Source organism: Arachis ipaensis, chromosome B1 (genome assembly GCF_059453495.1).
Source record: "Arachis ipaensis isolate K30076 ecotype BB chromosome B1, ASM5945349v1, whole genome shotgun sequence".
NCBI classification, from domain to species: Eukaryota; Viridiplantae; Streptophyta; class Magnoliopsida; order Fabales; family Fabaceae; genus Arachis; species Arachis ipaensis.
In genome coordinates this window covers 148,283,668-148,427,846 of record NC_142436.1, presented here as the reverse complement: position 1 = coordinate 148,427,846, position 144,179 = coordinate 148,283,668, and the positions used below count along the sequence as shown (strand labels likewise).

The window sequence follows — 144,179 nt, the reverse complement described above, 5'->3', positions numbered from 1 at the left end:
AAAGAGTTATTACTGAATTTATCATCCAGAGGTTCAGTAACAGATTTGAGAGCAATTCCTTTCTTTTTTGTATCTTTTCTCAAATATGTGTTTTCAAAGGCAAGTAAATTTCCTCTCAAATCATCATAGGTCATAGTATTAATGTTACTACTGTCAGCTATTACTATTGCTTTGGTTTTTCACTCTTTTGTGAGACATCTCAATATTCTCCTCACAAGCACAGATTCAGAATATGTGATCCCCATAGCATCCAAGCCAGTGACAATGACATTGAATCTTTCAAATAATTCATCTATCGTCTCTCCTTCATTCATTGAGAACATTTTGTATTCTCTATTCTACATGTCTATTCTGGATCTCTTGACTTGAGTTGTGCCTTCATGAGTGATTTAAAGTTTGTCCTAGATTTCCTTTGCTGTTGTGCATCGTGATACCCGTCGGTATTCCTCGAAGCTAACCGCACAGTTGAGCAAGTTGACTGTTTTGGCGTTGAGCTCTATATTCTTTCTATCTTCCTCATTCCAATCGGCTTTGCCTTTGGGAGTAACCACACCATCAGCCCCTGTAGTGGTTGGAAACTGTGGACCTTCAAGGATTATCTTCCAAAGTCTGTACTCTACAGATTGAACAAATATCTTCATTCTTTCTTTGCAGTAACTGTAGTTCTTTCTATTTAAGAATGGAGGTCTGTTGCTTGACTTCCCTTCTGTCAGAGTATAGGCCACCAGATTTGAGTCACTGTTAGCCGCCATCAGAATCTTTTCTCAAAGCTGCAAAGCTTTATCTCTTTGAAACTAAGCTCTGATACCAATTGATGGTAATTAGTGGCTAAAAGAAGGGGGGTTGAATCTTAGCCCATTTTTGCTGTATATTAATTTTTGCCTTTTCAAATAGCTTCAGGAGATATTTTTGCTTTTTGTCTCATAACCAGTCAAGAGACATTTTCTTTTTGTCTCGTAACCGATTAGGAGACATTTTTCAATTTTGTCTCCAGTACAACCGAAACAGAATAGGAGTAGAAGAGAGAGACAAAATCACACCCAGAAGTATCCTGGTTCAGCTGCTAAGTGCAATGCAGCCTACATCCAGTCTCCATCATAACTATGATGAAATTTCACTATAATCATCAGATTACAAACACCAATTCTTTCCTAGGATCTACCCAATCCTATCTGGGACAAATTCAGATTCTATCCCCAAATCTGAACTTGAATTGGACATCTACCAAGCTTTCAACCACAAAGTGCTAACTCAACTTGCAAGGGAATTCCCACAGGATCATGAAACACAACATACAGATGTACAAAGGAATTCTTAGACATCTCTGGCTTTTTCTTTAATTTTGCTCTCTCTACCTTTTTTCTCTCACTGGATTTTTCTTACAAACCTCACTCTATTTGCCTTTTACCATGAGGCTCAGCAGACAAAACTAAAGAAAAGAATACAAAATAAAACTCATTGAAGGAGAAGAACTTTTTTAGCTTAGGGTAGCTATGAGAACTCTGTGCTTTTTCTCCTTGTTTCATCCCTTGGCCGTTCACCCTTATTATAGAAGGAAAAGCTTCCAAGGTTGAAACTGGCTCAACCAAGCCACTAACATCTTCTCCAAGACACAAGCAGTTTTGGTTCGGACAGAGAGAAGAGAGAGGGAAACCGAAAATCAACATGCATGTACCTCTCTCATCCATTCTCATCAAGCTTCTTCAATATGAGCCCTTGATCTTGACTTGGGCTCCAAGAGAGAACTCTGACCCTTGATGAGACTCTGATCCTTAACAGCTCCTTCCGTTTCATATTTGTTTCTTCCTCTATGTAGCTCCTGTAGCTACCTTCTGTCTTGGATGAACAAAAATAGAAACGAGCTTTACCACAGAGATCTTCTTCTCTGACCAAGGCCGATTGCTTCTATTATTGGTATGAAGATCTTGATGCTTCTTCTTGAAATCTTTCCTTCAGTGGCAAAGATCTTAGCCACACCATGCTTCAGATCTTCTTTTTTTACTAACCATCATCAACCTAGCATTTTTCTTCTTTATAGCTTCACTGTGTATATTTCTGATAACTTGCGCTTGCTTCTTTCCTCTGACAATGAAATGACCGAAAACAAGGAGAGAGAAGAGAGAGAAGAAATAAAGCTTTTAATGTAAGATTAAATGATATTGAATTATGGATTTCGGTTACCTATGTGAGCATTTAACCAAATTGAATTTTGTGTTCCAGTAACCAATGCATGCATTCAATTTAATTAAAATTTGAATTCCATAACCCATGGAAGTAGGTAACCGAATTGTGCATCAACAACTTGGACCCCTTTTATTTTGTGATCAATGTATGGCATCCTTGGGCCACTTTCTTCATCATTTTGTCTTAGCCAGTAATTACCATCAATGACGAAGGAGGAGAAGGATGACAAGGGATAAAGAGAATAAATTCCAATGAGAAAAGAAGAAGAAAAATGAGGAAGAGGAGGGGGAGGAGGAGGAGGTGATGGTAGTGTTGGTGACAATGGTAATGAAAGTGAAAAATAATTAAAAAAAAAGGAGGAGGAGAAGACGTAGCATCAGGGGTGAAGAAGAAGAAGAAGAAGAAGAAGAAGAAGAAGAAGAAGAAGAAATAAAAGGGGAGAAGAAAGCGGAAAAAAAAAGCGTGTCACTCTAAATCACTTGGATGTTAAAATTGTTTGGATGTGGAGAATAATTCTTTATTTATTTATACAAAACTTTAAGTTTATTGATTGTAAAAGTTATATTATATCATAAATCATTTTTCTTAAAAATTTATACTTTAATCAGATCAACTAGTTATTAATATTTTTATTATTCTCTTGTATTTATGTTATTATAATACTAATCACATACATAGTTACTGTGCTAGAAGTCTCTAGTACGAGTTATGAGATGAATCGAGAACTTGCGAATCGAGGCGATCGTTGAATTATCTGGCTGGAGCACTGAGAGGTGGTACCTACAAAGACATTTCGACGCTCAAGTCAGAATGGATCTGAGAGGCATAAGATGTGTAGAATAAATGACGTACCTGAGGGCATTTGGCTCCCCCTTTATATAGTTGGTGGTAGTTATCTCATCTTATCTTATCTGGCTAAGATAAGGGAGGTATTTGAATTCGAATATTGGTTAGAGATTGTAGGGCCGGTTTGCATTGTCATCATCTTATCTTATCTGACTAAGATAAGGGAGGTATTTGAATTTGCATATTGGGTCAGAATATCGGAAGTTATTGATCTGTCTTTGGACTGTGAGGATGGCCCAATCTTAGGATTGCCGGGTTCGGTGACCGTTCCGAGGAAGGACCCGAAGATCGGGTCCAGAATAGTTGCCCCTAGAGCATGAGAGCATGTTTGCTTGGTCTCAATTCTGAGTTGTTGGGGAGCCCGGTTCACTGTAGTTCGGGAGACTGCAAGGGATTTGGAAAGGACGTGACGTCATCCCGCGCCAATTGGCAGAATGTTGGTGAGTTTTGCTTTCCGTGAGTTGCAAAGTCATTAGTTTAGACCTTAATGCCGCTTTTGTTGACGAGTTTGCTTTCTATTATCGAGATTCTGTGAGGGACTTGGAAAGGGTGTGACGTCATCATGCGCTGATTGGCGGAATGTTGGTGAGTTCGGCTTTCCGCGAGTTGGAAGACCATCAGCTCATGCTTATTTTGTATGGCCTTTTTAGGTCGTTATTGTGAACTTATTTTAGGCCTCTTGGTGGGATTTATTTATCTTATTTGGATATTCGTTTTATTGGCATCGGAAGTGATCGGTTTCTGGGGGTAGCCGTTTAACTTATTTGGATATCCGCTTTGTTGGCTTCGTAGGTGATCGATCCCGGGTCACCATTTTTTGTTATTTGGATATTCATTCTGTTATTTGGATATCCATTTTGTTGGCCTCGGGGTGATCGATCCCCGAGTCGCCATTTTTGTTATTTGGATATCTGTTTCATTGGCCTCAGGGTGATCGATCCCCGGGTAGTCGTTTACTTATTTGGATATCCGTTTTGTTATTTGGATATCAATTTTGTTGGCCTCGAGGTGATCAATCCCTGGGTAGTCATTTACTTATTTGGATATCCGTATTGTTCGCCTTGGGGTGATCGATCTCCGGATAGCCGTTTACTTATTTGGATATCCATTTTGTTATTTAGATATCCATTTTGTTGGCCTCGAGGTGATCGATCCCCAGGTAGCCGTTTACTTATTTGGATATCCGTTTTGTTATTTGGATATCCATTTTGTTGGCCTCAAGATGATCGATCCCCAGGTCACTGCTTTTGTTATTTGAATATCCGTTTTGTTATTTGGATATCCATTTTGTTAGTCTCGGGGTGGTCGATCCCCGGGAGTAGCCGCGTTTAGTTCGTGCCGTCAGATGGGACAATGTTTTTAAAAAAATGAAATACATCTGAGGTTTGGGCCTCCTTAAAACCTCCTTATGTAGATATGAAAGAGTGCCCGATAATAAAATATACATTTAAACAACTTAAGCAATAAATAAAAGTGAAAAAAGCAAAAAAAAAAAAAAGGGTAAAGAGATAATCTTAAACGACATCAATCTTGTTGCTTTAGAAGGATGTTTTCTACGTATAGTAGTGCCATAAGTTGGTGCCATTCTAGGATCTCAGGAACTCAGTCCCATCTAGTCTTTCGAGCATGTAGGCTCTTTTTTCGATTACCATCTTAATTCGGTATGGACCTTCCCAGTTGGACGTGAGTTTTCCTTCTCTAGGAGTGGGGGGACCGATGTCGTTTCATCGTAAAACGAGGTCTCCTCGTCCGAAGTCTCGTCGTACTGTGCTACGATTGTACCTTAGGCTTATTCTCTGTTTTAAGGCTTGCTCCCGTAGGTGTGTTATGCTCCTGACCTCGTCTGCAAGGTCCCGCTTTGCTTCTTCGTCGTTTTCTCCCACAGTTTTGTGCGGGCTGGGGTCTCGGCATGTATCGAGGTCGGTAAAGAAGATGCCTACCACATCTCAGAATCTCTTGCGGAGGGCCAAGCTGGTGTTGTCACACTCTACTGTGACTTATCAATCCCCATGTATCATTTCGATGGTGCCGTTATTGGCCTGGAACTTCATGATTAGTAACTTGGTGAAAGTGACGAAGGATAGGTTGTTGATCGTCTTTCTTTCAAGGATGATGTTGTAGGTAGTGGAGTCCTTGAGGACCACGAACTCGGAGAGAATGGTCTTCTTTTGGCTTCCAATTCTGATGGTTAGTGGTAACACTATAGAACTGTCCGGTTTGATGAAGTTGTCTCCGAGTTCGGTCACCGCGTTGCGGTGGGTTTGCAGATTTTCATTTCGGAGACACAGCTTGTCGAAGGCTGCTCTGAAGAGGATGTTGGAATCACCTCTGGTGTCAACCAGTATTCTTTTCACAAGTTCGGCTCTGACTTTTACCGAGATGATAAATGGGGAGTCTTCTGCCGAGGTGCCGTGTTAGCAGTCATAGTGGAAAAATGTGATCGTGTTCTGGTGATCTTTCTCTTTCAGTTCTCCTAGGTTCTCAAACAATTTTGGCAAACTCGGAGAGTTTTCCATCTTGGATGGCTTGTTCAATGGCGTCTTTTAGGTCAAAACAATCTTAGGTTTTATGTCTGTATCCTTGGTGGTAATCGCACTATAGGCTCTTGTTGTTGCCTGTCCGTTCCTTCAGTTGTCACGCCTTCGGAAGGATGCCTCACTCCACTATTTGGTGGTAAATTTCTATGATAGGAGCAGGTAAGGTGCTGCCGTTTATTGGTGGCCACGACTTGGCTTACCTCTTCGTCGTTTATGTATTCTCTCGCGACACTTTGAATTTCGTGCATGGTCTAGACTAGCTTGGTGGTGAGATGCTTTCGGAAGTCTTCGTTCACAAGGACATTGGTCAGACAAAGACTGGTGACCGAGTTTGTGAGTCCATCGACCGTTACGCACTCATCGTTAAACCTGTCGAGGTATTTCCTTGTGGATTCGTCTTGCCTTTGGGTGATTCCGAGTAAGCTGATTGCAACACCCTAATTATCCTAAGTCTTACCTCATGCCATAAAGCAAAGAATAATTAAAGGTCATGACAATTCTAAAGCTTATACAATAATATATATATATATATATATATAGAAAGAAATAGTAATTCTAGAAGCCCGATGAAAAAATAAGCTCAAAAACAGAGTTCGAAAGCGCATAACGTTCACACGAAGCTAAAAGCATAAAGGTACAAGGTATAGATACAAGATAATAAGGCATATATAGATATAAGAGTATAATAATCATAAGATACTAGCCTCAGCCCGCAGAGTTTAGGCCGACTAGTTATATACAGACGTATAGAGTTTTAAAAGTTAAAACAGTATACAATATATCTCTCAAAGTAAGCCTCTAAGGCCAATATAAATACAAAAGTGAGAGTACTAAACAAAATATCCAAAATAACTCCAAAATGGGATAAAGATCCTCCGCTTTATCACCATCACGTAACTTACCGAGGTGGGTTACGACTTGCATTTGAAAAAAAACAACAGAATATGGTATGAGAACCGTAGGTTCTCAGTATGGTAACAGTGCCCAGTAATGTAAGATATCGGATTACGGGACGCCAGAGGCAATCCCAGAACTTCACATCAATACATAATATTCAAACTTAAAACAAATAATTAACTTAAACTATAAACAGGGTATTCTAACTTAAAGAATTTCTAACTAACATGGCATTGCCGTCCCACAGCCTTCGCCAGCCTAACCTCCATGCGATTCCATCGCCACCGCCTACCGAACCTCCTCAATCCCAGCAGAAAACACAAGTAATGCAGACAAGTAAAGCACAAGTAAAGTACATGTACAGCAAGTAGAACAATTAGCAAGTAAACATGTGGGTCATTTAGGCATAACAGAAATTAAGCCAAGCAAACAAACAGGTAGAAGATACATGTGATAAATGTCTTTCTTATTGGCTCGTGATATCACTTGTCGGTCTATAAATGCCAACCTGACATATCCTCCCGGATGTAGCCTTTTTGACACGCCAGGGATATAGGCCCTGCACACTCATGCAGCAGAGAAAGTTATGCGAGCAGGATACCACCCCAACACTCACATCTCAACGTAAGCGGGATTAACCACCATCTTTACGCTGGCGCCGCGACCTCGACAAGCGGGATTAACCAATCGTCCTTGTCAGGAGCATAACGTCTCAACAATACGAGTAATAACAGTACATCCATATTTCTCAGTGATCACTTTCAGTATTCATAAATTCATTATTTATCTTCGAGTCCCAGACTCATTACAAACATCATCAATTCTCAGTTTCATAGCTCATCCTGCTCATCATCAACATAAGTACTATTCCAACCCACAAAACTATTCTATCCTCAGTACTCCAGAAACCTAAGGCTCCATTTTCTAAACTTTTTATCAGAAAATATCTAATTAAACTCACTTAGAGCATTCTCTATGTTTCGAAGCCTAACAACAAGTTAAGTAATCTTATATAAGAATTATAGAAGTTTACAAGCTTGCCGGAAAGGTAAAACGGTTAAAAACAAGGTTTTTATTGAAAAACAGAGCATTGTGTATACGCATAGGGGTGTGCGTATGCACGCCCAGAGGAGTTTTCTCAACTTGTGCGTACGCATAGAGGTGTCCGTACGTACACAAAGTAAAATGTTCTATTTTGTGTGTATGCATGAATACATGCCGACGCCCCCAACAGAAGGCTCTTCCCAACTTGTGTGTATGCATGATGTTGTGCGTACGCACAACTTCCAAATTTCACATAGTGTGCGTGCACAACAGAGTATGCAAACGCTCTCAGCAGTAGGCATACCCCTGTGTGTGCGTGCACACCAGAGTGTGTGTATGCACGTTTTTCTGAAAATCAAGGGTGTGTGTGCGCACACAAGTGTGTGTACGCACAAGTGAAAACATGGCCCCTACTCAGAGCACGCGCACAGCAGCGCGTGTGCACACAAACCAGAACTTACAATTTCTGTAACATCACAGAACTCAGATTTTTGACGCCAACTTCCAATGATTATATCTTTTTCTACAAAATTTTAATTTCCACAAAATCTATACCGTTTTAAAGCTCTTTAAATTATCTTTTGTTTGATACAAAATTCAATCCATTTTGAAAACTGAAGCTCAAGATATGATCCGCCAAAGTTGGCCCAAAATCCGTTGTTACCAAAAGCCTTAAAAACTCAATTTTACCAAAACTCTCAATTCACAACCAATTGCTCTACATCCAAACCAGTGCTAATGTATCTAAATTGTATTCATGTACTCTCCAATCATTCCACAACCTATCAACATGCAATCTCATCAATTTCATCCAAAATTTCTCAATTACATACCTCCAAATTTCAATTACTACAACTCAAAGCATCATTTCACTATCCTCAACATTTATCAACATCAACGAGCTTCATAATTTATTATCAACACTCATAATCATCAATTTTCAACCCTACATCATAATTCAACATCAACATTCATCAAAATCATACACTCATCAAAATCATCATACATCATAATTATCAACAATCAATTTCAATCCTATCCTATGGTTCACTAGCCTAAGTGTCTAGAAATATTACATATTACATAGAGAAAATTGAAACCATACCTTGACCGATTTCCAATATGTGCCAAACACCAAAATTTGACCTCAACCAAGCTTCCACAAGTTTTCAAGTTCAATCAAGCCACCACACCAATCCAAAAGCTCCAATAATCATAAATTCCAAGCTATACACAATTAATTCATCTTAATTAATACCTAGGGTTTACCAAAATCATAAATCCATAAGGATTTAGGGCATTCTTACCTTATCCAATAGCTTTGGGGGTAAAACCCAACAATACTTCAATGCTACAACACCCCTAAACAATCAAAATCACAAAATCTATTCAATATCAAAACCTAAATTTTCGAAATTCTTATGACTGAGAACTGGGCAGGAATTTTCAAAAATCTTATCACTTTGGTTAGATGAAATTAACGGGCTCGGCGAGAGTTTCGCGTGGCCGCAAATCGTTCGCGAATCGAAGCACTGTAGCTCAAGTTATGAGTGAAAGAGTGAGGAAATGAATAGTATTTTGTTCTTCCTCTCCCTTCACCCTTACCGGCTGCTAGATTTCAATTTTGTGAAGTTATGGGGCTGAAATGGCCTCACTAAAGGTTATATATGTGTTAGACTTGGGCCCAATTTAGGTCTGGTCCAACCCGTTAGCATTTTTAGTCTATTTGGTCTAACTTTGGGCCAAACCTTTAGAATTAGTGTTCGGTTTTTAATTCTAAATATTTTTCTAAGATTTCTACTGTTTTTATTATTATCACGCAGTACCGGTCAGACTTAAGCCGGTACTGCCGGCTAACTTACCGGTACAAGTTTTTACGCAATTTTTCGCAGAAAATTATATTTTCCAACTCAAAAAAATCTACTGAGTCCAAATATCATATTTAAATTTTCTAATTAACATTTTAGATTTTTTATTCTATTTCGGATAATTAAATTATTTTAATCAAGCGGTTAATTAATTACGATTCTTACACTGATCGGGTGCTTTGCTTTGGTGATCTTGGTGGCAAATTGGGCCATAAACTTTATGGAGACGTCGTCGAAACTGGCTATCGAACCGTTCGGGAGGCCGTTGAACCATTTAATTGCAAGGCCGGCTAAGGTTACCGGAAAGACCTGCATCGGATCACACCGGTGGCTCCTTCCAGGTTTATCCTGACCTTGAAGGTCGTTAGGTATTCCTGGGGATCCTTGGTGCCATCATACTCCACGCTGATAGGTTTGTCAAAACCTTTAGGAAGTTTGGTTTTCAGGATTTTCTCGATGAACAGAGTAGCTCCCATTATCACGTGCTCGCTCTCGTTCGCTTGGCCTCCCGATGGTTCCTTCGGTCATCCTCATTGCGTCGGCGCTCCGGATCTCTGGATTCTCTCCGGTCGCGTCGTTTCCCGTGTCACTCTTCGGGGGACCGGTCATTTCTGGTTTCTCGATGCGACCGAGTTCTGGAGGTTGCTTGGCTTGCATGTTCGGGATGATATCGCTCCTTGGAAGTAACTCGACCTTCGAGATTTTGCACTCTAAAACATAACTCTTGGATTATCTAGATTGCTTTTTCTCCTAGGCTGTTGGGGGCTCGGGCCTCAATGAGTGGCCGGTTGTCCACCTTCGGTTGCTATCGGACGGGGATCGATTGGCCGTGCACGGTGCTTGTTATCCTACCGTGGATGGGGGGAATGCTATCCTAGAGTTTGGGTGTTGGACTTCGCCAGTCTGAGTCATAGCGATGGCTTGAGGATTGCTCTTCGAGATTCTCCGTCATGCCGCCACGAATTGGCTGTCCCCACAGACGGCGCCAATGTATTAGAAGTCTCTGGTACAAGTTGTGAGATTGATCAGAGACTTACGAGTCGAGGCGGTCGCCGGATTATCTGGCTAGAGCAATGGGGGGTAGTACCTGCAAAGACATTCTGACACTCAAATTAGAATGGATTTGAGAGGTATAAAATGTGTAGAATGAATGACGTACCTGAAGGAACCTGTGACTCTTCTATATATAATTGTTGGTAGTTGACTCATCTTATCTTATCTCGCTAAAATAAAGAAGATATTTAAATTTAAATGTTGGTTAGAAATTGTAAAACTAATTTAGACCGTTATCATCTTATCTTATCTAAATAAAATAAAAAAAATATTTAAATTCAAATGTTAGATTAAAATATTAAAAATTATTAATCCGTCTTTGGACCGTAAAAATGGCTCAATCTTAAAATTGCCCAAGTTAGATTACCATTCTGAGAAAGGACATAGAAATGGAGTCCAGAAAGGTTACATACTGATTTGTCATACACATACTCATTTTTATATATTGGGGTCTTTTTAAAGACTCATTAATTTAGATATGCTTCATCTATGTGTGTAACCCATTGGCATGGAGTAAAGGAGTGCTTTACAAGGGTGTGGGACAGCTTTTGGCTGTACCAATGGAGCAAGAAATCGGAGGGAGGGAGTTGTGAGGTAGCTTTTGGCTGTACCAATGGAGCAAGAAATCGGAGGGAGGGAGTTGTGTGCCAAAAAAAAATGAGGTACCAAATCGGAGAGTCCGAAATGTGAGGGATGAAAATTTTAAATTTCACAGTGAACTAATCGGACCCTCCGATTAGTTTTTTTTTTAATTAGAAAACGGACCCTCTGAATTTGCATGAAAATTTATTTTTTTGAAAACGGACCGTCCAAATTCTACCACTACAACTCTTTCAGTCCGAATTGTGTTTCACTGTCACCACATGCAGGTCAAGCACCTGTGTACTCTATAACGAGATAAGACACCAAACTTACTTCCATATTAAAAATAAAAAGCTCTTTTTAAATGTAGAAGCAGAAATATATAATAAAAATGTTAATAAACACACTCACATTAATTGGCCGCATATAAATGAGGGGTAGGGACCGTGGGGGGCCAATGTTTGTCTGGATAATGTTACATATCCAACTAAACTACTATAGTTATTTATATCAGAAAAAATGAAAAATATAAAAAATAAAATATTTATAAATTTAATGTTTTAATATTGTGTTAGATATGTAATTTTCTCATTTTATGTATTTTTACTTTATTTTTTAGTTGTACATACTTTAACTTATTTTTCTAGAAATTGTGAACATAATTAGTTTCAATTAAAAAAAAAATTTACTTTCTTGGAAATAAATTTTACAATTTTCACATCATCACGCGGCAACTGAAAAATTACACCATGTGGAAAACGTTGCATGGTTTGTAATCAGTTATTTTGGTACTCAATATCAATAATAGCTGATAGGGATTATTGGGTGATTTGGGAATTTGATTATATATATGTTTTGTTTCCTCGTGGCTCTCATGCAATTTTTTTATTTTATTTCTTTCTTCTATCTTCTCTTTTCTTTTCATTAATTCTATTTCTTCTACGCCTACTCTCTAGTTGTTTCAATAGAAAAAAGGAGAAAGAATATTAAAAAATAAAAAATGACATTTTTTATGGTTTGGTTGAAAAAACAAAAAACCAAGAGGTGAAATGTCTGTAGGACTCAACTTCAAATTTTTTTGCCGTCAAGGAACTAAAACTATTAGAAAAAAAATGTTAGAGAATTATTAAAATTTATTGTTTTTTGTTATTAATTATTTGTTAATATTTAAAAGTGTAGACTAAATTATATTGTTGGATTACTAAACTAAAATAATTGGATTAATGATTAAAAGTGATAATAAAAAATAATAAATTCTGATGACGCTCTATCATTTTTTTTAGAGAACCAAATATAACTTAAATGACAATTATGCCTTCTCTCATAACATTTATATGTTATTTTGCTATAAGATTATATATGTCAATTTTATTTTATTTTTATTATCTTTTTCTCTTATCTATTTTTTTTATTTTTTTACTTTTCATTTTCTTTCTCTCAATGTTACCTTTGCAACCAATCAAACTCTTAATAAAGGTTTTATCCAAATTGGTTAGTCACATACACTCTTGTATAGTTGCGTGTATTTTTGTCATTTTACTCTCCTTAGCAATCGGTGTTTAGTATGGGCCTAAGAAATTAAAGCCCAAGTCTCAATAATCAGTCAGTGCAAAAAGAGATCCATGAAAATGGGCTTCTTTTTCTTTTTGAGTCTGCAATAGGCCTCTTACAATGATCTGAAGTTTAAATCTTAATATTCCAGAAATAGTCCAGAAATAGTCCAATGATGCGCATATTAAAAAAAAAAGAGTGAATATTATAGATTTAGCTGATGGATGTCCAATGATATATACTCGATAAAAAAATCAACTTGGGTTGGTCGAGTGGTCAATTCACTCATCTGCTTAAATAAGTATCGGGAGTTTGAATCTCGTCTTGTGCATGCAACAACCCATTGGCCAGCGACAGACCCTTAAATGGAACTCAAAAAACATGGTTAAAAATATTAAGAAATTTTTATCACTCAATATATATTCAAAACTTTAAATAGACAGCTTTTGATCAACTTTTTTTCTTTTTTAATTTTCATATTAAATATTCCGTAAAAAAAATACTAGAAACCAGCAGAATTTATTATTTTTCGCTAGCCGTTAATAAAAAATTTTTAAAAGTGTAAACTAAAAGTAAGTTAGATTACTAGACTAAAAAAATTAAACTGATACTAAAAATACTGGTTAAAAATAATAAATTTTATTAGCCCTTAAAATTTTTTTTTTCATAAATATTTGGTTGCAAATTTCAAATAAGTATAGAGTAAAAACTCGTCATTCATAAAAATAATTATTGTTCCACATAAACTATTTTTTAATTGCCAACAATTAATTTTGTGCATATAGCTTTTTTTTTTTCTAAAAAAATATTTAACAAATTTGAAAAACTAATAATGGGAAAAACTACAACGTATTCGAAAAGGAGAAAGATTAATCAGAGTGTGTACACACAGAATTCCATAATCAAACGAGATATATACACATAAGATTAATCACAAAGCTGTGTCGACTAATCAATTCTGCATGGCTAGCTATAATTCTTTATGCTCTATTACTATTATTTACTAATACAATTATATTATTTATACAAAAAAAATTTAACTACTAATCTATCACCAGATATAGAAATACATTTTTAATAGCTCAAATTTTTTTTTATTATTAGGGAGCCATTCAGATAAAGACGTCTAAAACATCTTTTTTTAAAGATATTTTTTATAAAATTTAACACATATAATCGATAAATAATATTATTTTTATTAAAATTAGGCCAGACAAATTAATTTGACCGAAAAAATGATGAATTAAATTTTGAATTGGTCTAAATTAATATTATTTTTTAAAGAAAATGACTAAAATACTCCTATTATATATATTAATTTTGAGAATCCAAAATTCTAACTCTTTTCATCTCCATCTCCTATATATATATATATATATAGAGGTATTTTAGTTAATTTTTTATAATAAAAATATTGTAGTAATTTTTTATTAAAAAAATATTAATTTAGATTTATTCAAAATTTAATTAATTTATTTTTTGCCTAAATTAATTTATCCGATCTAATTTTAATAAAAATAACATAGTTTAATCGGTTATATGTGTTAAATTTGAATTATTAAAATATCTTAAAAAAAAGATATTTTTGACAACTTTATCGGGCTCCTTTTCATTATACTTGCTTAAACAAGTATGATTATGTAATTAACAAAATGTGAATATAATTAATTTGGTGGCCAATATTTTTTATTCTACACGTACCATTTTTTTTTTTTTTGGAATAACATAAAAGCTATAAAGCTCACATTAGTGTATACACAACAGTGGCTTATTGCTTATTGCATTTTGAATTTTTCATAAGTGACCCCGACAACAAAATAATAAAGATGTATGTGAAGTTTAATTTGAACCTTAAATTTGAAGAAAGAGATGTGAATTGAAGTTATGAACATACATTATTGCAGCATGGATCTTGTTATGTACGAAAGACACGGTTCAATGTTGTTGTTGCGTTGCACGCACCCTTCCCAGACAACTCTACATACCTATCATATCAACAAGGTTTCTATGTATCTCTTAAACGGTGCAATCAAGAGAAATTAATGGCCACCCTTTCACAATTTTCTTCACATTTCACATCATCACACTCAGACCCTACTACCCTTTCACATGCATATATATCATTATTCTTTAATTTTCGTTCTTGCAATGTTCATGTTTATAATTTTTAATTTTTTCCAATGGTGAAAAAAATAGAATAAAAGATAGAATTGAAGTTGTATGTGTTTATACAAGTTTGAATGAGTCATTGATGTTGATCGTGTTGTTGAAGTAATTCCGAAATGCTTGCTCTAGAAACATCAAGAGGCAAGTAGCCATTTGTATAGAAAAAGAAATTAAATCACTTTTTCTTATTTGAAAGGTCATTATTTCAGGAATGCTATTCCTTCTAGCTAGCTTGGATTCCTCTGTTGAATTCGTAGCTTAGAGATTCCAAAGCAACATTATATATGTGACTACTAGCTAGCTAGCATTAGCATTAGCATTATTTTTCATACAAGAAACATATATAGTACGTATAGGGAGACAAAGGTACGTACATGTGCTGATTTTGGTTTTCCATGGTACTTCACTTTTCCACAACTTAAATATTAATTTATTGCCAATCCAAACTTCATGGTCTATCGGTATTAGACTGCGTTTTATACTTTACAGGCATATGACAATAACACAGGAATACAGACACATAAAATCGAATTTGATAAATAAGACATGGATCAAAATATTATATTTAAAGACATTGTATTAGTGTATTTTATGTTTATAATAATACAAAGATACTAACAAAAAATATAATTTATTTTTTTTATTATTTTTGTTAATTTTTTTATTATTATATTTTTCTTCCCAAACTTTTTGAATGAAAAAAAAAAGAATAAATTAGACTTTTAAAATTTGTTATAATTTATTACCAAATAAAATACAAGAACACTAATTTTTGTATCTTTATCGTTTGTGTCTTATTCTTAGGGTCCGTTTGGATAGGTTCATAAGTTACTTTTTTTTTTTTCTTTTAACTTATGAAAAGATATAGTATTAATGTCTAGTATAATTTTCAAAATCAAATCATTGTAGCTTTCTAAAAAACTATTTTAGTGCTGATAAAGAAGTTAAAAAAATGACTTCTCTCATAATAAATAGCTTTTTATTACTCTTCTTTTAAAATAAGCAATTTTAGAACTAAAAAACCAAACACAAAATAACTTATTTATAAGTTACTTTTAATATAAATATTTATTGTTTAAGCGAATTTTTTTAAAATGAGTTTAATTAAACTGTTTACTCAAACTGAACATTAGTGTCTTATCATGTTCTGTTTGAAGAATCAGACGCACCTAAATTATTATATACATAAAATAAAATTTGAAATTCCGACATTTATTTAAGTAGACATAAAAATTTACTATTCGATCAACTTAAATTGGTTATATATATAAAAGGGTTTTTGTTATTTGTACTTTACATTATATTAAGCATTTAAAAATGAAAACTAGATAAAGAAATAGAAGAATTCAAATTTAGAAAGTCTTGAATGTTATATTAAAAGAATGGTTTTTCAACATTTAGATATTTTATTCTATGCTAACAGATTAACTTCATAATAGTTAGATTTTATAGCCTATTTTCATTCTCTCTCAAACTCTTTTTCTTAATAATTAATTGGATCTTAGATGTCACTAATTTTTAAATGTTGAAATAACATTATTGTAAAACAAAGTAACATATTTTTACTACCAAAAAAGTAGTATTACAATATAATCGACCATCATGAAAGTTACTTTTATCCGCTTGGTATAAACTTTAGGTAAAATCCATGCTCAAGAGCTGTTCCATTGGTTCTTCAGATTTCCCAAACATATAAACAAAGAGAGACAATATCAATATGTTTTAATTTCTCACAATGTGAAAGGCAGAAAAATTTGGAATAGCTTAATTCAGGCTATTCTAGTTCCTATATATACAGAACTTAGGCTTGCTTATTGCTGGTTAAATTATCGGAATTTTTTTAAATATTTTTGGAACAGCGATGTTTCAGTAATTTTAATAAATAATTTTAATTAATATGTATTATATATATAATATATTTTTTTATAATTAAAATTAACAACTAAAATTATTGAAATACCAGTGTTCTAAAAATATTTGAAATTTTTCCGAATATATGAGCAAAGCTATATAATCAATAAGTATATTATTTTTAGTTAATACTTGATTAACTTTAAACGTTAAAAATTAAAATTAAAATTAAAATTTTAAATTCTATTAATACAAAAATAAGGATAAAACACACTAATAAATCATTTTAGTTTTAAAATTATATTAATACCCTATTTTGATTTTTGTTATAAGAATGTCCTGAATGATTCTATGCAAATTGAATCGATCAATTAGATTTGATTTATATTTTTTCAATGTAAATCGAGTCTATTGGATTTGATTTAAATTACTACTGAACAACACATATATAATAAATCGAACTAGCTTGATTGAATTTAGTATTGCTATAGATTATTGAGATTTATTATCTTTTATAAACTTTAGATATCAATAATTTGTATTAGTATTAAATCAAATCAACTAAATTCGATTCACATGTATATGCTGTAGAGACGTAGTAAATCGAATCAAATTAATTCAATTTATTATTGATATAGCATATATAATAAATTTACATTGAAAAAATGTAAATCAAATTTAATTGATTCGATTTACATAAATTTATTTTAGGACATATATATAAAGTGATTTGTTTTAGGATATTGGTGTAATATTAGAGGCCATTTAATTTGTTAATGTCATTTACCCTAAAAATAAAGTATTAGATAAAATTAATAAAAAAATTAATTTCTAACATTTTTCATTACATAAATGATCTTTCCTAAGGAACTTAAGATTATTATTAGCTCTACCTATTGGAGAAAAGGAGGAGCTAATTCAGAAAGCTAAATATAATCTCTCTTTTGTAGCTAACTAATAAATTTGAGAATATGCATAGTATACCATCTTTTTGAAGCTAAATATACGGAGTTTTTAATTTGATATTGGGTTTATAGTAATATTTTTTAATAATATGTGAAATTTGATTTTTTTTTTATATGGAGATCACAAATTTGATCTTTTAATTTGTGAAGTTTAACTTTTTTTTTTAATTTTTAAAACACAAAACCTATTTTTTGATTTGTGAAGTGACACAAAATCTATCATCTGATTGTGAACTTTAATTTTTTAAAATTTTTAAAACATAAAACTTACCATTTAATTTGTATTTTAGTGTTAATTTTTTTTTAAATGTGCAAATTGAATCTTTCAATTTATGATTACCTCCATACTAAATTAAAACTCACTATTTTTTTTATAACCGAAAATAACACAACAATAATTTTCATATAAAAAAATAGCCAAATATACCGCACTTTTAAATGTTATCAAAGTTTATTATGTTTTAATTAGTAGTATTGAACCACTCTTTTTTATCTTAAACCTTTTTTTCTTTTTTGGAGATTAATAAAAACTGAATTTTAATTTTTTATCATAAATTTTAATATTATATCATAAAATCAATTTTTAAAAGGTTTAAACTAATAAGTACATATAAATAATTATATTATAATTACAATGATAAACAATGAAACAATATAATGCAGGGTTGACTTAGTTTGAAAGCCTACGCAACCTATTAGTAGTGCTAAGTGCTAATACTATACCTATAGTTGTGGAATGGGGATAGCAACCAATAAAACTAAAAGTCAAAAGTGATCCAATAACATGGGTATTTTAATCGATAAATCTTAGTATCACCATGTTCATAGGACTATAGTACTTATAAAGTATTGTTAATATTATAATTATATTTTTTTTATATTTTAATAATATTTTTTAAAAAACGTTATTAAACAATAAAAAATATTATTTTAATTTTAATAATATTTTTTAAAATACTATAATAACCTTAATCATCATAATATAGATATATCAAAATGACCTATTTTAATTTCTAACAATTATTATTATTATTATTATTATTTGATTTAATTATTCTATTGGTCCCTATAATTTCACAAAATTTTTAATTAGGTTCCTATATTTTTTTTAATTGAATCTTTGCACCAAATTTTTTTTTTTAATTGAGTCCTTACACTTTTTTTTTCTTTTATTTAGGTTCCAGTACCAATTTTTTTTTAGTTGGGGTATAAAAATAAGCCAATTACTACTAAGAGAGACTTAATTAAAAAAAAAAACTTTAGTGCAGGAATCCAATTAAAAAAAAGTATAAGAATCTAATTAAAAATTTTACAAAATTATAGGATTAATTGAGTAATTAACTTTTTTTATTATTATTATTATTATTATTATTATATAGCACGCACAATTTAACAACGAGGTTTCAAATCTATCTATCAATCTAGTCACGTAGTTGACTCAAAAAGGAAGGGTAGTAGATTACAAGCTAAATTGATTTAGACAGATCAAACTTTCTGATAAGATCTAACTTTTTTGAGTTTAGCGGCATATTATTACAATGACTAGTTTTCAGGTGGTTAAAGCAATTAATAACTTTCTAAATTCTACTAATTAAGGAACAAACAAAACTGTCGTGATGATTGATGAATAATGCACAAACACATGCCAATTGTCACGGTAAATTTTAGAAGGTTAAATTTAACAGTGTTTGTAGAGTTTTCTAGAGTATTTGAGAATGCTCTAGATGGTTCTGGAACGTTCTAGAATGTCCTAGAAGTTCCTGGAATATCCTAGAAGGTTCTAGAAGACTCTAGAAGATCATAGAGTATTCTAGAAGAGTGTAGATGCATATAGAAGTATAAAGAGTGATATGGAATAATCTAGAAACATTTAGAGAGTTGTGGTAGGATAGATATTTGTAAAGAAGGTTCTGGATGATTAATCTGGACCGTTGATTAGATTTAATCCTAACCATCCATTGAGGAGGTGGATGGCTATAAATAGGGATGAGAGTTAGAATTTGGGGGTGTGAATCATTTGTAACCACACTTAAGCAATAAAGTGTTCTTCCACCAAAGCTTCATTTCTCTTGTTTTCTCTTGTATTCTTAACTTTCTTGCTAAATATTGAGGGTTAGGCTGACTTGGTCTTAGCTCAAGAGGTTGAGTAAGTCCGAGTGCCGGCACGGTAGCGTTGGAGTGTGTCCAAGGCCGTGACAATTTGGTAGTAGGGCCAAATATGTAATCTCTCCCTTCTTGCATCAGAACTCCTCCAATAGCGTAGTCAGAAGCATCAGTGTGGACTTCAAATACCTTTGAGTAGTCGGGTAGTGCTAGTACTGGTCCCTCTGTGATAGCAGCCTTCAACTCATCAAAGGCTTTTTGACACTCCTTTGACCATTCCCAAGAGTGATTCTTCTTGAGAAGATCAGTTAATGGTGCAGCCTTAGCGGAGTATCCCTTGATAAACCTCCGATAGTAATTAGCCAACCCAAGGAATGACCTCAATTCAGATACCTTGTTTGGCGGCTCCCACTCTTTGATAGCCTTCACCTTTCCTTGATCCATGCAGAGAGTTCCACCTTTAATGATGTGTCCCAAGAAGTGGACTTCGTCCCTTGCAAAGGAACACTTTTCCTTCTTCACATATAGGTTATTCTCTCGCAAGATCTTGAACACGGTTCGTAAGTGTTCTACATGTTCCTCCAAGGTATTGCTATAGACAACAATATCATCCAAGTAGACCACTACAAACCGATCAAGATAAGGTCGAAAGATCTCGTTCATCAAGGTACAGAAGGTCGCAGGAGCATTGGTCAAGCCAAAAGGCATCACCAACCACTCATACGATCCATACCTCGTGACACACGTGGTCTTAGGCTCATCACTATCGGCAATTCTCACTTGGTGATATCCTGACCTCAAATCTAGCTTTGAGAACCACTTGGCTCTACCAAGTTGATCAAACAAATCGGCTATCAAAGGAATGGGGTATTTGTTCTTGATGGTTACCTTGTTAAGTGCTCGATAGTCGATGCATAACCTCAATGAACCATCATGCTTCTTTTGGAATAAGACTGGTGCGCCATAAGGTGCCTTCGATGGACGGATGAACCCAGCATCTAGCAAATCCTTGAGTTGCTTCTTCAACTCCTCGAGTTCTGGCGGTGCCATTCTATACGGTGTTGAGGCGGGCGCCATCAACTATAGTAGGTATTTTTTAGTTAAAGGAAAAAAATGGAAAAAAATAAGAAGAAGGATCTAATTGAAGTGGGTCATTAAATTTGAAGCTATTAGTAGTAATCTAATGTAAAGAGAGAGAAAGAGTTCTATTTATATGTAGTTGGATAATAACAGCTACTCTCCATAGACCTCATCAAAAGAGCAACAAACAAAAACATCCCTATTCTCTTTCCTCCATTTTCATGTATCAAACAAAACACTAACTCACAGAAATAGTGAGAAGTCCCAACCCCCCCCCCACCCCACAAACAATTATTCCTTACATATATGCTAGGTAATTCAAAATATAACTTATTAGTTGTTAATATATAATTTTAATTATACTATTATTTAATAATGAATTCAAGAAACTTATAATAGTAATAATAATTAAATTAAATGAGCTTTTATTTTTTAGCATGAATTGGATTGAAAATGAAGGAAGTATATATTATAGTTAGAATTTCGATTTAACTCTTAAAATTTTTTAATATTATCATTTTAAATGAGTTAATCGATTTTATAAAATTTATATTAAACTCAATAATTTTACAATTTAAATTTTAGAGAAAATAACAAATAGATTATTGACATTTTAACGCGTAGACATTTAAATCTTTAAAAATTTAAAAATATATTTAACTTTTTGATTTTTTTAAAATATGGATACATCACTTAAGTCTGTCAGATCTAACGAAAAAATCAAACGTAATTCCAGTTATATTCTAATTGTACTAACCTAGTTGATACGGATACACACATGAGATAATTTTTAAAATAAGATAAATTAGATTCAGAGATCAATATACTAAATTTTAAGAAAGTCAAAAACTTAAATATATTTTTAAATTCTCAAAAATTTAAATGTTCGTGGATCAATAAATTAAAAATTAATTTTTTTTTTCTAAATTTTATTATAATTTTATATTTTACATAAGATTTGGATTTTTTTTTTCCCTAGCTTGGAAGGGAGAGCAAATGCGACCCACGGCGAAGGGCGAAGGCTAATGCGAAAACAAAATAAGTAGCTAGGCAGAGATCAGAAACCCTACTGCTATGCATTTAATGACTCTCTGAAACCCTCAATTCTCTCTTACCTTAGCTTTCACCACCTACAACTCATTCACCCCTATATATACTCTATTTTATATTATTAATCATGATCGAATGAACTTTTTAGAAAAAAAAATTGGTAATTTAGCAATTCATTTAACAACCATCACCAAAATCATTTTAGTTAGTTGCTAGATTGATTACTCGGTAAATTAAAAAAATTAGTGGTTAATTTAGCGATTAAAAAAACCTCAAGTTTTTTATACTTTTGAAAATGTTTAGTCACTAAATAAATTATTAATTTTTTATTTAGTGATCGATTTAACAACGACTAACTCAATATTAGATTGAAAAATTATTAGTAAATCGATAATTATTCCAATATTTTTTGTAGTAGCATTTTTTTTATTTTTAATATTTGTATTTCTGAAATTTTGTGATAAATGAAAATAAAAAGTAATTATTTTATTTTTTTTAAAAAACATTAAAAATGAAAAAATACAAATTAAATACACTTTAGTATTCACCATGTTTTCAGTGTAGATGAACACATACATACAATAAATATTTGCATACATGAGTATATGTTTCACAAGTTTGTTAGTTGAAGTAGCTTTAAAGGGCCTACACATTTTCCAACATCCCTGAAGAGGTCCTCTCCGATCCCTTTCGTATGAACTAGCAATACAGCTGCATTATGACATTAATTATATTTTTATATTAGAAAAATAGAAAAAAAAGTATTATTTTAATTCTCAGTATTTAAACTAAATTCTAATGTAATCCATAATATTTTAAATTAATATTTGTAGAATAATTATAAATACATTAGTATTCTAAAAAAAATTATTTACATACTGAACTCTTAAATATAATAATTGTTTTATATTAAATTTAAAATATTAAAAAAAATTGAGACTAAAATAAAACATTTAAAATATTAAAAAATAAATTAAAATATAATTAAAATATTAAAAGCCAAAATAATACTTTACAAAAAAATAAAATGCATGTTTTCTCAATTTGGCCACCCACCCTTTAATTTTACTGATCAATCATGCAACAACAAAAAATCCCCCACATACATTGCCCTCTGAATCATTCAATTCTTCCGTACTTACCCCCTTTTTAATTTTTTCTTCTTGTGTTTGGGGGTCCATTATTTACATTGTTACCGTACCTTGTTAATTAATATCATTTACTTTACCTTTCTCTACCATTCTATCTGTTTCATATCATATATTTATATATAAATAAATAAATATATAGAATAGAGCTAGTAGCTAATATATAAGAGTCTCCATCACGCATGCTACCTAGCTTGGCTGCTACTTATCAGTGATCTCTTCTGCGTATATAGTATAGAGACAGTGCTATGTATATGTATTATTCATGCATCCACATATTTTTATCTATAAAATTGTGTTCCCGTGAGGTTATTTTGGTTAAATTCAAATAAGCTCCAATTACATAATGTGATGTGCTTTTACATCTTTAATCTCTAATCATTATATTGTTTTACAATAAATTGCATTTTGACATTAAACATATTAACGTAATACATCTTAATACTAATATATTTGTTTCTTATTTCTAAAAAGTATAAATTTTAAATAATTATATTTATTAATTTTTAATAATTAATTATGATAAGATTTATCAACAATCATAATATACTTTATATCATACATTTTTAATAATTATAATAATTCTTTTTTTATATCTCAATGAGTATTATATATAGAATATTTTATTTATTGATCAAGGATAGAAGTTTTAGTGTCAAAGTTTTTTATTTTGTTTTTAAATTTTTGCTTTTTCTTTAACTATTTCAAACAATAATAATATATATTTTTTTAATCAAAATTGATCATTTTTAGGGTGTAAAATAAAAATTTGTCATTTTTTTTATAAATCTAACCTTACTTTTATTTTTCTAATTATATAATGAGTGTTTTTACTCAGTTTTTTTTTGTTATTATAGTAAAATTATCTTTTATTGCAATCATTTACAATGCATCACATTCATCATATTCCATCCCAAGTTGTTTTTGTTGATTCAGATGCTAATTATATAGATGTAAGAATTCAACATAATAAAGACAGTGAACTCCATTTTACTTAAGGATGGTTGAATCTCCTTAATTATATACTATGACCAACCTAATAAAATAAAATATAGATGAAATTATCTTTGGTAGGACGCTGAATTTATCACTGAGCTAAATGTAGTTATTCTTGCCTTTATGCCTTACATGAATGATAAGGTTTATTTAATAAAAGGATAATCTAAATTTGTAAGAATTCTACGTATCCAATCTTGATCAAACTATTTTCATTAGTTGTCGTTACGAAAATAATTTTAATGTATATGCATTTAAAATCTAATATCTTAGATATTAATTAAATAATTTAATTCTAATATTAGAATTTGAGTAATTGAGTTTCAAAGAAATTTAGAAGTTGATCTCACTTTATTAGTAAAATCTATTGAATTTAAATATGTAATATTTAATTTTTTTAATTTTTTATTAGTTATAAATTTATTTTATCAGTAATATATCCAAATAATTGAGTAAAAAAATATTGCTAATATGATAGTATGTCATATAATTTTAATATACTTTCAATCTATCGATAATTAAAAATTAAATTATTTAAAATAATAATATTTCTTTATCAATAATACTAAACGTGTATAAGAAAAAAATGCTTTAAATAAATGTCTTATATAATACTTTATGTATATTTATATATTATATAATATTTAATAAATGTGGATATTAATATATTATTATGAGAAAGATAATATTTATATATTTATTAAAATTAAAATATGTATATTAATATTTTAAATTTATTAATAATAAAAATATATATGATTATATTATTAGAAAAAAGATAATATTCTAATGTAATACTCGTTATACTAAATACAAATTATACTATGATTGTAAATTGTATTATTCTACAACAGATTACATTCTAACTTAAAGTATGCTGATGTAATATATTCTGGTGTCAATATGCTTTTCTCCCTCTTCTATTTTTTATTTATGAAAAATATTAATTTTAAATAATTATATTTGTTAATATTTAATAATTACAATGATTATTTCTTATATCTCCATAAGTATATATAGAATATTTCTAAAGTCAAAGTTTTTTGTTTTGTTTTTTAATTTTTTTTGTTCCTTAATAATTTCATATAATAATAATATATTATTCATTTTTTAATTAAAATGGACCTTTTTAAGGTATAAATTAGAATCTTGTTATTTTTTTTAATAAATTTAACTTTATTTTTATTCTTTTAATTATATAATATGTGTTTTTACTCCTTTTTTTTCATTTGTTCTTGCAGCATAATTATCTTTTACCGTAATCATTTATAATGTATTACATTTCTCATGTGTTTATGAGTTTATTTCGAGTTATTTTCGTTGATTTGGATGCTAATTATATAGATATAAGAGTTCAACATAACAAAAATAGTGAATTTCATTTTATTGAAGAATGATTGAATTTTCTTATATACTATGACCAACCTAATAATAGTTTTATAATATGGTATCAGAGCTCTATGTCCGAAAGGTCAAGAGTTCGATCCTTGGTGAACCTCAAAAGTGAAAAAAATAGCATAAGGTAAATAAAAGAGAAAAGAAGGCCTATGCAAAATCAAACAAACCCAAAAAGAGACTCTTGTTTGAGGGGAAGTATTAGAGATATAACCATTAATTAATGTTGCCTTCTCCCATCAGCTTAAGTTTTTAGGATGAATGGTTTCATAACAAATAGAATGTGAGTGAAGTTATTTTTCATAAGAATAAACACATTAGTCTATCAAACATAATTAAATATGTATTCTAATTACGTGGTAAACACATTAATCCATCAAATATAAGGTTCTGAAAATCGGACCGGACCAGTCGGTTTGACTGGGTTAACTGAGAACCGGTCATCTGATCGGTCTAGTTGACTCCCAAAATCTCTCTGCAAAAAATCGGTTGAACCGGTGGTTAATCGGTGGACCGGACGAACCGGACGAATTTTTCGAAGTTCCGATTTTTGAAAATAGCCCAAAATGGCGTCGTTTTTTACGCAAAAAAAAAAACCCACGACCCACTAACTTAACCCACCCCCAAATCATTCAGCACTCAGTTGTCACCACGCCTCCCTCAACCCTACTTTCCTTTTCCTCCAACGAGCAGAGGAACTCCACCATCCACACCACAATCGACGCTGGCAGTGAGCCAGTGACCACCAGCGGTTGCCACCCTTGCGGTTTGAAGCGTATAGCATCATCGTCATCTGGTCTTCTGAAGAACACGCACGACACACCCCACAGTACAGCTGTCAGCAGTGTCGTCGTCTTGAACTATGAACACTGAAGCTTCTAGTGTCGCCGTCGTCGGCTTGTCGTCAGCTTCTGTCAACATCGTAGTTGGGCATCTGTTCTGCTACCGTGAATCACAGTGAGTTATTGGGATTTTTAATTAATTTTTTTATTTGGTTTTAATTAACTGTATGAATTGCTGGTTGCTGTAGTGAGGAATTTAGTTCAAATTTAAGTTCAGTTAATTTTTTTATTTTGTTAATTATATGAATTGATGGCTTGATGCAGAATTCTTATTCTGCTTTACAATTTTTTTATTTTGTTAATTATATGAATTAATTGTTATGTAATTCTAAATTTTACTGAATATAAATTTGATATAAGTTTAATTTTGGAACTTTGGATTTTGAATTTTGCTGTATAAGTTTAAAATTCTGCCCTATTGAATTTTGCTGAATATAATTTTTTATTTTGAATGCTGGATGAATTGATATAATAATCTGGGTTCTGAATTGTTATCATTTTGAATTTTGCTATAATTGTTGGATATAATTTGTAATTTAGATTTCTAGATTTTGGATTTGGATTCGCTTCTGAAGTCATGACAAATCCCTCGCCCAATTCAATCAATCATGGCATTCACGGACATGTTCCTGCATTGAAGTATTTTTTCTTTTGTTAATCTCTCTGTATGTTGTGATCTCTTTGGCTAATAAAGTCACTCTTGATATGGTAGAAATTTCTAAAATTAGGTAATTATTGAGAATGTAGTTTAGAGGGTTTTTTATTTTTATTGGTACCATTTGTTTCAAAATAATGGAAAAATCCTGTCTTAATTATTATGAATGTATTATCTCTATTAGTATATTTTTACTGAGCATCTTAATGTACTGTTAGTATTTTTAAGAAAACTGTTAATGTCTAATTTTGAGGTATAACTTCAAAATTATTTTCATATTAAAATTTTTAAATTTAAAAATTATTAAATTTAAATATTAAAAATTATATATTAAATTTTTAATAATTTTATTTAAATTTAATTAAACCGGTTGATTCTCAGTTGAATTCCGGTCAAACCACTAAACCAATGAACCAATTATCTCACCGGCTCATTGACCGATCCGGTTCTCGCAATTTTGATCAAACATAATTTTTAAAGTGTGAACTTTGAGAATAAAATAATGATTTAATTTTTTTATTGTTAAAAATTTTGTAATTAGTTTGTTTTAGGTAGTTATTTTGATTTTTTTATGTATTAAATATAATTTTATTTTGATATTTATTTTTTTCTAATCTTAAAAACACTATACTTATGCATATTAATATATGATTATAAAAAAGATAATATTTATATACTAAAGTCAAAATCTGTATATTCATATTTTAAATTCATTAATAGTGGTAATCTACATGGTTATATTATTAGAAAAAATATAATATTCTAATTTATTGTTAATTATACTAAATATAAATTATACAAATTATATTATAATTATATAAAAATATTTATTCTTAAATTAGATAATTAAATTATTATATCATTAATTAATAATTTATTTTTTAATTTTAAAATATTATACTTAAATACATAAACTCTAATTAAGAAGTAAATATATTAGTCTATTAAACGTAAGTTTTAAATTAAATTTTGAGAATAAAATAATATTTTAAATTTTTTTATGGTTGAAAATTTCATAATTAGTTTGTTTAAGGTAATTATTTTAAAATTTTATTTTAATATTTTTTATTATATCAATAATTAATATTTTTTCTTTAATATTAAAAGCATTATACTAATGGAAAAAACGTGTATATTAATATAAGACTATGAGAAGGAAAATATTTATACATTATTAAAGTTAGATTACGTGTAATAATAATCTAAATCAATTAATGATAAAAACGTATATGATTATATTATTAGAAAGAATATTTTAATTTATTATTAATTACAATAAATGTAAATTATATAAATTATACTGCAAATACATAATTATTTGTTATTAAATTAGAGAATTAAATTATTATATTATTAATATTTTTTAAACTTAAAAATATTATAATTAATTTTTTATTATAAAACATTCTTTTTAATTATTATTTTTTTTTATAAAATTTAGTATTTAAAAATTAGAGATCAAGCTTTAAAATTGAAGATAAAACACAATTTTAAAAAATTGCCTGTTAATGACCGAAAAAACTTAATCACTTAACTATATTATTTGCATGGTTTAACTTATTAACTTAGTTATATGTTGAAATTATATTACTCATCTTAAAAATTTAAACTAATAAAAAAATACAGATATCTCAAACATGTCTTTTCACGCAAATTTTTTTTAGAATTTACGTAAATATTTTAATTTGCATAAATCTTTTTTTATTTGTCGTATACTATTTTTTTTTAAGAATAACAAAGATTGAATTTTAAATTTTTTCATAATAAAAATTTTAATACTATGTCATAATATCACTTCTCTAAAAAATTTAACCTAACAATAAAAGACACGTAAATAATTAATTATATCTCTAATAATTAATGTGGGCTCCTTGCACTATGATATAAATGATATGATGATGATGATTACAGGATATGGACTTCATCATAAATTACAGTACCTGCAAAAAACAAAGAAGTTCAACGAAATACGAATTAATTTTTAATATGAAAACTCTTAGGTAACAAACAATGCAATAAGCCAAAAAGTACAGCAAAGTATCCATGTGTATGTTAAAAGAGATAAAGAAGAAAAGTTGTCCTTGTGCTATATATAGCTCTTTTAATTTATTTCACTTCATCACACTGACAATAATTAATTAATCAAGTAGGGAATGTGATCATCGACCAACTTTTGGTGATTCAAGATTATGTAGTTTACGCATTTCATTCTGATTTAGGAGGCCCATCCATATATTCATTAATTAGTTCTTTCAAATCACTCAAATTAAAGCCAACTGAAATTGAAGTTGGATTTTCATTCCCTTAATTATTGCTTTAATTTTGACCTATATATGAACAGCCAAATTAGGAAAGAAAATATCATCATGAACTATGGTAGCCATGAGTGCATGAAGGAGAAGATAAAGTCATAGATATACCAGAACATTAAGGAAGTGAGCACAGCCATTAAGAAAAATAATTAGTTAGTACTAAGAAATTTTATAGAAATTATATCTATTGTATTTTCAGCCCGGATACTAAGGATTAATTGAAACTCCATTTAAAAATTTGTTGCTGATCAATGAGTTGTTACATACACAACGTGAAATTCGTAGAAATTATATTTATTTAAATCGCTCTTTGCTATAATATATATAAGATAATTCTTTTATTTTTATTATTTTATCCGTCGCTAAATTAGTTACCGCAAAATACTGATTCAATGGCAGTTATACCAGCGGTTGTTGGAAATCGCCGCAAAACTTAATTCCGGCATCTATAACCAAGACAGTCCACTGAATCGTCGACCTTTGATTTTGCGGTGGTTTTCGGTTCAAAACCACCGCTAATTGGAGAAAAAACTGCCGCTAAGCAGCGCCTATGCTGTAGTGGTCACTACTTAGCTTTAATAACGAAAATGAAAAATATAAGTGATGATGTTTATAACAATCTCAAACTTCTAACTTCTAAGCATAGTTTGGATTTGGTCATGAATTCATAATTAAGTTCGCATTCCTATACATTGCATGCATTACCATAATATATTAAAAAACAAAAAAAAAAAAATTAAAGAAAGTAAGCGGGGCACATATATATACTTGGACTAATCACAAACAAATAAAAGAGTTTGTTTGTTACAATTTAATGATTTGAAAGACTTTAAGAAAAGAAAAATCTAATTATAAGTACTAGTTTTTAATCTATACATAAAATTTAACTCTATAATCTTCTTTGGGCAAGAAGACAAATGTAAACTAGCTCGATCGTTACTTTAATTAATCAAATATTTTTTGTCTAGATTTTATATTTTCAATAAATCATCTAAAGATTTTATTTTTGAAAAATGTATAGTTTATAATATATTCACTTGTTCAGTAGTTTAAATAGTCTAATAATATTGGATTGGATATACTCTGATATTATATTATAATTGAAATTAAGTGGACTTATTTCAACTAAAGATTAATTTATAATATAAAAGATGTTTTATATTTATAAATTATTTAAAAATTTTATATTCAAGAGAGGTAAGATTTATAATATAATAATTGAGTAATTTTTTAAAATACATTTTTAAAAAAATAAGGAATTGAAAATTAAATAACATAAGATATATTAATTTTTTTATTAAAAATATTATGAAATAAACTAATTATTAATATGATATAACATGATGATCCAAGTGAGTTGGATATTAGAATGCGGAGCAAAGAAAATGAGAGAGGGAGGTTGTGAAGAAGGAGCATAGAGTAGCATCTATCAATAATTTATAATATGAAAAGGAGGGTGACGAAGCAAATTAAAGTGAGTTATGTAGAATTTATTACACCAGAGACATGGAAAGGGACTGAAGCTAAGTGGGCAATGAAACAGTATTATTATTGTAGTATTAAAAAATTTTGAAGGCCTAAAACGACAAACAACATATCCTAATTAATATTATATGGAAAATCACTCTCTTTTCATGAACATCTTATTTGTCATATCTTATAAACTCTTGCAATAATAGAATAATTATTTCTGCAATGTAATTGTTTTACTTTATGAAGAATGTTAGAGAGTTAATATTTTTGGTTTGTAATAAAAGAATGAAAATTGATTATTATTAATTTAAATGTAAGATAAAATCAAAGAAAAGTACCTATCACTTAGCATTTCTTCTAAAGGGATTAGTAAAACATCTTCGGTACACCAAATTTAAACCTATTTTTTGTTCAATATATGAAAATGAGTTTAATTTTGACGCATTAAACTATTATTTACATAATTAATATAAAATATATTATTTGTCTATAACATCACATTTTATTTTAAAATTATATTTTATATTTAAATGCACGTATAAAATTATTTTATAATGGTAGTATATTAAAATTAAATTTCATAAAAACAGTAAAAAATAATATTTATATAAAATAAGATGAATAAATTAACAATTTGTTAAGAAATTAATTTCTTTAAGAAAACGTCCTACGAAAAGTTAAAAGTTTTAGATATCTTAGATACATTATACAAGATAATGGAAAGATTGAACAGGATGTGAATCATAGGATTTAAGCAAGTTGGTCAAAATGGTAAAGTGCATCTGGTTTTATATGCGACCAAAAGTGCCTTTAAAACTTAAAGGTAAATTCTACTGCACTGCCATAAGCTATGCTTTATAGTACGGAATGTTGGGCGGCCAAAGGAGAGCACGAACATAAGCTAAGCGTAGCAGAGATGAAGATGTTGAGATGGATGAGTGGTCATACACGATTGGATAAAATAAAGAACGAAGATATAAGGGAGAGAGTTGGAGTAGCACCCATTGTGAAAAAAATGGTTGAATCGCGTCTCAGATGATCTGGACATGTGAAAAGAACACCGACAAAATACCTAGTCAGGAGGGTGAATTAGATGGAAGACGGATAAGGGATGAAAAGCAGATGAAGACCTAAGAAGACCATCCATGAGGTGGTCAAATGAGATCTACATGTAAACCGTATCTCTGTAGACATGATACATGATGGAGAATATACAATAGCATCGTTTGATTCATGTAGCCGACCCCCTAGTATGACAAGGCTTTGTTGTTGTTATTGTAATAATCAACCAACAAAATAATAGACAAATAAAATTAAGAGGACGAAAAAGAAAAATTTGTAAAACAAATTAACTTATAGAAAATTGTCATATCAAAGGGGTTTAAAACTTAAATCTAGATAATTATTTTAGCAACCTTCATCAAATATATAACATTATTCAACAACAAAAGACGACTAAAGACCCTTCTAGCTAGCTAGGTCCCGGGTCTAAATAGAGTTCAAAATTTTTGTTAAAAAAAATATGAAAAAAAGAAAAGAAGAAACAGAAGCAAAAAGCAAGATGTATAAATGAAGCATTTTTTATGGTGGTCCTTAGGGTTTTGAGTGTCATATTTATATATATTTGATGTAACTGTTCCAAAGTTTTATGATTGATTTGCTTAGCCCTTGGAAACAAATAAAGCTGCTAGAAAAAAAAGTCGTTAAAGGAAACGAAAGACATCCCTCACTTTTCACCACCCAAATTGACAGCAACATTATAGTACAATTATCTAATATGGGATATGAAATTCAAACACCACATATGGTATGCACACACAAACTCTATTATTACGGATAATTTAAGGTTTTAGTCGAACAAAAATGTCTTTTTATTTTTTCTACTTTAATTTCTTTTCATAATTTTAGAAACAAGAAGTAACAAAATTATATTATTTTCTTAATAAGTAAGAGAAAATTGTCATTATTTTATTTTGCTTTATTTACTAATCTATCACATATAGTGTTGTACCTTGTACGTGTAATAAAAATCTATCCTATATAACTGATTCAGATGGATATTTTGGACATTTTGTGTGATATGATCAATTAAGAAGCTGAATTTGAAATTCTTGAATTCAAGTCTATCTATTTAGATTTTTTTTTTAAGAAATAAAAGAAAAAAAATAGAAGGTATAATTAGAGTATAGAAGAAGTGAGACTGTAGTAATAAAATTTCGCCCCCCTCGTCCGCTGTGGACTTTGCAGGTGTGTCTTCTGATCGAGTAGTGCAAGTGGTCACTCTCATATTCCAATCCTCAATCATAATAAATTCCTACTTCATAATATTATTATATATTTAAAAAAACCCCTTTAAATTTATTCATATTTTTACATGTTTAATTAAATATTTTAACGTAACACTACACGTATTTAAATCTTTATGTAAAAATATTTTCAAGTGAATAATCATCATCTCAATCTTCACTTTTATTAAATACAAGTTTATGTATTATTCAAAACTACTTTTCCTTTTTTTAATAATTTTTTACCGGGCTAATTTTAAAGTGTTTAGAATGGGTCTGATTTTATTTGTGATAAAAAGATTTTTATTTTAAATTTAAAGGTGGTGCTGTCATTAGACAGACTATGATATATCGAATAATATTTTAGATAATAAAAGATGAACATGAACATAAGTTAAGTATACGAGAGATGAAGATATTAAGAAGAATGAGTAGTCAAATTCATATGGACAAAATAACAAGTGAAAATATAAGAGAGAAAACTGGAATGGAATTATTGCTAAAAAAATGATAGAATTTTATCTTAGATAGTTTGGACATGTGGAAATAAGATCGACAAAAAATTCAATAAAAAAGGCGAAGTAGATGAAAGATAGATATGACAAAAAGTAGAGGAAGATAAAAAAAAGACTATACATATATAAAATAGTCGTCAAAGAAAATATATTATAAACATGATAAATAATACGATTTAATAATGTATTTGTTTTATTCATATAGCTCACTTCATATAATAGGATAAAATTTTGTTGTTGTTATAAAAAAATTAAACTTAGTGTATAATAGACATAGATATGTTAAAAAATGATTTTTATATTTTTATTTTTAAATTAGTAAGCCATATTAGTCTTTTTATTCCAGAAAATACAAGTTGATTTTTAAAAATATTTCTTAAAATCTCTCTACAGAAATCAGTTAATAATCAATCAACAAAAAATTTTCACATTTAAAAGAAAGTACACATTCTAAACTAAAAATGACACATCTAAACTCATGTTGACTAATTTTTATTAGTTTCTTATAGTACTTATCCTTAATTATAAATACTAGAAAGCATATTATAAGCACCCCGTTGAATCCAATTCCTAGAATATATATTCTATTAAATATCTTAATAATTGTTAAGCTGTAATAGTTATAGTTTAGCTTGCAGATGATGTCTTTGTAACTTTAGATTTGGATACACCCTCCAGCTTAATTAAAGGGAGGTTTGAAGGAAATAATACTAAGCAAACCCTAAATACACAACTAAGTTTCTTTTTCTATTAATTTATTTTCTTTCTTTTATTTTTTGATAACATTTTTTACAGTATGATCAAACACAATAAACTAATTACAATTGAATCATATGTAGCTAGTAGTTTTGGTTCTTTCTTGAAAAGACTAACTGTACCCTAAAAAAAAAAAAAATCATAACCACAAAGTTAAAAGCCCAAACAAACCTTTATATATGCTAGTTACACCGCATATAGTGACTGAAAAAAATTATTTATATATTAAATATTTTTTATATTTATATAAAAATATAGTTATTATTAATTAATTATGTATTTAAATTATTTGTTAATTAATAATATAAAATTATTTATTTAATTAAAATAGTATTTATTATAAAAGATGTAGCCCTAACAAAATTAGAGTGAGGATATGAATACAATTTATCATTTCATCACAATCGAAGATAGGACCGGAAATTAAACTATTCTAACATATAAATATTCGACTAGAAATTGAGAATTAATTTTTTTAATCAATCACTAATTAATAAAAATATATAAAATTGATTGAATATCAGTTAAGTTTTTCCCTTTTCCAATAAAAAAAAAAAGAAAAAAAGAAAATTGTGGCGTGGAGTAGCGTGTATATATATTATCTTTGTATAGATATTTTTTATTTTTTATATTAGAAATAATTAATAAAATAAAATAAAAACAAATAAAAATTTTATCTTTTATATTATAAAAAAAATATACAAGATAAGTATTTACAAAAAATATTACAAATGCTATTTTTTGATATAAATATTTTGGAAGCCCAAAAAAATAGTACATATGTAAATGGAAGAATTATATATTGAGGTATATTTTAAACAAAGATATTATTTACATATTAAATTAATCACTATATATAAATAATTTAATAAAATTTTAATATATATTTTATATTTTAATATATATATTTTAGTTAATAATTAATTTTAGTGTGTGTCTAGTATCGTTGTATGTATTTAAAATAATAAAAATATTATTTATATACTTAAAATTAATTATTAATATATTATATATAAATATATATAAAAATTAATTTATTTTTAATATTTATTTATATTTTAACATATATTTTATATTAATAATTAATTTTGATGGCTGATTTTAATACAGTAGAAATGTAAACTAAAAAGCAGTTTTGTTTTGGTTTAGCGGTCGGCCCCAGCATTCCCTCTCTGCCTTGTGCCCTCTTCCTCTCCATCCAAATTCTTCTCAGAACATCACTTAATTCTTCTCTCTTTCTTTCTTTCTAATAATATTATTATTGATGTATATATATATCCTCGGTATCTAAGCAAAGAAGGAGAATAAAAAGCCCTTTGCCCTCTTCAACTTTAATTTCCTGTGTGTGAGAGAGAAAGACCTTAGCTTGCTTCATCTTCTTCTTATTCTCTTCTTCTTCTTTCCATAGAGAAGAGTAGATCAGAGACACATCATCATCATCATCATCATCATCATGATGTCGAGCTGCAGCATGGATGCTGGACCTGAGCAACTGTGCTACATACCCTGCAACTTTTGCAACATTGTTCTTGCGGTATATATTTATATATTACTTTAATTTCATCCTCTCTCTTTTACTTCATCTTATAGATCTGATTATTTATTTGATCCTCAGATTAATTTGCTTACCTTCTTCATTCATATACATATATACATACATATTTTCATTCATTATTTTATTTCCCTATTTAATTAATTTATTTTTTTCTTGTTCATTTATATACACATACAAGGACTAAAAGGAAATTAAGATCCTTAGCTTTGTAAACCACAAGCTATATATATATATTTCTTTTTTTTTTTTGTGAACCAGTAGTTATTAATAATAATAATAATTAAATAATTAATTAAAATGAGTTAATTTATTATTATTATTTCTGGGGGGGTGTTTATGATAGATAGAGTGAGGTCTCCATCTATTGTTATGGACTTTTCCTTTTTTGCAGTCAAAGAAAAGTCATAGACATAAAAATAAGCCTCATGAAGAAAATTAAAACCTCCGAATCTTCTTAATCATCATCTTCTTCATTGAATTCAGGTGAGCGTTCCATGCAGCAGCTTGTTCGACATGGTAACGGTTCGATGCGGTCACTGCACCAATCTCTGGTCCGTAAACATGGCTGCGGCCTTTCAATCACTCTCATGGCAAGATCTTCAGGTCTCTCTCTTCATTCAATGAAACCTGCTTTTAATTCAATTTCTCTTGATTTGATTTCAATTCAGGATCCTAATTCCTAGCTACCTAACTTTCTAGGGTTTCTGCGATGTTGTTATTTATTCCTTTTGAGAAAATCGAAGCCCTCTCTCTCTTTCTCTTTCTCTCAGGTAGATAAGTTTTTGTCTTTGTGTGTAACAAAATCGAATTGAATTGGTCCTAGCTAGCTTCACTAGTGGTGGAAGCTATTACTATACCTGCAGCCGCCATAACCAAGGAACCTATATACTATACACACTTTTTCTCTTTCTCTTTTTCACACTTTTTACTATCTACACTCCTCTCCTAAACCCTAACCCTCCATATACTATCACGTATATACAAAAAGGATCCAAATTTATTATAATAATCTCATTTCGTTTGATTCCAAATTTCGAATCCCTAGCTAGGTTTTTCAATTTTTAATAATATGGTGTAGATCCCTAAATGAGGGGTTTTTGTTTGATGAGTTGTATTCTTTGTCCAACAATGCTCAGTGATTTTAAAGCTGCTTTGTTTTTTTTTTTTTTTTTTTCTTTTCTTTCTGACTATAATCTGTTTTCATTTCTTCACCAATCTCAGCCACAGATACCTATCTACCTATTCTCTACCACACCCTATTTGCAAATTAAAATTGAAGAGGGGGTGATTGGAATAAATAAAAAAAAATAAAAATAATTTTGTGATGCAGGGCCCTGGGCAGTGCAATCAGGAGTATAGGATTGACACAAATATTAATATGAATAATGGTGGCTCCTCTTCCAAATGCAACAATAGTAGTAGGCTTGCATCAATGCGTGCACCTACCAATCATGTTACTCAGGAAAGGGCTGTCAACCGCCGTGAGTGTATTTACTATTTACCCATTTACTATTTTTGTAAATTTTCGTGTTATTATGTATATAACGTCGTATCAGTAAAAATAATTATTTTTTTATATTAATTACATGAATAAATATATAATTGTATTAAATATTTTATATTGTCAATATATTAAAATTAAATAATTAATTTAATATTTAATTTTTTATATTATACAATATATTAAAAATTAATCATCAAATCAGTTAATTTAATAACTGCGTTTTTTTTGTATACATGTATTTTTTTTTTAATAAATTGGGGTCGTGATTATGATGAATTGTTATTTTCTTTTTCCAGCACCCGAGAAGAGGCAGCGCGTACCTTCTGCTTATAATCAGTTCATAAAGTAACTAATGCTTTATTCATTTACAAATAATAATAATAATTTACCGTGATAATATTTCCATTGAATAATAATAATATATTTGCAACGTTAACTAAAGCATCTTTGAAATGTCTTTGTTGATATTCAGGGAAGAGATCCAGAGGATTAAGGCTAATAATCCTGATATCAGTCACAGAGAAGCATTCAGTACTTCAGCAAAAAACGTACGAATAACAAAATTAAATTATTATATAATTATCATCAGATATACAATTATTTGTCTAATTATTACATTCATCATACAAAAATGATTACTATTTTAAAAGTTATACGTGTAATTTGATAATTAGATTATTAGATTTTATATAATATAGAAATATATTGGCAATGTATATATAAAAGAATTGCATTAAGATTAATTCTTATATATATGCATAATAATTAACCTGAAAATTATTTCTTTTTTTATACAGTGGGCACATTTTCCTCATATTCATTTTGGGCTAATGTTGGAGAGCAACAATCAAGCTAATAAGATGGATAATGTAAGTACTAAACCAAACTATACATATTATTATTATTATTATTATTATTATTATTATTATTATTATTATTATTATTTCAGGCCTCTGAGAAGCATTTGATGTCAAGGGCTGCACCTGCACTGTTGAATAAATGAATCTACATATATAATATAAGGCTATGATCTTCAATATATATTTATGATGGAGGGTGATGAAGGATTTCAGTTTCATGTGAGTCTGTATGTCAAGTAAGGAAAATATGGTCCTGACTTATTATTATGATACTTAAGGACAATATTATATTTAATTAACTCGTTGTTGTTTTCTTCTTCTTGTATTAGTAGTGTATGTACTATTTACTCCACTTGTTCAAGATGATTTTACTTAATTTCAAGTATGAATGCTATTTAATTTTCCCTTGTCATCATATATATATTTTACTATATATTACAACTTCAACCTTCTTGTTATAGCTGATTACATGTTCAAATAATTCATTATTTCTTGGAATTTATCTCTATTTCGATAAAAAAAAAAAATAAACGTTTCGATTATAATTATAAGAGTAAACATATTTCAAACAATACCATTATTATCACGTAAACTTCATAATTATAAAGGAAAATGAGCAATCTTACTGTATATATTATTATCACACTAGTTCATTATTTTTGTCAGAAAATAAATATAACAAACTCTATTTCTCAATTTACTAGAAAATAAAAACTTGCTTGATTATTTGTTAAATCTTTCAATTATAAATGTGCTTCTATGTCAGGAGATGGGAGGATATGAAGAAAAGAGGCTCTTATATTTGTTTGTTAAAACTAAAGCATTATATAGTATATACATAAAGATAAAGCAATATTATCAAAGATTATATTCAAAACAATGGTTGCATGATCATAGAAGATTTAGGCTGGTTTATGTTTTTATTTATGTTTTCTTTTTGAATGTTTTTAGGATTTTGTAAAAAAAAATATAATAATAAAAAAATAAAATTATGTTTTTTGTTTTATTTATTATTTTCTGTTTTCTACAAAATTATAGAAAAATATTAAAAGTAAAAACAGAAAATAATGAAATCACACTCCAAAAGCGTCTTAGAGTTTGTTTATTTATTTTCTTATTTTTTAGAGAAAAGCTTTTACAGTTTAATTTTTCATTTAGTTGAAAAATACTGAAATTTAAGTTTAATCAAAAGCTATCTTGTTTTTTTTTTTTAATAAAAGAAACTGAAAATATTTTTTGTTATTTATAAATATGCAAAGAAAAGGTTAAATAAAATACCTGGATATGCAAACACACTGTTAACTACAATTCGGGAAGGCGTATATATAACTTCAAAATAAAATGGAAGTCCTAAACTTTCATAAGGGTAATCTAATTAATTAATGGAATTTCTTAATGATGGATAAATGAAATGCTTATACGGTTTACTATTAATTTACACAAGCTTGAGATATAATGAATTAAGAATAATATATGTGGAAGCTAAAAGACATGAAACGTTGTTCCATTTTTGGTGAGACAAACATTCTTCGTTTGAAGGGATGATAGCTTTAATTTCCAACCAATCGATGTACTATACATACTGTTTTATTGAGTTTGAACATTTTGTCATAAAAGTGTGATTGTTGATCAATTTATTGGAGCAGTTCTCAGTGCATGCGAGGGAGAGGGAATTCTTTTTATTTTAATTTCTTTGGTATATTCTCTTTATTAATTTATACATATAATTATTATATTTTTCATGAAATCTACTTTTGAAATTAAAGTAAAATATCCAAAGAAAAGATTGGATCCTACTGAGTACAAGTAGATAGACTCCAACTCATAAATTAACGAATGCCTTTTAGAAAAGGAATTCATGGACCACCATTTTGGCATTATGGCATCTTCCATTATATATATTACAACATATGCACAGGAATCTTTGATGAAATAAAGCACTAAAAATGAAGCAGCCACTTTTGCAGATCATTATTATATATATTGTTTGAAAAAATAAATATGCTACGTATATATAAAAAAATTAGTTACCAAATTAACTATTTTTATATAAAATATATAAAAATATAAAATATATATTAAAAATAAATTAAATAATATATAATTTTTAGAATATATATAATATTTTTATTAAAAAAATATTACTATAAAAATTATTTATTATATATATTATTGATTATTGGCCACCATCCTAGATGTGCTGTTGTCCCTTAATCACAGACAACAGATAAAACATATCATCACATAATAAAATTGAATCTTAATTAGTATGTGAAAGTTATATTATTGTTCTCACATAAATATATTTTGGGTATGTTTATTTATGACATTTGTTTTTATGGGATATTTTATTTTATTTTTTAAAATATAAAGTCGTCCATTTTACTTTCACATCTTTGATAAACTTTAAAATGACCTAGAATCTCAAGAGAATTGTTCACAACAATTAACAGAAGTTGAGGGGGAAAAGCTTTAGTTCGTTTTCTTTTTTAAAAAGTGCCTAGTTTTTAACTATTTAAAGAATTGTTTAATGTTACCGTAGTGTCTATTGTTTAATCAAAATTCACTTTTTTTAATGGCTATTTAGATGTAACATGTTAAAAGCTAGTTTATTATTATTAGAGAAAGTATAGGGAGCCAATGACCTAAGCGTACAATATGTACAATGAAGGTTTGGAAAGTATTAGAGATATTATTATTAGTGTTACATTGTCTTGTCAAGTTACGCTTTTGGGATGAGTGGTTTCAGGATATGGTATAAGAATTCCAGATGCGGAAGGTCAAGGGTTCGAACCTTGGTGAACCCAAAATTAACTTTTTATAACATGAGATGTTTATTATCCTTGGTATCCGGATGGGTATCCCTGGTATCCGGATGGTTATTATGCATAGTATAAGTGACGTTCATTTGATTCATAAACTAAAGATTAAAATTAGTTATTATTATTATATAGCACTACTCATTATTATTATTATTATTATTATTATTATTATTATTATTATTAAATTTTCTACAATTTTAAAAATGTAGTTGATTAATTTTCAAAACCCTATTTTTTTTACTTGATCACATATAATTAAATGATGGTTTTTTAAATAAATAAAACAAATATTAAAATTACATTAATAGACATACTAGAATTTATTTATATTTATATATTTTATTATATATCCTATCTTGACATGAATAAATTAGTTATGAACCTATCTCGTTTTTGGTATGAACAAGATAAATAACAAATAATTAATTAGTATTGTATCTTGTCTGTACATGACACTACAATTCTTATGAATGTTTTTCGTCTATGTCAGGAACGAGATATGTTTATAATTAACTCGTTTATGATGAGAACGAGATACATCTTTTACATATGGGATGATAATTTTTAACTATATAAACATACTTAATACAAGCACAATAAAGTTCATTAATATAAATAAGCATGGTCTCAAATTATACATTCAATATAAACATAATCTCAAACTATACATTCAATATAAGGATGTTGTCGATACAGAAATTCCTAAGCCTCGCTGTATACTCAAATTTGACCTCCCTGAAGTACGACGACAACAGAATATCTGGCGGAGTCATGATGTGAGAAATTCACCTAAAATGAAACATCCTCGAGTACAAATATATGAAATAACTAATAATTTTGGTTTCTTTAAAAAATAAAACAAATACAAAAAGAAATACTAAAAACAATAATATAAATCCTAAACTAAACAACAATTAATATTATCTAATCTAAAGTAGTGTAATTAATAAAATCAGTCAAATAACAATAATATTAAAATAATCGACTAATTCAATTACCAACTTTATAGTCGAGTACTGCGACAATATGTGTAGTCGCATTCAATCGATTGATGTCTACAGTTTGTGTTTGCTGCGTCATCATTAATAGGCTAAAACTAATGAGATATTCTATAGAGGAAAGCATGTAGAGAGATTTGGTGAAATATGAAAAATGAACTTGTCTACCAATGAGTTCATATATATATATAGTAGATTTTAAATATATATCTCGTTCTCAACATATATATAGGCTGCGTTTATTTTCGAGGACAGGACAGGATATGACAAGATACTGATGGATAGAGACACAAATTTTTGTGCTCTTGTATTCTATGTTTGGTGATAAATTAGAACAAATTATAAAAATTTAATTTATTTTCATTTTTTTTCATTTAAAAAAATTGAGATGAAAAATATAATAATAAAAAATATAATTATAAAAAATTAACAAAAATAATGAAAGAAAAAATAAAAATAAATTGTGTCCCTTGTTAGTATCTCCGTGTCCTTTCTATCAGGATGAACACAAAATACACTAATTCAATGTCTTCAGGACGGACCCAAGCATACAAATGAGGGGGCACTTGCCCCATGATTTTTTAATTTTTGTTTTAAAAGATATAGTTATATATAATATGCCCCCACTTCAAATTTTAAATGACCCCACTACAAATAAAATAAATTTAATTAGCTAAAGTTTTAAATTTATTTTTTTATTTTTTTTTATCATTTTGACTATTATTTAACCTAATCAAATTTAATTATTGTACCGTCAATTCTTTATTCTCTTAAACCCTCTTCTTATTTTTATATTTTCAACTTTCTTTTTCTATTCCTTGTCTAATGGTCATCTTCTCTTCATCAAAAAGTAAATTTTAAATTCTCCAATTTTTTTATATACCTCTCTATGACTCTATGTATCTTTCAATTTCATTATTTTTCTTTTTGATATTTTCAATTGCAATTTTTAATTCAAACAATTATAGTTTAGGTATCAATCTAATATTTTATTTTTTTCGTGACTTTATATATTTTATTTTATTCTCGATTTATTCATCCTTATTACTTATTTTTATCTTTTGTTCTATTATATGTACCTATGTTGCATATAAAATTTTAAAATGAACTGATTAATTTACTAATTTAGAATATATTTTTTATTTTTAAAAATAATGATAAAAAATATTTTAATTATAATATAATTAAACAGATACATAAAATATTTTATTTAATATTATATCAAAATTAAATTAAAAAATATATAACAAATTTAATTATTTTAAAAAAAAATTATAAAAATTATGTTTTTATTATTTTATATAAACATACTTTTCATATAAAGATTTAATTTTTCTAGTATTTATATATAATTCTAATTTCAAATTATAAATACTAATGTATTATTATGCGCTAATATGCCAGTTAATTCAGTCTTTTATTATTAAATGTGTATAAAAAGATTAGTTAGGATAATAAGTTATCTATAATTTAATTAAAATATTTTAATTTTAAATTTTAGAAATAAAAAATTATTTTTTATAAATTATATATAATAAATAGTATTTTAAGAATAAAAGTTTTCACTAACTCTTTTTAATTTTTATATCTCCATATAATTAATAATATTTAATAAAATTTATTTAATATATATATATATATAATTTTTTTTTTGCTCCCACTCCTAAAATTTTATGGATCCATCACTGAATGTCTCTATGTATGTCTCATCTGCTAAATACAATTTTGTGTCTCTGTGTCCTATCTCTATAAACAAACGTAGCCATATAGACAAATTAGTTATGAATGTATTTCATTTCTGATATCAACAAAATACACTGCTAATTCTTTACTTATCTTATCTATACTAAAGACAAGATATGTAATAAAATATAAAAATATAAATAAATCATAATAATATGTCTATCAATGTAATTTTAATATTTATTTTATTTATTAAAAAACTCATTAAATGAATAGATTGTAAAACTTAAAAAAAAGTTTAGGATAAAAAGAGAAAGAATTATTTTATTTTATTTTTTAAAAGATGAAGAGAAAAAAAGAAGGTATATATTATGGTGAAGAAAAAAAATAATGATGAGAGAATTTTTTAATAAGTAATTAGATATTTATTTAAGAATATATATAAATATTCATATAATGTTTTTATGATTTGTAAATTGAAGTTATTAATTAATAATTATTAAATATTTCTGACAATGAGAATCTGAAACGTCAAAATCATGTCTGTTAAGAGCATTGATTTCTTTGTTTGTGAATGTGAATGTGAATGTCATTTCATCTCTCTGACTTTCTACTCAGCTCCCTCACTGTACAAACTCAGAACCCACCCCTCTCCCTCTCTCTTAAACAATAATAATAATCCATTTAATTTATTGATAAACATAATCTAATACTTGATTCTTATTATAAATACGTTGAATATGCCAATAATTGAGATCTTAAAATAGATGACATGATTTTTCTTTTACAGTATTTTTTAATTTGATAAGTTAAAGATTAATATGCTACAGAACTAAAATTTTATTAAAAAAATTTATTACATACACAAAATAAAATTTAAATTTTTATACTTATTTAAATAGATTAGTAATTAGATTAGCCCAACTTAATTGGATGATATGATACCTTGTAACTTGTAATGGTTATGGTTGGGCCCTCTATCTCTCTAACTCTCTAAGGATCCATGTGCACGTGATTCCAATGGTTATGGTTATGGTTTTGGTATGTCACTATTCCCTTCCGTTCAAACCGCAACTTTGCTTTAATTCCATCCAGGCTTACAATAATTCCTCTCATTTTGTGATTCCCATTTTAAACACGTGGCACTACATTCTTACTCCTCTTTCCACCGCCAAAATATAAATTTTTTAAATAATTTAATTGATTTGATTAAATTTTTAATTATTAATTTTACGTTGTTGTGACTAGGAAAGGATAAGAATAGATGTCCATTTAATGAGCAACCCATTTTCTACGTTGAAGAGAACAAGTTCTTAGGATGAAAGAAATAAATGTAGTTTGAAAAGTAAACTTCTCTTTGCCTATAAAAGCAAGATCTGAGGCAAGAGAATATACACAACAATAATAAAATCAAATACTCTCTCTCTTTATGTTACAATCAAATACTCTTCTCTTTATATTTTTACTACAGTTCTTTCTCTTCTTTTATTTTATAAGTATTTTAAATTCTATTTTCTATTACTCTTTACATATAATATTAATAGCAATATCAATCATCTTTATTATATTGAGATTGTAACAATAAACAAATGCGATTCTCTCTTTCTTTATTTTTAATACTTCTTTCTATCTTTGTATATATATACACAATACAACATATAATATTATTATATATATATAAATTATTATTGAGCTAATTAGTTTAATACTAGAGTCTTCTATTTATACATCTTTATTTTATATATCTCTTTTATTTTACAACACGTTATCAGCACGTGACTCTGATCAAATTTTTAGGAAGACTCAGGTAACAAATTTTCATTATGTCGAAGCTCTCTCATCTTGAATTCAATGCTCTTGATATATCTGGAAACAATTATTTATCATGGATACTAGATGCTAAAATCCATCTTGATTCAATGGATCTTGGAGATACCATTAAGGCTGAAAATAATGCATCCCAGAAGGATAAAGCTAAAGCCATGATTTTTCTCCGTCGTCATCTTGACGAAGGATTGAAAAATGAATATCTTACATTAAAAGATCCTGCAGATCTTTGGAAAGACCTTGAAGAAAGGTATAATCATCAGAAAACGGTGATACTTCCTCAGGCCCGATATGAATGGACGCATTTGCGTTTACAAGATTTTAAATCTATAAATGAATATAATTCTGCAATGTTTCGGATCACCTCACGAATGAAATTGTGTGGAGAAAAAATAACTGATCATGATATGTTGGAGAAAACTTTCTCAACCTTCCATGCCTCGAATGTGCTCCTGCAGCAGCAGTATCGAGAGAAAGGGTTTAAAAAATATTCTGAGTTAATTTCTTGCCTTCTTATTGCCGAACGCAACAATGAGTTGTTATTAAAAAATCATGAAGCGCGCCCAGCTGGCGCCGCCCCATTTCCTGAAGTAAATGCGGCAAATCATTACCCCAGAAGAGGTAAATGGCAAGCTTTTAATAACAAGAAAAATTATGGAAGGAAAAAGAATTATGTTCAAAAGAGAGGATCTCACCAGAAGTGGGGCAAAGAAAAGAATATCGGGCAGAATAAATCAACCGAGGAAAAGTGTTTCCGCTGTGGTGGAAAGGGCCATTGGTCACGTACCTGTCGTACCCCAAGGCACCTAGTCGATCTTTACCAGGCATATTTGAAAAAGAACGACAAAGGAAAGGAAACAAATTTTGTTTCAAATGATGCTGAGAACTCCACCACTCATTATGATGTATCTGATTTCTTTAAGGACCCTGAAGGAAATATTGGCCATTTGATCAATGATGGAATAGTTTAATGTGTGAAATTGTGAAGTATTTATGTAAATAAATAATGTAAAAAAAAATTTATTGTTAAAGTTTTATTTTCTATGTATTTAAGTTTCAAATGTGATGTACATAAATAATGATATATTAATATGAATTTTGAAATTATTAAATGTGTCAAATTTTAAAATAAAATTTTAGTATATAACATTATTTTATGTACAGTATTTCTTAGAAAAATAATTCTAATCAAGTATTCAATTTATCTGTGCATACTACTCATTTTATTATTATTTGTTTTTGAAGAGAATGGCAAGGATATGTAATGAAGATGTATGCCTTGCGGATAGTGCAAGTTCGCACACTATTCTCAAAAGTGATATATATTTTACCCATCTTGTGCCAAAAGAGGAATATGTTAACACTATTATTGGCTCAGGCAATGTGATAGAAGGCTCCGGAAGAGCTATAATTTTGTTTCCTGGAGGAACAAAATTTATAATAAATAATGCACTATTATCTACCAAGTCTCTGAGGAACTTGTTGAGTTTCAAAGATATTCGCCGAAATGGATATCATGTTGAGACAATGAATGAGGGAAATCATGAGTATTTATATATCACAACTCATGATTCAAATAAGAAAGTTATATTAGAAAAATTACCCTCTCTTTCATCTGGGTTGTATTATACTAAGATTAGTGCAATTGAATCACATGCCACTGTAAACCAGAAGTTTACTAGCCCAAATGAATTCATAACTTGGCACGACCGTTTGGGTCATCCGGGAACAACCATGATGAGAAGATATTGAAAACTCTCATGGACATTCACTAAAGAACCAGAAGATTCTTAAAACTAGTGAATTTTGTTGTGCTGCATGTTCTTAAGGAAAGTTAATTTTAAGGCCATCACCAGTAAAGATTGGATTTGAGTCCCCTGAATTCCTAGAAAGGATTCAAGGTGATATATGTGGACCTATTCATCCACCATGTGGATCTTTTAGATATTTTATGGTCCTAATAGACGAATCTTCGAGATGGTCACATGTGTGCTTATTATCTTCTCGCAACCTGGCGTTTGCGAGATTACTGGCTCAAATTATTCGATTAAAAGCACAATTTCCAGAAAATCCAATTAAAGCAATTCGTCTTGATAATGCTGGTGAATTTACTTCCCAAGCTTTTGATGCTTATTGTATGGCTAATGGAATAAGTGTTGAACATCCAGTAGCTTATGTTCACACACAAAATGGGTTAGCAGAATCACTTATTAAGCGTCTCCAATTAATTGCTAGACCCTTGCTTATGAGAACAAACCTCCCAACCTCGGTTTGGGGGCATGCAGTGTTACATGCTGCAGCACTTATTCGTTTGAGGCCAACGAGTTACCATCAGTTCTCTCCTATGCAATTAGCTTTTGGCCAGCAGCCAAATGTTTCCCATTTAAGAATATTTGGGTGTGCGATATATGTTCCCATTGCGCCACCTAATCGCACCAAAATGGGACCCCAAAGAAAATTGGGGATATATGTTGGATATGACTCTCCCTCTATAGTGAGGTATCTTGATATACAAACTGGTGATGTGTTTAAAGCCCGGTTTGCGGATTGTCATTTTGATGAATCAAAATTTCCAACATTAGGGGGAGAGAATAAGTTTCCTGAAAAGGAACTTAACTGGAATGCATCATCATTGATGCATTTAGATCCTCGATCAGGGCAATGTGAACTGGAAGTTCAAAAGAATATACATTTGCAAAGAATAGCAAATGAATTGCCTGATGCATTTTCTGATACAAAGAGGATAACCAAATCTTATATACCAGCGGAAAATGCCCCAATTCGAATTGATGTCCCAGTAGGACAAGTAGCCACTGAAGCAAATTCACGCCAGAAGCGTGGCAGGGCGGAAAATGCCCCAATTCGAATTGATGTCCCAGTAGGGCAAATAGCCACGGAAGCAAATACACGCCAGAAGCGTGGCAGGCCTGTCGGTTCCAAAGATAAAAATCCTCGAAAGAGAAAAGAGATAAATACGATTCCTGTTGGAAAAGACATAGTAGAGACACCGGCAGTTGTCCAAAATTCTGATATAACGCCAGAAGACGTTTAGGTACCTGAAAATTGTGAAAATGACGAGATCTCAATAAATTATGTCTTTACAGGAGAGAAATGGACCGAAATAAGACAATTGTCAATGAAATATTTGCATATAATGTGGCATTAGATATCATGCATGAAAGTAAGGATCTTGAGCCAAGATCAGTTGAAGAATGTCGACAAAGAAATGATTGGCCAAAATGGGAAGCAGCCATGAAGGCTGAATTAGACTCACTTGCAAAACGTGAAGTCTTTGGACCTGTAGTCCGTACACCTGAAGATGTAAAACCTGTTGGATATAAGTGGGTATTTGTGAGAAAACGAAATGAGAAAAATGAAGTTGTGCGCTATAAAGCCCGACTTGTGGCACAAGGTTTTTCACAAAGGCCCGGCATAGATTATGAAGAAACGTATTCCCCTGTAGTGGATGCGATAACATTGCGTTATTTGGTCAGTTTATCTGCATATCATAAACTGCATATGCATTTAATGGATGTGGTAACAGTCTATTTGTACGGCTCATTAGATCGGGATATCTATATGAAAGTCCCTGAAGGACTAAAGATATCCAAACCATCCAATGAATATTCGCAAGGGTTATACTCAGTCAAATTGCAAAGATCTTTATATGGTCTAAAGCAATCTGGACGAATGTGGTATAATCGTCTTACTGAGTATCTGGCCAAAAACGGATTCAAGAATGATGATATCTGCCCGTGTGTTTTCATAAAGAAATCTGCATCTGGATTCATTATAATTGCTGTGTACGTTGATGATTTAAATATCATTGGGACTCCTGAAGAAATTCCAACAATTATAAAAACTCTAAAAGAAGAGTTTGAGATGAAAGATCTTGGAAAGACTAAGTTTTGTCTCGGCCTGCAGATCGAGCATATAAAAGGTGGGATCTTTATTCATCAAACAACATATACAGAAAAGATCTTGAAAAGATTTTATATGGATAAGTCACATCCATTAAGTACCCCAATGATCGTAAGATCTTTGGATGTGAAAAAGGATCAATTCCGTCCTAAAGAAGAAAATGAAGATATCCTTGGTCCTGAAGTACCATATCTTAGTGCCATTGGAGTGCTAATGTATCTTGCTAATAATACGCGACCTGACATATCATTCGCGGTGAATTTACTAACAAGGTATAGTTCCTCTCCAACCAGAAGACATTAGAGTGGAATCAAACAAATTTTTCGATATCTTCATGGAACGGTTGATATGGGATTGTTTTATCCCTATGGATCCAAGTCACAACTAGTTGGCTATGCAGATGCTGGATACTTGTCTGATCCACATAAAGGGAGATCTCAAACAGGATATCTGTTTACATATGGTGGAACAGCTATATCATGGAGGTCCACGAAACAGACGATAGCAGCAACCTCCTCTAATCATGCTGAAATACTGGCGATTCATGAAGCTAGTCGCGAGTGTTTTTGGCTGAGAAGTCTAATTCAATATATTCTGTCATCATGTGGACTAATTGATCATAAGATAGCTCCAACTGTCCTGTTTGAAGATAATACAGCATGCATTGCTCAACTTAAGGGTGGATACATCAAAGGTGATAGAACAAAGCATATTTCTCCCAAATTCTTCTTCACTCATGACCTTCAAAATCAAGGGACAATTGATGTCCAACAGATCCGTTCAAGTGACAATCTGGCAGATTTATTTACAAAGTCACTCCCAAAATCCTCCTTTGAAAGATTGGTACATAAGATTGGGATGCGCCGATTTCGAGACATTAAATGATGTCAGCAAGAGGGGGAGACTGTACTCTTTTTCCCTTGGTCAAGTTTTTTTCCCATTGGGTTTTTCTTGACAAGGTTTTTAATGAGGCAGTTCTCATCACAAAGGATTTTGTACTCTTTTTCCTTCACTAAAGTTTTTTTTCCCATTGGGTTTTTCTTTAATAAGGTTTTAACGAGGCATAATCCTAAATGAACATCCAAGGGGGAGTGTTGTGACTAGGAAAGGATAAGAATGGATGTCCATTTAATGGGCAACCCATTTTCTACGTTGAAGAGAACAAGTTCTTAGGATGAAAGAAATAAATGTAGTTTGAAAAGTAAACTTCTCTTTGCCTATAAAAGCATGATCTGAGGCAAGAGAATATACACAACAATAATAAAATCAAATACTCTCTCTCTTTATGTTACAATCAAATACTTTTCTCTTTATATTTTTACTACAGTTCTTTCTCTTCTTTTATTTTATAAGTATTTTAAATTCTATTTTCTATTACTCTTTACATATAATATTAATAGCAATATCAATCATCTTTATTATATTGAGATTGTAACAATAAACAAATGCGATTCTCTCTTTCTTTATTTTTAATACTTCTTTCTATCTTTGTATATATATAAATTATTATTGAGCTAATTAGTTTAATACTAGAGTCTTCTATTTATACATCTTTATTTTATATATCTCTTTTATTTTACAACATACGTAAAACTAATTGTATCTAAATTTTTATCCTCTAAAAATAATCTTGTCAGGTTGGTAGTATATTTTTTTTATATGTATTTTTTATATTTCTCTTTTATTATATAAAAAACAAATATTTTATCTTTCTTCTTATCCATTATTTTTACAAAAATATTATGTTAAGTAAAAAATAATCATCAAATTGATTATTATTTTTTTTTGAAAGAAAGAGCTCAACATTTGAAGTAGAATGTACAGCGTCACAAACTGAGAAAAGTACTAGACTAACCAACTCTTATATTATCTCCGGCATAACCATCAACAACATGAGCTAGTTACCACACCATTTCTTAGCACAAAGGAACGTTTGAGTCACGCATTCTGCGTATAAATATATTTATTATTTTTTATATTTTAATATATATTTTATATTTTAATAACTGATTTATTTACATATAATAATAATACTTTTTTTAATTTTAATACTAAAAATAAAAAATATACACAAAAATAATGTATATAATATTTCCCATTAATTTTAAATTAAACTTGATATCTCCATATTGAATTTGGTCTTTTTAATTTTATTATTTTCAGATTCTTTGATCTTTAATTAACCAATAAATTATAATTATTTTTATTATATTATATAAAAAATCAATAAAAATACAGTTTAATTGACGCTAATATATATTACAGAATCACCGATTAAATGATTTTTATATTCGCTTCAATGAAAATCAAACTCGAATCTTTATTATAAAATTTAAATTTGTTTAAACTTAATTAAGTTCATTATTTTTAGCTAAATGTAAAATATATCATTTTTTTCTTTTTAACTTATAATATAATTGCATATTTAATTAGGACATATATTCAATCGAAACCAGCTAATAATTACTAAGTGCTAATCATCAGTATTAATGTATTATGATTAGTGCATGACGAACAAATTCTTTTTCACGGTTTTTCTTCAACCAATCTACATCGATTAATTAGTAATCGAATTAAAATAGAAAACTTGTAGAACAATGTATCATATATATTTTAATTTATAAGTCAACAATTTTCCTCTTAAAAAAGCCACTCATACATGTCTTATCCCATTCGGATGAAAACCAAAAAGTTAGCCATGATCTCTGATTTTTTTTTTGTTCGGATTAAAACAGTAGAGGAAATCACATGTTGAGAATCATAGAATGTACTAATGTGTGTTGGGCCTAAGCCACAAACCAAAAAGGAGGCTTCTAAAACGTTGGACATGGTCGCCGACAGTAACAATATAGGCCCCCCGGGTTGATGGCCTAATACAGCATCCTAATTAATATGAATAACAATAACATGTTAGTAATCAACTTGTATTGGTTGTGTTCAACTTATTTGTTTATTTAACTAGATGTTAGGATTTAAATTTCGCTTTGTCTATAATGCAATTGATTAATCAGTAATAAACTTTATCTAGAACTCAGATTTATAATATCGTTTAAATTGAATTCAAAATTTACTATTTTGTCTTATGCATAATATTTTAAATTTATTTTTATTATTTTTTTTATAATTTTATCTGTTTGTGAATATTTAAAATTTTTTATTTTTTTAATTTTTTGTCCTGACTTTTGGACATTGTATTTGTTTTTATATTAAATAAAATACTACTATTATCTTTTAAAAAAATTTTAAATTTGTAACAAATTAGTCATTAGAATTTGGAAACAGAAAAAAAAAAAACCAATAACATGTCAATTTAGGTTCTATTGTATTTTGTTGCCATACTAATTAGGTTCCATTGTTATATGAAAATGACAACAAACACAACCAAATCATTGGCACTTGGAAGAGGTATAGAAAGATTTTTTTTAATTAAAAAAGTGACATGAGGAGAGCAAGAGTTAATAAAAGTAAAAAATAATTAGATGATCTACATATTTTTATTTATTATACTCTCAAATTAAATAATAAAAATTTAATAATAATTAGATTAAAGGGATATATAAATAAGCTTAGGAACACACAAATTGATAATGTTTGAGGGGATTAACTCCTTGTGATGATTTGAATCAAAGTTGATGACTTTATGTCAACACTCAGCAGCAGCATCATGATTCATGAATTGTGACTAGACCCACCCTTAGCTTGTTTTTTATTTTTTCTATCATAAATCATAATATAAAATAGTTTAGCATATCCATGTATGTATGTATGTATGATTGATAATTTGATATTCATGTTGGTCCCAAAGTGGATTGATGATGTTGTTGGCTTGCACATCACATAAAAAAGTATTTTAAAACAGTGAATAATTGAAGGGTGAATCACAATCACAGTAATATGACTATAGGAAATAGGAAATTTATAAGGTTAATTATTATGTATCTTTTTCTTTATTCGACAATTTTTTGAAGCCCACATGTGTTTGTGTGTGAATATTAGCTGTGTCTTCTGCATTATTATTCTTTTCATTGTTCATCAATAGCAAGGACCATTGCATCCTTTTCCTTTACATGAATTTAGAATCAAGCAGCTCATCCAAATTAAGGAATATTTTTAAATTCAATGAACACTTAAGAAACTTTTACAGATTACTTATTAAAAAAGTTGTCATCATAATAACAAATGAGATATTGTCTCTTAAAGCAATGTTTTTTTTTTTAATTTTTACATGATTTATCAATAATTCTATATATACATTCAGCAGAGTCATTATTATTGTATGTAATTCAAAAAATAAAAAAATCAGTGAACTTGTCAATGACTTCAAAAACTCAACAACATTCACACAGGTTTCAATTTTCCAAGCACAAATGCTCTTTATAACTACCATAACGGAAAAACAGAACCAAAAACTAACCCTGGATACTTCAATCAGCAGAACTGAATCAACTCATAACTAACCCTCCCTGTAACTAACTCTGCAACAACTCTAACAAAACTGTTATTCACTGTTCTAAGTTCTAACTAACTACCTGTGCCGATTAATCTAATTTTATTTTAATTTTTTTTATTTATGTTATTGTTAACGTGTGATTAGTAACTAATTACTATTGAAAGAGTTCAGTGCTCAAAATCTACAGAGGGAAGTGGAGAATACAACAATATCTTAAGGGTTGATTAAAGCAGTTAACAAATGCCAAAGTTTTCATGCCATGACATCATTATTTCCACTTAAGCACAGAAACATCAAAGGTGGTGTATATATTCATAAAACCCTAAAATAATTAGTGGTCAACTTTCAATTGCACCAATAAGAATGACCATGATGCATAGTAATCTCTCTATTCATACCCAAATTCCATATAGTTTCAGACAATATCAACTATCAACATTAATTGATGCACCTACGTGTTAATATGTAGCAGACTCAACTATCAACTATCACAGCAACAGAAGAATTATTTATATATATATATGCTACGACTTTAAACCTTAAAGCAGGAATAATTATGACTGCTACATACACCTAAGAATGCAGTATAATGTGCATAAGCTTTGTGAAAAGTAGTTGAAACTATAGCTTTGTCAACAATGTATATAAATAAATCAATCAAATAGTTGGTTATGGTCAATTGAGGCGAAGTGGAAGATTTGTTCCTTTCAGTTCTATACTATGCTAAAACAATGCAGATACCTTGAGAAATGAGAAAATAGTATCACTAAGACTAATGGCAATGATAAATTAGACAAATAGGGAATAAAATCTTGGTGGGTGTATGTTTTGTTTCATGTAGGAATTTTAGAACTTGAATCTCTCCATGTTTTTTTTTTCCCTAGTAATAGCAATACTATAGTCTATCAAAAATAAATTTTATTAACCTAGTTTATCTAAATTAAGTCCAAAGATCCTCTCTTTTTCTGACCTTTAAGGTGCACAATATTGTTTAGTGCTTATTATTTGAATATTTAGTGATATTGAACATGCCTAATTCCATCCACTAAAATGCTTAGGAAGTAGGAACATACCGGCTGTGTACAAAGCTAAAGTAATCAAAGAAACTAAGAAAATAAATATTGTGTGTAGAGGGAGAGTTGACTGAGAACACTTTGCAATCAGTTGAGTGGAAGCTTTAGAAACATTGGTATGATTAGGGAAGTAGGCATTGAATTTGGCACCCCATGACATCCTACATTCATGAATCAAAATTCATATTTTTTTGTAAAATGTGCCAAGCACTTAACAAGTTTGTTATCATGAGATGCAAGAATTTGATCCTCCATATATATTAAGAAAATGAATATTTTAGCAGCCAAACAAAAATGACATGGCTTTTTCAAATAAACAAAGTGGGTATCCACTATCCACAAAGCCCCTAAGTAAGGCCACAAATCCTAATGATTCTTAAGAAGTGGTTGGCTACCCCTCTCTTTTTGGTAATGTGACTTTTCTTGTTATTATTATTATTACTATTATCTTTTTTTTTTTATCAATATTGTTCAAAGTTTGAAGGAGAGTCTTAAAACAACAGTTGAGTTGTCTCCGTGTAATTTTAAGATTATATGTTTAAATCATGGAATCAACCACCGAGATAATTATTAGGGTAGGCTGCCTACATTACACCCTTTGAAGTGTGGTCATTTTCCATATCCTATGTTAACGCAAGATGCTTGTACATCGAACAACCTTTTAAACTCAAAATCACAAGAATGAAATCTAATGTGACCTTATACTAACTCTATACAATACTTTTTTACTTCTTTCTTTTGAGGGCAATGGACTTTGCTTACTTCTAACATTGGACATCATTCCAAGGGAACCAATAATGTTGTAGGAAAGAATATTCTATTTCACTGGCCAATGATGTCTTGGCAGAAATGTTTGATACTATGAGTATGAGATAAGAATCCTTGGCATCTAAAAGGACCAAGGGGAAGTTCCTTTTGACAACACAGCTTAGAACAGCAACTTTTCCTTCTACCATTGATGCTGCCTTGTGCAAATGGTTCTAACATATAATCATGAATAGCTTATCCTTAAGTTATGCATAGTTGCATATCTTACTATTTTTCAGATATTACCATAATCTTGGACTTATTATGTTTATGATAAGGGATTAGAAGCAAACAAAACAAGGCTTATTAGATATTAACATCAGTCAAGTCATAATCAGAATCAGGAACTGATAAACTAGAATCACGGCAACACAAAAACCAAAATCTTAAAGCTCATTTAAGTCTTTTCCTATGTCCTTTCTCAGCTTTTTATAACTTTAAATGGTTGAAGGAAAGAGACATGGTAAAAAAGCTATACCCTATTACCCTCCAAACATAACCTCCAGCCAACCAACTAAAGATAGCAGATCCCCCTTTGGGAGAAAATCTAGTAATTTTTTTTTAATATTTACCTATGTATCATTGTCCTTCCTCATTGATTTGAGAATATATTCACAGAACAACTATGAATGACTACCACTCTTGTCATCTTCTCACCCCGGACTATCAATACTAGTTGATGATCTTATTCAAATCAATTATGAAGTTCAACTTGGCTCTTTAAAAAAAACAAAATATCTACATGGCCTCCATTTTAAGGACTTGTGCATGCTTCATAATTATATCTTTCTATCTTACCATTAAGCAAAATACAAATAAATTACTTCATTCCCTAATGATAATTGTTTTTTACTTTTTCTTTATACATCTATAAAGAAAAAAAAGTATTTACATACATTAATTTATAAATAGACCCAAAAAAAAAACGAACATCACTAGGGAATTGAGATTGTAATTATTAGAATTTGATATTGATACCAATAAGTGTGGTAGACCCTAGATAATGGTTGTAAACATGGTGGGGAGGCATTCTATTGTAGATAATGTAAATCTTTTACGCCAAAACTCTGTCCCTTTTCTTGTTTCCTCATTCAAGATTTACCAATTATGTCTATTGTTGTGTATTATGTTCTGACAAAACATGACTGATGAGACTGAGAAGGAAACGTAAGATTTCCATGCTGCTATATCTTATTTTCACTTCATTCTGCAGCTACTATAAATAGCCTATCTGATTTTAATTTAGAGGAGGGGGCGGGGCAGGGCGGGGCGAAGAAAAACAAAATGAATTTAAAATCTTAACTCATGTCAGATAACTGCAACATGTTACTGCTTTTTAAAACCATGATTTCTGTCCATCCACTATGTATTACTTTGGCAGGTTTGAGCCTCATGGCAATCACTGTCACTGGGGGAACTTGTGTGTGTCTCCTCAACTTGACAAGCTGACATACAGAGAAGCTCCATAAAAATGTTATGCCTGCTAGTTTTTAGTGATTTCAGCTTTGCCACTTCATCCCATAAACCTTTCTTAATTACTTTACACTGCTGTCTTCAGACAGTAGTGCTTTAAAGACTTTATGCTTCTAGTGCTTATTGGTGAATATGGACCTTAAAAACCTACCATTATGTGAAGGAAAAAAAAGCCTAGAATAACGGCAACTGATAATCAACATGACATATGTCAAGCCGAGGTACATGATAACCACTACTGTATAAATTCTCTGAAAACAGTATCAAATTCTATCGAGGTACAATGTGAAATTAGTCCAGGTGATACGTGCTTTAGTCTTTTAACCGAAAGTTTCAACTTCAAGTCATAGGAATTGAAAGAAATTCCTCATATGGAGACCACTTAACCATTTATGTGACCACATTTAGGTCAGGTAGGGTTAACTGGATGTAAATATATATAACAAGAACCTTGATGTCAGTAGTTCAATCGAAAAAAGGTTGGTTTTTCCCAAGGTTAACCGGTAAATGGCCAAGGGGGCCTCTTTTCTTGTTTGAAAGGTCATGTTGACAAGCCCATTTGTGTCTGCTTCTCTCCATGACTCCATTGACTAGACTCACTAACACAGCCACTGATTGGTGGATTAATATTATTATGGATTACTCTACCTTTTAATTGGTTTCTAAAGACCCTTTTTTGTGACTTGTATACAGATAAACTAATAGGGTTCAAGACAAGACTTATTTATACAGAAAGGATCATTATCATGGATATCTATCTTCCAATTTTGTGTTAATCAATCAAGTACTGGTGAGTGATTGTAAGACAGCATTCACATGTGTGAACTGTTACTGTATATGACCAAATGGTATATCTAATATCACCCATCCATTGCTGTCCCCACACAGCACAATTTTTCTTCTTCGTACATTAAGCAAATCGATTCCAAGCCCATCAATCACTTATGTGTAAGACTGTGTGTGTGTGTCTATATATATATTTGAATATGCAAGGGGTCAACTAGTCCCAAAGACCCAAACTAGCACTAGCATATAAGTAAAGCTACTTGTATCAGTCACTTGTTTGACAATGTTAACAACTTCTGCAGGGAACTTTTAAGCTAGAGTTTTTAGCAAAGCGCAAAACATAAAATAAAATGGAAGCAGTCAAGGTCTCAATTGATCAAGATGAGAGAAGAGACACATGCAGAGTTGCTTACATAATCCATTTCTTGCTTGGTGCTGGCAACTTGCTTCCTTGGAATGCTTTAATCACTGCAGTGGATTATTTTGCGTACCTCTATCCAACCAAACACATAGAGAAGGTTTTCTCAGTGGCTTACATGATTTCATCAGTTCTAGTACTTCTCATGATGATGAGCTGGGGAGGTTGGAGCAGAACAACGTTGAGGTTGCGAATGAACGTCGGGTATTCAATGTTTGTTATGTCTCTCATGGTACCTCCTGTCATTGACTGGGCCTCCAGCAGCACCAAGTTAGAAGACAGACCAAGCGGCGCCTATGGTTTGACCGTTGCAGCAGTGGTGATTTGTGGTTTAGCAGATGGCTTGGTGGGTGGAAGCTTGATAGGATCGGCCGGCAAGCTCCCAAAACAGTATATGCAAGCTGTTTTCGCCGGAACTGCATCATCAGGTGTTTTTCTATATCTGAATGTTAAGTGATCTAATGAGATTAAGAGATCCTCTTGTCTATAAAAATTCTACATAATATGAAGCATAAATGAAGTAAAGCAACTCTGAATAAAACCATAGTGCGTACTTTATTCTTTTAGGGATATACAAGCTTTTGAATTTAAAGGTATTAAAAACTAGTAGATTCCAGAGTCTAGTTTTCTTGGTTTTTAATTGTGCAGTGTATGTGTATCCTAGTTATGCGACAACATATTGTTTGTGTGTGTGCATGCATAACACTGCCTAGCATATTCCTTCATATCTAGGTAACCATTTCCTTCTACAAAAAACCATGCTACAACTAAGGACACAACCATTTTTCTTATATATATATATAGATAGAGCAACAACTAAAGCTGTAGCTAAGGTACAAATGAATCTCAAATATGATATCTATATAGGGAAAATCCAGTTACATAGTTGACGCTTAAACAACTAATCAGAGTCTTTTCTTGGGGGACAGGTATTATAATTTCAGTGTTGAGGATAATAACAAAAGCATCACTTCCACAAACACCAAAGGGACTACAAATAAGTGCTCACTTGTACTTTATGGTTGCTACTGTTTTCCTACTATGCTGCATAATCTTCAGCAATTTGCAGTACAAGTTACCAGTCATGCAGGAGTATTATCAGAGCCTTCAACACGACAACACCTTATGCTCTGGGACAAGATTTTGGGCAGTTGCGGGGAAAATCAAGGGGCCAGCTTTTGCAATTCTCATAATCTACGTAGTGACTCTGTCTATCTTCCCAGGATTCATTGCAGAGGATCTGGAATCCAAGCTTCTAATGGATTGGTATCCTATTTTACTGATAACAGTTTATAATCTTGCTGATCTTATTGGGAAGTCATTAACTGCCTTCTATGTCATACAATCTATCACAAGGGCAATATGGACCTCCATAATAAGGCTACTATTCTATCCACTCTTTATCCTTTGTCTTCATGGACCAAAGTGGCTGAAATCAGAAGTGCCAATGATAGCTCTTACCTTTCTGCTTGGTGTTACTAATGGTTACCTCACCAGTGTCCTTATGATTCAAACACCCAAGTCAGTGCCCTTCTCAGAATCAGAGTTATCTGCTATTGTGATGATAGTGTTCCTTGGATTTGGTTTGGTTGGTGGTTCAGTCCTAGGCTGGTTCTGGATCTTATAAAGGTCTTTGTTCCATTGTGTAATAAAATGATCCTAAAGGTGTGTTTGTGAGTTGTGTCTTGGAAGGAAAGGGAGGGAAGGGAGCTCTATGAGTAAATGGACTCTACTTTTCTCATCAAGCCGTTCACATTCCTCCCTTCTATTCCAAGATCTAAACTTGCAAATACACCTTAGGGCAATGCACACTGGGCAATAAAGGAATAGCTCTGCAGCATCAAGCATCAAACTTCACCATTCCAGAATATGAGAAACCGTAGAGACCATTAGGAGATATCTAGGCAAGTAATATGTAATATATGGTATCCGCAGACAGTAAATGACATTAAAAATCTGTGTTTGGCTATTTACTAGAGCAAAATGCATCTTAGTCTCCGAAATTATTGGTCGTTAAAAGATTAATCTCTCACAGGAAAATCTCATAAGCATTAGTCCCTAAAGTAGCTTTAGGTTTTAAAAAACTACTCCGTACTCAAAGTTTTTTGAATTATTAAGATGTGAACCATTCAGTTATTAAAAGGTAGTTTCACTTCGTATTTGGCTAGTTGCAAACATATCTTTATATACCTACGGATTTTGATTTCTGTTTACAAATAAATGACCGCCAATAGGTGCACGTGTGAATGATATAACTCCAAAAATGTTTTGCTACCATTATTACAATATTTCCACCATACAAGGTTGCTAGAAGAGAGATCTGAAATGCACATGAATCAAATGGGAGAAAGAGATATCCCTCTCTTCTAACTTTCTCTCTCTTGTCTCTCATCTTTCATTCTCCTATACATGAATGTACATTTGAATAATGGCAACTATTTTCATGGACCAAAATTTTACAAGGTAAAAGGTAACATAAGCAAATGTTAGAAACTTGTATGAAAGCCAGCACCAGAACATGAAGCTTAAGCAGCTGTGGCTAGAGGAGAAGGAGGGTGGAATACCTCCATGGAAGAAACTAGGAGAATTTTGAGAGGAATCTTCTTCCCCTAGCTCACCCGCTTCCGTGGCATCCCAAAGAAAATTAGCATAGGATGCTAGAACATAACTAAAATAACAAGTTAAACAATAATTAGTTTATTATAGTTTCTACAATTACATTTTACAGAAAACAGAATTTCTGATCTAGACCTACCCCATCCCAACTAAAATCTTCTAATCTGGCTAAAGCATACCAGCGTGTTCTCGAAATTAAGTTAATTGCAATTTGCACCCTTGAACTTTACAATCAAATGATGTAAGGTTTGATTATTTGAAGAAAGTAAATCAAGATACATACCAGAAGAATCTCAAACAAAATTATAATCCAAGAATAAAATTGTGAATGGTTCTTACCAATCATCTGGAGCAGCTTTAACGGCTTGATCATAGTAACACTCAGCACGAGGAGCATCCTTGTGGCTCTCCCATATCAAATCTGCATACATGGATAACACCTTCCCATCATTCTGGTCAGCCAAAATTGCTCTTGCACAATACTCTTCTGCTCTAACATAATCTCCACAAACCTGCCATCACCATAAATTAGATCAATGCACAATCGTAACTGAACATGTTTCAATCTTTTGAGCATAGACTTAAAAGAAAAAAAATAATAATAACATCAATGGAAGATCTTCATTGACGTACCTCTTTCAAGTACCTTGCGTAGTTGCTAAGAAAAAGTGGATTCCCGGGATTAGCTGCGATCATGGCTCGGTAATATTCGTCAGTCGGATCATTGTCGTAATTGGAATCCCAGAATCCCCAACCACCGCGACCGCCACCAATGCCAATACCACCTCCTCCAACACCACCACCACAACCTGCACCGTCGCCTTCTGTCAACTCGGAGAACGAAAACAATGCGGGGCCCAACGACGTCGTTCTGGAAGGAGGACGAACCCAAGGCATGTGTACGGAGGAGGAGAGATCAGAATCAGAGAGAACACGCGGCAATGCGACTCCTTTGGGCGAGGACGATGCGGACAATGTGATGGATCGAGTTATTCGTGGAATCTGGTGAATGATTTCGGGTTCGGCAGAAGAGTGATTGGAATGGGGAAGCCATGAATTGAGCGTGGACGAAGATGATGAGCTTCGAAGAAGCATAGTTGTTGTGCTTGTCATGAAAGAAGAACAAGAAAGAACGAACGGAAGGAAGGAAGAAACGAAGAAAGAATGAAAAGTTCGTTGTGTTTTTCTCTCTCTGGAGCCCTAAAAATCGCGGCTTTGTTCGGAGCAGAATGAAAAAAGGCGCGAGTTTGAACCACACTCTTCGGTTCACCTGACTCGGTCACCTTCGTATTTGGTACACCCGTTAATTTGGTTTTTTTGAGTTTTCTTTATTTTTTATTTTTATTTTTAAGAGTTAAATTTCAAAGCGGTCTCTTTTAGATTCACGGATTGTACCGATTTAATTCCTAACTTATATATACTGTTTATGTCCCAAGTTTGTAAAAACTGCACTAAATTAGTCCCTCACAGCCAATTTATCTGTGCCAACAATAACATAGCATTGAGATGACAAATTTTGTCCAAAAGCTTTTTAGTTTTTTTCATATCTACTACTAACTAGAAAATTGCTGAGCTCCAATTTTCAAGAGACTGTGCAGAAAAAATAAATGGTATGTCGAGGTTTGGCAAGTCCATCTTCGCAGTCTTACCTACTTGAATTTGGAGAAGTGCTGGTTCTTTTAGCTTGTCATTCTCTTTCTCAAGAAGGAGAATCTTGGTGACAGGGTTGCAGAACAAGTAGACAAACTGGATAGAAGGATTGGCGGGATCAGGATAAAATGAATGGAGGGGCATGGAGGAGTCGACAATGGCGACGACGGGGATGTGAAGATTGTGAGCCTCGTTGATGACGGAGGATTTGGAATCGGTGTCGAGGATGAAGATGCCGTGGGGGGCTGAGTGGGGCTGAAGAGCTTCTTGTTGCAAGAGCCGAAGAGCGGAACTTCTTGGGGCTGTAGCGGTTGGTGAGGAAGCCGCCGGTGTGTCAGAGGGAGTTGGTGGATGGGGAGTAGGAGCCGACACGGGTGGTTATAAGGTGGATGATATCGTCGAAGAGAAGGTTAGTGAAACGCCATCGTTTTAGGGAGGTTTCATTTTAGCCCAAAAGTGAAACCACAGCGTGGGACTATCGGTGGTAGATAAATTGGCTGGAGATATAGTGAGGGACTAATTTTCATTCTTTACAAATTCGGAGGGATAAAACAGTGTAATTGGTAAGTTATGAACTAAATCAGTGTTATTTATAATTTTTAAAGACTACTTTAAAATTTAACTCTTACTTTTATATCATCTCAAATTACGACATTATCCTTCATATTTTAATACCACTTTACTTACTATTCGACAATATTTTTTAGCAACATTAGGTTAATATTTCTTTAACCATATATATTATATCAAACAAACTAATTCAAATTTTGGGATAGAAAATACAATAATTATACTCAAAATGAATTGTACATAGCATTTCACTATACTAGAGTAATAAAATTTTAATAGACACAGTAATTAAAATGAAAACAACATGCATATTAATTAATTGTTGATCAAATATTGCCAGACAAACATTTTGAAGGTAAATGAGTTTCTGTGTCCTTTAAAATAGACTTAAACTTTCAGTTTAGTGGTGGCGAAGATGAGTTAGATCGAAGTAGTACAAATGAATACTGTGACACATCTTTTTCGAGTGGAGATGACGACCAAAATACCGTTGGAAATGGCTCCGAAACAGGTGAATTAAGTGACGAAGTCCACAGAGATTTTGTTGGGGGCATAAAGAAGTTTGGCAACTGAAATTGATCAACTGATTTTTAATGGTATTCTTATAAGTAGTGAAAAATTTCATAATTATGGTGTCGAAAGATTCAGCAGTGATATGGGTGTTTTATTTAAACTTTAAAGTATTTGGGGTATAGTGTTTGAGACCAGAAGATTTTTTTTCCAAAATCAAATGTCTTGCCCGGGAAAGAGATGGTTGAAGAAAAATGGGATCAGGCATCTGATTGTAACCAAGGCAGAAAAGGTTGTAAAGAATAGAATGTTCTCAAATTGAAACTTTTTTACTTTGCTTTATGATGATTTATAATTTTTGAAAAAAAATTCTCATACTTTTTATATGTTAAGATATTTTTTTATTGATTATTTGAACCACTATTTCATATAAATTATGTGTCTTATCAATTATATTTTATTTAAAATAATTAATTTATATAAATTATAACACTTTTAAATAAAAATATAAAAAAATTATATCATATAGTAATATGTGTATAACTAAATTCTTTAAACAATATAAAAAAATAAAACAAAAAATAGTTTTATAGAATTAGGGTGGTTCGATTTATAATGTAGACTCATCTTAAAAAATCAAATTGAGGTAATTCGATTTATTATTATAAATCGAATTGGATTGTTTCGATTTTAATTTCTATGACCAAAATTTTAAATTTTTAAAAGCCAAGTACTATCTCTTCTATACTACTAAATTAAATTGACTTAATTCATTTTACACAAATTTAAACTTTTGAGCATAAACAGAATTTGTATAATTCGATTTATGTATATATGTGCAAATTGAGCTTAGCTTATTCAATTTATAAAAAATCAAATAGGACAGACGTGTAATCAAACTCCAATAAAAAATATGTGTAATTTTATTTGAATTCCAATCATTTATTAAGAATTAAGATAAATTACCTTTTATATTTCATATGCACGTAATTTTTTTTAAAACATGTTATTTTTATGATGGATTTAGAATTTTGCTTCAAAGTTATTAAAAAATTCTTAATAAAATTAAAATAAACTTCGTAACAAAAAAAAATCTGAAGAAAGATACAATGCTAGATATATTATTTTATCTTTATCAAGTATCAATGTCTCATTTTATTTCTGTTCATACCATGACCCAATGATAAGGATCAGGTCTAAACGAAAGACCCAATCTAAAGGATTGAGTCTCGCCCTACACCGACCTTCACCCTACGAAGTCGGTTCTTACCACGACTTGCTCTAAAGAAGTCCGGGACGAAGATTAGCTGACAGATAAACACTCATTCAAATGAGTAACTGCTCATAAAATCTCTCTACCCACTTCTAGGAGCCATATCTCAACTTCCCTAAGATAAAATGACGGTTATCCACCTTAAATGGCGGAACTACTTCAATGGTGGTTATAGGTTCACCACTATAAATACACTGACACTTCTCAGGTATCACTAAGCCCAATACTCTCTAGACCTGTTTTGCTCCCTTGCTGACTTTGGCATCGGAGTGTCTTTGCAGGTACCACCCCTCATTCTCTTCCACACAAGTCGGACGGAGGCCTTGGATCATAAACCCACTCGAAGGCTTCCTCTTTCAGACGATTGGGCCAACCAAACTAATCCAATCCGATAATCTCCGGTTACCCATCGTAACATTGGCGCCGTTGCCGGGGACCCGAGAGATCAACCAGTAATGACAGACGTATCACCTGAAGATGGTCATGTAGCGTCAGATTCCGAACTAATGGGGCTAGTCCATGGCCACCAAGGTCGCTTGGAACAGCTGGAACAAGAGCGAGAGCGACAAAGGGAGACAGAGAAGAACCTAAGAGAGGAGATGGAATGACGAAAAGAGTTAGGGGAAAAACTCTTAAGGTTAGAATCCTCCCTCAAAGGTCGGAACTCCCGTGGCGATCGAGAAGAGTCACCCCTAGGAGGGGAGGACCCATTTAGTGAGGACATAATACGGGCAAAAGTTCCAAGAAACTTCAAAAGCCCTGATATGGACCTCTATGATGGAACCACAGATCCGAAGCATCATTTAAGCAATTTCAAAAGTCGGATGTATCTGGCTGATGCTTCTGATGCGACGCGCTGCAAAGCCTTCCCGACCACCCTATCGAAAGCGGCAATGAAGTGGTTCGATAGCCTCCCTCCAAGATCAGTCACCAGCTTTGAGGACCTCTCGAGAAAGTTTTTAATGAGGTTCTCCATTCAGAAGGATAAAGTAAAACATGCACCGAGCCTCCTGGGAATAAAGCAGGAGGTCGGAGAACCTCTACGGGACTATATGGAAAGGTTCAACAAAGCATGCTTAGAGATTCAAGACCTGCCCACCGAGGCAGTCATTATGGGGCTAGTCAATGGGCTTAGAGAAGGTCCTTTCTCGCAGTCCATATCAAAAAGGCACCCCATCTCCTTAAGTGATGTACAAGAAAGAGTTGAAAAGTACATCAACATGGAGGAAAATGTCAGACTGAGAGAGTCGAGTTGGCGACCTGGGCACCTTCCCTCAATAAAAGAGAGGGAGAGGGAGCCCAAGAAGAAAGAAGACCTCAGTCTCGACAGACCAAGGAAATATCACTCTTGTACTCCTCTAAAGGTTTTCATAGTGGATGTATACAGAGAAATTTGCAATACTGAAAGGCTGCCGCTCCCCAGGCCCATTAAAAATAAAAGAGGGGGGAGCCGCAGCGATTACTGTGAGTACCATAAAATATATGATCACTCGATGAACGATTGTTACGACCTAAAAAATGTGATAGAAAAGCTAGCCAGAGAAGGCCGACTTGATAGATATCTCATGGAAAGGTCGGACAATCATGGGAAGAGAAAGCGAGATGACACGGATAGAAGAGACCCACCACCGCAGACTCCGGAGAGACATATACATATGATCTCAGGCAGATTCGCGGGAGGGGGACTCACCAAGTCCTCTCGCAAGAGACACCTCAAGCGAGTCTACCAGGTCGGTGTAGAACCTATGCACAATTACTCAAGAGGGGGAGGGGTGAATTGAGTATTGCAACAACAATGAATCCTTTTGCAAAAGTTAAAGAGAATATACAAAAGTGTTATTGTACTAGTATTTTTCCAAGAGCTTAACTCAATTGCTAAGCATTTATAAGGAGCTTTTACTTTCCAATAGACACCAACTCAAATAAATTGATCAAGCTTTTCACCAATCGGACTTAAGCTATTCCTTAAGTACTTACGAAGCTACTTTTCGATCACAATTTATTTGCTCAAAGGTAAAAGGCAATAATATTGAAGAGATGAGTTTGAAGAGATGCAAACGCTATTTAGAGTGGTTCGGCACAATCCTTGTCCTACGTCCACTTTCTTTCTCAATCGCTATTGAGAAGTTCCACTATTGCCAAGCTTCAAGGTGCTCGCGCAAAATCTTTTACAATCCGAGTCCTTAGTTTCTAACACCTCACGGTATATGATCACCACTCGTATACTAACCCACTCCACTTAGAGATACCTTCTCTAAGATTTGCCTTGAGTACTTAGTATACTTCTTTGGTATCCTCACCGACTATAGTGTTTATAACTCTTGACTCAACCTTGGAGATCACACTCCAATTTACAAAGTGTTACAAGAAAACAATTCTCAAAGAATTGTTGAGATGAAATGAGTACTCTCTAGAAGAGTGTATGATTACAAGTTTAGCACTATTGAACCAATTGATATTGCTCTCTCAAATTGTGTATTATAACACCTTAAAAATGTGTAGAATGAAAGAATATGAACAAGATAGTTTGCAAATACTCACATGTGTGAAATAAGGCTTCAATCCATCTATTTATAGACTTCCCAAACCTTAGAAACGTTGGGGAGTTAATGGGATGGAGCCGTTTTGTCAAAACTAGCCGTTTTTTATGTTTTTGAATCATTTGCATCGATGCATAACACTTTGCATCGATGCAAATGTGTCTTTGAAGCTGAAATTTGAATTTTCAGCTAGGTTGCATCGATGCAAACATCTTTGCATCGATGCAACAAGTCGTCGCATGCTTTGCATCGATGCAAGATGAGTGTGCATCGATGCAAACCTTAAAGAATGGCTTAAAATCACTTCAAAATGCTTAGGATTGATCTCAAACTTGTTGGAGTCAATTCCTATGCTTTTGTACCTTTGAAAACAAGTTTTTAAACCATTTGGCTAGCATCGAATTGCAAGATGTGCATCAAAACATTTTGTGAGTGTGTGTTGAGAGATTTAGCAATTGGTTCTTAACAAGAAGTTACCTAAGTCCTAAGACACTATACTTGTCTTCAAATGTTGTGGACTTGAGTTTCTTGTTGTTGTTGTGTTGCTTTCAACTCTTCATTCCTCAACGTTGAATGTTGGTTGATCTTTCAACATGCTTGTTCATTCAAGTTGTTTGTTGGTTTGTCTTTCATGTCTTTTGTTGGTTTGTCATTCATGTCTTTTGTTGGTTTGTCATTCATCAAAACCTACGAATACAAACTTCGCATACAAGCAACATGATTTACAATTTCCCCCTTTTTGATAATGACAAACCAATTTTGAGGCTATGCATTTATAAATGATTTTGAAAGCAACAATAATGCACTTTGTTTTATAGAAAACTTTGGAGAAGACTTCTTTCAAAAATTTTGCAGGAGTTCCCCCTAAATATGTGCATTTGTTCCCTTAAAGGGCGTTTTTCAAAGAAAACGATTTAGATATCAAAAGTTTTTTTTGCTTAGCGGAAGTCTTTTTGAAATAATTGTTTCGCAAACTTATTTTTTTTTTAAATCCTCAAACTTCTTCTTTTTCAAAAGTTCAAAACTTCAAATATCCTCAAACTTTTCTTCCCCCTTTTGACATTATCAAAAAGAAAGGAGTTTGAAATGTGTCATAGAAGCATGCATAAAACAATGAATTTTTTAAGTTCAATATCTCTATTAATCTCAAGGATGAGATATTCCCCCTTTCAAAAAGAATTTGATTTCCTCTTTTTATATATAACAAGCATGCATAATTCCCCCTAAAGAAGTGAAATATATTAAAGCATGCACATTAACTTAAAATAGGGGTACCAAGCCTATTTTGAGTTATTCACCAAATAAGCATACAAGCATTAATCATTAAACAAAATTATGAAGGAAATATCAATTAAACCATTATAAACTTCAATTTGTTGATCCTCCATTGTTTATAATCTTCAAATTTTTCAATCTACCTCAAGATCAACTCATAAACCTACAAAACAATGGCTAATTGGATATCTCCAATGCTTAAGTTAGTAAGAGATACAAAAATAGTAATATCAATGCAATGAATTCAAACAAATCATATTAGATTAGAATCCAAGATACCAAGTTCATTTCGGATGTTAAAAAAACTTTCTTTACATAAAGGTTTAGTGAAGATGTCCGCTAGTTGTTTACTAGTTTCGACAAATTCAATAACCACATCACCCTTTTCAACATGGTCTCTTATGAAGTGATGTCTAATCTCAATATGCTTGGTTCTTGAATGTTGAACCGGATTCTTGGTTAAATTTATTGCACTAGTATTATCACATTTGATAGGAATGTGATCAAGCATGAGTCCATAGTCCACAAGTTGTTGTTTCATCCATAAAATTTGGGCGCAACAACTACCGGCGGCTACATACTCGGCTTCGGCGGTAGACAAGGCTACACTTACTTGTTTCTTACTATGCCATGAAACAAGAGAGTTTCCTAGCAAGTGACAAGTGCCGCTAGTGCTTTTCCTATCCAATTTGCAACCGGCAAAATCGGAATCGGAATAACCAATCAAATCACAAGTGGATCCTTTCGGATACCACAATCCAACATTTAATGTTCCTATGAGATACTTCATAATCCTTTTCACCACACTTAAGTGAGATTCCTTAGGATTAGCTTGGTATCTCGCACACATGCATACACTAAACATGATATCTGGCCTACTTGCCGTTAGATAAAGCAATGATCCTATCATGCCTCTATACTTCTTTACATCTATGTTTTTACCTTGTTCATCTTTGTCAAGGTAGCAAGTAGTTCTCATTGGTGTGTCCATTGCCTTAGCATTGTCCATTCCAAATCTTTTGAGCAATTCCTTGCAATATTTGGTTTGGCCAACGAAAGTTCCTTCTTTTCCTTGTTTGATTTGAAGACTAAGGAAGAAGTTGAGTTCGCCCATCATGGACATTTCAAATTCACTTTGCATGAGGTTTGAGAAAAACTTGCAAAGTGATTCGTTAGTTGAACCAAATATTATGTCATCGACGTAAACTTGTACCAAAAGGATATTTTTGTTTTCAATCATGATAAATAAAGTTGTATCAACCTTCCCTCTTCTAAAACCCTTTTCTATTAAAAACTTGCTCAAACGTTCATACCAAGCTCTTGGAGCTTGTTTAAGACCATAAAGAGCTTTCTTGAGTTTAAAAACATGATTAGGATTTTCATAATCCTCAAAACCGGGAGGTTGTTCAACATATACTTCTTCTTGAATGAAACCATTAAGAAAGGCACTCTTAACATCCATTTGATAAAGTTTGAAGTTATAAGAGGATGCAAAAGCAAGTAACATCCTAATAGCTTCTAATCTAGCTACGGGAGCATAAGTTTCGTCATAATCAATGCCTTCCTCTTGATTATAACCTTTAGCTACCAATTTAGCTTTGTTTCTAACAATTGTACCATTTTCATCGAGTTTATTTCTAAAAACCCATTTTGTTCCTACAATTGTTTGATTACTTGGTTTAGGCACCAATTCCCAAACGTCATTTCGTTTGAATTGGTTAAGCTCCTCTTGCATTGGCATAGCCCAATGTTCATCATCAATTGCGGACTCAATGGTAGATGGTTCAATTTGAGAAACAAAAGCACTATATGTAAATAAATTTCTAAAAGTAGATCGAGTTGTTACCCCTTTCGAAACATTACCAATGACGTTGTCTAGAGGATGATCCTTTGAAGTACGCCAGTCCTTTGGAAGTGCATTTATTTGTGCGTGTGATGGTTCAATTTCTTCAACTTGAACACTATCCTTTGTTGAGCTTGTAGAGGCTTCATTTAAATCTTTTTCTTTGTCTTCACCATTCAAATTTAGTGAATCAAAGTTTTCTACATTTTCATCAAAATCTTTTCTAGCACAACAATGGTTAGTTTCATCAAAAGCGACATGAATACTTTCTTCCATAGTCATGATGCGTTTATTATATACTCTAAAAGCTTTGCTAGTTAAAGAGTAGCCTAAGAAGATTCCTTCATCAGCCTTAGCATCAAATTTGCCTAAGTTATCTTTTCCATTATTTAGAATAAAGCATTTACAACCAAAGACGTGAAGGTGGGAAATATTTGGCTTTCTTCCTTTGTACAATTCGTACGGTGTTTTCTTAAGAATAGGTCGAATGATAATCCTATTCATAACATAACACGCGGTACTAACCGCATCCGCCCAAAAGTACTTAGGAATATTAGCCTCATTGAGCATAGTTCTCGCCATTTCTTCTAAATGGCGATTTTTCCTTTCAACCACATCATTTTGTTGTGGTGTTCTAGGAGAGGAAAAATTATGCTCAATGCCATTTTCTTCACAAAAAGTTTCAAAAAGATTGTTTTCAAATTCTCCACCATGATCACTTCTAATAGATGATATATGTAAATTCTTTTCATTTTGAATAACTTTGGCTAATCTTTTGAATGCTCGAAATGCATCACTCTTGTTTGCTAGGAACAAGGTCCATGTAAATCGAGAGTAATCATCAACAATAACTAAAGCATAGTAATTGCCACCAAAGCTCATAGTCCTAGAAGGACCAAATAAATCCATGTGCAAAAGTTGTAATGGTCTTGTTGTTGAAACAATGTTTTTGGATTTAAAAGAGGCCTTTACTTGTTTTCCCTTTTGACATGCGTCGCAAAGGATGTCTTTTTCAAAACGTAGCTTTGGTAAGCCAATTACTAACTCTTTAGAGACCAACTTGCTAAGATGGTCCATGTTAGCATGAGCTACTCTACGATGCCATAACCAAGTTTCATCATTTTTACTAACAAGGCATTTCACATCATTTGAGGAAACTTCATCTAGATTAATCATGTATACATTGTCAACACGGTGTCCAATTAGCACAATTTCATTAGTGTCTTGCCTTTTTATCAAACAACATTTTGAATCAAAGGTGACTAAGTTTCCTTTGTCACAAAGTTGGCTAACACTAATGAGATTATGTTTGAGACCTTTGACAAGTATAACATTATCTATGGAGGTAGAAGAATTTTTACCAACTTTTCCAACGCCGATTACTTTGCCGGTGTTGTTGTCTCCATAGATCACGTTTCCTCCGTTTGTAGGCTCTATTGCGGTGAACTTTGATTCATCGCCGGTCATGTGTTTGGAGCATCCACTATCAACATACCAATTTGTATCCTTAGCTCCAACACGTACCTACAAAAACAATTAAAATTGGGATTTAGGTACCCAAGTGAATTTGGGTCCTTGATGGTTAGTATGAGCATAATGCCCATAAGGTGCCCATCTCGTATCTTGACTACGAAAGTTTATATGTTTAATTTTAGTAAAGCATACGGGTGCTATATGACCTACTTTATTACAATAATGACATATGACATTTGGATTATGCATCCTATGCATGTTTCTGAATGGTTGCCTAGGTTGTTTCCTAAATGCAACATCTTTTGATCTATATGTATTGTGATTATAATTTCTAAATGAAGCATGTTGAGGAGGATGTTTAAAGGCTTCATTCCTTTTAGGCATGCTTGCCTTTTGGGCTTGCGGTTGCCTAATAGGAGTTTTAGTATTTTTAAATTTTCCTTTTTCAAAACCTAAACCTTCCTTATTATGAACATGCTTTTGGTTTTTCAACATTTTATCTAAGTTCTTTGAAGATTCATTGAACTTAGCTAAAGTGTTCTTAAGATTTGTAATTTCATTTTCATGCATTTTACAAGATTTGTATGGATCACTACTTGTGCTACACTTATCTTTTCCAAGATTGATATTCTCGTTTTTCAACATCTCATTTTGTTTTAAAAGATCCATATTCTTTTTCTTTAGGAGAGAATAATCTTGGGTAAGTTTTGTGTACACCTCAAGTAAGGCATCATATTCATCTTGTAAATTAAAAGAAGTGGAGTTGTCATCACTAACCTTTTCTTCGCTTGCCATTAAGCAAAGATTTGCAACCTCGTCGTCATCGGAGTCGGATTCATCCTCGTTCTCCCATGATATGTATGCTTTCTCCTTCTTCTTAAATTTCTTGTTTTTGTCCTCCTTTTGAAGTTTTGGACAATTGGGTTTAATGTGTCCAACTTCTCCACACTCATAGCATTTTGGTACCTTTGTTTTGCTCTTGAAGTTTTTCTTCATTGCAAACTTATTGAATCTTTTTAATAAGAGTGCAAATTCTTCATCTCCTTCTTCTTCATTATCATCGCTCTCTTCTTGTAGTGATGTTGTTTTAAGGGCGAGACTTTTCTTCTTGCTTTCTTCACCTTTTTGTCTATTTAGCATAGTCATTTCATAGGTGAGAAGATTACCTCGTAGTTGATCAAATGTAAGTTGATCATAGAGCCTTCCTTCCACAATGGCGTTCACTTTGGAGTTCCATTTTGGTGTAAGGCTTGTAAGCACCTTGGTCACAATTTGTTTATCATTGTATTTTGTGCCAAGCATGCTTAGGTTGTTGAAGATCTTGGAGAGTCTTTCAAGAGCTTCTTCAATGCTCTCTTCATCTTTCATTTTAAAATTTTCCCATTCATGAACCAACATAAATACCTTTGATTCTTTAACGTGGTCGGTTCCTTCGTAAGTGATTTGGAGTTTATCCCAAATCTCTTTAGCGGTTTCACATGTAGAGATCTTCATATAAATGAACTTCTGGACTGGAATAATGCACAACAATCTCAAGATCGAGGATTCTCAAGGACGGGATTTCTTCACATAAATAGAAAGAAAAAAGGTAGGTTCTCAATCTCAGGTCGTTGTGCTCATCCTGATCTAAGGACGGCCCCGTAGTAACACTAAATAGAACTCATCCGGCTTACGGCCAAGGAAGAATCAAAAAATAAGAAAGGTTATCGAGATTCTCAATCGCTCTTTTAGTAGATAGTGGGAAATGGGGCTCCCAGGCCCCCCATGCTGCCAGACTTGAATGAGCCCTTGCTCCCCGATTTGAACCGACCGCTCGAACCACCAGAGGAACCCTATCAACCAATCTTTCCTCTGGTTGGACCATTTTTTTACACCTGAATCAAAGATTCAAAGAAAAGGAGTCCTTGGACCCCAAAATTGGATAGGGGATAAAGGTTGGAATTTCACCTAATGCTCGTTAAGTGCACAATGAATGAAGTTGATGGCTTTATCATTCATTGCCACTTTCTTCCAATCATCGTCACTATATTCATCTTCTCCTTTCGGTACTTGCTTTGAGACGGAGACTTCTCCTTCTTTAGCGCTTGTTGTCTTTGTTGGAATGTGATTTCTATTTTCAATCACTTTCCAAATTCTCACATCTTGAGAACGGATCCAAATTCTCATCTTATTTTTCCAATAAGAGTAATTTGTTCCGCTAAAAAGAGGAGGTCTAGCGGTTGAGTTACCTTCACTAGTGTTGTTGTTGTTAAAGCTTGTGCTTGCCATGATCTTTTCCCTTAAACGGTTAAGTCTTTCAAAGGGTTAAGCTCTGATGCCACTTGTAGAACCTATGCACAATTACTCAAGAGGGGGGGTGAATTGAGTATTGCAACAACAATGAATCTTTTTGCAAAAGTTAAAGAGAATATACAAAAGTGTTATTGTACTAGTATTTTTCCAAGAGCTTAACTCAATTGCTAAGCATTTATAAGGAGCTTTTACTTTCCAATAGACACCAACTCAAATAAATTGATCAAGCTTTTCACCAATCGGACTTAAGCTATTCCTTAAGTACTTACGAAGCTACTTTTCGATCACAATTTATTTGCTCAAAGGTAAAAGACAATAATATTGAAGAGATGAGTTTGAAGAGATGCAAACGCTATTTAGAGTGGTTCGGCACAATCCTTGTCCTACGTCCACTTTCTTTCTCAATCGCTATTGAGAAGTTCCACTATTGCCAAGCTTCAAGGTGCTCGCGCAAAACCTTTTACAATCCGAGTCCTTAGTTTCTAACACCTCACGGTATATGATCACCACTCGTATACTAACCCACTCCACTTAGAGATACCTTCTCTAAGATTTGCCTTGAGTACTTAGTATACTTCTTTGGTATCCTCACCGACTATAGTGTTTATAACTCTTGACTCAACCTTGGAGATCACACTCCAATTTACAAAGTGTTACAAGAAAACAATTCTCAAAGAATTGTTGAGATGAAATGAGTACTCTCTAGAAGAGTGTATGATTACAAGTTTAGCACTATTGAACCAATTGATATTGCTCTCTCAAATTGTGTATTATAACACCTTAAAAATGTGTAGAATGAAAGAATATGAACAAGATAGTTTGCAAATACTCACATGTGTGAAATAAGGCTTCAATCCATCTATTTATAGACTTCCCAAACCTTAGAAACGTTGGGGAGTTAATGGGATGGAGCCGTTTTGTCAAAACTAGCCGTTTTTTATGTTTTTGAATCATTTGCATCGATGCATAACACTTTGCATCGATGCAAATGTGTCTTTGAAGCTGAAATTTGAATTTTCAGCTAGGTTGCATCGATGCAAACATCTTTGCATCGATGCAACAAGTCGTCGCATGCTTTGCATCGATGCAAGATGAGTGTGCATCGATGCAAACCTTAAAGAATGGCTTAAAATCACTTCAAAATGCTTAGGATTGATCTCAAACTTGTTGGAGTCAATTCCTATGCTTTTGTACCTTTGAAAACGAGTTTTTAAACCATTTGGCTAGCATCGAATTGCAAGATGTGCATCAAAACATTTTGTGAGTGTGTGTTGAGAGATTTAGCAATTGGTTCTTAACAAGAAGTTACCTAAGTCCTAAGACACTATACTTGTCTTCAAATGTTGTGGACTTGAGTTTCTTGTTGTTGTTGTGTTGCTTTCAACTCTTCATTCCTCAACGTTGAATGTTGGTTGATCTTTCAACATGCTTGTTCATTCAAGTTGTTTGTTGGTTTGTCTTTCATGTCTTTTGTTGGTTTGTCATTCATGTCTTTTGTTGGTTTGTCATTCATCAAAACCTACGAATACAAACTTCGCATACAAGCAACATGATTTACAGTCGGGAGCAAATCACCCGACCTTCCTACCATCTCATTTACAAAGGAGGATGGGCAAGGAGTAATCCCTGGACACGACGATCCAGTGGTGATAACCATGATCCTAGCCAATGCCCATCTCCACAGAACTCTAGTAGATCAAGGAAGTTCAGTAGACATCCTTTTCAAACCCGCATTTGACAAACTAGGGTTGGATGAAAGGGAGTTAAGAGCCTACCCCGACACCTTATACGGACTAGGCGACACGCTGATAAAGCCACTGGGATTCCTACCCCTCCACACTACCTTTGGAAAGGGGAAAAAATCCAAAACTCTGAGCATAGACTTTATAGTCATCGATGTGGGGTCAGCATATAATGCCCTAATCGGCAGAGCTACACTAAATCAACTCGGAGCGGTGGTGTCCACTCCTATCTCTGCATGAAATTCCCGACACCAGCGGGGATAGTAACGGTGCGGGGGGATCAGAAATTGACAAGAAAATGCTACAATGAAAGCCTGAACCTGAGGGGAAAAGGCAAAGAAGTCCACACCATCGAGCTCGGTGGTGCGAGGGCCAAGGAAGAGTTGCGACCACAGCCAGGAGGAAAAACTGAGGAAATACAGGTCGGCAAAGAGGAAGGAAAAAATACCAACATAGGGGCCAACCTCGGGGAAACCTTGAAGCAAGGGTTGACTAAGCTCCTAAGAGACAATTCTGACATCTTTGCCTGGAAAGCTTCCGACATGCCTGGGATAGACCCCGAGCTTATGGCCCACAAGCTCTCGGTATATCCAGGATCCCGACCTGTACAACAGCGAAGGCGCAAGCTCGGCCCGGAACGAGCTCAGGCGGTGGAGAAGCAAGTACAGGCACTACTAGAGCTGGCTTCATCAGAGAAGTTAAATATCCAACATGGCTAGCGAATGTAGTGCTAGTCAAGAAGCAAAACGGCAAGTGGAGGATGTGTGTCGACTACACCGACCTAAATAAGGCCTGTCCCAAAGACCCTTATCCACTCCCAAGTATTGATACTCTAGTAGACTCTAGTTCGGGGTATCAATACTTGTCGTTCATGGATGCCTACTTGGGATATAACCAAATCCTGATGTATAAGCTGGACCAGGAGAAAACATCGTTCATCACGCCCAGAGCAAATTTCTGCTACGTGGACATGCCATTTGGATTAAAAAATGCAGGGGCCACATATCAAAGGCTGATGAACAAGGTGTTCGCTCCCCACCTCGGGAGCTTAATGGAATTCTACGTAGACGACATGTAAGTAAAAACCAAGGAAGAAGCCGACCTCTTGACAGACCTCTCGCAAGTATTCGACACCAAAAGGTTACACGGGATGAGGCTAAATCCCGCAAAGTGTACCTTCGCAGTGGAGGCCAGAAAATTCCTAGGGTTTATGCTGACGCAAAGAGGGATTGAAGCAAATCCCGATAAGTGTAAAGCTATCTTGGAAATAAAGAGCCCGACTTGCTTAAGAGAGGTTCAACAACTAAATGGCCGACTTGCAGCCCTCTCCAGGTTCTTGGCAGGATCAGCATTAAAATCCCTTCCACTGTTCTCTTTATTAAGAAAGGGATGTCAGTTCGAATGGACTCCGAAATGCGAAGGAGCATTCCAGGAGTTCAAAAGGTTCTTGAGCCAACCTCCAATCCTAACCCGACCTCTAGTTGGGGAAGATCTCGTCCTATATTTGTCCGTAGCAGACAAAGCGGTCACATCAGCCCTGATAAGGGAGGACGAGGTCGGACAGCATCCAGTTTACTTCATCAGCAAAGTTCTACAGGGCCCCAAGCTAAGGTATCACAAACTAGAGAAGTTTGCCTACTCCTTAGTAATAGCCTCACGGAGGCTACGACCTTACTTTCAAGCCCATACAATAAGAGTCCGAACGAACCAACCCATGAAGCAAATCCTCCAAAAGACGGATGTTGCAGGGAGAATGGTTCAATGGGCAATAGAGCTCTCCGAGTTCGACTTGAAGTATGAAACTCGGACAACAATCAAAGCCCAATGCCTCACCAACTTCATAGCAGAATACGCGGGAGACCAAGAGGAAAAGACAACTACATGGGAGCTTTATGTAGATGGATCCTCAAACAAGACAGGAAGCGGTGCAGGCATAATACTGGTTGATGAAAGGGGAACCCAAATAGAGGTGTCCCTCAAGTTTGAATTCCCAGCTTCAAATAATCAGGCGGAATATGAAGCCCTGATTGCAGGATTGAAGCTGGCAGAAGAAGTTGGTGCAACAAAAGTGATGATATACAATGACTCTCAAGTGGTGACCTCCCAGATAAATGGAGAGTATCAGGCCAAAGACCCAAACATGAAGAGGTATTTGGAAAAAACTCTGGAGTATCTAAGGCACTTTGCGGAAACCGAGGTTAAGCATATAACTCGGGATCTTAATAGCAGAGCAGACGCCCTCTCCAATTTAGCAAGTACTAAACCAGGAGGGAATAATAGAAGCCTGATCCAGGAAACTCTCTAAGAACCCTTTGTGGTGAAAGCAGAGGACAAACAAGATGTCCTTGAGGTAACCGGGTTAAACCTCGGGTGGATGAACCCCTTGGTCGAATACCTAAAATTCGACATCCTCCCCAAAGAGGAAAAAGAGGCCAAGAAAATTCGGAGGGAAGCATAATACTACACTCTGGTGAAAAATATCCTCTATAAAAGAGGAATATCAACGCCATTGCTGAAGTGCGTACCGACCTTAAGGACCACTAAAGTACTAGAGGAGATTCATAATGGGATCTGCGGGAACCATCTCGGAGCCAGGTCGCTAGCCAAAAAAGTAATCTGAGCTGGATTTTACTAGCCGACCTTACAGAAAGATGCCACAGAGTTTGTGAAAAAGTGCCAACCATGCCAAATGCACGCAAATTTCCACGTGGCTCCCCCCGAAGAGCTTATTAGTATAACTTTTCCATGGCCCTTCGCAAAATGGGGAATGGATTTGTTAGGTCCTTTTTCCCAGGTCCCAGGACAAGTCAAATACTTAATTGTGGGAATAGACTACTTCACAAAGTGGATAGAAGCAGAACCATTAGCCACCATCACAGCCCAAAGAAGTCGGAGGTTCCTCTACAAAAATATCATCACAAGGTATGGGATACCTTATTCCATTACTACAAATAATGGAACCTAGTTCACCGACTCTACCTTTAGAAGCCTAGTGGCCAGTATGAAAATCAAACACCAGTTCACCTCGGTGGAACATCCACAAGCAAATGGACAAGGCAAGACAGCCAACAAAGTCATACTGGCAGGGCTGAAGAAAAGACTACAAGATGCAAAAGGAGTCTGGACAGAAGAGCTCCCACAAGTATTATGGGCTTACCGGACGACGCCACAATCTGCCATTGGAGAAACACCCTTCCGACTTGTCTATGGTATAGAAGCTATGATACCAGTAGAGATCAGCGAGCAAAGTCCAAGGGTGATTTTTCATAATGAAATCGGGAACATACAGGGGCACAAAGAGGAACTTGAATTGCTCCCCGAAGTCCGAGAGCAAGCCCAGATAAGAGAAGCAGCATTGAAACAAAGGATGACTACCAGGTACAACGAAAAAGTCATTCGAAGGAGTTTCACCCCAAACGATTTGGTCTTGATCAGAAATGACATTGGAGTCAACAAATCGGGGGAAGGAAAGCTCATCGCTAATTGGAAAGGACCATACAAAGTTAATGAGGTCTTAGGAAAAGGTTATTATAAGGTGACCGACCTAAACGGCACCGAGTTACCAAGGTCGTGGCATGCTTGTAATATGAAAATGTACTATAGTTAAAAGCGAACTCTACTCCCTGGTGTACTCTTTTCCCAACTTCACGATTTTTCCCAAAAATCAAAGGGTTTTTTTCTGAAGAAGGGTTTTTAACGAGGCATCAAAGTAGAGACTAAAGGAGGATAGACTATCAAAAACCCTTAGTAGCAGTAAAGTACCTTCCCAAATAAATAAAGATCTTTTACAATATCTCTTATAAATTTCTTATCATTTGTTTTTCTACGAAACGCGCCGACTTAAGCTCGACAAAGCGTGAAAATCCCATGAACCGACCTAGATGGTCGTCAGGATAAAACGACGAGGTACAAGTCGGTGTAAAGAGGTTATAAAAGTTGATCGTGAGAAACTCGGAAACATTCCGACTCATAAGTCGAAGTTAAAAACTGAGTAGCAAAGAAAACGCATCGCAAAAATAACCTAAGTCATAGGAACTCAATGGATCAAAAAATTGAGTATAAGGAATACCAAAAAGGAGATCGAAAAACCTATTAAAGCCAAAAGGCTGTCCTAAGTCCTTAAAGCAAAAAGGCTCAAAAAGGACAGACAGCCTAGAAAAAGGTTCTCAAAAGATCAAAAGGGATTTCAAAAAACCAAAATCAGAAAAGCATGCACACAAAAAGGTAACTTAAAACCCTTATCCAAAAAAGGGTATTTCTAACTATTTTGTTTACGGCCTTAAAAGGCCAAGAAAATGTCAAACAAAGTCACCACCACAACATAGAAACAAAGAGTTTAAAAAAGAGGGGATCCACAGGCCGGGCCCCTTATAGCCACAATCATTTTAAAGAGTATCACCACCAGAGCCGAAGGGAGTATTTGGATCACCACCCGAGTCAGGAAGAGCAGTCGGAGCGCCATCAGGACCAGGAAGAGAAGTATCCATAGGAGACGGAGAGGAGGTTCTATGAGCTTTCGAGGAACTCGGAGCATCCTTGGAACGAGGAGGAGACCCAATTATCCTCTGCCCTCGAGTCTTTAAATCTGACTCGGTGACATACTTGGGAGAGGGAGGAGAGACTATAGCCCCATCAATGACGACCTTGTCAGGATCTAAGGGAGATAGATCCAGGTCGGGAGCAAGAACTCCGACCTGCTCCTTAAAAATCCTCCAGGCTTCCTCGGCCCCGTCAGTAATGGAGTCCTCCAACTCGGCATAGGCAGTCCGAGCTTTCAATAAGTCCTTCCTCACCTCCACAAGATCCTCGAACAAGCTTGAATAGCTCTCCTGTGCCTTCAACCTCAAGCCCTCCTCCATATTGCATTGGGCTTGTAGCTTACTCTCCTTTTCCCGAAGGTCATCCCTTTCCTCCCTCAACTTGGCGACCTCCCCCCTCAGCTCCTTCTCCTGCTCCTGATACAAGAGAAGCATCCCCTCCAACTCTTCAACCCTCGAGGTTGAACCCAGAGAGTTAAGAGGAGTCTTCTCAAAAATATCAAGGAACTTTGTGCACACCCCCACCACCCTGATACTCTCCTGAGCCAGAATAGTGAGGTGGTTCCGAATAGAAACATCATCCATACCTATACGGGTATGAGGATAGATGTATTTCCGGACAAATTGAGGTAGACTCTAAAGTCTTGCGCTTCTTCTTCTCTGGCTCAGGGGAAGATCGGGGGGAGGGGACGGCTGAGAAGAAGCCGAGGAGGAAATAACAATAGGTCGAGAAGGGGTCCCCAAAATTTGGGAAGAAGGAGGAGGAGGAGGAAGAGAGGAGCTAGTTACCCTGGCGCCGCCAGTCCTGGCACGGGACCTTGCCTTGGCCTCCTGGACTCTCTGGTAAGACTCCCTAGAATTCTTCTTCGCCCTCTCTGTAAAAAATAATTAGTAGTCAGCAAAACAAGTCGGAAGAATCAAAGTCGGAAAATATAAATAAATAAAAAACTACCTAATTATGCCTGCACAAAGGTCGGAGCCCCCTGGAGAAATTTCTTAGTATCCAGATATAGGGCCCTCTCCCACACTTCTCGGAGGAACCCCATAATGGCTGCCTCCACCTCATCCAGGTCATCCAAACCATATTTTTCACAGGGAGAGGCCTCTAACCAGTACAGAGGAAAGCGAGGAGAAGAACTCTCATCCAAGAAAAAGGGGTGGTGACCCTCTACGGCTTGAACTTTGAAAAAATAATTTTTGAAGTCATGAAAAGATTCATCAAAAAGGGTGAAGACCCTCCGACCTTGTATAGCTCAGAAAGACACCCATTGTTGCTTGTTATTTTGCCCACTGAAGGGCTTAGTCATATGAAAGAGAAAAAAGAAAACCTTCCAGGACGTCGGAAAGTCTAAAGCATGGCTAATAAACTGGTAGATTTTCAGAAAAATCCAAGAGTTGGGGTGAAGTTGGGTAGGAGCAACTCGGCAGTGACGTAGGACAGTCATTTCGAAATCAGAAAAAGGAAGAAAAACACCCAAACGGGTAATCATGCTCTCATACATGTAGAAGAAATGAGGGGCTGCCTCAGTAGCCCTCCCGAAGCAAACCCGGTCTTCCGGACCCAGGACAACCAATTCATACTTCGGCTCATCCTCTTCGGAAGTACAAATTCTATGATGAGTACGGAGATTGGTAATGAACTCAGTATCTACAAAGGGTTCCTCCCCCAGAACGGTAACATCCATCCATTGAGCAAGGGTTTCTACAGAAGACATTCTTTCCTAGAAGGGTATGACGAAAACCTACAAAGGAAAAAGAAAAAGATTAAGAACAGGTCTCTAAGGGGGCATGGAATCAAACAGAAGCCTACAAGTCAACTTCTCTCTCTAAAAAATAAAAAGCATGCAAACAGAAGCACTTCATAAAAGAGAAGAGGAGAAAAAACTAACCTTTGCCTGGAAAAAAGGTAGAGGAAGATGAAAGCCTTCAAACGAGAATTCCCCACGAACAGATGAGAAGGAAATTTGAAAAATCGCAGAAACGAAACAACGAAGGAGAGGGAAAGTATTTATAAACACGTTAGGGGCATAATGGTAAAAACGGAAGCAGTCATTAATGGGTGCACCGTTACCAAGGTAATTAATCCCTACGCGAACCTCTAACGGACGCGACGTTTGATTAGACGTAACTGTGAAAATCAAAAGTCACGAGAAGTCATGTCGGTTCCAAATAATCACGTCGGTTCCCTCACAGGTCAGCTACGACCCCGAGTAGAATACTCGAACCCAAGTCTTGAAAGAAATTGGGCTCGAGTAGGGGCACTGTTCATACCCTGGCCCAATGATAAGGCCCAGGTCCAAACGAAAGGCCCAATCCAAAGGATTGAGCCTCACCCTACACCGACCTTCACCCTACGAAGTCGGTTCTTACCACGACTTGCTCTAAAGAAGTCGGGGACGAAGATTAGCTGGCAGATAAACACTCATTCAAATGAGTAACTGCCCCTAAAATCTCTCTACCCACTTCCAGGAGCCATATCTTAACTTCCCTAAGATAAAGGGACGGTTATCCACCTTAAATGGCGGAACTACTTCAACGGTGGTTATGGGTTCACCACTATAAATACACTGACACTTCTTAGGTATCACTAAGCCCAATACTCTCTAGACCTGTTTTGCTCCCTTGCTGACTTTGGCATCGGAGTGTCTTTGCAGGTACCACCCCCCATTCTCTTCCACACAAGTCGGACGGAGGCCTTGGATCATAAACCCACTCGAAGGCTTCCTCTTTCAGACGATTGGGCCAACCAAACTAATCCAATCCGATAATCTCTGATTACCCATCGTAACAATTTCATTATAAAATTAATATCTTAAAAATTATTAAATTAAAAGACTCATCTCCTGCGACGAAAAGTATATAGTTCCATTCCAACTGAATTCAAAAACTAAATTATCGATATTTTTTTCTTGAAGTATATGTAAATTCAATTGTATTACACATATAATAAAATAAAAACAATCACATATAAGAGTATATTTAACATTTTTTTATAAAAAAATAGATCTTAAAAAATATTTTTGTCCGATACTTGTGTAACTGAAAAAAAATAAAAAAAACCCATAAAATGAAAATAAAAAATTACCTTTCTCCAATTTTAACTTAAAATTGTAATTCACTTCAATATATTCTAAAAGAGTTAAAATGACCAAATTAACCTAAATATGCTTTTACTACTACAAACCCCTTTTTGTCTTTTTTTTGGTGAAAATCCTTCATCTTTAAGATTTTATTTCTCCACCTAATTTTATTAACAAAGAATTCTTTCATTGCAAGCCCACATACATAAATACTAAGAAAAAGTCAAATCTCCTAAGCTAGTTCGAACCTGTTCCACTCCTTTAAAAGGAATACATCACTGACAGTGCAAAAAGAGAAGCCCAACCCAATAGCATTAAGGGACCTATGCATATAGTACTGCGTTGTCAACAACACAATAAGAGAAGCCCAACCCAATAGCATTAAGGGGCCTATGCACATCGTACCACGTTGACAACAACACGGCTCAGCTAGAAATAAAAAATGATGCATGCCTCCGTTACAGCAGAGCTCGCTCCTTCATGGGAGACACCAGGGCATGTGTCATCCTCAGAACCATCTCTGTATATTTATTCATTGCTGCATCTTTAAAGTAGACTCAAATCAAATTTTTAATATATTAATATGACTCAAATCAAATTTTTAATATATTTATCCTTAGAACCCTCGCTCCATTCACTATATTAATATGACTCAAATCAAATTGTTAAGCTACATTTTTTAAACAAGAATCATTCTAACTTTATGTGAAACGTCAAAATGTTTCTTTTGACATAATATGTGTGGACTACTAGTTGAATTAATTATTTAAAATGCATCATGTACTTTGAAATAGAAAGCAGCGAGTTGGAGTTAAGCCCCACTTTGGTCCCTGAGATTGGCGAATTGCATTGAATTAGTCCTCGAGATTCCAATTGCACTAAATTAGTCCCTCAGATTCGAAAAAATGCACCACGTTAGTCCTTCTTCCAATTTCCGTCACCGGAGCACTGACGCCGTCAGTGACGTGGCCAGTTCTTGCCACGCTGGACAGAATGAGACGAGGTGGTTTCTAATTTGGCGAGATAGTGATGAGAGGAAGTACACGTTTAGGGCATAAGGGTTTTGATGAAGAAAAATGACGTTTTTGAAATTTAAAAAACAAACATTACGCATGACCCGGTCCACGTTATGTCACTGATTTTGATAATAACTGGACGGGTCAAATTGCTTTTTACCATATTCAATGTTTAGACGGTACGGCTCAACCTGGCCAAGTGACCGGGTGATTGAGTTTTCGGTAGAACTGATTGGGTTGAGTCGAGTCTGATAATTATGTTTTGTAGCATCACAAGAGATTCACAGAGAGAGCTCCTCCAATGTCTACCTTATCGCACCAGAGTCGGTCATTCTTTAAGATGAGTGTAATGTATTGATATGAATAGTTTGATTTTGTTGTACATCTAATAATTCAAATAATAAAAATAGTTTGTCATTCTTTGTCTTTACAATTTGTCTTCAATTTATTTATTTATTTATTACATTTACCAATCAATATAAAAAAAAGACATGTCCTTTATAAGTATGTGATTTTTAATTTTCATATTGACTCAACAGTGGTGTTTTTCGCTATTATTGGAGCTGTGTGAGTGTGAAAGAAGAGTTAGAGAAGAAATCGGGAAATTAAATGAGTTTTTCTAATTTGATTTTTTTTTAATTCACAAAATCTACTCACCAATTTGGATTTTCAAATTTATTTAATATAAAACCAATTCACCGAACTTGTACAAAATAAAAAAATTTCAGCCAACACACAAATTAGAGACTCCAATTTGTGATAGCGCAAAATTCGAATTCTTCAAACCCAAAATCAGAGTCTCCGTTTTCTTCTCACCCAAAAATCGACCTTTTAATTTGCACTTTCAAAAAAAAAATCGAAATCTATAAAAAAAAATTCGCAATCAATCCATAACAATGGATTACACAATTCTTCAATTCATAACAAAAAAAAGCCATAAGTATAAGCTTTTTAATCTGTTCATAGTGTACTATTACTAGGACAGTTGTTTATGTTAACGAGTGTCATACTTTACTTAGAATCACATATTTCAAAACCAAAATTTTATATTAAACATTGGAACTAATACAATTACCATTTTTTTCAAACTAAATTAAAAAGAAAGAAAGAAGGAGAGTAATGTTCCATACTATTTTATAATTTTGGAGTTAGAGTAAAGATATTTCAGTGTTCTTTTTTAGATTTTTATATTGTTTTATATTTGAGATAATTATTCAATTCATTGAATGTGTAATGTTTTTTTTTAGAAAAATTCAATATTTTACTGCTTCGTGTGATTGAACTTTTTATGTCAATTTTAAATCATTTTGGTGTTATCAATATGATCTTTAGTATTCAATTTATTTTCTACATATTGTATCATTGTATTTTGATACTATTTGTTTTGTTCAATTCACATCATAGTTTTTATTTTTTTTTTTAATTCAATATTTGAACTCAATTAATTGACTAAGAAAATAAAAGTTTATATTTTGATACTTTTATTCATGCTAATTTATAAATGAACAATTTAGTACTTTCTATTTTAAAATACACGATGTATTTTAAACAAGGATAAAATATATTTTTTGTCCTTAAAATTTGTTAAAAATTTAAAAAATATCTCTAAGTTTTATTTTAATTTAATTTTATTCTAAGTTTTAAATTTGCATCATATATACTTCAGGTAAGTGGTGACTAATTTTTCAAAAACTTTTAAATTAATTTGACAATAATTTCACAAGAACAACCTTTAACATAAGCAAATCAGACATAGTTGTCATGCATTATTACTGATTTGTTCTAAACTTTTCAAAAATTTACTATAGATATACTTGATGCAAATTGAAAATTTTAGGAACAAAATTGAAACAAAATAAAACTTAAAGAGTATTTTTAAAATTTTTGCTAAAATTAAAGAAAAAAAATTTATATTTTATATTTTTCCCTTTAAATAATTAATTGAACTTTTCTCCTATAATTTTCCTCTTTCTCGTTTATATTGTCTTCAACCAATTAATAGGTTAGATAAGGTTGTAGTAGTTGGTACTTTACTTACTATAAGTATCACATCTTTCCATTCATTTCAACTTCATATCAACATCACCGGATCTTAAAAGAACTTTGATTTGACAAGAATGATAGTTCACATTGCACCATGCTATTAATTCTCTTAAATTCCGAGAGACCGAAAGAAATTATAGGCAACCCAAATTCAAAAAATGCGTTGATGTATTTCAACGGCATCTGATACATCAGATGAACATCATCAAGAATTTTCTCGGAGATGCGCATACAATGAAACAAATGGGACAGAAAAATGGATTATACCTTCTTGCTTTAAAACTTTGATAAGTACACATAGAGTACCAGAGTAAAAGATTCATATACTCGTATTTTCCCTCATGTAAAATTATAAATTTGCTCATAGTCAATTTATCTAAAGCCTCTATCGATGTTTATTTTGCATTTGCAAATGAACAAAGAGCATATGCCCATATATGATAATGGAAAGACTGAAATATAAAGGGCAAAACAAAAGGATAAACAAAGACAAGATACAAGTACTTTGCCACTTGCCATCCTGTTTACCGCACAGGCTGCTGATTGTAGTGAATCGCCTTATCTTTTCTCTTTGCCACGGCAAGCCTTGCACTCCTAGCAGCAGCATCCATCTCCTTGATTTTTTCTTCTTCACAGATGCAACTTTCTTATGCCACTCTTTCACGTCAGTTGCAGGTGCAAAATCAACAAAATTATTCTAAAAAATTTAACAAAAGTACCAGCAACAATTAACAAAAATACTCCGGAAGTCATAAAACAAAAGAGGCAGCAACAAGATTTTCTTCATCAGTTAATCAACAGAGTTAAATAGTTAATCCAATTGATTTTTTTTTTTTTACAGTTACAACCATCAGAATTTAATCTATCCAACCATCAGAAATCCAGAATATAAAAAACAGCAAATCATAATCATTATAATTAACAAAATAAAAAAAATAAATTGAACTACCAAAGAACTCGAGAAACAGGGAGAGCAACGTAATCAAACTCTGTAATTTTCTACGGCGGCAGAGTGAGCGAAGAGTCCCCGGCGGCAGAGTGAGCGAAGAGTCCACGGCGGCAGAGAGTAACGTTCGAACTTCGCCGTGAGCTCGACAGAGAAAGGGATCGAAGACAAAGACGGGGAAAGACGACGAGGACAGAGAAGTTCATGGAGGCCGACGACGACAAGGACAGAAGTGGCTTGACGACACCAACAACAGCTCCGAGCAGACCCGGCGATGCGAGGAGAAGGGATCCAGGAGGAGAAGAGGGGCACGACGATGAGGACAGAGGCGGGTTTGACGACACCACGATAACAGAGAAGCTGAGAAAGTGACACTACTGTTGATGGTGACGGCGCTGGAACTCAGAGGGGTGGTGGCGGCGCTGAAACTCAGAGAGGGAGAGAGAGGGGTATTAGGGTTTTCTTCTGAGAGAGTGGGGGTAACTGGGTAGTGGGAGCCTTTATATGGGGTTTTTTACTTTTTTACTTTTTTTTTTTTTTTTTTTTTTTACTTTTGAAAACCATCAAAAAACCAACTTTTGTTAAACGGTTTTTTTGCATCATCCGAACCGGGCAAAGGACCGTTAACTCGGTTGAATTAGCACAATGGATAAAACCTAAAATTGGCACAGAAAAATTTAGCCCTAAGCAACAGAATCATAAATCAGAGTATACCTCTTTATAGCCGTGGTGCGTTGTCCGGGGGAGCCTGGTGGTTGCTCCGAGGAGAATCTCGCGGATGACAATGTTGGTCATGATGGCGAAGAGTTGGAAGAAAAATGCCGATGGTGGCCAAAGGAGGAGGAGAAGCGCGTGGGGATGAGGGGGAGGCTCTGGGAGCGAAGATGTATGAAGCGAAGGGGTAGGAAAAGGAGCGCGAGGAGGACAGCGTCTGATTTCTAGAGGAAGGTGAAGCCACGGCGGCCATTGTTGAATTGATTCGAATTGGATGTAACTGAAACTCGTGCCTCACTAGCAGCAGCATCCATCTTCTTGATTTTTTCTTCTTCACAGATGCAACTTTCTTATGCCACTCTTTCACGTCAGTTACAGGTGCGTCCTCTGCCTTCCCCGTTCCAGCAGTTTCCATAGTTGTCTTTCCATCAACCACAGAATCAGGCAGGTCTTGCGATTCTTTCTGCTCCTTTGAAGATTTGTCCTTCTTCTTCTTCTTTGCATTTTTGTTTTCACTGGTGGCATTCTCCTTCTTTTCTAACTCACCATTGCGATCCTCGACCTTCTTCTCAGCACCTGAATTTTCCAGGACAGGTAAAAGATTCCAAGTAAGAAATTTCTATATAATAAGTCATCTTAGCAGGGCTTGCAAATGTATTGGCAAACGTTTGCATGAGCAAGTTCAAGCCTCAACTTAATACTTTAGATATTTAAATAGCATTCTTGTAGCCAACATGGTTAAATCAATAACAAATTCTGAAAGGATAGATACCTCCTTGAAAGAACTAAGATAATTATAATATCTTTTTTCTTTTTTTCTTTCACAAGATCAAAAACATCATATTACCATGGGAGTCAGCCTGGCTTCCGGGTTCTTTTTGCAATCCTAGCTCTGCTAAAACAGCTTCAAGCTCCTCAAGCTCTTTTTTCTTCAATTCCTTCTTTGAAAGTTGCTCTTCAGTTTCCTTGGTAGACAACGAAGGTTCACGAGGCTTCTTAACAACAGTTTCAGGTTCTACTGGCGCTTCTAATTCATTTTCATGTTCATCCTCGGCATCATCAAGGCCTTCTATCTCACTATCGCTTTCCTGCTATTAAATCATTCACATGTCTTGTAGTTAGTCAATGTGAAGCTCAATGTCTCAATGAAAAAATAATAACCATCTTCTATGTTATTAATTTGCCATTAAGGCCAAAACAAATTAACAATTAAGTGCCCAGTTATGCAGCTTTCAGCTTTCACTACTCCAAATGGGAGGTGAAGGGCAAGTCCATGAAGAATAAAGGCTACATTATATCATCTACGTTAAAAATTATAGTTATGGGTGAAGACACAATCATTTTAACTATGCAAGATTGAACACGTGGAAACTTGAGCTTGAAGAACCAAATTGCAAATCCGGAAATGAGAATAACAAATCGGCAAACCGACAAATAGCCATCAAATGCATATTAATCAGATTCCAAATCATTAAACCGAATAATTGACAACTCAACAAGAACATAGAAATTCGAATTAGCAAACCGACAAGCACAACGTCATCAAATCCAAGCATACCAGATTACAGATCGTTAGACCGTTAACACAAATCACATAAATTACAATTCAACAAGGACCATAAATACCTTCCCAGAGCTAGATATCCAGAACAAGACCAGAATCCAGGATCCTCATTATCAAACAGAATATCCAACATTATATCTTTAAGATATAAAAAGAACACCCAGCTTTCTTTCCAATCATGCATGCAATAACATTCAACGCAACTCTTTCTCCTCAAAGACACCATTAAACCCATCCAATCCAACCTTCAAAACAGCATTGCCTAACACATCCAACTAACAGAACACAGACAACGCAATCAAATCACCTACTGAATAACATCCATTCCAGTTCGGTTCACCTCTTGGCAAATAAATGTGAGAACATGAACAGCTCAACTAATCCACCTTTTCCAAGTCTAGTCACTATCCATGCCACAGGACTAACGGATTCAAAAATAAAAAACACAATAATAAAAGAAAAAAATTACACTCTCTGCATCAAGGCAACGATCATCACCATCCATAGTTAAAAAATAAACGATTCAAGCCATTGCATATCAAGTTTCAGCAGTAGTGATCCAACACACATAAATAGAAAAAAGAAATAATGCTCAAAGTTTTATGTTCACCTCAGCATGGGCCTCGGATTCAGCTGCAGCAGCAACAGGAGCGCCCCAAATGGATTGAGGTGGAGCGGTGATGGCGTAGTAGTCGTCAATCGTCATCATCCTCGTCGTCAACGTCAGCCCATGACTTCGACGTGAGTGGCGCCGGGGCCAGAAAAACCTCCTTTTTCTCCTGCTGTTGTGCGGCGGAGGAAGCGGCGGTGGAAGAGGACGAGGAGGCTCTCCCCTTGGATGAAGCCTGTTCCTTCTCAGAATCTCAGGCTTCTTCTTCTTCTTGAGGCTTCCGAGCGCTGCGAACACGAAGGGGCTGTTTATGACCGGCGCCTCCTCCCTCTTGCTCCCTCCTCCCACCATTTCCAATCTCAAACTCAGCAGCGATGGCCCCGAAACGACCGCGTTTCAACAGCTCCAGTGAAGGGACAAGATCGGAAATAAAATCAAACAAATAAAAGAAAAAGAGAGAAACTCTAGTGTTTGTTTTTGTTTGTTCCTTGTCCGAGAGAATGGTGATCTGAGAAGTGAGGAATGTAATGTGGATGATGGAGTTATAAAAGGGTGCGTTAATTTGAGTATAGAGATTGAAGGGTGAGGCCATGAGGGGCGGGGGATCAGAAACGATGATTATGTGTGTCTTTCTTTCACTCTACCATTTACATTACAACAGTGTCATCCTTTTGTTAATTTATAGGGCTTATTTGAAAAAAAAAAACAAATAGGCCTTCATTTTAACCTTACGCTAATAAGCTTTTCAAACAAAAACATACTAATTAAAAGTTGGTGAATTCTACCGTAAGGATATACATGTACAGATGGCTCTTCCACACACACCACCGCAACCATATACATGGCTCTGGCCACCTGCCTCACCTCTATCCTCCTCCAGGATGACCACGATCACCACCTCCGGTACTCCCACCCTGACCACCATCACCTCTACCTTAGTGGCCCCCGTAACCACCTCCACCACCTCCCTGACCTCCCGTCACCACCGTTGTACCCTCCTCCACCACCACCACTTCCCTGACCCCGTCGTCACCTCCATCGTCTCCGTCATCACCACCTTCGTCCTCACCGCTACCCTCATCCTCTCCGCCTCTGCCTCCACGTCGGCCTCTACCTCACCACCACCTCTAGCTCCTCTACGGCCGCGACCCCTCCCCCCTCGCCGTCCAACCATTCCCAACCCTTCCCACCAAACCCCATTTCCGATTCCCGTCCTCAAAATTTAAAGTTTTCATCTTTTCTTCATTTCATGTTTCCCATTTTGTATTATCTAGCTTTGCTTTTCTTTCTGCTCTTGTTGGGTTAAATTTGTCTTTTGGTATGTGGGTAATTTTGTTGAAGTGTTGTTCATGAGTGTGTATCCCTCATTTTAATCTTAGAAAACAAAATAATGCAGAAGAATCAAAAGACGTTTGCTACTATAGTCTTTAGTATTCACCCTGTGGTTCAGTTTCTGGAAGGAGAACTTCTCATAGTGTGTTTGTATTCCAATCCAGGTGGACGCTTTGCCTCAAGGGAAAAAGTATGCTTCTTTCCTTCAAAACCTTAACATTTGTTTCAGTGTCATTGTTGATGGCTGTGTTACTTGTCTCTAATTCTAATGATCTACCATAAGAAAAAATAATAGTTATAAACTTAGATGTAATTTCTTCGGGTTTTGAAATATCATTTGTTGATCTATTGGCATTTGCTTTGGATTTTGGCTTTATATGTAACCAGATGAGCCTTCTAAAGAACTGCCGAAGTTTTCTGTCAAACTTTTTCTTCATTCCAGTGGGCATGTTGCAGCGAAATTCCAATATGACCAGGTTTCACATGCTAACTTCATCAAGAGTATTGAACTTTATATTTCTATTGAAAATTTTGAATTTTCCATAATTAGGGGCTATGTCTTTGACCTTGAACAAGTTCCTGCATACTCATGCTTTATAGGCTATGTTTCATGGCAGGTAATAATTTCTGCTTTTCGGGATTGGCTGTTTTGAGGGCTTAGTTATTTGAAAATTTGAGTCTGGGTTATGGATGTTCCCGCTTTCTTCCTTGTCCGAAGCAGAGAAGGTTCTAGGAGAAATATCTAATTATAAAGTTCAGGTAATAATTCTTCTATTTTCATTTTCTCTATAGTTGGGAAACTGATGGTATTTTCTATCTTAATAAGAGTCGAGCTTGGCTTATATAATTTCTTTGGGGGGAAGCTGGTCAAGTGTTTGGGATTCCATCCATATAGTAGCTGTTATAGCAAAGTAAATTTTTGTTTCGCAATACATATTTTTCCATGTTGATGGTCGTTGTGCCTTTGTCACTTTGGCATTATTCCATCCATATTTTTGTTTTGCATCTATATCTCGAGACTAGTATAGCATCATGCAGTTTTGGTTATTTATGTTTGACCTAGTTATGGAACAGAATTCTTGTATGTCTTGACAATATGCTTATTTTGGGCATAAAAAATTATTTTCTATTTACATTTTATAGGGTTATTGATATTCAAAAAAGTGGACTGTGGATTTCATTTATTTGAACTATGTGATTGTTGTTTAGATTATGAGTATTTTACTAAAACTTCCACTTTAAAAATGGTTCAAAAATTTGCTCACCCATTTTTATTGGTAAGATTGTGGTAAGTTTTCTTTTTAAAATTAGGTTATTTGACTTGGAGATGGTAATATGTGCTCTCCATCTTTGGTTTGCGTCTGAGGTGGTAAAATCTAATCAATATTGGTTGCTTTTTTTTTTATTCTGCAGTTGGAGGCGGTAAAAGCCAAAATCAAATCTGCTAAATCAAAAGATGAGTCTGAATCTCTTAAATTTACTCAAAAGAAACTGATTAACAAGGTTTGCATGGAAGAAGCCCTGAACATTATTTTGACTTGTACAAGTTGTTTGGAAGTTTTTCTGATTACCTAGAACTATGATAGGTCTATAATTTTTATCTTCAAGAGAAAAAATATTCCCCAAATTAGCAATCACTTCACTAATCATCATTTATTTTTGCGATTAAAACTTTACCGACTTTTTCTTTGATTTTTATCTTTTCTTCAACATTTTATCTTTCTTTTATATTTGCCTTTTCTCAGGCCTTGGCCAATATTGGAGTAGTTTAAATCATTTTGACTGGTATATGATCAAAACTGAATCATGATATATTCGATTCCAGATATATACTAATTCGGAACTTTCATTGAGGTATTGCTCCCCTCCACTGTTTCAAAGCAATAAAATGTCAATAAAGAATTTAGTGACTGCATCTGTATGTACTACAAGAAAGTCAAGTTAGGTTCTCAACTTCTCTAGTTTCTCACCCATCTCCTTTGATTGGTGTGCTTGCATGATGCATGGTTAAATTGGTCTTTTCTAATTGCTTTTGTTGCAATCGGTACCCCTTAGTGTAGGACCCTAAGTTGAACGAATTAAATTGGCTGACCAGGGTAGTGAAAATGTCAGCATATGACATGTTAATTCGTATGCCACAACTATTATTGGTGTCAACGTTGGCTGGTCTGAGTGGTTTAGATTATGTGTTAATTCTTATATTTCATCCATCTTCCAGCGCCCCAAACGTTGTGTATGCTTAATTTGAAAGTTTGATTGCTTCAATTTTTTTTCTCTCTTGCTTCCACCTTTCTATTTCATTTGGGCTATCGGTGGTTATCACGGTAATATGTTGTGATCACTGCAGGCAGGTTGCAAGTTTCTTATATTTGCGCACCATCAGCCAATGATAGATGCAATACATGAGTGCCTTCTTGTAAGACCAGTTCAATTTTACTCTTTATATTGGAAATTATAGCACTTACAAAAACTGTTGAAAATTTCCAGAAGAAAAAAGTGGGTTGCATCTGGATTGATGGAGGTACACCCGCTGCATCAAGGCAACAATTGGTTACAGATTTCCAGGAAAAGGATTATATCAAGGCAGCTGTAGTATGGTGGTATTTTTGGTTGTGCATTTCTTCCATGTGTTTCCGTTATAAGCATCTTTTCTGTTGTCTTGGTTAGTATTTGTGCTTGAGATAATGATTTCATGTGACACGTTATCATGCGGCTATCCATTAAAGCGGGAGGAGTTGGATTAACTTTAACTGCTGCAAGCACAGTTATCTTTACAGAACAATCCTGGACTCCAGGTGACCTAATTCAGGCCAAAGATCGTGCATATAGAATTGGTCAGGTATTCTCACACTCATTAAGTAGAAAGGAGAGAGTTGTTACTAGTTGCATGACAACATTAAGAAAACAGATAATCTCAAATGAAAAGAACTCTCATATCTAAATTTTTTAGTAGCAAAGACAACATGTGCTCTTCTGTTTTTTGACTCGTTAGTTCTTGTTTACAGGTCTCATCAGTAAATATATACTAGTTGGTAAATGATACATTTGGTAGGTTCTGTTATCTCTGCAGTCTTTCGCCGCTTGGTATAGCATTGACTTAACATTTATTATGCATTGATGATCTAAACTTTTACGACTTAGGGATGTGGTGCAATTCAAACCGGATAATTTGGGGGCAGGTACATTTCTACATCTTCTTGAACTATCATATGTAATGCAAAATGTACATACTGCTTAGTTTCAAGGTTTTTATTCTGGTTTATATTTATATTTTGTCAAGATCTATACTCAAGCAGTATTTGAGAGTTACTTTTTGATGTTTTTGAGAAACCATTCTAAGTTTTAGTTATTGAAAAATCAGGTGTTAGATGGCCATGAGAACACCTTAGCTGTGTCAAATAATCAGCCATTGAGTAGCCCTGCAAAGCATACTACTATTGGGCATAGGCCTTCAAAGCAGAGAACTCTTGACCAGTTTGTCAGAAGATGTGATAACGTGGATAGGTCGGAAGTGGGAACATCAGCCTGACCGGAAACGGCCCTCTCGGTCATGACTTGCGAGATATGCAAAATGGATTTCCACTTTCACAGATACATGGCCACTGGCAAGTGAATAGGAACTTAAATGTTGATGTCTACATGCAGAAGTTTCCCTGTAGTATTAACCAGATGTGCTTACATGGGGAATTCACCTGTGATGACACAAATGCCGTTTTGAAGCTGAAATCCATTGTACAACAAATAATAGATTGAGTAGAACTGGCTACACTAAACTATGTTGCTTGTATTGGAGATAATGGTTTGGTTATGTGAAATATGTATTGGAAGAAAATATTGATAAAGTCACCCATTAGATTTTAGGTTTCCACTTTTTGTTTTTAACTTTTTGCTCCCCTATGTTTTGTTTTAGTTTGGGGCTCTGTACAGAGTATGACATTATCATATATGAACGAGACTTGTAAATTTCTTTACTCCATATGCATGTATCATTATATTTTGTAGAAATAATCATCTCTTGAAAGAATAGACTCATAGAACCCCTTTATAGCACTTCACTTAAAACTGATCATCACATTAGGTTATTTTGTTTAGGAACATGACCTATTCTGATAATGTTACTTTTCTCTCTAAACTCATACAGAATGACATTATAAAAATAACATCATTATTTTTCTTTAGTCATTTAGAAACTTAGATTTGAATTTTTGTAACCCAGTTTCCCTTCGTCATCATTCTTATTATTTTCTTATTTTCTTAATCTAATGAATAAAGCAATCAATCGATAATATTATAAATATGACTCAAATCAAATTTTTAAACAATTTTTCAAACAAGAATCATTCTAACTTTATGTGAAACTTCAAAATGTTTCTTTTGACATAATATGTGCGGGCTATCAGTTGAATTAATTATTTAAAATGCATCATGTATTTTGAAATAGAAAGCAGTGAGTTGATCATTTAATATAACCAGCAGCAATAATGCAAATATCTCAAAATGCACAGATAATTTTGTACGAGTTGAAGAGAATATAGACACAACTCAAAGCAAGATCATATTCCTGAAAGACATTAATATTTAATTCATTGTTCATTCATAATCCTATTGAAAACGACTAGGGAGGATAATAAGCCACAAGAAATAACAAGAAATGTTACTAAAATAGAGTTGTCCTGTGCTGAAATCTTCCTCCCTTAGTAGGTGGCCAAACAAACGCATGGCGCATACAATTAGTAATCCCAGTAATCCCACCGTTCTCCATGGTGAAGACACTCTTCCTATGGACAGTAACTTGTAAGAAATCTCGCTCCATGGGAGGAGCCCCACTGTCAAGTTGCAATGCTGCAAAGTCCTTCAACACGGACAGTGTGAAAATGGAGAAGCAGTGCGCGGATGAACGGGGAACGGAACCCAATAACTGGCTAGAGCATATTGCACACAGCTTCCCGTTGCCAAGGTCAACAAAATTGAATCTGCCGGGTCCTTCCATCGGTGGTAGAATACCCTCAAAAGCCACATCAAGGTATTGATATAATGCGACTAGGCCATTCAGGTGGTTAACGAGAATGGCAAGGACCTTGTCCAAAGGTGTATGAGGAGGTTCCTCCACATACTCATGTGTAAGGCAAACGGTGTAGTTGCTGCTTCCAAGACCGGGAAGGGACACAGAAATGTGTGGGAAATAAGTATTACGACATTGGTCACTGCGGCTAAAGAGTCTACCGCCGCTAATGAGTCTACCCGTTATGAAGTTCGAAAGATTGTTATCAGCGGCAGACATATCCATCCAAGTCTCTTTGATGGGGTCGAAGCGGGCCAAATAGGAGTCTCTCTCCAACTCCCTGGACGATGAAAAAAAGAGGTTGTTGTCGAGGACGAACATGGTATTCTCGACATGTGGCTCGCTAATGATGGCGGCCCCAGGAGCCATCAAGGGTTTCCAAACTCTAGAATCAGAACAAAGAACGTAAAATCTAGATTCATCTTTGACCCGTTGCCTCACATTTATATAGAAGTAAACATCGCCTGAGCCTGGCGTGTTTGCGATGTATGATTTGTAAAAAGGAAAGGGTGCACCATCCAGCGTAGGGGCAATTCTGCACTCCTCAAATTTGATTTCGTAGATTGGCCAGGCGACCAGATTCCCCATGGAAACGGCTTTGGCTCTGCCAATTTCACGCGGCAGGCTCAACTTGTCGGACGGCGCCATATAGATCTTGGAGTCGAACTCGAAGGGACACATATCATGACCTGGAAGATCCAAAAACATCTCGAACGGTGGTGGAGGCAAACAAGTCCAATCTTTGACATCAACTTCTTCCTTTAAATTGCTCAGTTTGATCACGATCAACTTTCCATACGTCATAAGGCAAAGGCACGCTTCCTTCGCCATTTCAACCTGCTCCGTTTTTCGTATTTTTGACTCAGCAGCATCCAATTCCGCCATCACTCCCTGCGATCGAACGAGATCGGTGGTGCTGCGGCAGCAAAAAGCTAGGATTAGGGTACGGATTGGCCATGATATCTGCGCTCTTGAGTTGGGGATTGGATATCGGATATATCCATAAAATTGAACATTCTCTTTTTAATTATATTTTTATATAAAAAATATAATAAAAATATTTTTTTTATATTTTTAATTTATTTATTTTTAAAATATTTTTAATCAAATTATTCTTAAATAACAAAAATAAAATAATACTATATATGAATAATAATTAATAACTAAAATATACAAACAAATAAATATAATACTAAATATATATATTTATTTATTTTTTAATTATTATTGTGTGGATGTGCAGATCTGCAAATCAGATACGCGGATGTAAAATAGATATTTACAATCCGATTCAATCAATCTACGAATTAGATAATATCCGCAATTTTTGAATCGAATGTGATTATTTATCGCAGATCTACAGATACAATCCAATCTATGAACACCCCTAGTTAAAAGATGAAAGATGGGGCTGTTGACCAGGGACCAGGTTTCAAATATAAACTTATTCTCTCTATATATATTAGCTTAATTTTTATATTTTTATTTTTAAAATTATAAATTTGATGAAATAATTTAAAAATTTAAAATAAAAAATATTTAAAAGCATATAAAAATTTTAATATTTATTTAAATTTAAAATGTATAAAATTTATAAATTTAAATTAAATAATATCTTAAAAAAATTATGTGTAACAAAATAAAAATAAATATTTATAAACGTTAATTACAAATTAATTATTTATAAGTATTATTAAATTTATTTTTTTAATAATATTTAATTTGAAACAAAACATTTGTTATTCTCATACATAATTTTAATAGATAAAAAATATTTTATTTTTTTAATTTTATATTCAATTTTTTAAATTATTTTTAATTTTATTATTATTTTTAAAATTATTAATTTATATTGTCTTTTTTTGCTTTTTCGTTTTCTTCTTTCACTTTTTTTTTCATCAGATCATAATAAATTATTATTATTATTATTATTATAGCAACTTTTAATATTTTCTATTATTTTAAATTATGATCTTTCATTCGGTCAATTTTTATGAGTTATTGAAATTTTACTAAAATTTTTTTTTTTTTGTGTATTTTGAGACTTTAAATTATTTGTATATTTTAGTATGTTATTGAGTAATGTATTGTATGTAAATTTTTACATCAATTTTCAATGAAATTAAATTATAAATCAAATAATTTTGTGTGTATTTTTTAAGGTTCTAAAAATTGGACTTGATTGACCGATTCAATTGGATTAATCGAAAACCTAAAATACTAAAATTATATGAACTTGAAAAATATTCTTGTACTAATATTTCTCTCCAGTTGCTGAAGTAAAAAATAATTTAAAATTTCATTAAATAAACAACAATAATACTATACGTAAAGATAACATTATTCTTAATTATTTATTTATTTTTTCTTTTTTGTTTACATTTACTTCATATGTTGGCTTGATCTAAGTAAAAATTTTAAGTGGTATGGACATTGGACAAGTAACAATTGGTTTGCAGATCTTAAAATTTACCAAAAAGATTTATGTTAGAAGGCTCAACATTCACGTCACATACACTCACCCTGTGACGGTGCGCCTAATAGAATAATTCTTGTTACAAAACTAAAAGAAAATCATCGTGCCAACACGTTACTTATGTTTAAACACCTTCCAACATTTAACAAAAACAAACCGTGATATGTTTGTTCGTTATTAGTATACAATCATGATTCTATATTTTCAAACATAAATTTAAGCATAGTAATTATTAGTCTTTGTTTTTTTGGTGACTTTTATTAGTCTTTGTTTGCTACATTACTTTACCCAACTCATCTATTCAAGGGAAGTATAATTCCAATTCAATTTTATACAATAAATACGACAAAAAAAATAATTAAAAAAAAACATATGATAGAGACATAATCCAAGAAAATACGCATTCTATAAACAATGATATCTCATCTCATGCTAGGTACCACGTGTCTTTATCCAATTATGATTTATGAAACTTACTTGCAAAATTTGCTCATGATATAAGAAACAATTATATTGTGGAAAAAATTAAGTTAATGAACCATCCGAACTTGAGACACAAGAAGAGATCAATCCACCACAACAGTAAAAATATATCTATCACAACTCAATTTTTCTTTGCTCGTATTGTATAATTTATTTCTGTAAATGACAATCAAAAGAGTTGTTTGTAATATTTTAACGTTCATATCCAAATTAATGAACGTGAACATGTTATAAATGACTTCCAATATTGTGACAACTTTCTGTAACATGAGAAATATAAAAGTATATATGTATTTGTATATAAAGTTATAAACAAAATCATACTACTTGGTATATTGACGCCCCTTGAGCAGATCTTATCACCTTAACACGAAATGAAGCCTACAAAATTTGAAGCATGGACAATGTAACCAAAATCAAGTGTGTATGAGCATATTATTAAGAGAAAGTATAGGGAGCCAATAAAATTATTATTTGTATTCATAAAAAATAAATTTTTGCAGATAAAATTATCTAAATCCTAAAAAATTAAATAAAATTTTTAATATTATTCTCTCCACCACTACAACCATCATCTCCCTCCCTCTCTCTCTCAATGTTCTCAGCCACTCTAATTCTAACATTGACCACATTGCCACTCAGTATCACCTCCTTGCCCTCCTCCTCAACCGTCACGCTAATCCCTTCGCCACACACTCCCTCATTAGTGTCAGTCGCAATTCAACAATACCGGCCCCACCATCACCAGCATAATCATCTAACACAAGTTCAGCCTCTGTCTATGTCGGAAAGAAACCCTAGATCTAAGGATGTTGTGAGCAGTATGAGTGATTCGTTGGGATCTAAGGATGCGCGTCATAACGGTCGATACCGGTAGGTTGCTCGTCAAGACCTCGAGAACAATGGTGAAGACGACTCCCCCGCCGCCAAAAAGTCCAAATCGGAGAAGTTCTCTCTCAACAGCTGCGAATTTGCCATAGCCGTCGCTATATTCTTCCTCTTCACCACCGGCTTTATCTGCATCTACCTCACCATGTCCGCCCCAAGTTCAGCCGTATCAAGCTCCCACCCACCCTCTCCGATCTTCTCCTCTTCAAGTAAATAAAGATCCCTCTTTTTATTATTATGTTATCATCTTCATAGATTTATTTGAATCAAATTAGTATTAGATGAATGTAGCATCAAATTAGTTGGAACATTAGTAATTTAGACAGGTGGGAGAAAGCATCTTTTTTTGTGAAAAAAAAAAAATTTTGGAATTTGTTGTATTGTTTTCATGATAAGGGTGTGTTTGAATCTTTTTATATAGTTTATTGTGCTTGTTTCTTTATATGCAGAGAGAATCTTTCAGCATATGGCGAAGAGGTGGAAGAAGAGGAGGAAGAAGGAAGGAAGGGTGGGGATGGCGATGGTAGTGGTAGTGATGGTAATGGAGGTAGTGATCGTGATAGTTGGGAAGGAGAGTAGTGGTAAAGTTTGGAACTGGAGTCGCTAAAGAGAGAGAGTAGTTTAAGAATTTAATTTATTTATTTAGAGTTTGAATAATTTTGTCTACAAAAATCTATTTTTTATAAGTACAAATAGTAATTTTTATCTTTTATGAATAAAAATATATCAGTGTTTTCAACTTTTGTGAATAAAAATAATAGTTTACTCTTATTTTAATATGTGAATTGATGAATTATCTTATTTGAAGGTGATAATTTAAAAATATTAAATAATAATTTAATTAAATATATCAACTTATTTAATAGTATTTAATTATTAATTTTACAGGAAGAAAATTAGGCATAAGACTTCACTATGTGAATAGTAATATTTTAATTCAAAAGTAACTAAATTTTTATTTTTTATTGATATTGGTTTTTTATTTTTTTTCAATAAAGTTCAATTTAAAAAAGCATTTTGAAAAAGTGGTGCTAATCATATACATATACTTCTAGTTTTGAGAAGTTAAGGTTGTTTTTGAAAATATTTATAAAATTTTTTTTTTAAAAATTCAATACAATTCTATATTAATAAATTTTATATTTATTATATTTATATCTATTAAAAATATTTTAAATACTAAAAATAACTCCTTCAAACATAATTTTTGTAATTTATGCTTATTAACAACTAATTTTAATTTTATTTATCAAATCAATTTAAAATATTAATTTTAAAAATTAATTTTAATAAATTATTTTAAAAAATTAAAATTTTATCGTATCGAACCAAACCTAAAATGATAGACTCTACTCATAACAATATATATATATATATATATATATATATATATATATATTTGATTTTTACCATGACCCGCAGATCCAGTGCAGAGTAACCTGTTTCCCTTCAGAGGGCAAGCGAATGAAAGGGGGCACCGGATCCGTTGTTCGTTCACCTTCCAGTATCCGTTCTGTGCTTGAGGACGGGCAGGCAGCCCGCATACATGAAGAGAAGAAGAGGTTCTTGGTTTTTTGGGGCTTTCGGGCTCCTCTTTTTGTTTGTGTATTGAACTTTGTTGATGCCTTTTTTTCGTCGAGAAATCTTCGTTCCCAGTCATATATATATTGAGAAATCTATCCTAATTTCTAACTATAAAACTTTAATATAATGAAAAATTATTCATATTTAGTTTTTTACCCATAAAAATAGTTTTGATGTCACAAAAATACATGTATTAATTTTATTCATGTATAGTTTTATTAATATTTTAAAATTTTATAAATAAAAATAATAACTTTTTATCTTTTATGAGTATAAAATTAATTTCTTTTATCAATGGATATATTTGTTAATATTTTAAATTTTTATAAATAGAAATAATAATTTATTATATATATTTTTGGTCTCGTAATATATTTAAATATTTTTGTCAACCAAGTCCTATTAAGTTGGCACAAACCTAATAAAAATCATTCACACATCCTTTGCATGAATCACACAATTCTTCTTCATGTTCTTTTTTTTTTCTTTGCGTGTTTTATCCTCATTATCGTTCTTTTATTGTTGTTGTTGTTGCCGTATTTTTTTCTTATTTTTTTTCTCCTCCTCCTCCGAGTGGTTATTGCAACATTTTTTTTTATTTTTTTTCTTTTTTGTTCTTATTAGGAGGGTGAAATCAGAGGAAGGAAAGGAAAAAAACTTTTAAGTTGTGCAAAATTTATTAAAAAAATAGTACCAAAAAAGTTTTTTAATTTTGACACCGGAATTTTTTAGTTGTGATACTGATTCTTGCTAGAAGCATAAAATAAGAAGAATTATGAAAATTTTTGAAAGAAGAAGATGATGATAATAAAGACGATTAAAAGGAGTTTTAAATTATACATAATTTATTAAAAAAATAGCACCAATTAATTTATTCACTTACTTTGGTTAACATTAGATATAGAAGTTATTATAAAATTGTGTGTATTATCTTTGTTGTATGTTCAACATGATACAGTATAACTGTGAAAGTCATTGGCCGACTATAGGATATACATTTCCTAAAAGGAGGATCACATATTCATCCTTATTGAACTATATATCATGTTATCAACCATATAGACAAGAAGTATTAAAGAATTACTCAATAAAATGAAATTGATGTTAATATTGAGTTCTTTGTTGCTAATTCGAACTTGGCCTGTGATTTAGCTGACAATTTAAATGGGTTAAAATCAACATATGGCTTAATTGTGTGCTAATTTGAAAATGTATATGTTATTTGAAATAAGATAGTGGCTTGGGAGTGCCAATATATGCTTTAATTCTGTTATTGAAGCTCTTAAGGTTCCTAACAATTGTTCTAATGGAATCTTATTCTTATTTGCAGTATGTAAGCATGCATACTCATTGTCCCAAAATTTGGAACCTATCAGTGAGGGACTAGGTGTTTTACAATTTAAGACCGGTTTGATATCTGTCATTAAGGTATATAGTTATTATCTAATTTTCTATCTGGAATGCAAATTTTACTTAATATACTTGTGTTGCACATCGTAGTATGTATGTACATGGTTTCTCAAAGACTGTCTCATCTCATCCTTTTGTATTTCAGGACTGGATGCATCTTTGATTTCAGTTTATTGCATAAAATTTCCTGTTGTCAACTATTTCCTATGGCAATTGCTGCTGCTGCTTAATGAAATACTATCATGATCATTTTACTCAAAAATTTTTCTTCAATCTGTAATTCTTTTTAAAAATTGAAAGTGAGATTTACAGCTAAAACTACCAGAGGAATCAAGAGACAATATCCTATTGTCAGTGGTTAGAAGACAGAAAAATCATCAAGGATACCTAAGAGAGCCAAAGGTTGAAAGGATTCCCTATCATTAAGGTTACGAAAGAAATGGAAGTCCCAAGAGAAAGACAAACCCAGGATTGAATCCGCAATGATAAAGACAAGGAAAGGCTAGGTTTAAAGAGGTATCTCCTATCAAATGATCTGCTCAAAACCCACAAAAATTATGATAATACTACAACATAGAATAGCTAGACAATTCCCAACTAGACACAACACTTTAAACATAAAAATGATAAGAAAGGGAGACAGTGATACCACCATAAATTATCATCGAATTATAGCTAGACTTAACATACATCATTCCCTTTTTAGCTCCACCGATATAGGAGTGGACAGATCGTTCTAAAATAGTTGCCAAATAATATGCCAGGCATTTCTCAAAAAAAATTAACCACTCTAGTGCATAAGTACTGTTGGTATTATCTGCTCCACCAAGAGCGCACACATGAAACATCTTTGTCATAAGTAATATATAGTAAGCTTTGAAAATTAAGCCTTTGCAAAATTTAGAGAGCTTAGTAGATAGCTGTTTACAGAGTTACTTTCATACACAGTAAATTTTCATGTAATGGTAAAGCTCATCTTACTAAATAAATACTTAAGCTATTTGGCGACACAGGCACATATAAACACCAAGTTTGCTAACTAAGCCCTAAACTCACATGGGACATCCTCCTGCATACCTATAGTTGAGAGAGAAATACCAAGCATTTTATCCCCAAAAAAAAAAATAATAATAATTGACATACCATAAAAACACCAGCCCTCAATAAAGCATCCTGCAACTCAGATGAAACAGAAACATTGGCAATAGACTGTAGAGCAGCATCAACAGCTCCTGGTAGAAGCTCAAACTCAGTGCCGTGCACAATGTCTGGAACTAGCCCAGAAAACTCGAGTATTTCAGATCCGGCAGCCTCAAATTGACTAAGAACTGAAAATGTTCGCATGATGTTTGTGGTTCATTTCCAGGAGTAGATGGTTGAACAACATACATGCAACGGGAAAGAAGAGTTGCAAGAAGTTGCACTCCTCCATCTCTCACCAGCTCTTCTCCATTCAATGAAGATGCACATCTGGCCACAATAAAAGTCAACGAGCAGCATGAGCTAGAATGGAATTTTACGCCAGGCAAACAAGCTCTGATGCTGCAACAAGGAGAGGTGCTCCATCTGAAAGAAAGAAAATTCTTATCATCCTTGTCCACAGTAACAGCATTTAACAACATGGGATAGCCAGCATATTTGAATAGCTCCAATATGTCTCTATATCTTCTGTATAAAATGCATTGTCCCCTTCAGCAAAAGAAGCAATCTCCAAGGCTGAGGACCTTGCAATCCTTGCATGGTAGCCTAAGATACAGTTCGCAAAAGGTAAATATTCAGTGAATTAGGATATAAAAACCTACTGTTGCAAGCAAATGATATTATATCACATAAATTCCCCCAAGAAGCAAAAAGAAATTTTAACATACATCATGATTTTGCCACCCCAAATCTGTGCATGCATATAACAGCCTGTCTATAGCTGGCTTGCAAAAGGAGAAAAGAACAAAACAGTTTATGCATCTACAAAACTCTCCCAATCTGGGTGACAGGGGCTATCACACCATTTCTCATTTCTCACACTAAAGAAAGTACATGGACTTGTTTGCATGATATACTTACATATCAAAAATTAAGAAGTTAAGACAACAAAACATGTCCCCATGGGCATTTGAAGACTTCAAAATAACAAGCAGTTAACTTCAACATGAGGATAGTTGTGCTGAATATCACGCTATCCTAGTAACTTCTATTGATATATGAATCCAAATAAGCTTGTAACATGCAAACTATGTTTACCTGGAGGCGTTCATAAGCCTTCTGTATAGCAAGAAACTTCTCCCTTCCTTCAGGGTTTTTGACAGGATGATATTTCATAGCAAGTTTTCGATATCGTCGCTTTAACTTTTCCTCGTCGATATTTTCAATTTGCTTTGATTAGCTAGATGTTTCATCTGATACCTCCGAATAGTGCTTTTTATTTACATCATCACTGGATACATCATCCAAGGATATTTCAAGGATCTTGCAAGCTGCTCAACAATAGGCCAATTTGGAAAGCGGATTTCATCACACAGATTCCTCTAGTAATAATGATGACACCACATTTCATCTCTAAGTTCAGGGTATGTAACTGGAGGCATTGGGGCATAGTCATACAAAACATGGCAATACTGTGACAATTTCTGTGGAAAATCACCAAGGTGTTGCAAAACCTGATAAATACAGTGAACAGGGATAAATCGAACCGCATGAACAATACCGGAAAGGTAGTTTGGGAAGTACACTTGTATTCTAAAAAAAACCATACACATCAGACCTTAATTTGCAATACCTGACGTATTAAATTTTCTGCCCTCATTTTATGAGTCCATATTATCTCAGGAGTGCCAGAATCTGATACCATTGCAGCAGCAAATGCTGCTGGACCACTGCGCTTCAATACATACAACAAAGATTCAGGAAGAAGTCCACCAAGAACACTGCGTTTTGCCAAAGGCAATGAAGCTGAAACCGCAGCCTCTTCGCCACCATGAAATCCTTGGTGGACAAGGGTGACGGTAAAGAGTTGCCCAATTGAAAGTAGATTAGATCCTGGATAGGCCAGTGCAAAATAAAATGCACTGGTGCTGTATAGACGTATCATGGCCTTGGGATTCCTGGTAACAATAGCCTTCAACAATGCAGCAGCTGCCTCAACAATACTTGGTTCCCCAGAGAGAATGGCCTGAATTCATAAAACAACCCACTCCCCAACACACACAACAAAAGAGGGAAAACAATGAAAAGAAAAATAAAAACTAGATTTAAATTTGATTAGTATAATAAATCAACTTTGAAATGGTATACCTAGATAGTGGTGTAAGTTATCTTTCTTTGACCATAGTCAATATTTTATATTTATATTTTTTGGGCATAACACCCAGTTGCTAAACCCAAAAGGATATCAAGGCATAGTTCAATTATTAAGCTTTTTTTGTGCAAAGTTCAAAACAAATATTTAGTATTCTCCTTTTTTTCTCAATTGTTAAGCATTCTCCTTTCTTTTTCCAACTGTTAAGCTATTTGGACTGCTGTCTAACATTAAAAGCAAGTAATATGAAGCAGTAATTAAAGTTCTCCATCTTCAGGATTGAATGCTTGATTTTGTAGGTCCTCGGATTGATCGTCGTTGTCGCTCTCTGTCTTGTTACCACCCTCCGTTTGCTCATAGTCGCTGGCGACAGAAGCAGTAGGTTCCGGGGCTGGTCGTCTTTGTCGTCTCCTTGTCTCACCATCAACTTCCTTCACGCAACCAAATGTTGGTCCCCGATTTGGTGAGTTTCAACAAATTCCGCTGTTCTTTCTTTCTCAGTTTTGTTACTGTAATACATGACTACATTTTGATTTTGTTGTTGAAAATATCACTGAACTAGTATTTTTGCTGCTGAAAATAATCACTGGTATGAGTTTGTTACTAACGCTGCACTTGCTTCAACTATGATTATTAGTATCAATGAAAAACCATCAATTGTATACTAACAATGATGAAGTTAAAAGAGTAGAAGAGAGTCGCATTATTATTTCAGATGCAATATCGGGCACTACTGGAAGAAAAGTTAAAGTTTTAGAAGTATCAAATAATCACAGAGAAGAAGTTCAGAGACAGATACGGTGTTTTGATAATTCTTTGAAACTCTCATCCGAACATTTTTTACGAGGGCTTGTTTATTTTCGCGAGGGGGAGACATGAGTTTTTATTTACCAGCATTATGACAAGGACTTAGCTGATGTCTGGGTTGAGGATTGGGACAAATTCAAGTTTTATCTAAAGCAATTTTTACAAGCTCTCGCAATATTATATGAAGGGAAGAATATGTATCATGGGAACTTAAGACTACAACTTGATAACAAGTGAGGATAGAGCCTTTGTTACAGGAAGATGATTTCCTCAACTCCACTAATAAAGGCTCTATCCCCACTTAGGGGTGTCAAAAATCCCCAGGAAGCGGGGATCCCCGCGGGGACCGCCCCGAATGGGGCCCCGATGACGGGGAATTTTCCCTGCGGGGACGGGGATGGGGGACAAAATTCCCCCGAAGCAAATGCGGGGACCCGAGCGGGGATCCCCGTCCCCGTCCCCGTATTCCCCACAATCCCCGAATATATTAAATTACTTAAATATCCTTATGAATTTAATTTTTATTTTGGTTTTTAAGTAATTTCACTTTGCATATATATATAGAAAAGTTAACCCTAAATCCCTTACTCCTCTTCTCAGTTCCCAATTCCCACTTCAAACAGAGAGCGCCGCAACCTCCTACCTTCGAGTTCCCAGCCCTAACTCTTCTTCGTCTCTGCATTCTCTCCGTCGTCCCAGGCTCCCAGCCAGCAACCTCCGACCACCATCGTCACGGCCTCGTCACTGTCCGTTTCAGCCGGCCCAGACTGCATCATCACCGCACCGCCCCGTGCGCCCTGTTCCGTTTTCTCTCTTCCCGTCGTTCGCCGCTCTTCTCGTCACCAGCGTTTCTGACATCTTCAGCCATTTCTCTCTTATCCCTGGTAAGATTCACTACTCTCTCCTTTTCTTGTATTTTGGGATTTCAGTTTAGGTTTTTGCTTTTTTCATGAATTTGATGGTGATTTTGATTTTTTGAAGTTGGTGGCTGTTGTTTTTATTAATGGATGTTTTGTTCTATGAATTTCTGATAATTGGTGGCTGTTTTTTCATTTTTTTCATACTTTAATTTTTTTATATTCCATTAATTCTGAATTCTGATTTTAGTAGCTGTTGCCTGTTGATGAATTTATGCTATGCTATTCTGTATTAATAATTTATATTTTGTAGAATGAAAAATTCTGATTTGCTGCACCATTTATATGTTAAATTATAACTCAAAACGGTGATACATGAATTAAGTGTGTTTCAGGCCTCAAGTTTCAGGTTCTCTGTTTGTTGTGCTGTAATTTCTGACTTTAATATGTGTGTACACGGATTTGAGAAAACTCCCCTTGCAGTGCAAAATGTGATTGATTGCATGTGGTTGGAAGAAAGTAATACACAGGTTTCAATCCTTGAGAGTGATGTAATTAGTAATTTGAAATTTTGTTTTAATCCAAGTTAGAGCACAGATCTTTTTTTTTTGGGCGTTTTGTCTTTAATTATTTTTTCTATAGGTTTTTTTTTCTTGTAATTCTGAAATTGGAATATATTGTTCCTAGTGGTTCCTCCAAATTAAGCTATCTTGGCATTTGGATATTAGCTGAAGTTGGAAATGGTTAAAAGATTAGCTTGCTAAAATGAGATGATAAAAAACAAAAAATATCAAGTGAGATCCTTAGAATATTAATTACTTAAGGGATGTAAAATAAGCAATCTGACTTTACCTTTGGCACCTCTTGGTTGATGAATTGTGTGCCTACACCCTGGTGATCCCCTTGTGTTGGTGTTATTCCTTTTTTTGGCTTTCGTTTTTGTCTGAATTTGGCTTGGCTTGCCTGTTTATTGTATCTTTCTTGCTTTGGTACTTTTTGGTTTGTGTTTGCTTTGTTTGAGGGCTGCCACTTGTGTGGTGGTTTGCCTAGTATGCTGTTACTGCATGTGACATATATACATATAGAATTCCTTTCTCCCCTTGTTTAATTAAGGAGCTCCATATATACATATAGAATTCTTTTCTCCCCTACTAACACAGAAACTTCCCAACAAGCTGTGACATAATTAGAAGCAAGGTATTATTATACTATTGAAGAACTTTTTATGAATTGATTCCTTATTTGTATAAAAAGGTAATTAAAAGTTCTAAACTCTAAATTCAGAATCATAAAAAATTTCAACAAAGACTTCTAATCAAGTATTCAACAATAAAAACTCAACATTCAAAAACAGAAAACTCAGCCTCCAAAGTAAAAAAATCCAAAAACAGAAAAACTAAAAGAATCCATACTCAAAAACAAAGAATCCATACTTAGCATCAAAGTAAATTCAGAATCACATCACCAACAACCCCCAACTCAGAACACACAATTAACAAAATTAACAACCACCATTAAAATCAACCATCAACCCCAACTCAGAATGCCAGCAATCCAGAATCTAGACCAATATATCAATTCATAGTTCATATTTCATACAATTCATATGGCATTCAATAGAGCAGAATTGAAAAAATAAAAAAATTGAAAAGAGCAGAAGAATTTCATAAAAGAATTGAAGAACAGAGCAAAACAGAATTCTCAAATTCAACACACATCAAATTTATTCTCAAATTCAACATACATCAAATTTATTCAATATTTGATTAATCATATAATAAACAAGATTAAAAAATTAAAAAACACAAGAACAGAATAACAGAAGCCCAGAACAAAAAAATGAAAACAGAAAGAACAGAAGAAGAGAACAGAACGACCCGCGACGAGAAGAGAAGGACCCGCAAGAGAACTAACCGCAGAATAGAAGAGCCAGAAGCCCAGAACTAACCGCAAGAGAAGTAGAGAACAGAACGACCCGCGACGCTGAGGCGACGACCCGCGACAGTGGTGCTTGCTCCGGCGTCTGCTTCGAATCACGGCGGCGGTTGTCCTTCTTAGGCAGAAGCTCGAGCCTGGAAGAGCTTAGGGTTGGGAGTGGGGTGTTCTTCACTTCTTCGAAGAGATTAGCTGATTAGGGATTTAGGGTAAGCCTGCAACACGTAGGGTGAACGCGGATCAGATCAGATATGGCCAAAATTTCTATCCGATCCGCACTAAAATCATCGGATCGGATCTAATATCCGCAGGTTTTAAGGGTGGATCCGATCCGCACATTTGCGGATCGGATCGAATCGGATATAGGATATATCGGCAAAAAAAATAAAAATATTTTTAAAGCTTATTTTTATTAAAAAAATATCAATAAATTTATTTTTCTCTTCTTTTAAATATGTTTATTCTTAAAATAATATTAAACATACTTTACTTGAATAATAAATTAAAATAATACAACATATATAATAATTATTAGTTGAAATAAAACATAAAAAGAATATTTATTTATTTATTTCTTTATTTTTGCGGATACCAACACAAAATCTGCAATCCGATCCGACTAGTGTGCGGATCCGATCCGAATGCCTTACGGATCGGATCTATATCCGCAATTTTTGGATCGGATTCGGATAAACACCGCGGATATACAGATCAGATCCGATCCATGAACACCCCTAGCAACATGCGTTCTTCACTCTCCAGCCTTCATTTTCCTTTTTTTTAAGCCAAACGATGCCATTTCGCTAGCTGGCGGGAAGAACCGGTACTTTATGAAACCTGGCCGGTTTGACCGGGTCGCCGGTTAATCATCGGTTTAGCCAGTTTTTTGCAGCACGGTTTTGTAGGTGGACCGAACCGACTAGGTGACCGATTTTCGATTAATCCGGTTGAACTGGCTGGTCCGGTCTGATTTTCAGAACATTGCGAGAGAGTGGCATAGAATTAGGTTTAACCTAATATTTTTCGACAGAATATTTTAAATTAGATGAAATTTGTCTTTGATAATTTAATAAAACACCGTATTTTTTATCATTTAAATATAGATGATTTGTTTCAGTAATTATTTTTCACAAAAAAAAATTTCTGACGGAATTATCGACATATTCTTTTTCCTGTCTGTAATTTATGCTAATTTATTTTTCTTCCTTTTCGACAAAAATTTTCTCACAAAATCTGTCTATATTTCTGTGGGATAAAATTTGTTGGAAATATCTGTCTGTAATAAATATTTTTGTAGTAGTGATAATACTCAATGTTATACCATATTTTTACTTTTGATATAGAAATATAATAGTATGGGTTTAATTTTGATGCACTGATAGTGTAAAATATTTTATACAATCGTGCAATCACACTCGTTTTTTTGGATGACCATTCATGCGATCAATGAAAATAGTAATTATTTTTCATGATGTGACATTACGTCATTAGATGCACGTATAAAACTGTTTTATAATAAGAGTGCATCAAAATTAAATTCATAAGAGTATATATATACTAAATAATAATGCTCTACAATCAATTCCAAGTGAATTACATACCCAAGTTCAACTAAGTTGTTATAATCGTTTTTCACATCACGCGCCACTTACCGTGAATGCACTTTTTTTCATCGTGGTTCTTCTTCATCTCACATACACACTCTTGCTACTTCTTCTTTTTGTTCTCTTCCTTCTTTTTCCTAATATTTCTCTTTTTTTTTATTGTTATTGTCATTTCCACCACCTCCTCCTCCGTCTTCTTCTTTTTTCATTTAATTTCTTCTTTTCTCCTCCTCCTCCTCCTCCTCCTCCATCATCATCACGTCATTGTCATCGTCATCGTTGACTTCTTCTTATACGTAAATAACACTGTTCATTCTCTTTCGAATTTTTGGACTTGCTCAACTTAATGTCGCTGTGTTATCTACTTATTTTTTCACTTATTTTTTATTAAAATTCGTAAATATGCAACTCATTTTTTCATGAAATAAATTCTTAGTACCATCACATCATTAAGTTAAAAATTTTGGTGTTAAAGTGACGACATTTCGTTATTCTTTAGAAATTTATGTGTTGTTTTATCAGATATGTCGTCTTCTTTTTATACATAAATGGCACAGTTTATTCTTTTTCAAATTTTTGCACTTGTTCTACTTAATTTCGCTACATTATATATATAATTTTCCACTTATTCTCTTTTCTATTAAAATTTGTGAATCTGAACTCAAATCTTCATGAAATAAGTTTTTAGTTTTATCATATCATTTAATTATAAATTTTGGAGTTAGAGTGAAGACATTTCACTATTTTTTTTAGATTTTTAGATTTTGTTTTATATATAAGATAATTATTCAATTCATTGAATGTGTAATGTTATTTTAGAAAGATTCAATATTTTATTGCGTCGTGTTATTGAACTTCTTATGTCAATTTAAAATTATTTTGATGCTATCAATATGATCTTTAGTATTCAATTTATTTTTTACATATTGTATCATTGTATTTTGATACTATTTGTTTTGTTCAATTCACATCATAGTTTTTATTTTTTTAATTCAATATTTGAACTCAATTAATTGACTAGGAAAATAAAAGTTTATATTTTGATACTTTTATTCATGCTAATTTATAAATGAACAATTTAGTGCTTTCTATTTTAAAATACACAATGTATTTCAAATAAGGATAAAATATAATTTTTCCTTAAAATTTGTTAAAAATTTAAAAAATATCTCTAAGTTTTATTTTATTTTAATTTCATTCTAAAAGTTTTCAATTTGCATCATATATACTCGAGGTGAGTGGTGACTAATTTTTCAAAAACTTTTAAATTAATTTAGCAATAATTTTACAAGAACAACCTTTAACATAAGCAAATCAACATAGTTGAGTCACAAAAAAAGAATCAGACATAGTTGTCATGTATTATTACTGATTTGTTCTAAACTTTCCAAAAATTTACTAGAGATATACTTAATGCAAATTGACAATTTTAGGAACAAAATTGAAATAAAATAAAATTTAAGAGTATTTTTAAAATTTTTGCCAAAATTTAGGAGAAAAAATTATATTTTATATTTTTCCCTTTAAACAATGAATTGAACTTTTCTCTTATAATTTTCCTCTTTCTCGTTTATACTGTCTTCAACCAATTAATAGGTTAGATAAGGTTGTAATATTTGGTACTTTACTTACTATAAGTATCACATCTTGCCCATTCATTTCAACTCCATATCAACGTCACCGGATCTTAAAAGAAGTTTGATTTGACAAGAATGATACGCTCACATTGTACCATGCTACTAATTTTCTTAAATTCCGAGAGACCGAAGGGAATTATAGGCAAACTAAATTCAAAAAATGCGTTGATGTATTCTAACGGCATCTGATATATTAGATGAACATCATCAAGAATTTTCTCGGAGATGGGCATACCATGAAACAAATGGGACAGAAAAATGGATTATACCTTCTTGCTTCAAAACTTTGATAAGTACACAGAGTACCAGAGTAAAAGATTCATATACTCCTATTTTCCCTCATGTAAAATTATATATTTGCTCATAGTCAATTTATCTAAAGCCGCTATCGATGTTTATTTTGCATTTGCAAATGAACAAAGAGCATATGCCCATATATGATAATGGAAAGACTGGAAATATAAAGGGCAAAACAAAAGGATAAACAAAGAGAAGATACAAGTACTTTGCCACTTGCCAGCCTATTTACCGCACAGGCTGCTGATTGTAGTGAGTCGCCTTATCATTTCTCTTTGCCACGGCATCTCCTTGATTTTTTCTTCTTCACAGATGCAACTTTCTTATGCCACTCTTTCACGTCAGTTACAGGTGCATCCTCTGCCTTCCCCGTTCCAGCAGTTTCCGTAGTTGTCTTTCTTGCTCAGCCACAGAATCAGGCAGTTCTTGTGATTCTTTCTGCTCCTTTGAAGATTTGTCCTTCTTCTTCTTCTGTGCATTTTTGCTTTCACCGGTGGCATTCTCCTTTTCTAACTCACCATTGTCATCTTAGCAGGGCTTGCAAATGTATTGGCGAACGTTTGCATGAGCAAGTTCAAGCCTCAACTAAATACTTTAGATATTTAAATAACATTCTTGTAGCCAGCATGGTTAAATCAATAAAAAATTCCGAAAAGAAAGATACCTCCTTAAAAGAACTAAGATAATTATAATATCTTTTTTCTTTTTTTCTTTCACAAGATCAAAAACATCATATTACCATGGGAGTCAGCCTGGCTTTCGGGTTCTTTTTGCAATCCTTGCTCTGCTAAAACAGCTTCAAGCTCCTCAAGCTCTTTTTTCTTCAATTCCTTCTTTGAAAGTTGCTCTTCAGTTTCCTTGGTAGACAACGAAGGTTCACGAGGCTTCTTAACAACAGTTTCAGGATCTACTGGCGCTTCTAAATCATTTTCATGTTCATCCTCAGCATCATCAAGACATCATCAAGGCCTTCTATCTCACTATCGCTTTCCTGCTATTAAATCATTCACATGTCTTGCAGTTAGTCAATGTGAAGCTCAATGTCGCAATGAAACAATAATAACCATCTTCTATGTTATTAATTTGCCATTAAGGCCAAAACAAATTAACAATTAAGTGCCCAGTTATGCAGCTTTCAGCTTTCACTACTCCAAATGGGACGTGAAGGGCAAGTCCATGAAGAATAAAAGCTACATTATATCATCTACGTTAAACATTATAGTTATGGGTGAAGACACAATCATTTTAACTATGCAAGATTGAACACGTGGAAACTTGAGCTTGAAGAACCAAATTCCAAATCCGGAAATGAGAATAACAAATCGGCAAACCGACAAATAGTCATCAAATGCATATTAATCAGATTCCAAATCATTAAACCGAATAAATGACAACTCGACAAGAACATAGATATTTGAATTAGCAAAACGACAAGCACAACGTCATCAAATCCAAGCATACCAGATTACAGATCGTTAGACCGTTAACACAAATCTCATAAATGACAATTCAACAAGGATCATAAATACCTTCCCAAAGCTAGATATCCAGAACAAGACCAGAATCCAGGATCCTCATTATCAAACAGAATATCCAACATTATATCTTTAAGATATAAAAAGAACACCCAGCTTTCTTTCCAATCATGCATGCAATAACATTCAACGCAACTCTTTCTCCTCAAAGACACCATTAAACCCATCCAATCCAACCTTCAAAACAGCATTGCCTAACACATCCAACTAACAGAACACAGACAACGCAATCAAATCACCTACTGAATAACATCCATTCCAGTTCGGTTCACCTCATGGCAAATAAATGTGAGAACATGAACAGCTCAACTAATCCACCTTTTCCAAGTCTAGTCACTATCCATGCCACAGGACTAACGGATTCAAAAATAAAAAACACAATAATAAAAGAAAGAAATTACACTCTCTGCATCAAGGCAACGATCATCACCATCCATAGTTAAAAAATAAACGATTCAAGCCATTGCATATCAAGTTTCAGCAGTAGTGATCCAACACACATGAATAGAATAATCCAATTAAAAAAGAAATAATGCTCAAAGTTTTATGTTCACCTCAGCATGGGCCTCGGATTCAGCTGCAGCAGCAACAGGAGCGCCCCAAACGGATTGAGGTGGAGCGGTGATGGCGTAGTAATCATCATCATCCTCGTCGTCAACGTTGTTATAGTTACAGACTTACAGAAAATAGTCAAGAGCATGGTTCAATGATTAAAAAACTGCCAACAAACCATAACATAAAACTGCAACAGTGGTGTATACTGAGTTAATAGAAATCACAGTACAAAATAAAAAATGGAAAATTACATTCATCATGCAGGTATAGCAGAAGAAAAAGAAAATTAAAGCAGATAATTTACCAACTATTATTAGTATTATTGCTGCATATTCACAAAATACTGCATGTAATACATGACTTTAACCGTTTGCATTATCTATGTGCCCTTGAGTTTTCAATATTTATATATGGTATGAAACTCATTTTTAAAGAAAACTCAGAAACAAATATACAGAAGTTAGTTATGGAAGGAAAAGGAAGATCAAAATTATTTAAATACATATAAACTTAGTTAAATTTTAAAGAGTGTCATCCAAGAATTAAACTGAACAAATTAAAGAAGAGAAAAAAAGATCCAATTTAAACAAAAAAAGGGTAAAAAAATAGCGATTAAGGCAGATGAATCATTCATACCGCTTTGGCAGGTGCAACTTCAGCCGGAGCACGTTGCAGCAGATTTCACACCTTGAGCTTTGTCGGAGAAGTTGTTCCTTAAAAAAGAAATCAAGTTTTCAAATTACTTAGCAAAACCAAAAGCAAATCAAAATTTGTAGTAACAAAAAAATCTATAAAAGTCAAAGCTACTAAATTACATAAGATGTCAACAGACAACAATGACTGCTTATTTTAAGTGTGATGCTGTTTTACTCCAGCATTTTATGAAACAACTCCTGAACTTAAGATATGCATACACCTTTGAACAACATTTTATGTTTAGGAAAGAAAAAAACTATAGCCTCTAAGAAAAACCATTGTTGTTATAAATAGCTTTTACTAAATTTCTTTAAATTATAGAAAAAACACCCAACTTCAAGAGGGGTAGCATTTTCAAGAGAAGCAACTCCAACTTCAAGAGCAGTAGCACCTCCAACTTTCTGCTATTGCTGTTGGACTCCTAATAGTCCAAGAAACTGCTCCATGGTTTGGTTTGTTTTAAACCATCTCATCAAAGTATCACATGATTAAGTTTCAGATAAAAAACAAAATGCTCCATATTCGTTAAAATTTTTACAAAAATCCCATAAACCTTCAAGATATGATAATCAAATACTTTAACATTGTAATTTGCATTAGTATATACCCAAACAAAAAGAACAAAGAATTTATTTTGCATTACTTGATGATCTTCATTGCTTCAAAATTATCTCTTGTAGAATTTCCAAAAGCAGATCTTTTTTACTGAAATCAATTCTAGCTGATAAATTAAGAACTCGAAACATCTTTCGAGAAAATTTATATTGGCATATGTGATGTGTTAGTATGAGAGGATTGACATACCAAATGAAAGAATCCCTAACAATGAGATGGTGGGTGCAAATTCAGAACACATAAATATATTTTAGTGTTGGATCCAATTAATTAAAATGAAATGGATATAACACACAAATGTTTATTCTTTTTTCTCTATATGTTATAGATTAAGGGTTGCCGAGTACAGGCATCAAACCTAAATAAATATTATTGAACTTCCTCATGAACTCTATGATGATGAGGATGAAAGTACCGGTAAAATTGAAAAGGTCTATATAACATTAAATATATTATTGAACTGGATAAAAATGTTATCAATCATGTCAAATGAGGCATAAAATGTAGAAATTTAATGTCAATTTCATTATATAGAATCAATATCCACCATCCTAGGCAGCAATCTTTTCATTCCTCTAATATCAACATAAATGCAAATGGCAACAAAAGGAAATTTTAAAGGATAGTATTACTTGGAGGACATTGTTGGCATAATCAAAGACTCCATCAGAGACCACAACAAAGAATTATAGAGACTAAAAATTTTACTTGCAATTGCAGGTCAATCACCACCTCAGATGTTCTTTAAGAAATGACATAAGATACGAAAACAGAAAAAAAAAAAAATCAGCAATATAGTTAATAGAAGACAAACACGGTTAGCTATCCAACAACAAAAAGGAAACAGATTATTATAGATTAACCGAAATGTACATGCAATCATTCGAAAGCAAAAAAAAATATATTTTATTGCAGATTAACCAAAATTTTAGAACTTGAAGCTGTCGTTCACCGAAGAATGGATTATAAAGGATTCTTCTCTGGTTATAATGAAATCAAACAACAAAATAAAGAGAGAACTAACCATCCTTCATTCGCATCATCCATTGGCAAAGGAACGGCTGTGACAGCGTTCTGCGGTAGATGCAGTTCTATGGATCCAACAGCGTCGGTAACCTCCATCACCGCCGTCGCCGCCTCATTCCTCTTCTTTTCTCTGTCGATCTAGCATCCTTCTCTGTGACCGTCGTTGTCATCGCCACCCACTTCTTCCGTCGTGCTTTATTTCTTCACCGACCTTTTCTTCTTCTCTTCTCTGCGACATTGAAAGAGGAAGTCTGGTGCCAACTACTCCCCCTATCAGAACTGGCAACTCTCTCTCTCATATTCTCTTCTTGAAAGTCCTGAAACAAAATCATTTTCAATTTGAATTTGAATCAAATCCCACCCAGTTACTTCTTTGGATTGAGAACAGCAAAGTGCCCAACATTAAAAACATAGTAACATACACTTGTCAATCATACACAGCTCCACGTGTCAAACACAGAACACTCCACTTGTCGAGCAAATACCACAACTATATTCTTATTATATATTAATAGATAGATATATTAATAAATATTTGGCCTATGTTTTGCCAATATTTTCAGTCTTTTGTTATTAATTCATTAAATTACATAGAATGGAGGGGGAATCACGACGGATCTAAATGCTAGTTAATCTCCAAGTGAGCCTTTCACGCTATTCAAAGCTGCTTGCCTGTGTTGCAGCAATGGACGTGAGCAAGCAAATAAATTTCAACCTGAAAAATGTAAAGGAAGCAATAAATTATATAGAGCCCAGCTCTTTATATAAGTATTGACAATATTATGCAAAAATGGTTCGAATTTAGAAACTATCAAATGTTCAAATGTGATGGATTAGATGAATATGCCATATTGCCATGCACTATATTTTTAATTGATGATTATCATAACACTTTTCACTTTCTTATTTTATCACAAATGTGACTAGTGAACTTGCAAAGTCTAACCGGAATGTTAGTAGACTTCAACTTTCTCCAGTGTTCCTCCTCAAAGAAACAAGCATGTCCGATTATGGGGAACAAAATCGAGCATATCTTGTATCTCCTTTGAATTAGGAACCTAAAAGCACGAAACAAGCAAAACAGACCAGTCAGGTAATCACCACAGGTAACAGGTACAATAAAAGATTGGCGCACCTCTCCACAATGAAGGGTTACAAAAAGACCTTGTTCTCTGGCGAATTTCAATGCTGGCAAGTATCTTTTCCAAAAAAAGATAACGGGAGACTTTGATCTAAAGCATCATTACGAATTACTACGCTAGAGTCCTTGATAGATTGACATACCATTCGCCAACCTTTGGATTCCCAGATAGGTCAATTCCAACCACCCCCAAATGCCTCATTTCCAGTGTCAGTTTGACCTGCAACATAGAAATGGAGTGTTGAAGGTATTAAGTAGCAAGCATCAAACTTAAGGATGCTGAAATTACTCATCTTACAGTTTCCATAGTTGCTTCTGTTGTCTCCCTACGATCAACACTCAAGAGAAGCCTAACAAAGATTTTCTTCCTACTATTTCCATTACATTTATCATTTGTTGCTGCGTGCAGAGGATCTAAAAGATTTCTAGGATCCTCAATATAAGGAATTAAAGCCACATCAACTGAGCTGACAGATCTTATCCCTTCCAATACAGCTTCAACATAAGAACGTTTGCTCATTCCTTGGGAATCGTTTTTCTGTAAGGAATTAAGCCGAAAAATTCACTGTCGAATCAATAGAAAAAACCAAAAAGATAAAAAAAGAGTCCGCATCAAGAACCAAGCTCTTCTAGTTACCTTTGGGGTGGTTCTCAATTCGAGATAGACAACCTTTTCTGATGCGAAATCTTCAACAACCTGCATTCAGAAATTGCTTCTATAAATGCAAAGGCTGAAGGCATCGGATTTAGAAACACAGAAATTTAGATAGTAAGCAACCATACTTTATTCGCAATTCTTGTAACAGTCATGTGATCAGTAGTAAGAATGCGGATCACATCAAACAACTTGAACACCTCAGTCAATGAACGATCATCTGTATTTACAAAACCATAACCACCACCATTATAAGCCTTAAACACTATAATAGTAACGATTACTAACACTAAAAGTGACAATCAAACAGTCCCTCATATCACAAACACTAGCAGAGTGCGTAATTTTTACAATCAAACAGCTGTTAAGGGTCAAAATCAGTCCCAAAATGAACATGAAGCTGAACAACAGTGAAGGGGCACACTGAAAATAAAACAAGAAAATAGGAAAGGAAAAAAGGGAAAAGGAGCATACTTTTAAGGATAACATGCTCCACTTGGGAAAAATCTATTAGACCCTTGTCCCACAAAGCTCTAGCGAGTTCTCTGTGCAACAAAAAAAAAAGGATAAGAGGAAAGAGAATGAGATGAAGAAACAAAACAAGAGAGAGAGGAAAGGAGAAAAGGAGTACAGGAGAGTGGAGCCTCTGATGGATCCATTGAGGTGAGCATGGAGTTCCACCTTTGGCATTGACATCCACCACTCCATCTTTTCTTCTTCCTCAACACTGAAACTGAAACTGCAAGTGCTTCGTTGGGTGTTGGGTAAGAGTAAGAGTACACTCTGGTTGGTTCAGAAGAGACTGGCCAATGGCCATTCACTGAACTCATCCAAGGGCGTGTATCAGACAAAAAAAAACAGCACTCAAACATGTTGAGGATTTAGGGTTCACGCCACGATCATTGTGATAAGATCCCAATCAATGTTATACTTGCTGTTAATTTTGAATATTCAAATATTATTTCCTATCTTTGAAATACCGAGTGTTGGTATTTGACTATTTGTACGTTTTAAAAAAAAAGGGGGCGGGGGGTTTGTGACTTTGTGTGTGTCTGTTTAAAAGTACGCTTTAATCAATTTTAAATTTATAATTCTTTTAAGAATAAACTATTATTTTTATCTACAAAAGATGAAAATACCATTATATCTATTCATAAAAAATTGAAATTATCATTTATATTCATAAAAAATAAATTTTTAGAGATAAAATTATCTAAACCCTAAAAAATTAAATAAAATTTTCAATATCATTCTCTCTACCACTATAACCATCATCTTCCCTCTTCCCCCTCTCTCTCTCAATGTTCTCAGTCACTCCAATCCTAACATTGACCAATCCTAACATTGACCACATCGCTGCTTAGTAGCACCGCCTTGCCCTCCTCCTCAACCGTCACCCTAACCCCTTCGCCACACACTCCCTCATCATTGTCGGTCGCAACTCAACAATACCAGCACCACCATCACCAGCATAATCATCTAGCGCAAGCTCAGCCTCTGTCTATGCCGGAAAGAAACCCTAGATCTAAGGTTGACGCAGAGCGTCATAGCGGTCGATACCAATAGGTTGCTCGTCAGGACCTCGAGAACAATGGTGAGGACGACTCCCCCGCCACCAAAAAATCTAAATCTGAGAAGTTCTCTCTCAACAGTTGCGAATTTGCCACCGCCGTCGCCGTATTCTTCCTCTTCACCATCAGCCTTTTTTGCATCTACCTCACCATGTTCGCCACCGAGTTCGGCCGTATCAAGCTCCCACACACCCTCTCTGATCTTCTCCTCCTCAAGTAAATAATCCTCTTTTCATTATTATGTTATCATCTTTATAGATTTATTTGAATCAAATTAGCATTAGATGAACGTAGCATCAGATTAATTAGAACATTAGTGATTTAGACAGGTGGGAGAAAACATTTTTTTTGTGAAAAAAAAAATTGAAATTTGTTGTATTGTTTTCAGGATAAGGGTGTGTTTGAATCTTTTTATGTATTTTATTGTGCTTGTTTTGTATGCAGAGAGAATCTTTCGGCATATGGCGAAGAGGTGGAAGAAGAGGAGGAAGAAGGAAGGAAAGGTGGGGATGGCGATGGCGATGGCTGTGGTGGTGATGGTAATGGAGGCAGTGATGGTGATAGTTGAGGAGGAGAGTGGTGGTAGAGTTTGGAAGTGGAGTCGCTAAGAATATTGAGAGAGAGAGAGATAAGAGAGAAAAATGATGGTAATAGTAGTGGAAAAAATGGTAGTTTAAGAATTTAATTTAATTTTTTAGAGTTTGAATAATTTTGTCTACAAAAATCTATTTTTTATAAGTGCAAATAGTAATTTCTGCCTTTTATGAACAGATATATTAGCGTTTTCAATTTTTGTGGATAGAAATAATAGTTTATTCTTATTTTAATATGTGAATTGGTGAATTATCTTGTTTGAAGGTAGGGCTGGCAATTCATATCCTACTCGTGGGTATCCAACCCGGTCCAACCCGTTCGGGTATGGTAGGATACCCGACCCGCTGCGGATAGGGTAGGGTACGGTCCGGGTATTCTTGCGGGTAGGGTAGAGTAATATAGTGAAAGAAGTGAGAAGAAGTGAGAATTGAACTAACAACCTCCCTTATGTAATGACTTACAATAAGTGAATAACCACTAAACTAGTTACTTAATTTAGTAATTTAAAGCATTAATTTTTTTTTTTATGTTATTAACATATATAAAATCAAAATGATTGAATTTTATATTTACTTTAAAAAAATTTGATATTTCTGCGGGTTAAGTAGGATAGGATAGGGTTTAGAATTTTAAGGTGCAGGTAAGGTTAGGGTTGAGAGATTCTCAACCCGCGGGGTAGGATAAGGTAGAAATTTAATAAAATTTTTAACCCGTAGATAGATTAGGGTAGGGTCCAAACCCTACCGTACCCTACCCATTGCCAATCTTATTTAAAAGTGAAAATTTAAAAATATTAAACAATAATTTAATTAAATATATCAAATTATTCAATAATATTTAATTATTAATTTTACAGGAAGAAAATTACCCATAAGACTTCACTATGTGCATAGCAATATTTTAATTCAAAAGTAACTAAATTTTTATTTTTTATTGATATTGGTTAATTTTCTTTTCTTTTTTTTTTCCCAATAAAGTTCAATTTAAAAAAGCATTTTGAAAAAGTGGTGCTAATCATATACATATACTTCTAGTTTTGAGAAGTTAAGGTTGTTTTTGAAAATATATATAAAAATATTGTTTTGAAAATTAAAAATTCAATACAATTCTCTATTAATAAATTTTATATCTATTAAAAATATTTTAAATACTAAAAATAACTTCTTCAAACATAATTTTAGTAATTTATGCTTATTAATAACTAATTTTAATTTTATTTATCAAATCAATTTAAAATATTAATTTTAAAAAATAAATTTAATAAACTATTTTAAAAAATTAAAATTTTATCGTACCGAACCAAACCTAAAAAGATAGACTCTGCTCATAACATTTCTTATATATATATATACACACATATATATTGGGAAATCTATCCTAATTTCTAACTATAAAACTTTAATATAATGAAAAATTTAAATATGAACAAACAAAATTAGTTTTTTATCCATGAAAATAGTTGGTTTAATTATTCTGTTGATCTCTATAATTTCGCAAAATTTTCAATTAGGTCCCTATACTTTTTTTCCTTTCAATTGGGTCCCTATACGTTAATTTTTTTTTCAATTTAGTCCCTACCGTCATAAAACCGTTTGAAATAACAGAATATTCCATCAAAAAATTGAATATTCTCATAATTTGGTTAAAAAATTTAATTAAAAATATCTCTATTTTTTGAAATACCAAAAATACCCTTTATATTTTATCCCCCAAAATCAGAGAACTCTAACTACCCCTAAGTTATTCTCCTAATTTTCCTATTGGATTTCTCCTCCGTCGCACTCTGCTACCACCGTCTTCCATGGCGTCGTCGTCGTCCGTTGCTGGGTGGTCGTCGTCCCTCTGCCCATGGGGGCTCTGTTCTGCTCCGCTCGTCCGCCTTGCCTATTGCATCCCCTCGTCCTGCCTTGCCTCACTGTGTCTCGGGTGCCTTGTCTCGAGTTGCCGCTCCTCGACTCCCTTTTGCTGTCTGGACTGGTTCTGCAACAACAGGTGATGATTGAATTTTGTTTTAGTTTTTCAACTGTTGGATCGGAGGAGATGAAGGGACCAGGTGGCATGTGGGAAGGAAACCAGTCAGATGGCTTTCATTTGTTTGAATTGCAAAGATCGGGAGTAGAATGAACATGTGGGTTTCTGTCAGCGTTGGGTAATAATTCTTAAAACAACTAGTAGTCAAACGGCATCCTCTCCCGATTCTAATGCTTCAGGTACAATGTTGAGAAATCTTGATTGTTAAATACCTCTAATTTTGCTTATGCTTATTTTTGGTTGCTGCTTGTATGTAATTTGACTTTATTTGATTAGGTAACCAGCATCTTGAATGACAAGGAGAACCAATTGATCTAGTTGTGAAGCTTAGTTTGCTAAAATTAGTTTTGGTTGTGTTAAAAAATTTTGATTATGAGTTCTGATTATGTATTTTATCTATAATTAATTGATTATGTTAGAAATAAGAAAAGATGTGAGATTGGAGATAAGGTGTTTGATTAAATGCCTTTGAGAGAGTTGAATTGATTATGAGCTCTGATTATGTATTTTATCTATTATTAATTGATTATGAGTTTAATTGATCATTGTCATAGAGGCATACAGGACTCTCAGACATCGTGGTTTTATCCTGCTGCCCAGGTTGTGAGAGATTTTCAAGACAAATTTGCGGTTTATTCCGTTTGACAATGGTTCTAAAATCGCGTTTATTGTTACAGTGAGTAATCCTTGGTCTATCTATTTCCAAGACAAACTTGCAGCTGCAGTGGCTTGTTCCAATTGACTTGTTGCAGTTGAAGGAAATTTTGGATTCGGATTTAGTGCCATTGAAGTTGAGGTATATACTGTTGAACACATGCTTATGTTTATCTATTTAATTGCCCTTCCATTGTGTTATGTGGATTGATGTCTTTATCTTTAGTTATATTTTCATCATCATATAATAGAATGGTTTTTATTTTAGTCTATACATTATTGTTAACTAACAACTAGAATTAAGATCTTATATGAGTGTCTTGCCATGCCGGAGTGTTCTTTCACTATGAGTGTCTTGCCAGGATCCATCCAAAGGAGGTGGAACTTGTGGATTTGATACATAGACAGAGAGTTTCATGTGCCTTTGTGAGAATGAAAATTTTACTACTCATTGCAAAGATATCTTACAACCTCAATAATATAATTCTGCCCTTTTAGTAAAATAATAATCATGAATTGAATTTTGTATGTTAATATACAGATTATAATATTGCACAGCATAATACGAGGGCACATGTAATTGCAGAATCATGCCGTCAACAGGGAAATGCTGGCATGGCATATTCACATCTACCGAATCATGCCGTCAACAACATGAGTATGATCAATGACTTCGAAGTTCAAAGTTTCTGGGTACCTTCCTAGTTCTCATTCTCATTTGTCTATTTTGTCTCTAAATTGTAAATTTCAAGTAAATAAAGTGCACTGTCCCCACTCAGGTGATTTCGTACGTAAGATGTGGTCAATTTCTTCTGATTTAGTTTTTTTTTTTGGACATAAAAGTTGCTTTGTATTAACTATTAGGACCTAGAATGTCCTTGTAAACCAAATTACAAACTTCAGCAGGTATATCTCTTTCAGCCATATTAAGTTTAGTTGGGTAAAAGCTAAATTAGCTAATTTGTGAGCCACCAAGTTTTCATCTCTCTTAACATGTGTTATCTGAAAATATCTAAAACAGTTTAAAATGGTCTTACAATTAGAAATAACAAGACCAAAGCTATTCTCGTGTATGAGAAGCAAAAAAAGCCCTGACTACTTCTATGTTGTTGCATTCCACTTCTAAATAATAAAACACCCCTGACTACTTTAGATTTAGTTCTTATTGAAAGAGTGTTTATCATTATAACCAGCAGACTGATAACTGCTACTATATTAATCTTGTGTTTATTAGTTATTACTCAATATGGATAATACTAAATAAATTTGGTGTTACTTAACATGATTGGTAATCATCATTTTAATTAAGCTTATATTTGTTTAGGAAAAAGTTGATGGGTTATCAAAATTTGTTATTTTTTATAAATATTTTTAATTATTAATCTAATTAAAAATATCAGTAACATGTGGAGTTCAAAGCAATGAGAACATACTCTTCTGTCTGATATATAATTCTTTCTTTAAAAAAAGTTACGTTAATAAATTTTTTATCTTGTTGTATTGTATAAATTTTGATTTGTTATATTTTTGGGAATAATTTTGACAATTCATTTTATATATATTTATTACTATTATTTCTGTTTCATTTTATCCAATCTTTTTTTTAGTATGTTCTTAAGATAAGATATTTTGAAAGTTAAAAAGAAGAAGGTATTTTTAGTATGGGAAAAGCTCAGTATACAAGCAATTAGGGCTTGTAACTATTACAAGTTCATTAACGCCTAATCCACTAAAACGCGTTGCAACTCCTACGTCACTTACACGCGCTATACAAAGATTCCGCGTTTGTATAACTACCAAATTTAAAAGATTTGTTTCCTTCTTTGTTTTCCTTCTTTCCAAATTTCATCGTTCTTCTTCTCGCGCGTCTTCCCCTGGTTTTTCGATCGTTCTTTTCTTCTCCTTTCTCATTTGTTTGTTCTTCGTCATTGACGTTAGTTCTTCTCTCTGTAACTCCAGCTTCGTTTTCTTTTCGATTTTCTGGTTTCTGAAATCAAAGTTTGAACTCGTTTTGAAGATAATAGATGATTCAACTTCAGATTGTCAGCTGAATCAGGGCGAAGTGGAGCACAAATAGGAAGGAAAACGAGATTAAGAATCAATTGATTACATGTAGCAAAGAGGAAAAATGAAACCCTCATAGCAAAGACTCATTTGATAGGAATTGGAATGATTTTCTGCTAAATTTTGATCTTGTGGACAACAAGTGGCTTTCAGGTAGTGTTGGGTTAAAATCTGCAGCAGAGGTGTAAATTTAATTTTTTATCGGGTGTATTTATAGTCTGTGTTTGGGTGTATTATGCAGATCTCTATGCAGACCGTCATATATGGGTTCCAATCTATCTGGATCACCACTTCATATTATAGTACCTGTAAATCAGACATTTTGAATACACCAGAGAGAGTTTAATTAATTTTGGTCTTGTGGACAACAAGTGGCTTTCAGGTAGTGTTGGGTTAAAATCTGCAGTAGATGTGTAAATTTAATTTTTTATCGGGTGTATTTATAGTCTATGTTTGGGTGTATTATGCAGATCTCTATGCAGACCGTCATATATGGGTTCCAATCTATCTGGATCACCACTTCATATTATAGTACCTGTAAATCAGACATTTTGAATACACCAGAGAGAGTTTAATTATGGAAAAAAAATTTACTTATAATTGGATCAAATATATTTATACCATGTGTTCAATTTCTTACAAGAGTATATAACAGTTACATTAATCAGTGACAATATCATTCGAATCTATCTGACAAAATGGACTCAATAACAATGAGGATGGCCTGGACAGTCTTATTGCATCACTTCTCTTCGCTCATATTTCTGAATTTCTCACTCAACAGATGGGTTGCACACTTTAGGTCCTTGATTTGCTGTAAACAAAGCAAAATTAGAGTTAGATATATTTCTATTATGAAAAACTGATTTGATCGAAGACATATATTTGTTCTTACATTTTTTTCAGCTTGGTTTCTGCCTGCCATTTTTTCTGAAATGAAAAATACACCCATAGATATCAGTAAGATACACCCATAGATATGAGTCAGATACACCCATAGATATCAGTCAGATATCACTCAAATACACCCAAATGATTACAGAAATACACCCAAAGGATTACAGAAAATACACCCAAACGGTTACAAGAATTCACCCAAACGATTATAGGAATACACCCAAAGGATTTAAGAAAATACACCCAAAATTCGTTGAAGTACATCTTATGCATAATTCAGAACTCTTTCTCTTTCTCCTCATCATCTTCTGCTGCTTCTTCTTCTTCAAAAACGATTTTACCATGAAAAATCGAAAAAAAAAAGAGAAAACAGAGAGAAAAGACGTAAATGAAGAAGAAGAAAAAGAGGAAAACGAGGAAGAAGAACGTGCAGAAACGAAAGAAAAGGAGAAGAAGAAGAGTAAGAGGAAGAAGAACGTGCAGCAAGAAGAAGAAAAAGAATTTTAGAAACCATAAAAATCGAAAAAAAATGAACAAGAAGAGGAAGAGGAAGAGGAAGAGGAAGAGGAAGAAGACGAAGACGAAGAAGAAGAAGAGAAGAAGAAGAAGAAGAAGAAGACGAAGAGGAACCGTTTGAGTGGGGCGCGTGTAGTTACGCTCCATTCAAAATGAGTTAATGCGCGTGTTAATGAAGTTTGGGCTGATAACTTGTAAAACTTGTACGGCCTTTTTACTTGTATGTGTAGCAGGCCCCGTAGAATCATTGAATAGGAATTATAGGAATATCTTTTATTGAATATTTATAGTTTTATCGAATTTTCAATTAGGTCCCTATATTTTTTTTTTTTTCAATTGGGTCCCTAAGGGTATACAAGTAATTTCACAATTCACTAACATTTTTTTGACGTTTAACATTAATAAGGACTAAATTGAAAAAAAATTAACGTATAGGAACCCAATTGAAAGTAAAAAAAGTATAGGAACCTAATTGAAAATTTTGCGAAACTATAGGGACCAACAGAGTAATTAAACCAAAATAGTTTTGATGTCACAAAAATACATAAGTATTAATTTTATTCATTGTATAATTTTATTAATATTTTAAAATTTTATAAATAAAAATAATAACTTTTTATCTATTATGAGTACAAAATTATTTTCTTTTATTAATGGATATATTTGTTAATATTTTAAATTTTTATAAATAGAAATAATAATTTATTATATATATTTTTGGTCTCATTACATATTCAAATATTTTTATCAACCAAGTCCTACTAAGTTGGCACAAACCTAATAAAAATCACTCACACATCGTGTGCATGAATCACACAATTCTTCTTCTTCATGTTCTTTTTTTTATTTGCGCGTTTTATCCTTATTATCGTTCTTTTATTGTTGTTGTTGCCGTAATCTTTTTTATTTTTTTCTCCTCTTCCTCCTCCTAGTGGTTATTGCAACAATTTTTATTTTTTTGTTTATTTTTTTTTCTTTTTGTTCTTATTAGGGGGTGAAATCAGAATAAGGAAAGAAAAAGAACTTTTGAGTTGTGCAAAATTTATTAAAAAAATAGTATCGAAATTTTTTAACCGTGACATAAGAAATTTTTTAATTTTGACACCGGAATTTTTTAATCGTAATACTGGTTGTTGCTAGGAGGATAAAATAAGAAGAATTATGAGAATTTTTGAAAGAAGAAGAAGATGATGATGATAAAGACGATTAAAATGAGTTTTGAATTATACGGAATTTATTAAAAAAATAGCACCAATTAATTTATTCACTTACTTTGGCTAACATTAGATATAGAAATTATTATAAAATTGTGTGTATTGTCTTTGTTGTATGTTCAACATGATACAATAAAACTGTGAAAGTCATTGGCCGACTATAGGATATACATTTCCTAAAAAGAGGGTTACATATTCATCCTTATTGAACTATATATCAAGTTATCAACCATATAGACAAGAAGTACTAAAGAATTACTCAATAAAATGAAATTGATGTTAATATTGAGTTCTTTGTTGCTAATTCGAACTTGGCCTTTGATTTAGCTGACAATTTAAATTGGTTAAAATCAACATATGGCTTAATTGTGTGCTAATTTGAAAATGATTATGTCATTTGAAATAAGATAGTGGCTTGGGAGTGCCAATATATGCTTTAATTCGGTTATTGAAGCTCTTAAGGTTCCTAACAATTGTTCTAATGGAATCTTATTCTATTTGCAGTATGTAAGCATGCATACTCATTGTCCCAAAATTTGGATCCTATCAGTGAGGGACTAGGTGTTTTACAATTTAACAAGGTATATAGTTAATTAGTTATTATCTAATTTTCTATCTGGAATGCAAATTTTATTTAACGTACTTGTGTTGCGCATCGTAGTGTGTATGTACATGGTTTCTCAAAGCCCGTCTCTGAAAAAGTTATTGTCATTTGGTATCCTTTTGTATTTCAGGACTGGATGCATCTTTGATTTCAGTTTATTGCATAAAATTTCCTGTTCTCAACTATTTCCTATGGCAATTGCTGCTGCTGCTTAATGAAATACTATCATGATCATTTTACTCACAATTTTTTCTTCAATCTGTAATTCCTTTTAAAAATTGAAAGTGAGATTTACAGCTAAAACTACCAGAGGAATCAAGAGACAATATCCTATTGTCAGTTGTTAGAAGACAGAAAAATCATCAAAGATACCTAAGAGAGCCAAAAGTTGAAAGGATTCCCTATCATTGCATAAGTACTGTTGGTATTATCTGCTCCACCAAGAGCACACACATGAAACATCTTTGTCATGTATGGATGAACTTAGAAAAACGGGTTTTGAACCCAATCAGATGTTGAGATCAGTTTCATAAGTAATATATAGTAAGCTTTGAAAATTAAGCCTTTGCAAAATCTAGAGAGCTTAGTAGATAGCTGTTTGCGGAGTTACTTTCATACACAGTAAATTTTCATGTGATGGTAAAGCTCATCTTACTGAATAAATACTTAAGCTATTTGGCGACAAATGGGACATCCTCCTGCATACCTATAGTTGAGAGAGAAATACCAAGCATTTTATCCCAAAAAAAAAAAAATAATAATAATTGACATACCATAAAAACACCAGCCCTCAATAAAGCATCCTGCAACTCAGATGAAACAGAAACATTGGCAATAGACTGTAGAGCAGCATCAACAGCTCCTGGTAGAAGCTCAAACTCAGTGCCGTGCACAATGTCTGGAACTAGCCCAGAAAACTCGAGTATTTCAGATCCGGCAGCCTCAAATTGACTAAGAACTGAAAATGTTCGCATGATGTTTGTGGTTCATTTCCAGGAGTAGATGGTTGAACAACATACATGCAACGGGAAAGAAGAGTTGCAAGAAGTTGCACTCCTCCATCTCTCACCAGCTCTTCTCCATTCAATGAAGATGCACATCTGGCCACAATAAAAGTCAACGAGCAGCATGAGCTAGAATGGAATTTTACGCCAGGCAAACAAGCTCTGATGCTGCAACAAGGAGAGGTGCTCCATCTGAAAGAAAGAAAATTCTTATCATCCTTGTCCACAGTAACAGCACTTAACAACATGGGATAGCCAGCATATTTGAATAGCTCCAATATGTCTCTATATCTTCTGTATAAAATGCATTGTCCCCTTCAGCAAAAGAAGCAATCTCCAAGGCTGAGGACCTTGCAATCCTTGCATGGTAGCCTAAGATACAGTTCGCAAAAGGTAAATATTCAGTGAATTAGGATATAAAAACCTACTGTTGCAAGCAAATGATATTATATCACATAAATTCCCCCAAGAAGCAAAAAGAAATTTTAACATACATCATGATTTTGCCACCCCAAATCTGTGCATGCATATAACAGCCTGTCTATAGCTGGCTTGCAAAAGGAGAAAAGAACAAAACAGTTTATGCATCTACAAAACTCTCCCAATCTGGGTGACAGGGGCTATCACACCATTTCTCATTTCTCACACTAAAGAAAGTACATGGACTTGTTTGCATGATATACTTACATATCAAAAATTAAGACAACAAAACATGTCCCCATGGGCATTTGAAGACTTCAAAATAACAAGCAGTTAACTTCAACATGAGGATAGTTGTGCTGAATATCACGCTATCCTAGTAACTTCTATTGATATATGAATCCAAATAAGCTTGTAACATGCAAACTATGTTTACCTGGAGGCGTTCATAAGCCTTCTGTATAGCAAGAAACTTCTCCCTTCCTTCAGGGTTTTTGACAGGATGATATTTCATAGCAAGTTTTTGATATCGTCGCTTTAACTTTTCCTCGTCGATATTTTCAATTTGCTTTGAATAGCTAGATGTTTCATCTGATACCTCCGAATAGTGCTTTTTATTTACATCATCACTGGATACATCATCCAAGGATATTTCAAGGATCTTGCAAGCTGCTCAACAATAGGCCAATTTGGAAAGCGGATTTCATCACACAGATTCCTCTAGTAATAATGATGACACCACATTTCATCTCTAAGTTCAGGGTATGTAACTGGAGGCATTGGGGCATAGTCATACAAAACATGGCAATACTGTGACAATTTCTGTGGAAAATCACCAAGGTGTTGCAAAACCTGATAAATACAGTGAACAGGGATAAATCGAACCGCATGAACAATACCGGAAAGGTAGTTTGGGAAGTACACTTGTATTCTATAAAAAACCATACACATCAGACCTTAATTTGCAATACCTGACGTATTAAATTTTCTGCCCTCATTTTATGAGTCCATATTATCTCAGGAGTGTCAGAATCTGATACCATTGCAGCAGCAAATGCTGCTGGACCACTGCGCTTCAATACATACAACAAAGATTCAGGAAGAAGTCCACCAAGAACACTGCGTTTTGCCAAAGGCAATGAAGCTGAAACCGCAGCCTCTTCGCCACCATGAAATCCTTGGTGGACAAGGGTGACGGTAAAGAGTTGCCCAATTGAAAGTAGATTAGATCCTGGATAGGCCAGTGCAAAATAAAATGCACTGGTGCTGTATAGACGTATCATGGCCTTGGGATCCCTGGTAACAATAGCCTTCAACAATGCAGCAGCTGCCTCAACAATACTTGGTTCCCCCGAGAGAATGGCCTGAATTCATAAAACAACCCACCCCCCCCCCCCAACACACACAACAAAAGAGGGAAAACAATGAAAAGAAAAATAAAAACTAGATTTAAATTTGATTAGTATAATAAATCAACTTTGAAATGGTATAACTAGATAGTGGTGTAAGTTATCTTTCTTTGACCATAGTCAATATTTTATATTTATATTTTTTGGGCATAACACCCAGTTGCTAAACCCAAAAGGATATCAAGGCATAGTTCAATTATTAAGCTTTTTTGTGCAAAGTTCAAAACAAATATTTAGTATTCTCCTTTTTTTTTCTCAATTGTTAAGCATTCTCCTTTTTTTTCCAACTGTTAAGCTATTTGGACTGCTGTCTAACATTAAAAGCAACAACAGTAATATGAAGCAGTAATCTTCAGGATTGAATGCTTGATTTTGTAGGTCCTCGGATTGATTGTCGATTGTCGTTGTCGCTCTCTGTCTTGTTACCACCCTCCGTTTGCTCATAGTCGCTGGCGACAGAAGCAGTAGGTTCCGGGGCTGGTCGTCTTTGTCGTCTCCTTGCTCCGAGTCTCACCATCAGCTTCCTTCACGCAACCAAAATTTGGTTCCCGATTTGGTGAGTTCCAACAAATTCCGCTGTTCTTTCTTTCTCAGTTTTGTTGCTGTAATACATGACTACATTTTGATTTTGTTGTTGAAAACATCACTGAACTAGTATTTTTGCTGCTGAAAATAATCACTGGTATGAGTTTGTTACTAACGCTGCACTTGCTTCAACTAGGATTATTAATATCAATGAAAAACCATCAATTGTATACTAACAAGGATGAAGTTAAAAGAGTAGAAGAGGGTCGCATTATTATTTCAGATACAATATTAGGCACTACTGGAAGAAAAGTTAAAGTTTTAGAAGTATCAAATAATCACAGAGAAGAAGTTCAGAGACAGATACGGTGTTTTAATAATTCTTTGAGACACTCATCCCAACATTTTTTATGAGTTTATTTTCGCGAGGGGGAGACATGGGTTTTTATTTACCAGCATTATGACAAGGACTTGGCTGATGTCTGGGTCGAGAATTGGGACAAATTCAAGCTTTATCTAAAGCAATTTTTACAAGCTCTCGCAATATTATATGAAGGGAAGAATATGTATCATGGGAACTTAAGAGACTACAACTTGGTAACAAGTGGGAATAGAGCCTTTGTTAGTGGAGTTGAGGGAAATCATCTTCCTGATGCTCTTCAAGATCAATTTTTTACTGATGAGATAGACGCTCTACGTGGACTTTTATTAGCTTCACATAATTTCGGTCAATCTCCAAAGGAATAAAATCTAAAAACAGATCGACTTTATTTGGAAATTGACCGAGATTATGTGAAGCTAATAAAAGTCCACGTAGAGCGTCCATCTCATCAGTAAAAAATTGATCTTGAAAATCATCAGGAAGATGATTTCCCTCAACTCCACTAACAAAGGCTCTATCCCCTCTTGTTACCAAGTTGTAGTCTCTTAAGTTCCCATGATACATATTCTTTCCTTCATATAATATTGCGAGAGCTTGTAAAATTTGCTTTAGATAAAGCTTGAATTTGTCCCAATCCTCGACCCAGACATCAGCCAAGTCCTTGTCATAATGCTGCTAAATAAAAACCCATGTCTCCCCCTCGCGAAAATAAACAAGCCTTCGTAAAAAATGTTGGAATGAGAGTCTCAAAGAATTATCAAAACACCGTATCTGTCTCTGAACTTCTTCTCTGTGATTATTTGATACTTCTAAAACTTTAACTTTTCTTCTAGTAGTGCCCAATATTGCATCTGAAATAATAATGCGACTATCTTCTACTCTTTTAACTTCATCCTTGTTAGTATACAATTGATGGTTTTTCATTGATACTAATAATCCTAGTTAAAGCAAGTGCAGCGTTAGTAACAAACTCATACCAGTGATTATTTTCAGCAGCAAAAATATTAGTTCAGTGATATTTTCAACAACAAAATCAAAATGTAGTCATGTATTACAGCAACAAAACTTAGAAAGAAAGAACAAGGGAATTTGTTGGAACTCACCAAATCGAAAACCAACTTTTGGTTGCGTGAAGGAAGCTGATGGTGAGACTCGGAGCAAGGAGTATGCTCTCAGGAGTATGCTCTGCAAAGTTCCGACCTAACTAAACGAAAAGCACCAAAATCTTATTAGCACAAGAAGAACGAGGTGAATAACAATTGAATCAGATCCATAATTTTAACACTTAGATCCAAGGTTGTGAGAACCGGACCGGTCATTAAACCGGTCAAATGACTAATTCAATGGTTCACTGGTCTAACCAGAGTCGAACCGTGATTAAACCGATTTAATTAAATATAGTGAAATTATAAAAAAATTCAATATACAAATTACAACATTGAATATAGCATTCAAAAGTCCAAAACCACTGAATCCAGATTCCAGAATCCAAAATATTCTATATAGCATTCAAAATAAATAAAAAACTCAAGCAGATTTTGAGTGAACATCGGATTGCAAAAGAACCTTTTGCACTTTCTGTAACAAACAAACCACACAAGCAACATTCAGCATCCATTGAAAAAAAGATCATTCATTCATAACAAAGTTGTGTTATAGGGTTTGGACCAACAATGGACCTGAACACACACTTTATCAATTGACATAGAAAATTATCTACACTAGTACAAAGTATAGCAATGCTATTGCACAATAAACAAATTGAAAATTTCAGTAAAACGCAAATCAAAAATCCAAATTACAGAATGATTAACAAAAAAAATTAACAAAATAAAAAAACTGAGAAGTTCACGGCAGCAGAACAGATGCCCTACGACTCAACAACTCAAAATAGTAAATCCAACAACTCAGAATCACAGAATCGGTATTATACTAACTCAGCAACTCAAAACCCTAAATCCAGAAACTCAAAATCACGTAGTCAGTATTATTAAAAAAAATTGAAAACAAGCCAAAATAAATGGAAGTACCGCGATGGAATCGGAAGTGACAGCGACGAAAAGGGAAGTGAGCTCAAACAGAGAGAGCCAGAGAGAGAGAGAGAGAGAGCTCGAACAAGGAACTGAGCTCGGACAGACAACGACCTATGGAACCAGCAATCCTTCGCGACGCGATGCCAGGAGCTCGATGCAGCCCTTCTTGCGACGGCCAGAAGAGGAAGAACGTCGAGCAGACTTTTCCACTAGCGACGATGGCACCCACGGCGAGAAGAAAGGTTCGACGACGAGTGTTAGTGATGGGTTTCAGATGATAGCTCGTGGGTGGTGGGCTGGTGGCTGTTGGAACTTCGAAGAGAAGAGAGGGAGTGAGGGGATCAGGGGACAAATTAGGGTTTTTTTAGTGAGAGAAGGAAACGAGGGATTTTGGGTTTCAGCGTTTCAGCTAATTTTTTTTTTCAACGAATTTTGGAAACCGGTGTTTTAAAAACCCGTCCGGTTCAGCAAGCTCGAAGGTTAACCGCCAGCTTGACTGGTTTTTTATCGATTTTTTGTAAGACGGTTTTGAAAATGGACCGGATCGGCCAGATGATTGGTTCCCGATTAATTTGGTTAAACCGATTGTTCTGGTCTGGTTTTTAGAACCTTGCTAAATCACAAATCATTATCAATGGCGCCAAACCAAGATAGATGTATGGTTGGCTAAGAAAATCAATAAGAAACTTAAAAACCGTCCATCTAATGGAAATTAATTATAACTTAGACTTATAAACAAAATCAATAACAGCAAGCGAATATTCATATATTCATATAATGGAATCAGAGGATTGGAGTTCCTTCACAGAAAGCTTGTCATCTCTGTCTCTGTAATAAAACTCTAAATTGTTTTGAAAAGATAAAAACTACAAAGAAAAATTGATAAACCTAAAATTGGCACAGAAAAATTGAGCCCTAAGCAATAGAATCATAAAATCAGAATATACCTCTTTATAGCCGTGGAGCGTTGTCCAGGGAAGCCCGGTGGTTGCTTCGAGGAGAATCTCACGGATGACGATGTTAGACACGATGGCGAAGAGGTGGAAGTAAAACGCCGATGATGGCCAAAGGAGGAGGAGAAGCGCGTGGGGATGAGGGGGAGGCTCTGAGAGCGAAATTGGCGGAGGTGTATGAAGCGAAGGGGTAGGAAAAGGAGCGCGAGGAGGACAACATCTGGTTTCTGGAGGAAGGTGAAGCCATGACGGCCATTGTTGAATTGATTCGAATTGGATGTGACTGAAACTTGTGCGATGAGGAGGCGCGACGCAAGCGACGGCGGCAGCGGGGGAAGAAGAAGCTCGGGGATGGAGAGAGGAAGAAGCTTGTTCTAGTTGAGTGGAGTGTGAATGGAGCTCGAGAGACTAGGTTGCAAGAACCGAACCGGTCATCGAACCGGTCAAGTGACTGGTTCAATGGTTCAACGGGGTCAAACCGTGATTGAACCGTTTTAATTCAATATACATTAAAATTATTAAAATTTAATATACAAATAGATATTATAGAAACTAAAACAGTAACTAGGTATTATTATTTGTACATTTCAGTGTAAAAGAGTCATGCATATCATAATTAAATCAATTTTCTCTTGTATTTTCAAATTCTCTTTCACTCTATGACTTCTTGGCTCTTGCACAACAATAACTGGTGTTGGTGCTGCCTAATTCTCCGATTCAAGTTCTTCATCTCAGAGCAATTCCTTTACCTCTAATGACATTCTTGGCAACAACATACACTTCTTGTTTTTTGAGGCTAGAACCAAGCAGATCAAATTCAATAATCACAAAAAAAATTCAGAATAACAAACTTACATAAAAATTCAAATCACTGGCAACAAAAATTCAGAATCATAAAAAATTTCAACAAAGACTTCTAATCAAGTATTCAACAATAAAAACTCAACATTCAAAAACAGAAAACTCAGCCTCCAAAGTAAAAAAATCCAAAAACAGAAAAACTAAAAGAATCCATACTCAAAAACAAAGAATACATACTCAGCATCAAAGTAAATTCAGAATCACATCACCAACAACCCCCAACTCAGAACACACAATTAACAAAATTAACAACCACCATTAAAATCAACCATCAACCCCAACTCAGAATGCCAGCAATCCAGAATCCAGACCAATATATCAATTCATAGTTCATATTTCATACAATTCATATGGCATTCAATAGAGCAGAATTGAAAAAATAAAAAAATTGAACAGAGCAGAAGAATTTCATAAAAGAATTGAAGAACAGAGCAGAACAGAATTCTCAAATTCAACATACATCAAATTTATTCTCAAATTCAACATACATCAAATTTATTCAATATTTGATTAATCATATAATAAACAAGATTAAAAAATTAAAAAACACAAGAACAGAATAATAGAAGCCTAGAACAAAAAAAATGAAAATAGAAAGAACAGAAGAAGAGAACAGAACGACCCGCGACGAGAAGAGAAGGACCCGCAAGAGAACTAACCGCAGAACAGAAGAGCCAGAAGCCCAGAACTAACCGCAAGAGAAGTAGAGAACAGAACGACCCGCGACGCTGAGGCGACGACCCGCGACAGTGGTGCTTGCTCCGGCGTCTGCTTCGAATCACGGCGGCGGTTGTCCTTCGTAGGCAGAAGCTCGAGCCTGTAAGAGCTTAGGGTTGGGAGTGAGGTGTTCTTCACTTCTTCGAAGAGATTAGCTGATTATGGATTTAGGGTAAGCCTGCAACACGTAGGGGTGAACGCGGATCGGATCGGATATGGCCAAAATTTCGATCCGATCCGCACTAAAATCATCGGATCGGATCTAATATCCACAAGTTTTAAGGGTGGATCCGCTCCGCACATTTGCGGATCGGATCGAATCGGATATAGGATATATCGGCAAAAAAAATAAAAATATTTTTAAAGCTTATTTTTATTAAAAAAATATCAATAAATTTATTTTTCTATTCTTTTAAATATGTTTACTCTTAAAATAATATTAAACATACTTTACTTGAATAATAAATTAAAATAATACAACATATATGATAATTATTAGTTGAAATAAAACATAAAAAGAATATTTATTTATTTATTTCTTTATTTTTGCGGATACCAACACAAAATCTGCAATCCGATCCGACTAGTGTGCGGATCCGATCCGAATGCCTTACGAATCGGATCTATATCCGCAATTTTCGAATCTGATTCGGATAAACACCGCGGATATGCAGATCAGATCCGATCCATGAACACCCCTAGCAACATGCGTTCTTCACTCTCCAGCCTTCGTTTTCCTTTTTTTTAAGCCAAACGATGCCATTTCGCTAGCTGGCGGGAAGAACCGGTACTTTATGAAACCTGGCCGATTTGCCCGGTTCGTCGGTTAATCATCGGTTTAGCCAGTTTTTTGCAGCACGGTTTTGTAGGTGGACCGGACCGGTTAGGTGACCGATTTTCGATTAATTCGGTTGAACTGGCTGGTCCGGTCCGATTTTCAGAACATTGCGAGAGAGTGGCATAGAATTAGGTTTAACCTAATATTTTTCGACAGAATATTTTAAATTAGATGAAATTTGTCTTTGATAATTTAATAAAACACCGTATTTTTTATCATTTAAATATAGATGATTTGTTTCAGTAATTATTTTTCACACAAAAAAAAATTCTGACGGAATTATCGACATATTCTTTTTCCTGTCTGTAATTTATGCTAATTTATTTTTCTTCCTTTTCGACAAAAATTTTCTCACAAAATCTGTCTATATTTCCGTGGGATAAAATTTGTTGGAAATATCCGTCTGTAATAAATATTTTTCTAGTAGTGATAATACTCAATGTTATACCATATTTTTACTTTTGATATAGAAATATAATAGTATGGGTTTAATTTTGATGCACTGATAGTGTAAAATATTTTATACAATCGTGCAATCACACTCGTTTTTTTGGATGACCATTCATGCGATCAATGAAAATAGTAATTATTTTTCATGATGTGACATTACGTCATTAGATGCATGTATAAAACTGTCTTATAATGAGAGTGCATCAAAATTAATTTCATAAGAGTATATATATACTAAATAATAATGCTCTACAATCAATTCCAAGTGAATTACATACCCAAGTTCAACTAAGTTGTTATAATCGTTTTTCACCTCACGCGCCACTTACCGTGAATGCACTTTTTTTCATCGTGGTTCTTCTTCATCTCACATACACACTCTTGCTACTTCTTCTTCTTTTTGTCCTCCTCCTTCTTTTTCCTAATATTTCTCTTTTTTTATCGTTATTGTCATTTCCACCTCCTCCTCCTCCTCCTCCATCATCATCACGTCATTGTCATCGTCATCGTTGACTTCTTCTTATACGTAAATAACACTGTTCATTCTCTTTCGAATTTTTGGACTTGTTCAGCTTAATGTCGCTGTGTTATCTACTTATTTTTTCACTTATTTTTTATTAAAATTCGTAAATATGCAACTCATTTTTTCATGAAATAAATTCTTAGTACCATCACATCATTAAGTTGAAAATTTTGGTGTTAAAGTGACGACATTTCGTTGTTATTCTTTAGAAATTTATGTGTTGTTTTATCAGATATGTCGTCTTTTTTTTATACATAAATGGCACAGTTTATTCTTTTTCAAATTTTTGCACTTGTTCTACTTAATTTCGCTACATTATATATATAATTTTCCACTTATTCTCTTTTCTATTAAAATTTGTGAATCTGAACTCAAATCTTCATGAAATAAGTTTTTAGTTTTATCATATCATTTAATTATAAATTTTGGAGTTAGAGTGAAGACATTTCACTATTTTTTTTTTAGATTTTTATATTTTGTTTTATATATAAGATAATTATTCAATTCATTGAATGTGTAATGTTTTTTTTTTAGAAAGATTCAATATTTTATTGCGTCGTGTTATTGAACTTCTTATGTCAATTTTAAATCATTTTGATGGTATCAATATGATCTTTAGTATTCAATTTATTTTTTACATATTGTATCATTGTATTTTGATACTATTTGTTTTGTTCAATTCACATCATAGTTTTTATTTTTTTAATTCAATATTTGAACTCAATTAATTGACTAAGAAAATAAAAGTTTATATTTTGATACTTTTATTCATGCTAATTTATAAATGAACAATTTAGTGCTTTCTATTTTAAAATACACAATGTATTTCAAATAAGGATAAAATATATTTTTTTTTCTTAAAATTTGTTAAAAATTTAAAAAATATCTCTAAGTTTTATTTTATTTTAATTTCATTCTAAAAGTTTTCAATTTGCATCATATATACTCGAGGTGAGTGGTGACTAATTTTTCAAAAACTTTTAAATTAATTTAGCAATAATTTTACAAGAACAACCTTTAACATAAGCAAATCAACATAGTTGAGTCACAAGAAAAGAATCAGACATAGTTGTCATGTATTATTACTGATTTGTTCTAAACTTTCCAAAAATTTACTAGAGATATACTTAATGCAAATTGACAATTTTAGGAACAAAATTGAAACAAAATAAAATTTAAGAGTATTTTTAAAATTTTTGCCAAAATTTAGGAGAAAAATTTATATTTTATATTTTTCCCTTTAAACAATTAATTGAACTTTTCTCTTATAATTTTCCTCTTTCTCGTTTATACTGTCTTCAACCAATTAATAGGTTAGATAAGGTTGTAATATTTGATACTTTACCTACTATAAGTATCACATCTTGCCCATTCATTTCAACTCCATATCAACGTCACCGGATCTTAAAAGAAGTTTGATTTGACAAGAATGATACGCTCACATTGTACCATGCTACTAATTTTCTTAAATTCCGAGAGACCGAAGGGAATTATAGGCAAACCAAATTCAAAAAATGCGTTGATGTATTCTAACGGCATCTGATACATTAGATGAACATCATCAAGAATTTTATCGGAGATGCGCATACAATGAAACAAATGGGACAGAAAAATGGATTATACCTTCTTGCTTCAAAACTTTGATAAGTACACAGAGTACCAGAGTAAAAGATTCATATACTCCTATTTTCCCTCATGTAAAATTATATAATTGCTCATAATCAATTTATCTAAAGCCGCTATCGATGTTTATTTTGCATTTGCAAATGAACAAAGAGCATATGCCCATATGTGATAATGGAAATAATGGAAAGACTGAAAATATAAAGGGCAAAACAAAAGGATAAACAAAGACAAGATACAAGTACTTTGCCACTTGCCAGCCTATTTACCGCACAGGCTGCTGATTGTAATGAGTCGCCTTATCGTTTCTCTTTGCCACGGCAAGCCTTGCACGCCTTATCGTTTCTCTTTGCCACGGCAAGCCTTGCACTCCTAGCAGCAGCATCCATCTCCTTGATTTTTTCTTCTTCACAGATGCAACTTTCTTATGCCACTCTTTCACGTCAGTTACAGGTGCATCCTCTGCCTTCCCCGTTCCAGCAGTTTCCGTAGTTGTCTTTCTTGCTCAGCCACAGAATCAGGCAGTTCTTGTGATTCTTTCTGCTCCTTTGAAGATTTGTCCTTCTTCTTCTTCTGTGCATTTTTGCTTTCACCGGTGGCATTCTCCTTTTCTAACTCACCATTGTCATCTTAGCAGGGCTTGCAAATGTATTGGCGAACGTTTGCATGAGCAAGTTCAAGCCTCAACTAAATACTTTAGATATTTAAATAACATTCTTGTAGCCAGCATGGTTAAATCAATAAAAAATTCCGAAAAGAAAGATACCTCCTTAAAAGAACTAAGATAATTATAATATCTTTTTTCTTTTTTTCTTTCACAAGATCAAAAACATCATATTACCATGGGAGTCAGCCTGGCTTTCGGGTTCTTTTTGCAATCCTTGCTCTGCTAAAACAGCTTCAAGCTCCTCAAGCTCTTTTTTCTTCAATTCCTTCTTTGAAAGTTGCTCTTCAGTTTCCTTGGTAGACAACGAAGGTTCACGAGGCTTCTTAACAACAGTTTCAGGATCTACTGGCGCTTCTAAATCATTTTCATGTTCATCCTCAGCATCATCAAGGCCTTCTATCTCACTATCGCTTTCCTGCTATTAAATCATTCACATGTCTTGCAGTTAGTCAATGTGAAGCTCAATGTCGCAATGAAACAATAATAACCATCTTCTATGTTATTAATTTGCCATTAAGGCCAAAACAAATTAACAATTAAGTGCCCAGTTATGCAGCTTTCAGCTTTCACTACTCCAAATGGGACGTGAAGGGCAAGTCCATGAAGAATAAAAGCTACATTATATCATCTACGTTAAACATTATAGTTATGGGTGAAGACACAATCATTTTAACTATGCAAGATTGAACACGTGGAAACTTGAGCTTGAAGAACCAAATTCCAAATCCGGAAATGAGAATAACAAATCGGCAAACCGACAAATAGTCATCAAATGCATATTAATCAGATTCCAAATCATTAAACCGAATAAATGACAACTCGACAAGAACATAGATATTTGAATTAGCAAAACGACAAGCACAACGTCATCAAATCCAAGCATACCAGATTACAGATCGTTAGACCGTTAACACAAATCTCATAAATGACAATTCAACAAGGATCATAAATACCTTCCCAAAGCTAGATATCCCAGAACAAGACCAGAATCCAGGATTCTCATTATCAAACAGAATATCCAACATTATATCTTTAAGATATAAAAAGAACACCCAGCTTTCTTTCCAATCATGCATGCAAAAACATTCAACGCAACTCTTTCTCCTCAAAGACACC

At 33.3% G+C, this 144,179-nt stretch overlaps 8 protein-coding genes, 3 long non-coding RNA genes and 2 pseudogenes across 22 annotated transcripts; 7 read left to right on the top strand and 6 right to left on the bottom strand.

Moving 5' to 3' along the window:
* The first annotated feature begins 35,329 nt into the window (after positions 1 to 35,329).
* Positions 35,330 to 38,472, top strand: LOC107620252 (axial regulator YABBY 5). 2 transcript variants are annotated; one of them, XM_088500095.1, is made up of 7 exons: positions 35,330 to 35,688; positions 36,193 to 36,312; positions 37,040 to 37,196; positions 37,510 to 37,558; positions 37,686 to 37,761; positions 38,011 to 38,082; positions 38,163 to 38,472. In XM_088500095.1, the coding sequence occupies exons 1-7, from the start codon at positions 35,608 to 35,610 to the stop codon at positions 38,214 to 38,216; spliced, it is 609 nt and encodes a 202-aa protein (XP_088356221.1). In that variant the 5' UTR covers positions 35,330 to 35,607; the 3' UTR covers positions 38,217 to 38,472. The 2 variants fall into 2 exon arrangements, with proteins under 2 accessions (XP_088356221.1, XP_088356226.1); XM_088500100.1 differs by having other exon boundaries at positions 35,336 to 35,688; positions 37,040 to 37,190.
* Positions 38,473 to 58,075: 19,603 nt separating this feature from the next.
* LOC107613968 (equilibrative nucleotide transporter 8) lies at positions 58,076 to 60,488 on the top strand. Its single transcript, XM_088502161.1, has 2 exons — positions 58,076 to 58,759; positions 59,261 to 60,488. The coding sequence occupies exons 1-2, from the start codon at positions 58,264 to 58,266 to the stop codon at positions 59,956 to 59,958; spliced, it is 1,194 nt and encodes a 397-aa protein (XP_088358287.1). The 5' UTR covers positions 58,076 to 58,263; the 3' UTR covers positions 59,959 to 60,488.
* Positions 60,489 to 60,571: 83 nt separating this feature from the next.
* LOC107640135 (uncharacterized) lies at positions 60,572 to 62,958 on the bottom strand (annotated as a pseudogene). The gene is made up of 3 exons (XR_015902604.1): positions 61,581 to 62,958; positions 61,287 to 61,459; positions 60,572 to 60,999 (listed from the first exon to the last, which is right to left on the bottom strand). The product of XR_015902604.1 is annotated as an uncharacterized LOC107640135 (transcript).
* Positions 62,959 to 86,906: 23,948 nt separating this feature from the next.
* Positions 86,907 to 91,283, bottom strand: LOC107640012 (uncharacterized). 3 transcript variants are annotated; one of them, XR_015902602.1, is made up of 4 exons: positions 90,627 to 91,283; positions 89,300 to 89,543; positions 87,742 to 89,028; positions 86,907 to 87,489 (listed from the first exon to the last, which is right to left on the bottom strand). XR_015902602.1 is itself a non-coding variant. In XM_088502156.1 (3 exons), the coding sequence occupies exons 1-3, from the start codon at positions 90,975 to 90,977 to the stop codon at positions 88,457 to 88,459; spliced, it is 1,167 nt and encodes a 388-aa protein (XP_088358282.1). In that variant the 5' UTR covers positions 90,978 to 91,283; the 3' UTR covers positions 86,907 to 88,456. The 3 variants fall into 3 exon arrangements, 1 of the variants encoding a protein (XP_088358282.1); XR_015902603.1 differs by having other exon boundaries at positions 89,300 to 89,540; XM_088502156.1 differs by having other exon boundaries at positions 86,907 to 89,028.
* Positions 91,284 to 91,335: 52 nt separating this feature from the next.
* LOC107640026 (uncharacterized) lies at positions 91,336 to 95,934 on the top strand. 4 transcript variants are annotated; one of them, XM_088502159.1, is made up of 9 exons: positions 91,336 to 92,148; positions 92,346 to 92,434; positions 92,576 to 92,717; positions 93,372 to 93,461; positions 94,306 to 94,374; positions 94,446 to 94,792; positions 94,964 to 95,006; positions 95,100 to 95,137; positions 95,320 to 95,934. In XM_088502159.1, exons 3-6 carry the CDS (start codon positions 92,649 to 92,651, stop codon positions 94,623 to 94,625), a joined length of 408 nt encoding a protein of 135 aa, XP_088358285.1. In that variant the 5' UTR covers positions 91,336 to 92,148; positions 92,346 to 92,434; positions 92,576 to 92,648; the 3' UTR covers positions 94,626 to 94,792; positions 94,964 to 95,006; positions 95,100 to 95,137; positions 95,320 to 95,934. The 4 variants fall into 4 exon arrangements, with proteins under 4 accessions (XP_088358285.1, XP_088358283.1, XP_088358284.1 ...); XM_088502157.1 differs by having other exon boundaries at positions 94,446 to 94,797; XM_088502158.1 differs by having other exon boundaries at positions 94,964 to 95,137.
* A 559-nt stretch (positions 95,935 to 96,493) lies between these two features.
* Positions 96,494 to 98,010, bottom strand: LOC110263798 (uncharacterized). Its single transcript, XM_021105595.2, has one exon. It carries the CDS (start codon positions 97,903 to 97,905, stop codon positions 96,616 to 96,618), a length of 1,290 nt encoding a protein of 429 aa, XP_020961254.1. The 5' UTR covers positions 97,906 to 98,010; the 3' UTR covers positions 96,494 to 96,615.
* A 4,278-nt stretch (positions 98,011 to 102,288) lies between these two features.
* On the top strand, positions 102,289 to 104,154 carry LOC107640118 (uncharacterized). Its single transcript, XR_001620354.3, has 3 exons — positions 102,289 to 102,429; positions 103,782 to 103,879; positions 104,007 to 104,154. It is a non-coding gene; the product is annotated as an uncharacterized LOC107640118 (long non-coding RNA).
* A 553-nt stretch (positions 104,155 to 104,707) lies between these two features.
* Positions 104,708 to 107,383, bottom strand: LOC110263826 (dnaJ homolog subfamily C GRV2). 2 transcript variants are annotated; one of them, XM_088502150.1, is made up of 3 exons: positions 106,620 to 107,383; positions 106,100 to 106,515; positions 104,708 to 105,607 (listed from the first exon to the last, which is right to left on the bottom strand). In XM_088502150.1, exons 1-2 carry the CDS (start codon positions 106,944 to 106,946, stop codon positions 106,384 to 106,386), a joined length of 459 nt encoding a protein of 152 aa, XP_088358276.1. In that variant the 5' UTR covers positions 106,947 to 107,383; the 3' UTR covers positions 104,708 to 105,607; positions 106,100 to 106,383. The 2 variants fall into 2 exon arrangements, with proteins under 2 accessions (XP_088358276.1, XP_088358277.1); XM_088502151.1 differs by having other exon boundaries at positions 106,635 to 107,344.
* A 6,085-nt stretch (positions 107,384 to 113,468) lies between these two features.
* On the top strand, positions 113,469 to 116,355 carry LOC148578841 (uncharacterized). Its single transcript, XR_015902601.1, has 2 exons — positions 113,469 to 114,542; positions 114,636 to 116,355. It is a non-coding gene; the product is annotated as an uncharacterized LOC148578841 (long non-coding RNA).
* On the bottom strand, positions 114,321 to 121,388 carry LOC148578840 (N6-mAMP deaminase-like). 2 transcript variants are annotated; one of them, XM_088502141.1, is made up of 12 exons: positions 121,145 to 121,388; positions 120,988 to 121,058; positions 120,642 to 120,733; positions 120,496 to 120,555; positions 120,157 to 120,396; positions 119,853 to 120,078; positions 119,664 to 119,775; positions 119,390 to 119,432; positions 118,716 to 119,034; positions 117,017 to 117,093; positions 116,380 to 116,501; positions 114,321 to 115,284 (listed from the first exon to the last, which is right to left on the bottom strand). In XM_088502141.1, exons 1-6 carry the CDS (start codon positions 121,219 to 121,221, stop codon positions 119,971 to 119,973), a joined length of 648 nt encoding a protein of 215 aa, XP_088358267.1. In that variant the 5' UTR covers positions 121,222 to 121,388; the 3' UTR covers positions 114,321 to 115,284; positions 116,380 to 116,501; positions 117,017 to 117,093; positions 118,716 to 119,034; positions 119,390 to 119,432; positions 119,664 to 119,775; positions 119,853 to 119,970. The 2 variants fall into 2 exon arrangements, with proteins under 2 accessions (XP_088358267.1, XP_088358266.1); XM_088502140.1 differs by having other exon boundaries at positions 116,380 to 117,093; positions 119,140 to 119,432; positions 119,664 to 120,078; positions 121,145 to 121,372.
* Positions 121,389 to 123,859: 2,471 nt separating this feature from the next.
* LOC107620242 (uncharacterized) lies at positions 123,860 to 126,334 on the top strand. 2 transcript variants are annotated; one of them, XR_015902600.1, is made up of 4 exons: positions 123,860 to 124,888; positions 125,264 to 125,309; positions 125,387 to 125,505; positions 125,905 to 126,334. It is a non-coding gene; the product is annotated as an uncharacterized LOC107620242 (long non-coding RNA). The 2 variants fall into 2 exon arrangements; XR_001615822.3 differs by having other exon boundaries at positions 125,264 to 125,505.
* Positions 126,335 to 131,183: 4,849 nt separating this feature from the next.
* LOC148578838 (dnaJ homolog subfamily C GRV2-like) lies at positions 131,184 to 136,843 on the bottom strand. Of its 2 annotated transcripts, none has more exons than XM_088502153.1 (4): positions 136,429 to 136,843; positions 133,054 to 135,602; positions 132,519 to 132,934; positions 131,184 to 132,034 (listed from the first exon to the last, which is right to left on the bottom strand). In XM_088502153.1, exons 2-3 carry the CDS (start codon positions 133,363 to 133,365, stop codon positions 132,803 to 132,805), a joined length of 444 nt encoding a protein of 147 aa, XP_088358279.1. In that variant the 5' UTR covers positions 133,366 to 135,602; positions 136,429 to 136,843; the 3' UTR covers positions 131,184 to 132,034; positions 132,519 to 132,802. The 2 variants fall into 2 exon arrangements, with proteins under 2 accessions (XP_088358279.1, XP_088358278.1); XM_088502152.1 differs by having other exon boundaries at positions 133,054 to 135,598.
* Positions 134,169 to 134,763, top strand: LOC148578839 (uncharacterized; annotated as a pseudogene).
* Positions 136,844 to 144,179: the final 7,336 nt, after the last annotated feature.

Bases quoted from the DNA above. Each gene is read 5' to 3' on its own strand.
- LOC107620252 (XM_088500095.1), top strand. From the start codon at position 35,608: ATGATGTCGAGCTGCAGCATGGATGCTGGACCTGAGCAACTGTGCTAC. The intron at 37,559-37,685 runs GTAACTAATGCT...GTTGATATTCAG, and splicing joins GCTTATAATCAGTTCATAAA to GGAAGAGATCCAGAGGATTA. The intron at 37,762-38,010 runs GTACGAATAACA...TTTTTTATACAG, and splicing joins TCAGTACTTCAGCAAAAAAC to TGGGCACATTTTCCTCATAT.
- LOC107613968 (XM_088502161.1), top strand. From the start codon at position 58,264: ATGGAAGCAGTCAAGGTCTCAATTGATCAAGATGAGAGAAGAGACACA. The intron at 58,760-59,260 runs GTGTTTTTCTAT...CTTGGGGGACAG, and splicing joins CGCCGGAACTGCATCATCAG to GTATTATAATTTCAGTGTTG.
- LOC107640012 (XM_088502156.1), bottom strand. From the start codon at position 90,977: ATGGTGGGAGGAGGGAGCAAGAGGGAGGAGGCGCCGGTCATAAACAGC. The intron at 89,544-90,626 runs GTGAACATAAAA...ATGATTTAATAG, and splicing joins AATCCGAGGCCCATGCTGAG to CAGGAAAGCGATAGTGAGAT. The intron at 89,029-89,299 runs GTAATATGATGT...TGGAAAATTCAG, and splicing joins AAGCCAGGCTGACTCCCATG to GTGCTGAGAAGAAGGTCGAG.
- LOC107640026 (XM_088502159.1), top strand. From the start codon at position 92,649: ATGTTCCCGCTTTCTTCCTTGTCCGAAGCAGAGAAGGTTCTAGGAGAA. The intron at 92,718-93,371 runs GTAATAATTCTT...TTTATTCTGCAG, and splicing joins TATCTAATTATAAAGTTCAG to TTGGAGGCGGTAAAAGCCAA. The intron at 94,375-94,445 runs GTAAGACCAGTT...GAAAATTTCCAG, and splicing joins CAATACATGAGTGCCTTCTT to AAGAAAAAAGTGGGTTGCAT.
- LOC110263798 (XM_021105595.2), bottom strand. From the start codon at position 97,905: ATGGCGGAATTGGATGCTGCTGAGTCAAAAATACGAAAAACGGAGCAG.
- LOC110263826 (XM_088502150.1), bottom strand. From the start codon at position 106,946: ATGATACGTCTATACAGCACCAGTGCATTTTATTTTGCACTGGCCTAT. The intron at 106,516-106,619 runs GTCTGATGTGTA...TGTATTTATCAG, and splicing joins GTCAGGTATTGCAAATTAAG to GTTTTGCAACACCTTGGTGA.
- LOC148578840 (XM_088502141.1), bottom strand. From the start codon at position 121,221: ATGGAGTGGTGGATGTCAATGCCAAAGGTGGAACTCCATGCTCACCTC. The intron at 120,556-120,641 runs GTATGGTTGCTT...TTCTGAATGCAG, and splicing joins TTACAAGAATTGCGAATAAA to GTTGTTGAAGATTTCGCATC. The intron at 120,397-120,495 runs GTAACTAGAAGA...AATTCCTTACAG, and splicing joins AATTGAGAACCACCCCAAAG to AAAAACGATTCCCAAGGAAT.
- LOC148578838 (XM_088502153.1), bottom strand. From the start codon at position 133,365: ATGATACGTCTATACAGCACCAGTGCATTTTATTTTGCACTGGCCTAT. The intron at 132,935-133,053 runs GTATTGCAAATT...TGTATTTATCAG, and splicing joins CAGAAAATTTAATACGTCAG to GTTTTGCAACACCTTGGTGA.